Below are 122,912 nucleotides of genomic sequence, written 5' to 3'. Positions count from 1 at the left end.
GGAGCCCGCCAGGCGCCCCTGAGGCAAATATTTAATGACTGTGTGCCTCGGTTTTCTCAATACTAATACCTACCTCCTAGGGTTGTTGCGAAGATTAACACAGGTCAAGTCTTGCTCATAGTAGATGTTCAGTGCGGTCTGGCTGACGCTGGTGTCATTCAAGTCTTAGGACTCGGGCCCTCTGAATTAAAATATAAGAGATAAGATCCTGAGTTGTACACACTGGTCCCCATGTCCATTCATTTGTATTGATTTTCCTTTACAATATCACCTGTTTGTCATTTCCTTTTATTCCCCCGTCATCAACTTAGATGAGAGATCATTTGGCAATGATATTCAGTAGGGCTGGAGTAAAGTGCAGGTAGATATAGTGTACATTGACTCTATTTATTCCCAAGTAATAGCACTGGGTTCTCCCTCATGAATCCTAGTAGCTGACTGCTGCCTGCTTTTAGCAATTAGGTTTCTGTCCATCTCAACCTCAATAGTCCTTACGAATATCGTTATTGAGCCCCTGCTATGTGCCAGGCCCTGCCAAGACCCTGACATGCACTGAGAAGATGGTGCCCCTGCCTTCAAAGCTTACACAGAGATGGGAAAGACAGGAAGAGGTGAAGTCACTAGAATGGGATAAGAGCTGAGATAAAGGGAACGGTGGGGCTGAGGCGGGAGAGGGGAAGCACAGGGGAGCTAGCATGTGCAAAGCCCAGAAGATGAGAGACAGCAACAGCTTTCCAGAAATTGATAGCTCAGTGTGGTGGCAGCATGGCATTCAAAAAAGGAAACCAGAAGACATGAAGTTGGATTAGTGGTTCTCAAACTTGAATGTGCATAAAAGCAGCCTCCTGGGCTTCATCCCTAGAGATTCTGATTTAGTAGGTTGGAGTGAGGGTACCAGCAAGTGCTGTTGGTCTGAGGGTCGTCCTCTGCGAAGCACTGATCCAGAGAAGAAGGGTAGGGTCAACTTGCAGAGAGGGAGGTATGCACATCCCCCTTAGCAGGGGAGGGCGGAGCGCCTCTGAGGAGTTTAAGCCTTTGAGAGATGTGGTCACAGTTACCTTTTAGGAAAATCACTCTGCATGCAACATGAAAAACTTGAGAGAAAGCAAGACTGGAGTCAGGGATAGCTGCTGGGGGCCGCTGCAGAAAACTCAGTGGAGAAGTCACAGGATCTGAAATAAGGCACTGTCAGTTATCCCTTGACCTGGGTGGCAGCAGCTAATACGTTTGCCCTTAAATGTTTTTGATGAATGTCCCCGGGTTAGCTGCCTCCACTTTGGGAGAGTTCCGAGTTAGGAGAAATAAAGGTGAGCCCTTTGAGCCAGTCCTTCAGGGAGTCACCAGACAGGTGAAAACCGGCAGCCATGGTTCTTTGAGAGGAAGGTCCACTCTGCTCCCTCTGGCACTAGGGACCTGAACCAGGAGTGCACGCCGTCGTGCCACTGAGGCGGACAGCACAAGATGGGGCCAAAGTTAAAATACCATGAAATTCTCTTACCAAGATCCAGATGTTTCCTTCCCTTCCCTTTCTCTCTCTTTTTCTTTCTTTCTTTTTCTTTCTTTCTTTCTTTCTTTCTTTCTTTCTTTCTTTCTTTCTTTCTTTCTTTCTTTCTTTCCTTCCTCCAGACTTGTTTATTTGGAGAATGAGAGAGCATGGGTGCATGCATGAGTTGGGGGAGGGGCAGAGAAAGAGGGAGAATTAACCTCTGAGCAGACTCCCCGGTGAACACGGAGCCAGCCCCTCACCCCCTGCCCGGAGGCTCCATACCACCACCCTGAGATCCTGACCTGAGCAGAAATCTAGAGTCCAAAGCTCAACCAACTGGGCCATCCAGGTGCCCCCAGATGTGTTTTGGTTTTTTTTTTTTTTTTTTTTTTGGATTGAGTCACTGGCCCAGTTGCTGTAAACTTCCGATTCGTCTTCAGTTCCAATGAAGTTGATTCTGACCATTTTTGCTAGTTTATTCACTGCTTTGGTGGAGGGATGGACTTTTGGGGTTTACTACTCTGCCATTTGTACTAGTGTCTTCGATGATGTTTTGTAGTTTCCAGTGTACAAGTCTAGCCCCTCTTTGGCTAGATTTCTTCCTAGCATTCACTGTTGTTGTTTACTGCTATTTTAAGTGGACTTGTTTTCTGCATTTCATTTCCAGATTTTTTCGTTGTTCATTGCCAGGGCATAGAAATACAATTGATTTTTGCATATTGATCTGATATCCTACAACCTCGCTAAACTCATTTGTTGGTTCCAACAGTTTCAGGATTTTTTTTTTTTTTTTTTTCGGAGGGAGGGCAGGAACAGGGGAGAGGAGCAGAGGGAGAAGGACGGGGAAAAGCAGACTCCCTGCTGATCTTGGAGCCCAGCCCTGGGTTCAATCCCAGGACCCTGAGATCATGACCTGAGTCGAAATCAAGTCATATGCTTCACCAACTGAGTCTCTCAGGTGCCCCAGTTTCGGGACTTTTCAATATACAAGATCATGTTGCCTGCAAATGAAAATAATTTGACTTCATTCTTTCTACTTTGGGTATCTTTCCTTCTCTCTCCTGCTGATTGCCCTGACCAGAAGCTGCAGTACAATGTTGACTGAAGTAAGAGTGGGCAAGAGTGGGCAGCTCTGTGTTGTTCCTGGTCTTAGGAGAATAACTTTTAGTCTTTCACCATTAAGTATGCTGTCAGCTGTGGGGTTTTCATAGATACCCTTTATTGAATTGAGGAAATTTCTTTCTAGTCCAAATTTGTTGAGTGTATGTGCTTTTATTTTGTGCATTTAAAACGTTGTTTGAAGAAGGGATTCAAAGGTCTTATTGAGCCTTGCCTCACTGAAGGTCACTTTCCCTTCTTGGGACAGCCTGCATCCAGGGGCTGCTCAACATGGCGGGGGTGGAGGGGTGGAGCTGGAGGGGTATGAAAGCTTGTCTCCTTGCCCCAACTCAGCACAATTCTAAAGGGCCACCTCGTATGACAGTTATAAATGTTTTTAAAGTATACCTTATTCCTCCCACTAAAAGTGAACTTGTTTTGAGTTTTTCCCCCTCATTTTGTCAAAGTGTAAACACTGTTTTCTTCAAAGATATCATAAGCTTAATTATGTAAAACTTGTTTTTGAATTTATTTATTTATGTATTTATTTATTTATGTTTTTTTATTATGTTCAGTTAGTACACCATTAGGTTTTGATGTAGTGTTCCATGATTCCTTAGCTGCGTAGAACATCCAGTGCTCATCACAACACGTGCCCTCTGAATATATTTTTAAGAAAAGTTTCTTAAAGGTGGAAAATATGTTTTTACTTGGAACTGAGTAAATAAGATGTTTGTATTTTTCAGAAAGCTTGTGGACTTGTACTCAAGGATCTATGCGAAGACGCCTGGCTGCTGAAGCTCTACAGCTCCCCCTAGTGAAGGCTTAGTATAAATTCCTGACCTCCAGGGAGTCTATTGAGCAGAGCAGAGTCTCCCATTACCTCTCATGGAAAGAGTCCAAATGAGTTTCTGCAGACTGCAACATCCAGATAAGATTGTTAGGTGGTTTCAACCTTCTTGCGCAGATTGGAGGAAGAAAATTCTGCTCACAGTCTTCCATATTGGTTGGGAGTCTGCAGCAGCTGAGGTAGAGGGTAGAGAAGGACTGGCTCTTCAGGTAAGATTACATGTCTCTTTCACCCACGTGCCCCTCTATTCCCTTGCTCCCTACTTAACTCCTTAAAGAAAAAGAATGGAAATATTGCATTAAACAAGCGTGAGGTCTTCAGTAACTTCTCTCATATTGCCTACGCTTTGACGTCCTGAATCTAAGGGTCTTGGATTTAACCTTGAGTTAATGCTCCTAAAATATCCAGCTTTGGAACTGCTCAGAGTCAGCTGAGGCTCAACCTTTCCCTCTGTTCAACCCTGCTTCCTTTGCTTCTCTTTCACCAATGTTGATCCCAAGAACGTTCCCTAATAAAAAAGCTTCACCAAAATAAGGGTATAAATGAAGGATGGGGAAGGTATTGGACTCAGGAAACAAGAGAACCATCATAAAGGAAGAGCAAAGGGAATCTCTAGGAGGATGGTATAGGGAGATCTCATTGACATACAGAATGCAACCAGTCCAGACAGAAGCAGCTCTGAAAGCTACAGAAGATACTTCAAGATGAAATTGATGGAGTAACTGATATAGTCAGCCATTTTGAGAGGAGATTTGGACAAATGGTAGAGTTTGGAGTTGGATTAATGATACGTATTTAAAAGTTTAAAACGAGAAATGAGGCAAACACTTTTAGGGAAAACAAAATTGTATAGGGAAGGAAATCGTAGGTTATCATATGGCTTAGTTGTGAACAGGGTTTAAAAAGTTATGAAGGTCTAAACGTGGACTATTATTCTAACCAAAATTTTAACTATATTGAAGGGAGAATGGGAAGCTTATGTGAGCAGGGGGAAGCAAAGGAGGAAACATAAATCTTCATTTTCCTCCGTAGGCAGTCCGTAGATAACTGCTAAGACTGAAAAATCAGATGTTGTAATTGGAGAATCGAGATAAATATTAAGAGAAACTGGCAAAAGAGATGAAAGTGATTCCTTTTGAGGAACAGACTGCTCTTCTTTGCAATTTTGAATTTTTTTTCACTATTTAAGCTATACAAATGTATATCTTTGATAAGAATAAAAAAGCAGGGGCGCCTGGATGGCTCAGTCAGGTAAGTGTCTGTCTTCAGCTCAGGTCATGATCCCAGGGTCCTGGAATCAGATCGAGTCCCGCGTCAGGCTCCCCCCCCCCCAACCTCGTACTTTCTCTCTTGCTCACTTTCTCTCAAATAAATAAATGAAATCTTAAAAAAAAAAAAGTTACAAAAATACAAATAGTACAGGGGTGCCTGGCTGGCTTAGTTGGTAGAGCATGTGATTCTTTTTTTTTTTTAATAAAGATTTTATTTATTTATTTGACAGAGAGAGACAGCCAGTGAGAGAGGGAACACAAGCAGGGGGAGTGGGAGAGGGAGAAGCAGGCTCCCAGCGGAGGAGCCTGATGTGGGGCTCAATCCCAGAACGCCGGGATCACGCCCTGAGCCGAAGGCAGACGCTTAACCGCTGTGCCACCCAGGCGCCCCAAGCATGTGATTCTTGATCTCAGGGTGGTGTGTTCAAGCCCCACGTTGGGCATGGAGCCTACTTAAGAAAAAAAAAAAAATATATATATACATATATATGTATATATATATATATATATATATATTATAAAAAAACTCTTTACCCAGATTCACCTGTTGTTAATATGTACCTTATTTGCTCTCCCTTTCTCTCTCCAAACACACACACACATGTACTTATATATGAATGTGTCTACAGATTTCGTTAAATTTGTCTATATACATAATTACATATATGTGTGTGTGTGTGTGTATTCCTTTTTCTGAGAGTTTCAGGGGTAAATTATAAATATCATGGCCCTTTAACACCTAAATACTTCAGTGTGTATTTCCTAAAAATAGGGATATTCTCTTACATAACAACAGTTCATAAATTTATAATACCTTATTATACCATACATATTCTTTAAGTTCTATTTATTTAAGTAATCTCTACACCCAACGTGGGGCTCAAACTGACGACCCTGAGATCAAGAGTTGCACACTCTTGGGGCGCCTGGGTGGCTCAGTCGTTAAGCGTCTGCCTTCGGCTCAGGGCGTGATCCCAGCGTTCCGGGATCGAGCCCCGCATCGGGCTCCTCTGCTATGAGCCTGCTTCTTCCTCTCCCACTCCCCCTGCTTGTGTTCCCTCTCTCGCTGGCTGTCTCTCTCTCTCTGTCAAATAAATAAATAAGAAATCTTTAAAAAGAAAAAAAAAAGAGTTGCACAGTCTTTGCCTGAGCCAGCCAGGCGCCCCTACCATACATATTCTAAATTTGTCATTTGACCTCATCATATCCTTTAGAGGATTTTTTTTCCCTGCAGGACAGGATCCATTCTCGGATCAGGTGTTACATTTAGTTGTCATGTTTTGTTTCGTTTTGTTTTAATACCATTGACTATATTCCCTGTCCTGTACCTCTTATCCTTGTGACCCATTCATTCCATGACAAGCCTGTACCTCCCACTTCCCTTCACCCATTTTGCCCATTTTCCAGTTCCCGTCCCCTCTGGCACCCCCCAATCTGTTCTCTGTTCTTATGGACCTGTTTCCGTGGTTGTCATGTCTTCAGTCTCTTTTAATTTGGAACAATTCCGCAGACATCTTTTATGACATTAACATTCTTGAAGAATGTCTTCCCCCACCCTGATGCTTTATTCTGTTTTGTTTCTTAATCCACACAAGAAACAACAGATGTTGGCGAGGATGTGGAGAAAGGGAACCCTCTTGCACTGTTGGTGGGAATGCAAACTGATGCAGCCACTCTGGAAAACAATACGGTGGTTCTTCCAAAAAACATTCTGTTTTTTAAAATAGCATGTTCCTTATTTTGTATTTGTCCAGTGTTTCCTTTGTTTCAATTGAGGTTACGCATTCTCGGCAGGAATACTGTATAGGTGATATTGTATTTGAAAGATGTCTCTTTCAGGACATTACACCTGGAGGCACACGTGATCTGGCTGTCCTTCAGTGGATGTAATTTTGACTATCCAATTGAAGAGCTATCGAATTTCTCCAGTGTGCTCCTGCATCCTTGTAATATAACTCCATCATTTTTTTGGTTTTTATTTTTTAGCTCTTTCTTACTTTCTGGCATAGCAAAATGTTTACTTTCCCTATCCTAAGCCTAGAATCAGTCATTTCTCTGAGCCCTGGTTCTTTTAGTGGGGAAAGGTATGAGACCAAGATTGGAGCACTAAGTGTGCTCATTGCTAATGGGATGTCTTTGCCTTTGGCCGTTTCAGAGGAGAGAGTTGAACATGTATACATATATATACACAAACACACACACATACCTACAAATATTCATGTAATAAATACATAAATGCGTGTATACATACCATGTATATATGCATATACACATACATATATATTTTAGAAATCATGAGTTCAAAACAAAAATTTCAATTCCAGTTAATCACCACAGGGTTGCTTCTTGCTTTCTTCTTCTCCATAGTCACACGTCTTCTACAGTGAGAACTCCGATCCCTAGTGCTATCGATGTGTTTATTCATATGTTCGATCCCGTAACATGCTTAAAATAGTCTCCCAATTGCTTGACCATGCCACGAAAGCACACCTACTAAAGAGTTCCGGATTTGTTCGTACTTTTACCCCCATCCCTGCACACACATCCCTCCTGGTCCAAGACACAGCTTTGCCAACTGAGTTTATATTCAAGTTTCGAATTTTTGCCCATCTATTGGGTGAGAAATCACATCTCAACATAGTTAAAATTTTTTTTTATTTGAGTATAGCTGACACATACAAGATTACATTAATTTCAGGGGTACAACATAGTGATCTGACATCTCAGTGTAGGCAGTCTTTTTTTTTTTTTTAGTAAACTCTATGCTCAACGTGGGGCTTGAACTCGGGACCCTGAGATCAAGTCCATGCTCTACCAACTGAGCCAGTCAGGCGCCTCTCAATGTAGTTTTAATTTGCATTTCTTATTGAGTGAAGGTGAACAACTTTACATGGTTGAGAGCCATTTTTAAATCTTTTTGGGACTGTCTATTCACTCCCTCTCTCAAAATTAGACTTTTTTTTATACATTAGGAGTATTAGTCTTTTACTTGTGACATATGGGCAAATATTTCTTCTCTGTCATTTGCATGTTTTTGGTCATGCAAAGGGTTTTTAGTGTATTCAAATCCACCATTTTTTGTTTGTTTTGTTTTTTTTTCTTCTTTTTCTGATATAGGATGGCTTTTCACTTTCCCAGATGCCTTTGAAAGGCTAGGTCTTTACTTCAGCCTTGTGTTTGTTTGCTGGGGAGACTTTTCACCACCGGAAAGGCTCTAATTGACATTTTCTGACTTTGTGGAGGATGTGGGTGGCTGTACTCTATTCCAAATAATTTCACGGACAGAGTTCTTAGTTTCAGAGCCCTTATCTGTCAGTTCCACCCCCTTCATGCGGTTTAAGGATTTTGCTGGTGGGTGGGAAGAAATGTTGATGTGCTTTGTTTCTGCCAGTCTTCCATTTCCGTCTTCTCTTTCATTACCTCTTCATTACCCGCTCTCCCCCAGCAACATGGCTGCTATGAGGCTGCCACTCCTGGCCCTGCCCATTTTCAAACCTTTCCCTCAAGTGAAGACTGTGACCTACTGAGTGCCAAAATGTGTTTAGTATTTTGTGTTTATTGTTCCATTTTCCCCCCGTAGGTTCTGTTTGTGCTTCCTCTAAGTCCACTCCTCCCTTCTGCTGTCCCACGGAGTGATTCAACCCCTTTCCTCACTCTCTACCCCCACAGGCTTATGGTGGCAGCAGGATCCCTACTGGTTTCCCCCCCCCCGCCCCACTACTTACAGGTGATTTGAAGTCACAAGCTTCTAGTAGTGAAGGCATGAACCCTGTGTAGTTTTTATTTGTTCTATTCTATTTGAGAGTTGTTTTGGCAAAGTGAGGGGCAGATTTGTAATCAGGCTACTGTCACTGCTTTCCAGCCCCAGAAGTCTCAACATGCTTAATAGATGGGTACATTTCAGGCCCTAGTCATAACAAGAACCACTGAAAACTAGCAATAGAAAGGTATCTTCATTGAGTATCAGTGCCTATAAATGGTAGTTGAAGTGGGAGTTGAGTGTTGGGGTTGGCAAGGAGATTAGCAAAGGGGACATAACTGCATAACAGTGGATTGAGGTTTTATAGAGTTGAAAGTTTGAGCAAGTTTAAGCATTTTCTTTAAGATTGGGAGCAAGACAGCGAGTGCCTGCTATTATGGCTGCTACTGCTCAGCATACTGGTGGTCCCGGCCATAGCAGTGAAAATGAAGAAAGAAATAAGGTACGTTGTAAAAGCAGTAGAAAGGAATCAACATCAATATTTGAAGATAGTATAATCTTAAACAGAAACCCTACCAACTCTTTGGTAAGAAAGTTCACTAAGTTGAATACAACGTCAGTTGCCACAAAGCAGAAATTTCTGAACAGCAGTGCGTCAGGGTCTCTTGGCTCTTGAACCAACAGCCACCCCCCCCTTCTTTGCTAACAAAATCTGTTTCTTTGTGTACAACCCAGGAGAGAAATCATGATTTATCTAAACTAGTCATAGCAAACCCATTCCGTTTTACGGGACTCTAAATTTACCAGCATCCCCTGCGGCTGGGGATGATTCTGTGATCCAGTCCTGGCCAATAATGTGTGAACAAACGTCTGCCAAGTTGTTCCTGGGAGTTTCCACTTTTTGCCAATGTTCTGGTTTCTTTAAGCCTTAGTTTCCTCTTGTATCAAGCAGATAATACATGCCTTACCTTTTAAGACTGTAAAGATGAAGGGAGATTATTCTATCAAAGCGATCCATAAATGCGAAATAAAAAGCAAGTAAACGCTAGTGTTATTCAAGATATTCAAGTGATCATGGGCACAGATGTAGCATTGGTATAAATGCTACCAACTGGCAATAAGTTTAAGGAGTGCCGTTATATACAAGGAAATCCCTTTACCCAATCAAGTCTTGTTATTCAAAAACTAAGAACTGATGACTTTTCTTGTGTAGCACCTTGCCCAGTGATTTAATTCATAAAGCATTGAGAAGAACCTAGCACCGCAGAGAACATGTTATTTGGGTGATTTGCAGATGGTTATGCCAATACAGCTATAAGTATAGATCAGGGGTTGCAGAACATAAAATGTCAGATCATATGTACAGTATAATCTATACTATGTGTATATATATTTAAAAATATATACAGATACAGAGAGTAAATATTGATGCTTTGTAGGCCAGATAGTTTCTGTGCAACTGTTCAACTGTCCCGAAGTGAGAAGGCCACTACATGTAAACAAATGGGCTTGGCTGTTCCAATAAAATGAAACAGGCAATGAGCCATTTGGCCTGCAGGCCATAGACAATCCCTGTTAGAGTTTACTGTTCTACGGTGAACTTGTCTCACGGGATCATGTCTTGGGATCAACCTAATCAATTTTCCATGACATCATCTCACCCTATTATTACCACTGTCCTATTACCACAGTGCAACCAAAGCACTTCCATGGTGATTTTACACATTGATCCTCAGTCCTCTGTGAGCCAAGAAGGGCAGAGCTCATCTTCTTTGTATTGGTCAGAAAAAGGCTTAAGAATTGTTCAAGGTCACCGAGTTACTGAGGGGCAAAATCTCTATTTCCTAGGTATCAGTTTAGTGCTTTTTGAAAACACAAGATTAGAAACCTTAATTCTACCTCCTTGTTCTTCTTAGCTTCTACTGTTAGTCCTTTTCTTACTCAAACTCCGCTGAGGCAATATGCATTTTCAAGGACTTGAATTTCTCCTCAAATGTAGCTTTTAGCATCAAATTGAAAAGTCTATTTTGAGGGTACTGAAAAAGAATGCTTGTGATAGGGAGAAGAAATGGGTAGTAAAAAATTTAATTTTGTTTTCTATCTTAAAGCAAATTCTAGTCATTCAAGAAGGGATAACATACTTTCAATTTCAGTGTGAGAAGGAAAACAGGATACAGATCAAAGCACCATCAAAGGACTATGCATAGGATAGATCTGAATCTACAGTTCATACTAAAGTTTCCTCCGTAAAACCCAAACTTTTATGATACTCTATAGCAGATAATTTAAAAATGCTAGAGAGGACACCTAACAGTCAACATGAGACATGATTTGAAACTGCCAGAGGAAGTCTAAAACTGAATAAAAGGGTTTGAACATACACTAATGCCCAAGCTCTATCTCATGGTTGAAGCCGTTTCCTCTTTTGTAAAATGGAGTAACACCTACTTTATGGGGTTGAAGACTGAAAATACTATGGGAAGATCAAGTAACACAGTACATACGGCAAGATTTCATTAAATGTGGGTATTAAGCACAGTTTGCACTTATAAAGAAAAAGAAAACTTACACTGAACCATTAATTAGCAGCTAAACAAGCCAAAGCTTGCTTCCAGTCTACACTTCTACTAGTTACCCCTGTGCAACTGACAGTAAAAGGCAGGTCCTGGGGAAGGTTATGAAGCCTATTGTTCCCACTGATCTGCGCAACTCATCCCACTTCATGTGTTTTCTCTATTGCCACCCCGTCTTCAAGTCTGACAAAACCATTCAGCTCTCTATACTTTATCCAAGATAACCAGACCAGGGTAAAATTTAGTTTCTCCATTGTACTTCTCTCAGAATTCTCTTTCTTGGGACAACTGGGGGGGCTCAGTTGGTTAAGCGTCTGCCTCCGGCTCAGGTCATGATCCCGGGGTCCTGGGATTGAGTCCTGTGTCGGGCTCCTTGCTCAGTGGGGAGCCTGATTCTCTCTTCGCCTCCTCGTGTGCTCTCTCTCTCTGACAAATAAGTAAATAAAATTAAAAAAAAATTTTTTTCTTTTTTGATTTTTAAAAGATTCTAATTGGGACAAAAAAGCTTTGTGTCTCTTTTAAATACATTTCAGAAATCATATGATTAAAGAATAAGCAGGTGACTTGCAAAGTAGCAGCTGCTGGCAAGGGACTTCTGTAGTTTGAAAAAAAAATACATTCTAAAAATTACATTTTTGTCAACAATATTTGTTTTGAAATTCCAAATAATAACTAAAAAAGAATGTGAGCTTTAAAAAAAGTATATGTATGTATTAGAAGAGGGTCTAAGTTTAAAAAAAAAAAAATTAGAGAAACACTGCCCGAGACTTTCGTGGAATGTAAAACTGTTAATTTTTCGCTATTTTGCTGCGCCTTACTATAAAAATACAGATGGCACAGCTGTTATGTAGCTTCAACAACTTGATTATAAATTGCTTTCAAAAGTAATTTATTTGGATTTTCCGTATCCTTTAATGAATTGCAAATATATTAACAGAAAAGGCTTTCTCCCCGCCCCCCCAGGACTGTACAATTTCTGAAATAAGTCAGGAAAAGCAAAAAAAGACACAAAATTACATTGTTTCAATGCAAATAGAACACACACATCACACCCACACTTGCATTTTCCTGGGTTTTCACAAAGAAAACGGGTTACCTTATTTCTCAGTGAAGACCCATACTATATTCTGGCTAATCAGAGACTTCCAAACTTTTTTCTTCAAAAAAGAGCATTTTTAATAGACTAAATACTGGTTATCACTGAGTTTTTGTTTAAGGTACAACAGCAGCATGGTTCAAATGTAACTTGCAGTTCTTGGGAAAAAAACCAAAAATTTTAAAATAATGAAATACAGAAAAAGTAGGGACCACCTTTCATTATTTTGAGTACCATTGTTCACTTGAAAAAATATTTCCAACCTTCTAAAATCCCAGTTAAGAACCATTTCCAAGGGGGAAAAATATCCAATGCCACAACATAACTTATGAACAAAAGTGTGTGTGTGTGTACACATATATGCATGTGTGTAAAAAGCTTAAAGAGACTAAAAAGGATGTTAAAGTTCTTAGTATTTTAAATTTCCTTCAAAGTAACTACTGAAATTTCAAACAAACATTTTGCTTGATCAAAATGTATGTCCTTTTCTGGTTGTTTGATCCTCATTCCAGGCAAAAAAAAAAAAAAAAAAAAAGAGGCAGGCCAGAAACAGTTACTAGGTGGGAATAAGGCTTCAAATACCTAAACATTTTGAAAGTAGGTGTGAGGAAAGTGAAATCAGGCTAAGCTTGGGCTGAGAGTCCCATAGCCACCCACTGCCATGGTGTGCCTTCCACAACTATCCTTTTATCCTTGGTCTCAAATTAGTACCAGAAAGGCTCTCACCTCTAGCACAGGACATAAATTCCTACTACAAGAAGATAATTATACATTAGCAAATTATGTTCTGAGTTTAGCTTTCTCCAGGCTTTGTAACAGAGCTCAGGGTGAAGCTTTCTATGAAATTCTGTATTTGATACTGTTATATAGCTGGCTTACGATTTGCCAATTAAAAAAATAAAGGAATATAAAATTAAATATTAAAGAACTAATGAATAAAATGGAATATTTGTTAGAATCCAAGTGCTAGCCTTTGGGAATTTTTAATGATATTCGCTTACTCCCAAACTTCCCTTTTTCTTATAAATTATTTCTTTAAGCAGCACATATTACATAGATTTAGGTAGGAAATTTTGTTAAATACCTCTCTGGCACCCAATACCTAATCTAAGACTCTGACTTGAATTAATTTATGATGGTATCTAATCCACATTCAAATGAGCAGATTAATAGTAAATGATAGGAAGTTACTGAGTCTACGGGTTAAAATTTTGTTCACATCTTCTGTAATCCACCTTATTTTCACAACTTGACAAGTACAGGTAACCAATAGATACATTTGTCCTTCATCAAATAATCCAAAATAATAACCGTAGGCCTGTCATTCATAAGAAACTATAATTTGTTATATTCTGACATTGGCACTTAAAAAAACGTTAACAACTAAAGTTTCTCTAAAAATTTCAATACATTACAATAAAGGAGATACACAATTTAAGACGTAAATCTGTTACTGTGAAATTCCAATAATTCCTGTTTTATTATGCATAATTAGATCTTTAAAATTGTGGCCATTCCCCAAAGACACCAACTTATATTATGAGAAACTCAGGAGAGAACTCAACTCCTTCATAAGAATGGGTTTTGTGGTTTTTTTTGCAGCTAAAAATTTCTAATATCCTAAACCCAATCACTCTTGGTAAACGTTTTGGTGACTCACACTACTGAAAATAATTTGAAGCAAAGAGCTGAAAAGAATGGAAATGACCTCAACCAACGGTTCACTACACATTTCTGCACCCTGCTTAAACACTCAGAAAAGTCAAAGGGATACTTTCTTGAACAAATATAGATTCAAGGTTATGGTACAATTTTGATTGTATTAAGGCTTTCGCTATCATGATCTCTTAAAGTCTCTCCACTTTAGTGTTCTCGATTCTTATGGTGAACTGAAGTGGCTATTAAGGGCCTTGTTTTGGCTTTTCAGTGGGTAAACACTCTACCATCTCTGAATGTTAAAGGTGATCCCACAGAGCTCAAAGAGAAGAGGCAATATGGTAAAGGGACAACTTTAAAGTTTGCAATACCAAGACAATGATCAACACTTTGAAGCAAGATGAATAAATTAAAATTCTTGGGTTAGACATTAAAGCATTCTTGCCAAGAATAAGTGTACACTGTATGGAGGGATATTTGATTCCTACATGAGTCCCAATGGGCCCATTACATTTGCTTATGGGAGACACTGCAAGTTTAAGGTAATTTACATTCCTTGGCAATCAAGTTACTCTGTTATAGGCAATGTCTTTTTATTGTTCCATCTGGCACTTGCTAACACCATTCTTGAAGAACCTAGAAATGAAGGTCAGTCACTCTGTTAATCAGGAACAGAACCAAATAAAAACAAATTTTTGGAAAAACGACCAAGAAATTCTGGTTCATCACTATTTTCCATATCTAATGGTTCCTTCAAGATAAAACATAACTCTTCCTTCCATGATAGCTTTCCAACAAAGGGAGATTAAAGAAAAAAAGAAAAAAGAAAAGAAAAGAAAAGAAAGTTCCCCATCCTACCCCCTAAACTGTCATTCATACTGGTGAAAGAGCCAGTCTTGTTAGCAGCTAAATATTGCACTGCCTTTCATTCTGTGTACAGTCAGGGTCCAATGAAAGTGGCACACTCATGGTATAAGTGATGGATGATGACACTGCCGGCTCAAGAGTGAAGACTCAGTATATGGAGGGACAAGAAACATGTCAGCACTAGTCACACATCCAGTTGTAAAAGTCTGATTTCCAGAAGTTAAAATTCATCACTTTCAGCTGCATGAAGTTGTGTGTCGTCTGCATCTGTCATGCTGCTCTCCTGGGATTCATCTGTTCCCACTTTAAAAATAAAAAGAAAAGTCTCCAGTTAGGTGTCTAACAAATATTTCTTGTTGGTTCATGAAAACAAGTAAGGAAAACTATTCTACGCAGAGAGATGAGATCTTCAGTTAAGGCCCTTAAAAATCCTGATATCCTTCAGTAAAATGCCATTAGGTGCCTTATTTTACAGCATGTCTGAGGAGATTCGTTTATTGCATTTAACCTTTAACAGTTTTAACTATTAAAGCTGCCTCTCCCTAATGAATTCTTTATTCCTACCCTAGGAATTAGAGCTAGTTTTCCGAGACATTAAAAGAAGACTGACACTCCCTCCAACTGCTGACTCTACTTTAGGGACAGTCCTTGCTAGTCCACAGAAAAACAACATACAACCTTCAGTTTAAAAAGGGTTATTGGGATTATAGGAATTATGATTTTAATTAGAGCCTTTTGCCACGTTTTCTGGAACAAAGACATCTTAGTTTGTCTCATCAGAAGTTTCTTAATTCTCTTATTATTAAAAAATACTATTGGGGGCACCTGGGTGGCACAGTCGGTTGAACGACCCACTCTTGGTTTTGGTTCAGGTCGTGATTTCAGGGCTATGAGATTGAGCCCTGCATCCAGCTCCATGCTAGGTGAGGAGTATGCTTAAGATTCTCTCCCTCTGCCCCTACCCCCCACCCCCGTCTAAAAAAAAAAAAATCTTAAAAAAGGACTTAGTTCTCACTAGTTATGTTCTCACTAGGTATTTTAAGATATACACTCAAGTTAGGAGTGCCTCAGTCAGTTGAGCATCTGACTCTTGGCTTCAGCTCAGGTCATGATCTCATGGTTCCTGGGATAGAGCCCCATGTGGGGCTCCATGCCCAGCGGGGGAGTCTGCTTGAAGATTCTCTCCCTCTGCCCTCCTGCCACTTGTATGCTCTCTAAAATAAAAAAAAAATTTAAAAATCTAAAAAAAAAAAAAAGATATATACTCAATTTAGGGATAGAGTATTTACTATTGCTTTAAACTACTTCTTTGTTCCCATCTTTTCTTGACCCTTCAGTTTATATATATTAGCCATATTTTTAGATTTTGAATTTGCCAGAGCTTCAGAGAATTTGAATAGTCACTACTGCAGATCTGTCAATACTTTTTTTTGTCAATACTTTAAAATGTGCACAAATTTATTATTCATTCACATAGTACTTATAATGTCTTCAACATATAGTCACATCTATCAGCCCTCCCATCCCACCCTGCATTCCTATGAAGCAGGTAAGGCAGGCATTAGTTACATATTCAAACTTAAACTGAGGTCCTGGAAATCTGCAATGGATTTGTCAAAGTCACACAGCAAATTAGATCCAAAACAGAGACTAGTTACCTGACTCCACACGCACTTTGTTAATATACTGCCCTCTTTAAGTTCTCTAAAATTCCATTTGGTATAAATACACCATGGTTAAAAAAATAAAATTAAAAAGCAGCCCACAAATCCTTATGTAAAAGGTAGCTTTGTGAATATTCAATACTCAAGAAAATTTCCATGTTTATCCTGTGTCATAAAGAAATATCTGTTCCCCTTGGCTTAACTCTGAGGTGATGTTTTATTAGCGCTCTGGTTTGATACACATACAAACCTGATTCTTATGGATGATACTCACTGATCTGTTCTTCTTGGGTTATTGGCTCCTCATCATCTGGAAGGTAGCGCTTATCAATTGCCTCTTTAATCTGGTTATTGGCTCCTTTAGGATCTAAATCCATAGCCCAAGAGAAATTCATCAGGGCGAGGTGCGTTTGACCTAACTTCTTGTAAACCTAAAAATAAACAGCAGCACTACATTTTTCATTAAGTTGTGAGCTTCAATGATAAAATCCTATACATTAATAATTTAAATAGGCTTCTGATTTACATGTTATAAACCCACTCTGATGAGTAGGCCATTTTCATCCTATAGAAAAACTCAGACTAACTTCTGAGTTCCTTCTAATATATTCAGATATTTTCAGAATTCCTTGCTTTATCTCTCCGAGAGTGAGCTTCCAATAAATCATAATCTGACTGGATCAATGACAATTGAAAGAAATGGACTATCAGCTGCTTGATTAGCATTTATTCATACTGGTTTTAAAGGCTGTTATATCAACACCTGTCCACTGTTCCCAGCTAACTTAATCAGTTGGCATCCAGGGGCCAAGTCTGTAAAGTCTTGACTAGTCTGGTTTTGGAAATCCTGGAAGCCAGTTCTTCTAATTAAGACAACACAGAGCCATTAATTTTCTTCTTTGGGGGGGATGCCTACATATTTTACTGATAAATGGAAGCTAAGAGCTTTCCAAGATGTAGTCTCAGTTATGAACTCATGACTGCCATTGGCTGCAAGTGCTAATATACTTCCAAAACCATAGTATGTTTAGGATTATGGGGTATGTGTTCTTGCTCCTTCATCACAATACATCTTCTTAAATGTTTTAACTAAATCCATTCTTTATCCCCAGAGCATTTAGTTCAGAGCTCTAGTTGAATTTGCTCAATAGATGTTGCACAATATATATTATATTTCTTCTTCAGAAGTTAATAGTTGTTATGAAAGTCACAGTTTAGGACCATGGCCCCAATCTTTACCTTTCCTATTAAGAAGTAAACGAGGGATTCTTTGGGAACAATTTGTTTCAATTCTTCAAGTTCTTGTAAAGCAGACTGAAAAAAGCAAAGAAAAACAGAGTAGCAAAATTTTACAAAGTTCTAACTAAGCAACTGTTTTTATCTGATTTCCAAATCATCTTAACTGAAGCTTATACTAGATCTTAATCAATGCACTTCCTTATTGCATTAATTCTTGTTGTGAAAATAAAATGCATGAAAATACTTATCTGACGACAGAAACTAAGAAATGGCAGGAATTCACCAGTGTACACTGAGAACACACATACATGCAGGTGACGATGCTTGCTGTGGTCACCATTTTATTTAAAATAACAATACTCCAGGACATTGTGTGTGAAAGTGTTTTGAAAACGAAGTTGCAGAACAAAACAATTCTGAAGTTCGGTTAATAAACCTTCTCCCTGATGCAAGCACTAAGCTTGTACCAACCTGCCATTTTAACTAACGATGAACAGTCTAAAATTTAACCCTCCGAATTAAGTCAAAACTATCTAGAAATCTTTTGACCATTGTTAAAGGGTTGGGAAATTGAGAGAAAAGACAGAGAAATAGATTTGTATTTAAAAGAAAGGCATGATGATCAAAAATAAAACTGGTTCCTCAAATGAGATATTGTCCATTTTTCACCTAGCAAATGGATGAAAATAAAAATAACTTGATGTTGCATAAAGTTACCATGAGAAAGAGAGGAATGGACATTCTCATCACTAAAGGTGGAATTGTAAACTGATGCGACCTGTTTGTGAGAACAATTGACCAATAACTATTTAATAAGTTAAAAGCTGTACCATTGATTCAGCAATCCCGCTGCTAGGCGTTTGTCCCAGGGATATATTTTAGAAAGCTCACTAAATCATCTTTGTAAGAACATTCAACCTAACCTGTTACTGCAAATCACTAGAAGCAATCACGGCGTGTCTAATCATAGCTTAGTTAAACAAACTGTCCATCCTCTGTGGACACTACATCTGTAGGTGCTCAGCCGTATGTTAAAAGAAAAAAAAAAGAAGCAAAGTGAGATGCAAAAGGGTATGTGCAATAATACTATTTCTTTTGTAACAAAACATATATACCATACATATACAAATAGTTATGTTATAAAACAGTTATTTTATATTTATGTGAGCATATATATAAATTTTTCTTTTTTTCTGGCAGAAATCAATACATCTTTGCTCCCCTTTGGGAAGGGGATGATTGAGGTAAAAGGGGAAGAGGAGGAACCTTCTATTTTCTCCTTGGTAGCTTTCTCTATTTTTTGAATTTTCTAACATAAATATTATATTTTATTTCTCTTTAATGTCCACAGAGGTTATCTACTTTTCTTCTCTATACTCTTTGTAGTAAAACAAAATCCAATGTAAGTTAGGTTTAAAAAAAAAAAAAAAGGTAAGCATCAAAGTATCTATCCATACGAGTGTTAAAGTGAAAAAAAGCAAATTATAGAACAGTTTGTTCAGTTTTATTAGTTTCCTATTCTGTCATAACAAATTACCACAATTTTGATGGCTTAAAACAAGAAATTTTTTATCTTATCGTCTGTGTATTAGAAGTCCAATATGAGTCTCACTGGGCTAAAATCAAGGTGCCTTCCTTTCTGGAGGGTATCTGTTTCCCTGTCTTTCTTGGCATCTAGAGGCTGCCCACATTTTTTGGCTTGCAGCCTCCTTTCTCCATCTTCAAAGGCTACAAAGGCTGGTTGAGTCCTTCTCATGCTAGTTCTGACTACAGCTGGGAAAGACCCTCCACTTTTCAGATTCATGTGATTAGACTAGGACCGCCTGAATAACGCAGGATACTCTCCCTAACTCAAGATCCATATCCTTAAATCATATCTGTAAAGTTTCTTCTGCTGTGTGAAGTAACACATTCACAGGTGCTCAGGATTAGGGCACGGGTACCCTTGAGAGGTCATTACCCTGCCTACCACAACAGGGTAAGTCTACTTTGTTAGGTACAATTAAAATATATAAATAATGAGAAAAAGATCTAAAGAAGTATGTCCTGAGTTATTAACAATGCTCCTCCCTAGAGGGTCCCCTTATGAGGCACATTCCACTTCGTATTTTTTTATACTTTCATTTTATTTGAATTTTTGGGTAACAAGTCTATTACTTTCATAAAAAGCCCCCATAAAGATATAAGGAATAAAGCAGTGATCACAGATAGTGGGCTAATAAAAGTATCAGAGGATTGTAGCATTTGGGTAACATAAGGGATTGATTCATTGATCGGTATAAGACTTGAGCGTTATTTCTCTAAGAAGGGTATAAAGAATAAGGAATCAATCTTAATTCACAGTTCTGAAAAAAGTTTAATACATTCCCACCTGACCCTCCCTTAACTTGAGGCCAAATGTAATTTCTCGGCTTTTGTAAAATTTTTATTAGCATTATCTAAAATAAAAGATTTACATAAAATAGTTTTGTAGGAAGTAGTGTGAAAGTAGCTGGGTGGTAGGTTCCATGGACCATTATCACAGTACAGTGAAGTTTGAAATTGTCTATAAAAGGAATAAAAAAGAGGAGTAAAGGCGCACACACACACACACGCATGCACTTTCTTAGACAGTGTATTTGTTTAGAGTGCTGTGCTTTTTACACAAGGACATAAGGGGCTGTGGTGCATCCTTAATACTTCATTATCTTCCTAACTGCTGGCAACCCAAGAGAGAGAAACTCGAAGCCCTGCTGGGCTGACTGGGTTTGACAATCATGCTTACTTGTCTAGGAATGGAAGACTTATTACATATGATAATTCTATGAGGTAGACTTCTCTATTCCTTCCATACTATTAAGTATTGTAAAATATACATGGAATAAAAGAATCAAGACAAAAGATCTGTGGTCACCGATATTATCTACTTACAATCACTGTTAACACCTGTCAAACATTACTGACAGGGACTGATAAAGCCTGTAACACAACGAAGAAGCCGGAGACTGATTTTAATACTACAAAAAAGCAATTTTCACACTTGTTGGGTGTCCAGACTTCTTTACACTCTTAAAGCTTACTGAGGAACCCAAAGAGTTTTTGTTAATGTGGACTATAGCTATCGATACTTACTATATCAGAAATTAAAACATGGAAAGTTTTAAAAATATCTATCCATTAATTTAAAAGTAACAACACCAAAGCATTACATGTTAACACAGATAATATTTTTTTAATGAAAAATAACTTTTTCAGAACAATAAGTCAGTAAGAATAGTGGTACTGCTTAAAATTTTTGCAAATCTCTGGTTAAAAGAAAACAGCTGGACTCTCTTATCTGCTTCTGCATTCAATCTGTTTGTCACGTAGCTTTTGGAAAATTCTACTGTACGTCGGTGAGAGAATAAGAGTGAAAAAGGCAAATAACATCTAAATATTATTATGAAAATAGTTTTGACCTTGTAGACTCTTTGAAAGGATTTCTGGGGACCCCCAGAAGTTCCCAAGCCACACTTTGAGAATCACTGCTTTAAAGAAATCTTAACTGGGACAATGCACCCCAATCCTTAACTGCTCACCACACACAGTTCAGAAGGTTTTCTTTCTATAACTGCGTGCTCTAATTGTTATAAAAATTTCATGCATCTATCATACCTCCCCACCTCGATAATCTAATTACTAAGACTCATTGAGAAACAGTGTCTAACATAGTATCTCATTTCTGCCTTAAAGACTTAAGACTTACCTGATATCAATGCAGCACATTATATAGGATGATATGTAGCAAGACTTTTGCCACAGAGAGGTTGCCACCATTTGCTTTTCATTTTTCAAGCCAAGATATTTCAGAAGTAATCAGTAACTTCTCCTCATACCCCTTTTTATTTTAATAGAGCTATCCTGGATATACCCATGCATCAAAGTAGGCCTTATGATTTAGCCAAACCCTAAGCTGGTAGGCAAAAATGGCTGTGACCACTACGGCTTCAACAATAGATCAGATTAGAATTTGGGCTTCTTGAACCAAATACAGGGCTGATTTATATGGCATACTTGGTAGGTGTGTTGGCATTAAAATGGCTTTGAGAATAATAAATTGAATAAAATCCTTCAATTGAAGAACCTGACCACAAATGTAAAGAGGTACAATGATGCAAAAACACGAAAACAAATGACGAATTACATATAGTACCTCAAAGAGCAAGTTAAAAGTTGAAAAGTGTTTCTTCGATTTAAAAGTAGCTTTAGGACTAGACATCCACTTCTTGATAAAGAAAAACAGAGTCAGATTAGGGGAATCACTGAATAAATGACAAAGAATAAATTAGATGGTTGATCCCATATGTATCTTTATTAGTTTGGAAATATTAAGAGTTTATCATTGGTTTTGTATTTTTCAATTTCAGCAAATGTCAATGTGTACGGGAACTGATTTCTAGGGAAGTCTACTGAAATGGATTATTTGGCCCAACATTTTCAGTGCACTTAAATTTTGGAGGTTTTCTTTTTTTGGTAAGTTTTTACTCTTTTTAGGAAAAGCCTAAATTTATTAAAAAAGTAACCTGAACTTTAGATAAAAACTTTGTACTCATGGTTTATGATTGAGTAAATGATGACAAAAATCCCATGTCACTTTATGCCTCTTTTTTCTTTCTCAATTTTCCTTATCTTCTTTTCTGTTTTTTTTCATGCTACAGCTCCACAATTTGGAAAATAGTGTGAGAAGGAGAGAGAAACACATCAGACTAGACCAAGTATCCTTATGATAAGCTTCCATAACTCACTATACGTTTCCTTTATGTACTCAACATTTATTATTTTTGTCATTACTTGATTAACGTCTGTTGCCGCTCTAAACGGGTACTATACGGTGAGTTCTTCAAAGGCAGGAAATGTGATTGCTTTGGTTTCCTTGCCACTATATTCCTAGTCCTGGACATGTAATAGGTACTCAGTAAATATCTGTTGAATAATGTACACACATTCGTTTGCCACCTGTTCAGATATTTTGGTCCTAAGAAGATGGTTTAGATCTTACCCTTAAGATAACTCCCTGATGGAAAAACTGCCTTTCTATATATGGAGTCCTTACGAGGGATAACACATATTCCTAAATATCCATACAATTCATCCTATCAGAATTTCATAAATAAATAAAATCACAAAAGAAAATGAATAGCTTCTGGAAATGGGAAAAATAAACTATCAGAGATGAAAAAGTATAAATAGCTTTTGGTCTATTAAAAGAAGGGGCAAAACTTAAGCAATAAAATGCTGAAAACCACTAAAATATATATCTTACCTTATATTTTTCATTTGCAAATAAAACTGAGGCTCTGTGAAATTTGCATAGAGGGTTCTTGGGATCAATGACAATGGCTTTGTTTAGGGTATCCAAAGCCTTCTCGGATTTTTTCAGTGCATGCTGAACCTGTAAGAAATAAAGATCATATTAATGTTTCCTTTTGATACGTATGAAGAAAGGGGAGAACCAAACACTGTGACTCAAATCAACGTAAAGATAATAAGACTACTGAGGCATTTGGCTGGCTCAGTTGGTAGTGCATGCAACTCTTGATCTCAGGGTCATGAGTTCGAGCCCCACTTGGGCATACAGATTACTTAAAATAAAAAGATATTAAAACTACTACAGTTGTATGGTCTGAGAGGGTTTTCCACAGAGTTAAGTGGACTTAATAGTTGATTACCAGACTATTAATAGATTATCTCTAAAATCTCTTCTAATTCTAGTTAAACTGCTTCACTTTCAAGATGAGAATACTGAAGCCCAGAATGTTAAATAACTTGCTCTGGGATCAGAACCTAGGTCCTCTGGCACTCAATCCACCATTATGTATCCATAATGATAATTCACAATGATTATTTTATCTTTAGAGCAGATATTTAGTACCTTTAAGTCTAAAAGACAAGAAAAACCTTGATTTTTCCCTCACAAGAAAATCTGTACTGGGGCGCCTGGGTGGCTCAGTCGTTAAGCGTCTGCCTTCGGCTCAGGGCGTAATCCCAGGGTCCTGGGATTGAGCCCCGCATCAGGCTCCCTGTTCTGCTGGGGGAACTTCTTCCTCTCCCACTCCCCCTGCTTGTGTTCCCTCTCTCACTGGCTATCTCTCTGTCAAATAAATAAATAAAATCTTAAAAAAAAAAAAAAAAGAAAATCTGTACTATTTAGCTAGATAATACTCACATTTCAATGTTTATTATGGTCCTCTAAATCTTAGGCTTTTCAAAACTATGTTCAAAGAAACACTAGAGGATTTGGCTCTAAACCCTTACCAGCCCTGCTTCACTCAGAACAATTACATTTCAATTACATTGAAAACCACTGATCTGTAATATGGGGAAGTAAATATTTTAAATAAAGAAAACCCCCACACAACCCCAAACATCACTATTTATTCATTCGCATACACTCATGCTATGCCGTGCTCCTCCTTGGACGAACTGTATGTTAAAAAGAAACGTAAGTGCGTGGATGTGGCTGTGGAACTTGAACAAATACTACGCACTGTAACGAGAATGGTACTGCCCAAATCCGGTTGCTAAATTCATCTGCACGATGATCTTTGCTCAAGGTTATTACTACACGTGGCCAAATATTCTGCCCACTGGACTGAAATCCTCAACACTAGCTCTCTAACAGAGAAAACCATATTCTATTACCTGAAAACTTCTTCAAATGAAGCACACAAAATTTTAAAACCATCTATTCCACAATCACTTTAGAAGAAAGCCTAATTTAAAAGATGTCCAACTTCACTAAAAGGTATCAAGAGGTACTTAAGTTTGATTTACTTAAGTGATGAAGAAAAATTCTTTGTTGATATATTTTGCATAGTATCTATGAAAAAAGTTACCATGGCAACTAAAAAAAATTATAAAGAACTATAGTTCTTCTCCCAAAATGAAGAGTGAAATTCCCAAAACTCACATAATTTCCTCACATTGTATGGTCATTCCCACAAAAGCCAAGCTTGCTGAGAGAAAGTGAAGGGCGGGGGAGGGAGAGAGGGAGGACATGGGCAAGAGGCAAGAACAAGAACTCCTCGTGCTTACAGAGAAACTAATAAATGAGATTTCAAAAAGCAAACATACTTCTTCTCCAGTTGAAGTACAACTTATTATCAAACACTTAAAAAAAAAAACACATAAAAATGGTGATCCAAAAACTGACTCAATGGAATAACTAGAAAAATGATCTTAACACCATGCATGGATTTGAATAATTTTTAATATCCTATCCTAGGAAATCTTAAGATTAAAAAAAATTAAGTTTCTGTTCTGATTTTTAAAAGATAGCTTTTTATGACAATATTCATAATATTGACAGGTACATGTTAAGGCTAGTTATCTCCTTTTGTAATTTTTTTTTTACCTTTTCCTTTCTTAAAAAAAAAAGTAAAGGCCAGACTCCTTTAGGGCTTTGCACTGTGTATACAGAAAATGAAGAGTGCACTCTCTCTCGCTCTCAAATAAAATCTTAAAAAAAAAAAAAAAATGGGGGGCAGGCGCCTGGGTAGTTCAGTCAGTTACGCATCTGCCTTTGGCTCAGGATCAAGTCCAATGTTGTTGGGTTCCCTGCTCAGTGGGGAGTCTGCTTCACTCTCTCCATCCGCCCCTCCCCACCACTCAAGCGCGTGCTCTCTCTCTCAAATGAATAAATAAAATCTTAAAAAAGAAAAAAGAAAAGAAAAGGAGAGTACAGTGAACATAATGTTCAGTCCTACAGTCAGGACAAAGTTGCTCCTTCCCATTCCATCAGATACTGCACCTTTCCATCATGTTACCCGATGAGCCAATACTTCGTATTTTTTACCACGTGCTATTCTACCTATAGCACCAAAACAGCCGGTAATGGAGTTTTTGACATAACTGAGTTACAACTCCTGATCTGCTAATTTATGCAAAATCTGTGTTGAGTTCATCAAATTGGTAATCTTCTTTGCCCTCATCATCTTTCTAGTTATTCCACTGAGTCAGTTTTTGTGATTAGTGGTTCTCAGGTCAAACAGTTCATGTAGACAGACAGTACAAGTATTTGGGGGAAAAACTATCTGTTTTATTACCAAAATGTTGGAAAAAATTTATTTCAATACCTTTTAGATTTCATAAAGTGAAGTGTATATAACACCTACTAAAAGACTGTAAAATACTGAAATTTTCCTTCAAGCATAGTGTAAAAAATATATTGAGCCTGTAAACTGCTGTGACTAGACTTCCCTGTCATCTTATGTTCTTGCATGTGTATATATATACACATATACATGTGTATATCCACGTGTGTGATTATGTGATCTATGCGATACAGATTATGGAACCGGGCAGCTTTGGAGTATACATTCTGTACTTCTTTTTTCAGGAACAGTTGCCATGTTTACACAGCAGCATTACGTCTCAGGCTTTTATTGGGTGCTGTTGCTCGCTATGTATGAAGAGAAATGTGTCAAACAAGCTTAAAGTTTACTGCGTTCTGAAGAAGGTGTGAACAACAGTGTTCATGAGATTTTAGAATGCTTTCCACATTCAGTCCTTGTAACTCAGCTGTTCAGCACCTAAAAGCAATTCAAATAATATGAACATTATCTTCTAGTAGAAGTAATGTTTTCAAGTTTTCATGGCACATTATGATCGTAAATTTCTCTCCATCTCAACAGTAAGTCTATGGGAGTCCCATGAAGATTCATGAAATGTCTGTAGTGACTGGTAGTCATGTTGAATAAGTGCAGTATGAACAAAGTATTTTATTGCACAGAGTAAACAAACAGTATGCTACCTAACAAAGCTGCTGTTTTATTACATTACCTCTTGTTTTTATAAAATGTACCAAGATTTTTAAATGTAAAAAAACCAGTTTCTTTAAAAAGTAAAATGGTGATCCACATCGCCTTTTAAGAATTTTAATTAGTTCTCCGGGGCGCCTGGGTGGCACAGCGGTTAAGCGTCTGCCTTCGGCTCAGGGCGTGATCCCGGCATTGTGGGATCGAGCCCCACATCAGGCTCCTCCGCTATGAGCCTGCTTCTTCCTCTCCCACTCCCCCTGCTTGTGTTCCCTCTCTCGCTGGCTGTCTCTATCTCTGTCAAATAAATAAAATAAAATCTTAAAAAAAAAAAAAAAAAGAATTTTAATTAGTTCTGGGAGAGAGTCCAGGATGGCAGAGGAGTAGGAGGCCTTAGTTTTGTCTGGTCCCAGGAATTCAGCTAGATGACTATCAAATCATTCTGAACACCTGCAATTCAACTGGACATCTAAGAAAAGAATTTTTGCAAAACTACAAATAGAAAAGCGACCACTTTCTGCAAGAATGACAAGATGGAAAACTCACTTCAAAGAAGAGAACAAGAGTACTGACTGCCAGGGACCTAACCAGTATGGATATAAGTAAGATGTTGGAAGTAGAGTTCAGAATAACAATTTTAAAGATACTAGCTGAACTTTAAAAAAACACAGAGAATCCCTTTCTGGAGAAATAAAAGAACTAAAATCTAATCAAGTCGAAATAAAAAAGGCTCATTAATGAGATGCAATAAAAAATGGAGGCTCTAACTGCTAGGATAAATGAGGCAGAAGAGAGAGAATTAACGGAAAATAAAGAAGCTCAGAAAAAGAGAGAAACAACTACTGGATCACGAGGGAAGAAATTGAGAGATGAGTGATACCATAAAGTGAAACAATATTAGAATAATTGGGATCCCAAATGAAGAGGAAAGAGAAAGAGGGGGGCAGAAGGTATACTGGAGCAAATTATAGCTGAGAACTTCCCTAATCTGGGGAAGGAAGCAGGCATTCAAGTCCAGGAGGCACAGAGAACCCTCCTCGAATCAATAAAAATAGGTCAACACCTTGACATATAATAGTGAAACTTGCAAATCTCAGAGACAAAGAGAAAATCCTGAAAGCAGCTTGGGACAAGAGGTCCTTAACCTACAAGGGTATAAACATAAAGCTGGCAGCAAACCTATCCACAGAGAGCTGGCAGGCCAGAAAGGACTGGCATGATATATTCAGGGTGCTAAATGAGAAAAATATAAAGCCAAGAATACTTTATCCAGCAAAGCAGTCATTCAAAATAGGAGACATTAAAAGCTTCCAGAACAAACAGAAACTAAAAGATTGTGTGATCACTAAACCAGCCCTGCAAGAAATATTAAAGGGGATCCTTTAAGTGATGAGAACCCAAAAGTAACATAGACCAGAAAGGAACAGAGACAGTATACAGAAACAATGACTTTATAGGCAATACAATGGCACTAAATTCATATCTTTGTTACTCTGAATGTAAATGGGCTAAATGCCCCAATCAAAAGATACAGGGTATCAGATTGGATAAAAAAAGCAAGGGGTGCCTGGGTGGCATAGCGGGGTGCCTGGGTGGCATAGCGGGGTGCCTGGGTGGCATAGCGGTTAAGCATCTGCCTTCGGCTCAGGGCATGATCCCGGCGATCTGGGATCGAGCCCCACATCAGGCTCCTCTGCTATGAGCCTGCTTCTTCCTCTCCCACTCCCCCTGCTTGGGTTCCCTCTCTCGCTGGCTGTCTCTATCTCTGTCGAATAAATAAATAAAATCTTTAAAAAAAAAAAAAAAAAGCAAGACCCATCAATATGCTATCTTCAAGAGACTCATTTTGGACCCAAAGACACCTCCAGACTGAAAGTGAGGGGGCAAAAAACCATTTATTATGCTAATGGACATCAAAAGAAAGCTGGGGTAGCAATCCTTATATCAGACAAATTACATTTTAAACCAAAGACTATAATAAGAGATGAGGAAGGATACTATGTCATAATTAAAGGGTTATCCAACAAGAAGATCTAACAATTGTAAATATTTATGCCCCTAACATGGGAGCAGCCAATTATATAAACCAATTAATAACAAAATTAAAGAAACACATTGATAATAATACAACAATAATAGGAGACTTTAACACCCCACTCACTGCAATGGACAGATCATCTAAGCAGAAGATCAACAAGGAAACAAGGGTTTTGTATGACACACTGGATCAGATGGACTTCACAGACAGATTCAGAGCATTCCATCCTAAAGCAACAGAACACATATTCTTCTCGAGTGCATATGGAACATTCTCCAGAACAGACCACATACTGGGTCACAAATCAGTCCTCAACTGGTACCAAAAGATTTGGATCATTTCCTGAATATTTTCAGACTACAATGCTTTAAAAGTTGAATTCAACCACAAGAGGAAATTCAGAAGGAGCTCAAATATATGGAGGTTAAAGAGCATCCTACTAAGGAATGAATGGGTCAACCAGGAAATTAAAGAAGAATTTTAAAAATTCATGGGAACAACTGAATATGAAAACACAACTGTTCAAAACTTTGGGATGCAGTAAAGGCAGTCCTAAGAGGGAAGTATATAGCAATACAAGCCTTTCTCAAGAAACAAGAAAGGTCTCAAATATACAGCCTAACCTTACACCTAAAGGAGCTGGAAAGAACAGCAGATAAAGTCTAAACCCACCAGGAGAAGAGAATTAATAAAGATGAGAGCAGAAATCAATGAAATAGAAAACAGAAGAAAAGTGGAACAGATCAACAGATCAACTAGGAAATGGTTCTTTGAAAGAATTAATAAGATTGATAAACTCTGGCCAGGCTTTTCAAAAAGAAAAGAGAAAGGACCAAATAAATAAAATCATGAATGAAAGAGGAGAGATCACAACCAACACCAAAAAAACACAAACAGTTATAAGAAAATATTATGAGCAACTATATGCCAACAAATTAGGCAATCTGGAAGAAATGGATGCATTCCTAGAGGTGTATAAACTGCCAAGACTGAAACAGGCAGAAATAGAAAACCTGAACAGACCCATAACCAGCAAGGAAATTGAAGCAGTAATAAAAAAATCTCCCAGCACACAAAAGCCCAGGGCCAGACGGCTTCCCAGGGGGAATTCTACCAAACATTTAAAGAATACCTATTCTTCTGAAGCTGTTTCAAAAAAAGAAATGGAAGAAAAACTTCCAAACTTTTTCTATGAGACCAGCATTACCTTGATCCCAAAGCCAGACAAAGACCCCACCAAAAAGGAGAATTACAGACCAATATCCCTAATGAACATGGATGCAGAAATTCTTACCAAGATATTAGCCAAAGTGTTCCCATGGTACAGTAAAAGGATTATTCACCATGACCAAGTGGGATTTATTCCTGGGCTGCAAGCGTGGTTCAACATCCACAAATCAATCAATGTGATACACTACCTTAATAAAAGAAAGGACAAGAACCATATCACCCTCCCAATAGATGCAGAAAAAGCATCTGACAAAATACAACATCCTTTCTTGATTAAAACTGTTCACAGTGTAGAGATAGAGGGAACATACCTCAAAATATCATAAAAGCCACATATGAAAAGCCAACAGCGAATATCATTCTCAATGGGGAAAAACTGAGAGCTTTTCCCCTAAGGTCGGAACATGTCAGGGATGTCCACTCTCACGCCTGTTGTTCAACATAGTACTAGAAGCCCTAGCCTCAGTAATCAGACAACAAAAAGAAATAAAAGGCATCTGAATCAGCAAAGAAGTCAAACTCTAACTTTTCGCAGATGACACGATACTCTATGTGGAAAACCCAAAAGCCTCCACCCCAAAATTGCTAGAACTCATAGAGGAATTCAGCACAGTGGCAGGATATAAAATCAATGCACAGAAATCAGTTGCATTCCCATAGACTAATGAGACAGAAGAAAAAAGAAATTAAGGAGTTGATTCCGTTTACAATTGCACCCAAAACCATAAGATACCTAGGTATCTAACCAAGGAGGCAAAGGATCTATACTCAGAAAACTATAGAAAACTTGTGAAAGAAACTGAGGAAGACACAAAGAAATGGAAAAACTTTCCACGCTCATGGATTGGGAGAAAAATATTGTTAAAATGTTTAGAACAATCTATACATTCAATGTAATCCCTGTCAAAATACCAAGAACTTTTTTCACAGAGCCTGAACAAAGAATCCTACAATTTGTATGGAAACCAGAAAAGATCCCGAATTGCCAAAGGAATGTTGAAAAAGAAAACCAAAGCTGATGGCATCACAATTCTGGACATCAAGCTCTACTACAAAGCCCTACCACACATCATGACGGTATGGTACTGGCACAAAAACAGACACATAGATCAATGGAACAGAACAGAGAACCCAGAAATGAACCCTCAACTCTGTGGTCAACTAATCTTTGACAAAGCAGGAAAGAATATCCAATGGAAAAAAGACAGTCTCTTCAACAAATGGTGTTGGGAAAACTGGACAGCCACATGCAGAAGAATGAAACTGGACCATTTTCTTATACCATACACAAAAATAGACTCAAAATGAAAGACCTAAATGTGAGACAAGAATCCATCAAAATCCTGGAGGAGAATACAGGCAGCAACCTCTTTGACCTCGGCCACAGCAACTTCTTGTTATACATGTTTCAAAAGGCAGGTGAAACAAAAGGCAAAAATGAACTACTGGGACTTTATCAAGATAAAAAGCTTTTGCAAAGCAAAGGAAACAGTCAACAAAACTGAAAGACAACCGACAGAATGGGAGAAGATATTTGCAAATGACTTCTCAGATAAAGGGCTAGTATCCAAAAATCTATAAAGAACTTATCAAACTCAATATCCAAGAACAAATAATCCAATCAAGAAATGGGCAGAAGACATGAATAGACACTGCTCCAAAGAAGATATCCAAATGGCCAACAGACACATGAAAAAATGCTCAATATCACTTAGCACCAGGGAAATACAAATCAAAACCACAATGACCACTCTGGTCAGAACGGCTAAAATTATCAAGTCAGGAAATGACAGATGTTGGCAAGGATGCAGAGAAGGAGAAACCCCTTACTTACACTGTTGGTGGGAATGCAAGCTGGTGCAGCCACTCTGGAAGGCAGTATGGAGGTTCCTCAAAAAGTTGAAAATAGAGCTACCCTATGACCCAGCAATTGCATTATTAGGTATCTACCTGAGGGATTCAAATGTAGTGATTTGAAGGGGCACCTGCACCCCAGTGTTTAGAGCAGCAATGTCCACAATAGCCAAACTATGGAAAGAGCCCAGATATCTATCAACAGGTGAACGGATAAAGATGTAGTATACATATACAATGGAATACTACTCAGCCATCACAAAAGGTGAAATCTTGCCATTTGCAGGAACTAGAGTATTATGCTAAGTGAAATAAGTTAATCAGAGAAAGACAATTATCATATGATCTCACTCATATGTGGAATTTAATAAATAAAACAGAGGATCATAGGGGAAGGGAGGGAAAAATAAAATAAGATGAAACCAGAGAGGGAGACAAACCATAAGAGACTCTTAATCATAGGAAACAAACTTAGTGTTGCTGGAGGGGAGAGGTATCAGGGGATGGGGTAACTGGGTGATGGACATTAAGGAGGGCATGTGATATAATGAGCACTGGGTATTATATGAGACTGACGAATCACTGAACTCTACCTCTAAAACTTAATAGTTTTAATACATTATATGTTAATTAATTGACTTTAAAGAAAAATAAAGTAAAATAAAAAAAGAATTTTAATTAGTTCTGACATACCTCTATCACTCAGCAGCTAAAACACAGGGAACCATTTGTCTTGAAATAATAATTACTGAATTTAGGAGCTAAATATTAACATGGAAAAAAGTGCTTTCAAAATATGAAGTATCTCATGTGAGTCTTACAACAGCCCTATGAGGTAGATAAGATGGTATTACTTGTCATTTATAAAATGGAAGTTCAGAGAAATGGATTTGCCCAAGGAATGAGGGTACTCCAGTGATTTCTCTATGCTATGGAAAAAGGTGATATTTTGGCTATTAAATAATCCATGATGTTGTTCCATAATATAAACAAACAAACAAACAAAAAGCCCTAATCTTCACCAGAGCAATTAAGTCAATAACAAATACATTTCTAAAGGGAGATTCACTGGAAAATATTTAGAAAGCTACTTACTACTCCAATGTGGCAAAGTAAAACTGAACTTTGAGGGTTGATATCAAGTGCTTTCTGGAAATGCATTTCTGCAAGGCTGAATTTTTCTTGCTTGTAATAAATCATTCCTAAACCATACCTGAAAGTATAAAATAAAGTATAATTTTAGGGATATGAACTTATGGCTGGTAATTTAGGTCAACTAATAAAAGGGTATGTTATGGCATCTGGCATTTTAATAAACTAAAGAGAAATACTGGTGGTCTCAGAGAAGGCAAAAACTATCAATTATGATAAAAAAAATCATCAAAACATTTTATTTAAAAAAATTTTTTTTCATCAAAGCATTTTAGACAAATCACTTTTATAAGTAAAAACAATAAATCAAATCGATCACTCAAATAGAACTTTGACAATGGGAAAAAAGAAACTACATCCTCAAATCCATCATTACAATCTAGATTTAACAGCTCATTTTTACTGGGTGGCTAATTATGTGTGTGCCAATAACTTTGTTAAAATCTTTATGTGAATTATCTCATTTAATCCTAGGAGGAAACAAGGAGATAGGTACTGTTATCACTCACATTTCAAATAAGGAAAATGAGTTTAGAGAAGTTAAATGACTTAACCAAAGTTATATAGCTAATAAGGATTCTAGTCAGATCCTTCCTTTAGGATTCTAAACTCTAACCTCTTAACAATGTTATTTCCATATTATTGGTGCAAATGCATATATATCATTATAATTACATATGCATAGTGTCATGTTCTGCTTTCCCTCTCCTCACTATATCAAAAACATACTCCTATAGACTTAAAAATTATAAATTTTAAAGGCTATATAACAGCATTTTAATGATATGCAGGTATTCTGAATTTTCAAAACATCAAATGAACACAATGTGACTGATCTACATTAAGGAGACCTCTCTTGGCTGTAACTAGATAATGATAATGGGGAATAATCACCAAATGAATGAATAAGAAGAAAGCACAGTATATCTTCTTATATTTGGGGTGAAGAGAAAGGTGTAAAAAGCTCCGTGTTAATAATGGTGGTGGCAGAACAACAAAAGAAAGACTATTTACTCTGGAGTTGGAATAATAAATTTACTTAGTGTTAAGTCAGATACTTAAAGTTACCTAAATACCTCAACATTTAAATTCTTCCTGTAAAAGCTCACCAATCTGAATACTTTTTTTTCTAATTGAAACAAGTATTTTTATAACAATTTTTGATACGGTAAGGTTTTTTTAAGAATGCAACTATTATACTCTAGGACATATCCAAACGTTTAAAAAACAACACAAGTCCTATTGATAATTGAGTTCTTAAAATACTACAGAGTAGTTTATGTGAAGAGAAGACAGTATCAGCAAGCTTGACTGTTCAGTATGTCAGAAGCTAGCACTTGTCAGGCCATCTTTTAATAATGTAACTACTTATAAATGAGATATAATCCATTAAAAAACACATATACACAGATCAAAAAAAATGTTTTAATAATATAGTGATTCAGATTTAGTGACAGAATGAAAATTCAACTGCTATAACGATTACCTCAAATGTAAAAAAAAAAAGCACGTCTGACATAACAACTGTAGCAGAGTTATCAGAATTATACTTCTTGTTATGTAAAACTATTAAGTCGGTCAAGAAAAATACAATAAAATATCAGCAGTAGATACGGTGTTGAGGCAGAAATAAGAACAAACTTTTTAATGCCTTCTTCATTTGTTAACTGTATGAGCCAGGTAACTTCCTCAATAGAGACGTTACTTAATAAACTGGAACACTGAGTTTAAATAAAGCTAATGAACTAGACTGGTATTTAGTAAACCAGAACACTGTAAGGAGCAACACCTAGTGCACAGTGCTCAATGTTTATTTTCTACTACCCAATAGGTGATTATACTAGTCCTCTCCACTTTCCCAACCATGTACTATCTGAATCACCGTTTCAGTGTTCTAAGAAAAAGAAATCAAACAGCAAAATCAATTATTTTCAAAAGTTTGGTAGGAGAAAAGGTTGAAACTGTTGAGTAGAAGGATCTAGTATTCCATCATTAGTTAACTTAAGAGTTTGTTAAAGGTACACATTTCACGTAAAAACATTTTGGTTACAATTTATCAACCAGTATATACTATTCTTCAGTATCAGTGACCGAATTTGTGACAATAAAGAGATGTCTGACAAAAATTACTATCAGTCCCCTCAGTAAGACGTTGTCTTTGCGCTTCATTAGCACTTACCATGCGTTATAATGTCTCGGATTGACTCTGATAGCATTCCGAAAACAAGCTAATGCTTTGTCTAATTCTTCAGTTAATACAAACTCATGCCCTAATAGAGTATAGGCATAAGCATAATTTGGATCAACCTGGATAGCTCTCTGGAAGAATTTAATTGCAATATCATGTTCCCGTTGCAAACTGAAACAGTTCCCTGCAGCACACCAGGCCTTAAAAAAAGATGGAAACAAAAACCAAATGTATAGTTAAAATTTTGCTTCAATTTTTCTAACAAAACCAAATTTATGACTAAAATCAAGACTCAGATCTCACTTGGAACAAAAAACAAAAACTGAAGCTTTTTTAAAAATTTATTTGAGAGAGAGAGAAAGAGAGAGCATGAGCGTATGACAGCATGGGAGAGGGGCGGAGGCAGAGGGGATCTGGAGCAGACTAGGCCCTGAGCCTGGAGTCTGTTGAGGGGCTCAATCTCACAATCCTGAGATCAGGACCTGAGCTGAAACCAAGAGTCAGACGCTCAGCCAACTGCACCACCCAGGTGCCCCCTCAAGTTTTAGTAAATACGGTTGATCCTCATTGTTCACGATTTTATATTGGTGAATTTGTCTACCTGTAAAAATTTATAATATTTGTAAAACCAATCTCTACACTTGGGAGTGCTTTTAGTGGTCACCCAACATATGAGTTGTCCAAAAGGCACAATCTCAGTTGAGGTGAAAAAAGGCGATTCTACGCCTCCTTGTTTCATCTCTCATATAGAGATGATCAGAGGACAGAGAGTGTAGGGGGTAGGGCAGAGCAGGGCAAGAAGCTCTGGCTCTGGGACCAGCTGGACATAGACTGAATCCTAAATCTGGCACCTGCTGTAGGGTGGCCTCAGGCAAATCACCTTAACACATCTGAACCTCATTTTCTCTTTTATATAAAATAAAGATAATAAAATCTACCAGGATGGGTTGTTTCTAGGATTTAAGATTATAATCTGTGAGATATGTGCGTGTGTGTGTATTTCCCCCAGAAGCAATGATCCAGTCTTTGCTAATTCAGTGTTTACAGAAACTACTGAACATAACTACCAAGAATAATGAGAATTGACTGTTTTTAATTCTAAGATTAAAAATGTTATAAAAGTACCACTAACTATTCTTGAGATGCAACAAAATACAATTCTTACAGGACTAGAGCATGTAAATGAATTGTGCCTATGTCTTAAAATGACAATAAAAACTATTTTAATTTAAATTAGCACTCTTTCCAGTCTACATAATTTCTGCTTAATGAACACTAATCCTACTGACAACAGCAATTTTTTTTTCAAAGATTTATTTATTTCAGTGAGAGAGAGAGCGCGAGTGCACACAGCGGGGAGAGGCAGAGGGAGAGGGAGACAGAAACCCAAGCAGACTCTGTACTGAGCGCGGAGCCTGATGCAGGGCTCAATCTCACGACCCTGAGATCAGACCTGAGCTGAAACCAAGAGTTGGATGCTGAACCGACTGCACCACCTAGACACCTCAACAACAGCAATTTTAATAGAGCCAAATCTTGATTAATCTTGAATAAAATATATGCTTATGAATCTGCACCACATACTCTAGGACTTTCTCTTCTCTGAGTCCCTCTCTGCCTGTAGAAAACACCGTTTGAATTATTTGCTTCATCCCCACTTGGCAAGGGTGATCAGAAGACAACGACATAAGCAAAGTGTTTCAGTTATCATACCTCTGGTGAATTTTTATCCATGTCTGTTAAGTCTTTTGAAAGAACTGAAAGAGCAACATCTTTTTGAAGATGCCACAGTGTTGTAGAGTAGATCTCCATGCCTTCAACTCTGTAATTCTCAATCCTTCTAACCTCTGAGAATATTCTTTCAGCCTGAAATAAAAAAACTAGTTAATGGGAAAACAAGTTGATACAATTTACATATATACAGGGAGAGCACTGAGCACTGTTCTCATAGGACCTAAATGCTGCCTTGTTTTACAATGTTTATGTGAATTAGTAATAATGTAGGGTCGCAGTGAACAATGTTCCCCAGTAGGCCAAATACTGATGTAATCATATTCACACTTAACCTAGGTATACACAAGTTATGGTAAGAACATTAACTGTGAAAAGAAAACCTACGTTTTCACCAAAATGACAGAGGAGAAATCTATACAAAGTTACAATTTATAAAGGACAAGTCAATTATTTTATTCTCAAAAAACACATTTCCCAGTTTTAATAATGGCTTTACAGAATAACTCTCTCCAGAAAAGTGAAAGAATAATCATTCCTGTAACACCAAACTACTTGTGCACTGACTTTTATTAAGAGGTTGAGTTAAAAACTTCAGGGGAAAAACAGGTTCAGCTGGCCACCAATGATATGGCGTGCTGAGCACTGACTGAGAGCATACCCACCAACGTCATACCTCTGGGGAACTGTAGCGCCAGCCTAGGGATTCCCTTTTCCTTTGCAGCACTAACCTGACTTTAGGGTCCCTCCTCAGCTATTTTTTTCCTCCCCAAACTCACAGCTCTCAGAACAGTTTCTCTCACCCTGAAGTCTGAGGCTTTGGGTTATATAAAACCAATTATTAGTCCCCTAGTTTATTGATTCAAAAGATCAAAATTCTGAAAGTCAAGTTTAGTTTAGAATAAAAATATTTGACTGTTCTTAATGAAATGAAGACGGCAGAAAATAAAGAAAAAGCATTTATAAAACTAGGAACTTCAAGAAATGGCCCTATACTATCTAGGATTGGCTTAATGATTTGTGACTTCCCTGAAATCCCTTAAAAGTCATATAGATAAGTTTTTCCAACAGGCATTGGTTGTAAGAAGACAGACCTAACCACAAGTCAAATATAGGATTGGAAATCTTTTGGTTTCAAATTTTTCAGGATCTATTCTTTCCTCTGAAAAGTGATTGTGGCACAGACAAAAAGAAAAATGAAAAAAACTCATGAAATTAAGTTGAAACAAAGGCTTCTGTTTAGTTAAGGATCTGGGACATTGCTCTGTAATTAGAGGGAAACAATAAAAATTATGTATTTTAAAGCACCTGTGAAATAATAAATTAGAAATAATTCTGAAAGGGGTTTTCCAAGCACAGCTTTTGCCTATGTATCATTATCCAAACACGGAACTTCTAGCAATGAATAAGGCTATCTGTCTACAGCAACACTTTTTTTCTTTACTATACATTGAGTTGGTATCTTCTGTATTTATTCTCTACCTAGAAGAACACTTCACCCCCAGATCTTTGCAAGGTTCATGAAGGAGTCACTTCCTTTCTCTGAGCACACTTTTTAGTAAATAGCACCATATATCATTGTCCTGCAATCCCCTTATCATGCTTCATTTTTTTCTTCCTATGACCTATTGCTACCTGTCCTCATACATGTATTGGCTTACAATCTGTTTCTCTTAGTAGAATGCATCCTCCAAAGGCAAGCAATTATCTGCTGGCTGTACTACAGAGTCTAGAAGGGAATCTAAGACATAACATGTGCTGAATAATGAACGGAAAGTAAACAGGGCAAAAAAGTAACTTTATTACAAACTTCAAATAATTTATTTTTTTTAAGTTTAGGGGTGGGGAGAGAAAATTCTCAGAAGGCAAACTGGGTAGGAAATTTAAATTGGAAATTAGAATTTTCTTTGGCTTTATGTTAATAATCTCCTTTTCTGGTGTAAACTGATAACTTAAGCAACGAATGTAATTAAAACTAAAGGGATAAAAGTCTTGCGAAGGACATCATGTCCTCCGTTATATACAGTTTTCTTCATAGCATTTTTCAAGTTTATAAAACACACTAAATGCCAAAAATTCATCCCAGTAGGAACTCTGCATATAGCAGAAAAAAATTTTATTATTAACACCTAATACATGGTAATATATATTTTCAGATCCAACTAAGCATGGTGCAAATGTTTCACATAAGAATATATGGACGTGGGCACCTGGATGGCTCAGTCAGTTAAGCGACCAAGTCTTGATTTTGGCTCAGGTCATGATCTCAGGGTCTTGAGACTGAGCCCTGTGTTGGGCTCCGCGCTCTGCACAGAGTCTGCTTTGGATTCTCTCTCTCCCTCTCCTTCTGCCCCTCCCCCTGCTTGAGTTCTCTTTCTCTAAAATAAATAAAATCTTAAAAAAAAAAAGGAATATATGGATGACTCAGATTTTACAAATCTATCTCAAGCAATCCCCCAAATTTAAATTACTCACCCCTTAACACAAGAAAAAACTGTCTATTTATGTATTAAAGTGCTCAGAAAATATAAAGACATCACATAATAAATACTAACCTTTTTTTGGTTTTGTTTTGTTTTTTAATTTTAAGCAGTTGCACACCCAGTGTGGAGCCCAATGTGGGACTTGAACTCATGAACCTGAGATCAAGACCTGAGCGGAGATCAAGAGTTGGATGTTTAACCAACTAAGTCACCCAGGTGCCCCTAAATATTGACCTTTTAGATCTAGCTGCCTCAAGCACAGGCATTTTAATTAAATTTAAATTATCTCTAAAAAGGCATGTATAACAGTTTTCTATACTTACTTGCATATACTCTGAAAGTTCAAAATAGGCCCTTCCAATTTGGCACAGTACCCAACCAGTATTGTAGTGGTGAGAAGGTAGGTGGCTCAAGATATTTATAGCTTCTTTGCAGTTGTATGAACACAAAGCTAAATAACCTTTCCCCATTTCACGAAGAAGGCTCATCAAACCTTCTAGGAGAAAACGATATAGTAAACAAAGGAGAAAAACACAATAAAACAGTTTGGTTTTCTAAAAAGGCTAATTACAAAATAATTTATTAAAAATTCCAACATCTATCTAGAAAAAATGGAAGGTACTTTAATGAACATTAAAAAACTTACTTAAAATGAGTGAATAAAATAAAATACAAAGAAGATATTAAGCATTTAAAACAGACCTGCTGCTGCTTTCTGTAGATTAAATGCCTGGATCTGAGGTGTGATTGTGGAGATTTTCCCTTCTGAAATGATGGAAGAGTCCAATTTTGTAATTTCCAGGCTATCATTTATGTTAGGTTGCGTTATTCCTCCTTTATTAGTTTTACTTTTAGTTTTTCTGTTTGGGATTTTAGGTGGAAACTTCATTTTTAACTTTTTGCTATTCTCCTGTAAAAAGGAGGAAAATTCCACACTTGTTAAACTCATATATTTTAGACTTCCCAATCCTTTCTCAATTATTAGACATAAAATAAGTATATAGTTTTGACTGGTCTCAATTTTTCTCAGAAAAAAATTTTAAAAACAAAGATTTTCAAAGTCATTTAATTTTAAATGCAACAATTCTGAAAATAAATTGTATTAACGAATTAGAGTGTAAGGTAAATCAGTATTGTTTGTTGCTCTTTTCTGAAAGTGTGTAACTTTCATTTATTATTTAAAAATAAGAAAATAAATGAATGCAATATTACCTAATTGTCTCAGAGCATTATAACTGATAAGTTATAAAATTGTTCATTTGTTCATGTCAAAGTTAAAAATTATCCATAATATTTGTCAATGGACCAAGAAAATTTACCAAGGGCATAATGAAGCCCTCCAATTGTACAAAGAAATGTGCAAAGAAAACACAGGAAATTTCCATTTATCCTTCCCCTAATTTTCCTAGTGATAATATCTGACATAACCACAGGACATCATCAAATCCAGGAGACTGGAATCAGTTCAATACTACCAACTAAATTACACATCTGATTTGGATTTCATCAGTTTTTACCCTTTTTTTGGTGTGATAGTTCTATGAAATTTAATCACATGTATGATTCGTGTATTCAACCACCACAATAAGGATATAGGACTGACACCACACAAAAAAACTCCTTTGTGCTACGCTCTAGTAGTCATATCTCCCAAGTCCTAACTCCTAATAGCCACTGATCTGTTTCCCATCACAATAATTTTGTCTTTTGAACAATGTTTTATAATATTTATTAAAGAACCAAGAAAATTTATAACTGTTATAGACAGCTTTATAAATTAAAAAAAATTAGAAAAATTTTTTAGTCTCTGAATTTATTTAGTAGAGATGGAGGGGGAAGCATTAAGTAAATGTAACATATGGAAATCTTTAAATTACCTTGGTTGTAGAGCTGTCACTAGTAAAAAGTCGTGAACTTCTTCGAGGCAGTGCGTTTGGGGGAGATGTGATAGTGGGGCTCAATACCTGAGGTGTTGTACTAAAACAATGATAATGATAAAAGTAGACATTAAAAAAAACCCAGCTTATGGCCATTACCTATTATTTCAATTCAGATACATTAAAAAAACATATTCATCATGACTGTATTCTAAAGTTGGTAAGTTTGGTTGGTATGGTTTGTCATCTCTCTATGAAAACTCAGGAATTAAAAGCTATCTGTGTTACCATAAAATAACAAAGATTATCGTACAGAGCTTCACTCTATCTGAAATTGCTAATTTGAACGTAAAACAATCCACATAAAAATTCTGGATCAATAAATGATAAACACATCTATAACAAATTCTCTCTAGCCTTCATTAGCAATCATAGCGAGTTAGGGAAAAAAAGATAGTTGGACATGGACAGTCTAAATGTGGAATATTTGCCAAAAAAATAAATACCATTAGAACAATTATTATTTCCCTATAAATTCAAACAACCACATCAAGGTTTATTCTGTTTAGAACCAAAGGAATCTAATAATTGCCTGGGTACATTTTTTTTTTTTAAGATTTTATTTATTTATTTGACAGAGAGAGAGACAGCCAGTGAGAGAGGGAACACAAGCAGGGGGAGTGGGAGAGGAAGAAGCAGGCTTCCAGCAGAGAAGCCTGATGTGGGGCTCGATCCCAGAACGCCAGGATCACACCCTGAGCCGAAGGCAGATGCTTAACAACTGAGCCACCCAGGAGCCCCTGGGTACATTTATTTTTTTTTTTAACTTTAAAAGGCAAACCCTAAGATACAAGGATTCCATTCTTAGAAAGTAAGCAAACTTAAAACCTCAAGTTACCTGAGAGTGGGTAAGTCTATGGACTAAACGGTTTACAGTTTATGTGAAATCCCACTAGTTACCTGAATTTGAGTCAAAGAGGCTTCTGTGAATAAAAGAGACACTGACCAGTGAGTACAGAAAGGCCAAGCCGCCCTTATGTTTTCAAAAGACTGACTCTCAATGTAGGGATTATAGCAAGTGAGGTTACTTAGGCTGATGAATTAATTTTATTTTATGATACATTTTTTATGATACTTTTTTTTTTACAGATTGTATTTATTTATTTGACAGAGAGAGACAGCCAGTGAGAGAGGGAACACAAGCAGGGGGAGTGGGAGAGGAAGAAGCAGGCTCCAGCAGAGCAGGGAGCCCGATGCGGGGCTCAATCCCAGGACCCTGGGATCATGCCCTGAGCCAAAGGTAGATGCTTAACGACTGAGCCACCCAGGCGCCCCTTTATGATATAGTTTTTATTTTATTTTTTTAAAGATTTATTTTAGAGAGAGAGAGCAGGCGGCAGGGTAGAGGGAGAGGGACGGAGTCTTAAGCAGACTCTTCCTGAGTGCAGAGCCCAACACGGAGCTTGATCTCATGACCCTGAGATCATGACCTGAATTGCAACCAAGAGTCAGATGCTTAACTGACTGCACCACCCAGGCAATCTGATACATTTTTTTTTTAATTTGGACTTTATTATTATTAAAAATATTTTTTTAAAGACTTTATTTGTCAGAGAGAGAGAAAGAGAGAGAGGGAGAGCACAAACAGGGGGAGAAGCAGGCTGAGGGAAAAGCAGGCTCCCAGCTGTGCAAGGAGCCTGATGTGGTAGCCAAAGGCAGATGCTTAACTGACTGAGACACCCAGGTGTCCCTAGGATTTTTTTACTTATTTATTTTTAAAAGAGATTTTATTTTATTTATTTGTCAGAGAGAGAGAAGTGCACACAAGCGGGGGGGCAGCAGGCAGAGGGAGAAGCAGGCTCCCCACCAAGCAAGGAGCCCAATGTAGGACTCGATCCCAGGACGTTGGGATCATGACCTGAGCCGAAGGCAGACGCTTAATCGACTGAGTCACCCGGGTGTCCCCCTAGGATTTTTTTTTTAGAGGAGATTAGAGTTCACAGCAAAACTGAGGGGAAGGTACAGAGAGATGTGCCATATAACCCCTGCCCCCACACATGCACAGCCTCCCCCACTAGAGTGGGACATTTGTTACAGATGATGAACCTACACTGATATATTATAAAGTCGACGGTTTATGATATAGAGTTCGCCCTTGGTTTTGTTCATTCTATAGGTATGCGTGAATATATAATGACATGCATCCATCGTGGTATCATACAGAATATTTTCACTGCCCTAATCCTCTGTGCTCTGCCTACTCATCCCTCCCCTCCAACCCCTAGCAACTACTGATCTTTTTTACTGTTTCCAGAAGCTGATTCATTTTTAGAAGTACAATATCCTTTATTTGAACAACTATGTCACTTATACTTAAATGTGAATTATATGTTGTCAATAATATTACCTAATTATAGAAAAGAGTTTGCCTGAGAAGTGGGAGGGAATAATTTCATCCATGGAGCAGTTTATAGGGAGGACAAGCCGAGAAAAATGCTGAGACTTCTTAAAAGCCACAGAAAGTTGCATGAGTATAACTTGAATCTTGTGGGAGAAAAGGAAAAATAATAGTAAGACGATTCTGGGGTTAGGAGGATGAAAAAGACAAACTCTTCCTATATCATAATTTTCATTACAGTTCTGTTAGCTCCAAAGGGCAATTTGACAAAAGAAAAAAATGTCCAAAGTCTGACAGCCATCAGGAAAACGAAGCAGGATACTGAGAAAGTTTGAAACATTGGTCATAGCACAGGAAATATACTCATCTCTTCATAACTTGCATCTGTTTAACTAGAAGTTTGAGAATGAAAGGAATGTGCTCTAGAATCAGACTGCTGAGGTTTGAAATCAATTGTATCACTTATTACCTATGTGATTATGTGCCAGTTATATTAAACACTTTTTAAAAAAGTTTTTGTAGGGGTGCCTGGGTGGTTCAGTTGGTTGAGTTTCCGCCTTCAGCTCAGGTCGTGATCTCGGGGTCCTGGGATCAAGCAGGCTCCCTGCCTCTCCTCCCCACCCCCTACTCATGCTCATTCTCACTCTCTCTCAATCTAAAATAAATAAATAAAATCTTAAAAAAATTAAAAGTTTTTGTAAATAGTAACATTTTATGGTTTCATAATAAAATATGAATGCTAGTTATAAGAAGATGCCTTGGAAAGAATATAAAAAAGATTTTTAGAGGTTAATATATGTAGAGAAAATGATGACATACAAACTTTTTGGGGAAATTTAGCTAAGAGAACTATGCTATTCTAACCATCTCTAAAAAAACAACTTTCTAAAAAAAGAACAGACTTCCACTGCCAATTGTAAATGGAGTAAAATGGACCAGATTTACTATCCCATCTTAAACAACTATTAACACTGAACAAAATATATGAAACGATGCTTTTCAGACATTGGACAGCAAGTACATATGCCTGAGGAGAATTCTGAGGATACAGTGCAGGAAAAGGGAACACAAATAAAACTCAGTGGTCTTCACGTGTTGAGGAGAAAATGCTGAGACTCCAGGAAATGAAGGCGGCTAGAATATGAAGGTCAGAGTACTGGAAAGGGGAGAGCTACGAAGAGGGAGAGCTTCAAAGATCTGCTGGAAGTTTTCCTAGAATCTGCAGTTGAACCTAAGTAGTGCAACTGTTTGAGTTGTGTTATAATAAAAAACTCATCTGGTCTTTGTCCTGAATTCTTTGAGAAGCAGCTTCTAAATGCTCAGAATTTCTCAAGTGATATGTGTGTCTTTGTTGTTCGTGGTGGGCCCGAGACAACACATGAGTTTATGCTAATGAAATGACTTGTGGTGGGGCCCTAGATAGTTTCAGGATACTGGGATGGCCATGCTGGAAAGACCAACCACTGGTTAGAGGGTTGAAGCTTTGAGCTGGGTATTAACAGCCTGACCTTCTCCAGGAAGCGGAGGGTGGCTGGAGATTGAGTTAAATCACATGACCAATGACACAATCTATCATACTATGCAATGTAACTCCAATAAAAACTTTGACTACCAAAACTCAGCTGAGCTTCCTGACTAGCGAATACACCAATGTACTGGTGAGGTGACACATCTCACCCAGGGGAAAGGACACAGAAGTTCTGTGTTCAGTACCCTCCAGACTTCATCCTATGGGCCTCATTTGTCTGGTCCTGACTGGTATCCTTTATAATAAAACTGTAAGTACAGAACTTTCCTAGACTCTATGAATTGTTCTAGCATATTAAACCTCAGGAGGTAGCAAGAACCCTCAAATCTGTAGCTAGTTGGTCAGAAGTAAAGGCGGCCCAGGGAATCCCTGAAATTGTAGCTGCCAAGCCAAAAAGATTTGATAAGTCTGGCTGGGACTATGATCTTAGGCTGCAGAGTCTATGCTATGTCTGGGTAATTAGTATCAGAACTTAACTATAGTATTACAGTGAGGGAAACTACCCGAATCTAGAGAAAGAACTACTAGAAAGGAGCTGGCAGAACAATTTTTGGAGCTCACCCTGGGCTGGGAGTAGCTCATATTTTTAACAGCCAGAATGAAGAAACTTCATACTCAAAGGCTACTGCCTCAATGGTGGGGCAACATTATTCTAGACTGTAAGCCACTCTTGTCCTATCCAACAAAACTTAAAAATTGAGACCTGAAAGGAATTAACTGTTAACAAGTAACTGCCTGCCAGAATAAAACAGAAATGCTTAAAACAAGATAAAATAGTCCAGCACTCAACAACGTAAAATTTCCAATACCTGGCATAAAAACAACAACAACAACAACAACAACAACAAAAACTAGGCATACAAAGAAGCAGGAAAATATAACCTATAGCGAACAGAAAAAAAAAAATCAATAAAAAATAGACCCAGAAATAACACAGTAAGGCAGTAGACAAAATCATTAAAAAAGCGATTATAGATATATTCCATATGCTCAAAAAGGTAGAAGAAAGAACGGGCATATTAAAAACAGACCCAGAAATAACACAGTAAGAAAGTAGACAAAATCATTAAAAGAGCGATTATAGATATATTCCATATGCTCAAAAAGGTAGAAGAAAGAATGGGCATGTTACAGGAGAGAACCAAATCAAACTTCTGGAGATAAAAAATAGAACAACTGAGATTAAAACTATATCTACATCCTGGTTGGGGTTAATAGCAGATTAGACATGGCAGAAGAGAAGATTAGTTAACTTGAAGACATAACAATAAACACTACCCAAAGTGAAACAGAGGAAAAAGACTGGAAACAAAAATGAACACAGTACTGAGCTGTGGGGGTCAACTTCACGGTCTAATATACACACACTCAGTGTCCCAGGAGGGGAGAGGGGGACATGACCAAAACAAAACAAAACCCAACAAAAACAAACAAAAACCTTGAAGAAATAGTGGCCAAAAATTAGCTAAGTTTATTAAAAACTTTGAAATCACAGATCCAAGAAGCTCAATCAGTTCGGAGGCCAAGAAAGAGGAAAACTACAGGACAGCACATCATGATCAAATGACTTAAAATCAGAGATAAAAAGAAAATTGTAAAACTATCAGAAAAGAGATACATTACATCTAGAGGAACAGAAAATGAGAATGACAGACTTTTGAGAAACAAAACAAGCTAGAAGACAGTAGAACAACATCTTTAAAGAAAAAACTTTGAACAAGAATTCTGTATCTAGTGAAAATATCTTTCAAAAACAAAAACAAAGGTGAAATAAAAAATCTCTTTCAGACATACAAAAGCTGAAAAAATTCATTACCAGCAGACTTGGACTATAAGAAATGTTAAGTCTTTCAAGATGAAGTAAAAGGATACCAAATTGAAATGTGAACCTATAGAAAGAAATAAAGAGCACCGGAAATAGTAAATATGTGGGTAAATACAAAATAGATTTCTTTTTCTTATTTTAAAAAATCTCTCTAGAAGATAACTATTTAAGGGAAAAACTATTAACAATGCACTATGGGGTTTACACACATGTAGAAGTAAAATCTATGACAACAATAGCATAAAGATGGGGAGAGGAGCATGAAAGCACACTGTTATAAGGTTTTATTCTATGTGTGATGTGGTACAATATTACTTGAAGGTAGACTTTGATAAGTTAAAATATATATTAAAACAGCCTCTAAAAATACAAAATAAAGAGTAACTGTTAATAAGGCAATGTTATGGTTGAACTGTGTGTCCCCCAAAAGTATGCTGAAGCCCTAACTCCAGTACCTATGAATGTGTCTTATTTGAATGCAGGCTCTTTGTCGATGTAATCAAGTTAAGATGAGGTCATTAGGGTGAGCTCTAATTCAGTATGACTGATTTCCTTCTAAGAGGGAAATTTGGGTATAGAGACACACAGGGAAGATGGCCACGTGAAGACAGAGGCACATATTAGTTATGCTCCCACCAACTAAGGATGCCTGGGGCTACCAGAAGCTGGAAGAGACAAGGAAGGATCTTCCCTTGGAGGCTTCAGAGGAGTATGACCCTGTCAACACCTTGACCTTGGGTTATATAGCTTCTACAACTGTGAGTGAATACACTTCTATTGTTTTAAGCCACCCGGTTTGCAGTAACTTTGTTATGGCAGCTGTAGGAAACTAAGATAGGCAATAAAGGAGATAAAATGGAATCAATAATACCAAAAACCCCCACATAATCATTAATAGTTGATGTTTATTAAAGTTAGTATACTTGTTTAGCTTTAAGTGAAATGTATAATTCCGTAAATTATCCTTGTATGTTCTTTAGAATTAGGATTTACTCAGCCTATATAATGTTCGGCAGGAGGCCTCAGACTCCTGCTCGTAACTAAGCCCCAGGCAATCTCTGTCACCTGTCTTCGGGCCGGCACTCATGAGACTTAACATTCTAGCATTGCAGAAATATTGAGGCCTTTTATATAGTCAAGATATATGTACATGTGTGTCTGTTTTAAGACTTATGGTACATGTTCACTATTTTACAAGGAGATAGAGTTGTATCATTCTTTTAAAATATTAGCTATGAATTATTTTTGAGTACTTCAACAGAAAAAAGAAACACTATTTAACACCATTTCTGTGTGGCAATGGATTCATTATTTAAAGATTAACCATAAGATTAATGATCTGTATATAGAAGTGCATAATAGGGGAAGGGGAGAACGAAACCTATCTGTACTTGACCAATGAAGGTCATATAATAAGAAAATTATTTTGGAGGAGTGTTCAGAATATCTAGTCTAAACAAATTCATGAGGGAATTAGAAAAAAATAAAAGACATTTTGGTTACCTTGTCTTGATTTGTATTAAAATACTCAACTAAAAATTACGCTAGTCTTTCCAGTAAGTTTGTTTGTTTGTTTTAAGATTTTATTTTTAAGTAATCTCTACACCCAATGTGGGACTTGAACTTACAACCCTGAGATCAAGAGTCACATGCTCTACTGACTGAGCCAGCCAGGCGCCCCTAGAAATTTCTAATTTGACATATTCAAAATTTATAATAGTCATTCTAGAATTCTTGGGAGAGTCAAAACCTACCTAAAGTGGATAAAGTCATGTTTTATAGCAAGAAAAGCCAACAATATCAAATAATGACACCATAATAAATACCTTGTTTGTGGACCAGAACTTTGTGTTTGTGCAACAAGAATTGGGGTTACCTCTCGACTATTTCCACTCTGTGAGAAGACAGACTTTGTTCCAGTTTGGCCGATTCTGGCAACAGACTGTAAAACACAAAAAGTCTAAGGTTTGTGATTATAAATTGCGCTGAAAATGGTAAGAGACACCATGATACTCCCATCTACATTTCTGCAATGCAAGACTTCATAATATATACTGTCATCTGAAAACACAAATTATTGTCATTATTAATGTCAATTACTATATTAGGATTAACATCAAACTATTTCCTCTTTGTAACCTCAGTATTTTTTTTTAAAGATTTTATTTATTTGACAGAGAGAGAGTGAGTGAGAGAGCACAAGCTGGGGAAGGGGCAGAGGGAGGAGCAGACTCCCTACTCAGCAGGGAGCATGATGTGGGGCTCCATCCCAGGACCCTGGGATCATGACCTGAGCCGAAGGCTAATGCTTAACTGACTGAGCCACCCAGCTGCCCGCTTAACCTCAGTATTTTTATCTTTATACTATCCTTTCACTTTTCACTTTAGTTTTTAAGGAAAGGCTCAAACTTCCTGAAAATTGCTAAAAAGCCAATTATTACACATTTTCCAGGTGGGGCTAAGTGTTACAAGATTTCTTAAGACAGCTACTACTCTTAAGATTTATGGTCTAAGTCAGATTTATGATCTAATATAAAAAATAATAATACAGTAAGATTTTATATCCCTTCTCTGACACTTAGTTAAGATATTCTATAACAGTTCAGAGGAATAAATTTTTTAACATTACCTGATTATTTTCCATATTCTAAGCATTTTGCTCTTAGAATTAACATTTCTTTCTAGTGTGTTCAATTTTTCATTAATTGGTCTCTGCTCCCGTGGAGGAGAAAAAAAGACTTCCTGTCCCTCTGTCTTCTCTAATTTATCACCTGACTTCTATTCATTTTCATCACTTGGCTTCTTTATAAAATGGTCTATGACTGTTGCATCAATGGATATTTTTAACTTTTTTACTACCAGATAATTTTCTTCAAAATTTATTATTACTTTGATAGCCACTGTACATAATTCTTAAACTTAATAACTAATAATAACTTTCTCACCAGATATGAAAGCCTTATTTTGGCCTTTTCTGTATTCAGTATCATTGATCATGTCCTCCTTTTTGAAACTGTGTATAACTTCCAAAATAGTACAGGATTTTGATTATTTGTCCTAGCACTTCATTTGCAGGCCCTTTTTCCTTCCACTGTCTTTTTTTTTTTTTTTAAGATTTTATTTATTTATTTGACAGACAGAGACAGCCAGCGAGAGAGGGAACACAAGCAGGGGGAGTGGGAGAGGAAGAAGCAGGCTCATAGTGGAGGAGCCCAATGTGGGGCTCGATCCCAGAACGCTGGGATCACACCCTGAGCCGAAGGCAGACGCTTAACAACTGCGCCACCCAGGCACCCCCCTTCCACTGTTTTAAATTAAGTATGCTTTGTGTTCCTTCACTACTCTCTTTTCCTCGGAGAGCCTAGCTATTTTGACAGCTTTAACTATTATTTCTATCACCAGGCCATAGTCTTTCCTCTATGACTAACTATCAACTAAATATTTCATCTAATTTACCACCACCTCAAAATAAAACTTTATAATCCTTCCTCTTCTTCCAAGTTGGAACCTCTATATTCACCCAAGGGATAAAACTTTGAGTCAATTCCTTACTTAACAAAGATCTATGTACTTCACACAGCATTCAGTTTGATATTTTTGGTTGCTACTACATGCAGAACTACAAGCAGAGCTTTCCTATGAATGTCTTCCAGCAGGGTAAGAAGAGGATGAGCGAGCAAGTGGCTTTATTGTTTGGGCACCAGAATCACCTACCCAGCACTGACTAACTTGTCCTTGATTGCTATGGCTTGCCTGGTTTTGGCCTACTTCACCTGGCATGCTGATTACTATCCTACTATCTCTTCTTATAATTGTAATAAACTAATTTCCACAATTATACTTCAGGTAGCTGCCAACTCTTAAACATGAGATTTAAAGTAATCCACACATTAAGTACTTGCAGCCCTTTTTTACTACTCTCAGAGTTTCTATTATTACTCATTAAGAAGCTATTACAGAAAAAAACAGAATCTAAGGACTTTTTGGAGTAAAAAGAGCAAGAACAAACGTCTCTAGGAGGGTAAAGGGTTTATATCAGTCATATACTAGTATGACTTACTTAGCTTCCATTTCTTAAACATCTGTTAGGGATGGCAATACGCACTTTAAACATATAACCTAATTTAATTCTCACAGAAGGTAACCCTTTACCACAGACCTGTTTCAAGCAAATGGCACTTTGACCTCTAATCCCATAGACCCATATAAAGGAACATTATTTAAAAAGTCTCAAGACTTGTTGCAATATTTCTATAAGGATACTGTCAAATATTTTTTATTTTATTACACATTTACTATACAGCTACTATTCATCTATGAAAATTTGCCATAAAAAACTTTATTATCAGAAATACCTGGCTTTATGCAAATCAATTTTTTTTCATGTTAGTTAGTACACTTAAAAGACAAACAGTCATGGGGACAAGTAAAACAATGGCAGGTATAATTTCTGTTATTTATATTCAAACTGATAGAAACCATCTTAATTTTGTTTAAAAAAGGGGAAATCAAAAATAAAAATCTAAATGTTTATTTAGCTACATGTGGAATAAACTATACTTGTGAGTTATAATTTTACATGGCCAAAGAGTAACCAGCTTTTTGTCTCCTACTATAACTAGCAGCTTAGGACAATGATGACCTTCTTTTACATTTAGATCAACAACTCTAAGGCAACAGTCATTACATAAAATTAGATTCTCTTTGAAACTGCCTTTAACAGATTGGAATTTTAAATGAATTTCTTCCGTCAACATCAAAACTGTATTTTACATGGAAAATACCTTTTTTGAAGGGGCTCCAGTAGATGGCACGTCAATTACAGAAGATGTATTAGTGTAGTTTTGTAAATAGGATCCATCTCCAGGACTTGGGGTTTCTAATGGCAAAATCCCAAAACTGAGAAGAGGTTGAAATCAAGGTGTCAAAAAGTCATCAAGGCATATATAAAGCAGCAGTATACTTAAATTAGAAGGTCTAAAAGGAAGAGAATGGCAAATCAGTCTTGGGGGCAGTGAGGATCTGAGGGGCAGATTTAAAATAAGCTGTGAATGTAGACTATTCCACCCACCATAACTAAATTAAAAAGAAAAAAAAATCAAACAAGGAATTAAATTGAGCAACAACTACTGATCTCAGGAGATTTTTGTAAATAAATAAGAATGGCTTTGTAAAAGCAAAAATTATTTCAAATTCTTGGAATTTACGGGATTTAGACACTGTTACAGAGAGACCGTCTCTAGAGACCACTGAATCCATCTGTGGATTCAGGGAGTTGTAATCTCATGGTCATGCTATTTCAGTAACTCTCTGGCCCTGGGACCCAATTCATAGCATTTGTTCTAGCACGTAATTTTTTATTTTGACACTTTTGGATAGGTATTCTCTGGGCTGGGTTCCTGTATTTGTACACACATATACTTCTAATAATTTTGACAAAATATTTCCTGTTGAGAGGCGTCAATCCTTCCTCCATGGTTGGAAAACAGCACTTTAACAATCACTGCTGTCACTCTGATTATATCATAAGCATTCCAACATTTCAAAAGGTTCACTGACATTCACTGACACACAGCGGAAAAGACAGTATCTTTTAACACATACACTAGCTGAAGAAGGCATATCTGAGAGTTTTACATTTTTCTCTAACACTTAATATTAAATTATCACACATATTGTATTTCTTTTACCTCATTTTCTGAAAACAGAATAGGTCCATTATTGACTTACTAAATGCTTCTATTTCCATAATGATTTAGAAGTTGCTGTTCATATTAATTTATATTACTAATAATATGAGTTATTACAGATCATTTAATATTATAGCACATTTTAAAGTGTGTTTTGTTTGTCTTACCTTGGGGTTAATGGGCTAAGAGCAGCTGGTCCTCCTAATAAGCTTCGACCAGTTTTTGGTTTATTTTGAACCTGTTTAGATAATATGGAAGTTCCTGTTCCAAGAGGGACAGTATCTGGTGAAATTACAGCTGAATCAATATAAGACACTGAGGAATCTGTATTCAAGGAGTACTTTGAATTGGAAGATTCTAAATTCAGTCTGTTTAATTCCTGAAACAGAAAATTTCTACCATGTCATTTATGATACATTATTTAGTTCATTCTTTCCTGTTTTTCATAATATTTGAACACTAGCAATATGATACACTTACAATTGTGTCCTGGGGTGTTTCTGTAAGAACGGTCTCAGGCTGTCTGTGTGATAAACTATGATTAGATACTAGTGTTGTGCACGAGCTGGGCAGACAGTTGCTAAAGTTCTGTAAAGATGTTAATTTAAATGTTTGGTCAGGATCTGGCTTTTCACCTGTGAAGGGAGAAAAAAAAAGTATGCCTCTGAGGAAATGAAGATTAATATAATTTTTCAAGTATGCATAAATTAGTGGAAATAAGGCCTTATCCAGAGTTTTAAAGTTCTATCTGTTTCAGTCAATCAAATCTACCTCCCAAAAGTCCATCTATCAATTTATTATAAAAATTTACCCCTCAGATAAAGCTGTAAATTTAGAAATTAAATGGAACTACAATAACGCTGATTTTAAACATAATAAATCATCAGAAAATGCAGATTTCTGTGTTTCTTTTAAAGCAGAAAGCAACTAGATCTCATTTTACTCAAAGTAAAGAGTGATGGTTGAGAGCTGAAACCCCAAGAGACAGTAAAGTTTTAAGCACTTCCATGTATACATAATGTTTAAAATGATCATTCTTGAGTCCTAGAGCACATAACTAAGGCGCTCTTTCCTCATACTGTCCAGGTCTTTCTTACATTAACAGTTTCTGCTCCAGGTATTCTATTAATTTCTTTCCTTACCTAGAAAGCTCTTGTTATACTCACAATACAACTCATTCTAGAGGACACAAGGCCACATCATTCCTTAAACATGATTCTATTACCTCATTTCTTGTTTTCAATTTTAACAGCCTTTAGCTTTGAAAGATATTTTTCTTGTGAATAATTTGTATCACTTCCCAAAAATTAAGGAGGGAGAAAAAAAGAGAAAGTAGGGGAACCCTCCCCTAGCTACCTTTACAAACCTACCTATTTCACATAATGATTCAAAGGGGGACCAGAGGAAAGGATTTAAACTAAGGCTCTTTTGGTAACATTCTGATCCTTTGGCAAGCCGATCTGTCTTGCTGTAAAGACAAACAAATAGATTAGATAAGCTACACAACCCAAAACATTATAAAGAAATTTTTGATACAAAAAATTAGGTAACTCTTACATATGTATTTGAAATACATATATAAGTTGAGAGTGCTTTTCTTGATGCTTCCCTAAATTACCAATTTCCCCTTCTTACCACTCTCCAATCTCTATTACTTAGGGCAGTTCAAATCAAAAGTCTGGTGAAAGCAAGCAGAACATGAATTGAAAGGAATGCCAGTCTAATGAACTACCAATGCCTTCTTGAATATTATAATTGCTTTTAATTTCCTCAGATACTAAAATTACTGAGGGAGAGATGGACAATATCCAAATATTTCAGTCTTATTCTTAATTTTTTTTTAAAGATTTTATTTATTTATTCGACAGAGATAGAGACAGCCAGCGAGAGAGGGAACACAAGCAGGGGGAGTGGGAGAAGCAGGCTCATAGCGGAGGAGCCTGATGTGGGGCTCGATCCCAGAACGCCGGGATCACGCCCTGAGCCGAAGGCAGACGCTTAACCGCTATGCCACCCAGGCACCCCTTATTCTTAATTTTTAATGTAATATCCCAATGGTAATTTTGAAAGTGACTTAAATGCTTTAAATATACCATATTTAAATGATTAGATTTTCTAATGAAGTAGAGGTGGTGGCTTTTTTTTTTTTTTTTAAGATTTTATTTTTAAGTAATCTCTACACCCAATGTGGGGCTCGAACTCACAACTCACAGTTGCACACTCTACTGACTGAGCCAGCCAGGAGCCCCGAGGTGGCAGCTCTTAATGAAAAGTTTCCCAAAGAATTGGGGTGAAAAATTATTTAGATGGTACTGGGAAGAAACTAATTAATCTAAGAACCAGAATTATTATTGGCTGTGTCCTAAACATAGAAGTCTCATGAGCTATTGTAGACAAAAAGACCACTAAAGAGATGAAAAAGATATCCTAACAAGCCATAGCTACAAAACTACAGCAGGTATGTATCTAGATGACTGCGTGTAATTTTGGTCGTAAGACAGGCACATGATGGCTGAAATGAAAAGCCACTTTTTTGGAGCAGAGTTTTCCCACGCTGGATATTTAACCTTTAATATTTATGATGAATAAAAGGAACCCATCCTTATTTTTTTAAAGAAGGGGAAAATAACCCTTCTTCGTGGTTAGGTCCTGATTCAACTGTACCTTCAAAACTTCTAATAATCTTGTTTAAAATTAATTAGTACCACAGATATAGTATTTTTGTGATTTTAGGACTTTATTTTATTAAACTTCATTTTGAAATAATTTTAGACTCATATACAAGTTACAAAAGTAACACAGATTACCCATGTACCCTACACCCACCTCCCTCAATGACCCCACTTGACATAACCACAGCACAGTTATCAAAACTGGGAAACTGTCAATACATAAACTAAACCACAGACTTTATTTGGACTTCAGCAGTTCTTACATGCACTCATTTCTTTATGAATAGTTTTATGAAATTTTATCACATGTATAGATTTATGTAATCACCACCACAATCAGGATACAGAACTGTTCCAAAAGCCCAGAGAAACTCTGCACAGTCACACTCTTGCCTCAACTCTACTCTCCGATCTGACAACTACTGCTCTGTCTTTATCATTATAATTCTATCATATCTATATGTTACGAGAAATTCCATTGTTCTGCATCCTCACCAGCACTTGGTATTGACAATTCTTATTTTAACCATTCTAACAGGTATGTAGTGGTTCCTAATGGTGTTTTTTATTTGCCTTTCTTTAATAACTAATGATTTGGCACATCTTTTCATGTGCTTACTTACCGTCCGTATATCCTCTTTGGTGAGATGTCCATTCAAATATTTCACCCATATTCTAATTTCCTAATTTCTAATTTTCTTATTATTGAGAATTCAAGAAACAAAACTGTTTCTATCAAGTCTTTCCTACTTACCATCTTACCTCTCCAGGTATAACTGATTATTCCTTCCTTCAGACAAAATACTGCTCAAATTTTATCACAGCATTTTTATTGTGATGATAAAAACTTACCAACTTTTGTTTACTACTTCTCTCCTGTTATAAACCTTTGAGGGCAGGGACTGTGAGTTATTTATCTTTACATTCCCAGTGTCAAGTAATGTGTCTAGCCATAAATGGAGGATAGACCTTAATCACGGTTTCATGAACTAAAATTTATTACTCCAACTCCTTTTACTAAGATAAATGAAGATATTAATATTTTATCTTTACTTACTCCTGTTCTCAAAAGAGTGGTGTCAAGGTTTTTAAAAACTACTATTCAAACTAGCCTCAATTTATCTTAAAACAGATGCCTTCCTAACTCTTAGACAAGCAATCCTCAACCATTTCTCCTACAATATATATAATAGGTGACATTTATACATGCAATGCACTCCCAAGGGCAGCTGAACAATTCCTGTTACCTAATTATATCTCCACCCTCTACTCCCCAACTCAGAATATTTCAGAATAAAAATTAGTGCAAACAATATTATTACAGTGATGACTCTGAATTCATTCTCACTTCCTTTCAAAAGACTAAATTTTAATAAATGTAAAGACATTTTAAATACATTTAAAATTACTTGCAAATCACTATTATTTCAACTACCATTGTGGGAAGTTTCTTATGACATGCCTCAAAATTAGTATGGCAAACCAGATGGGGATTGCTATTCTTTATTACTGAAACTTGTCTTCAAGCCTTGTTCTAAGGAGCAAAAGTGATATTTAATATTAGAGAAGAAACTTCACTCATTTCTTTTTCCTCAGTGGATCACATTAAAATATTCTCCTCACCCAAGGTAAAAAAAACCCATATGTGCACTCAATTATTAGGTAGTGTTGCTGTAGCTACTATCGTTAAAGTGGATAGCCAAAAATCGGATCAACACCTCTACTACTTCATAGGTTTAACAAGGTCATAGAAGACTGTGAGTATACTCTTCAGCCAAGTGCTGTTTGATAAACACAGATAATGTAAGCTTTTTTAAATCACAAAGACTTCTAGCACTGGAAAAAATCTTCTGGTAACTTGAATGATTCTTACTTACTTACCAATATACATGTCCCAACAATGAAAGAGTAAAACAAGCTGAATCACCAAACTCAGTAACAATATCATCATGGCTTTTCTGCTTATTAAAGACTCCACCAGATAAGATCTGTTCCCCTTCTGCAAGCCTTTAAAACACAAATTTACAGATTAACAAAAGTCAGTATAAAAAGTATTGTGTGTCAACACATTCTTCATTACCAATGTACTTCCTTATATGGAGACAGATAAAGTAAGAAGTCCATGGCACCTTTAGAACGGCAATAACCATGTATTTAGAATCATTTCAAAGACTGGGAATTTATGATCTTAAAATTCCAGTCTTGCCTTTAAAAACAGAACAGTTAAATTTAGTCTATGTACAAATGTAGTCTGAGCAACATACACATTACTCATGTCAAAAGAAATGGAAGGCCTTTATACTGGGGGAAAATGTGAACGGTTCTTCATTAACAGATGTGGTGGTCCTTTTTAGTTCTGTAATTCCTTGAAATAGGAATCAGCAAGCAAATTAAACAAGACTAACGGATTTTAACTAAAAACTGCATATTTAATGGTTTCAGTCATTTTTAGGTTTACAAATGAAACCTGAATAGCACTTCATCTCTTTTTATTTGTCAATTATATTTTCTTGATACAGAAAATCATAAGTGTTCCCCAAAGGAAAAAAAAAATGACCTGACTTCACTATATTTTTAGCACATCAGAGTTTGTAATGGTTTCTGTTTTAAAGTTTTTTCCAAACATCATGTGGAAAACTCTCAAGTAAGTTTACACAGCATATCCTAAACATAAAAGGTGGTATCTATAGTTCCTTTACTGTCAATGGGACTTTTAAAAAACCATGAATACTTATAAATGGGATAAGAATGTCTAAGGTAAGAACTGGCTTAAGAAACTAGCAAGTTAAATAAATTTTTAAGAATTTAACATTAGAATCTTTGAAGTAAGAATAATGTAATAGCAAATGTTTCAGAAATTTTATTGATATTTTAGCTAGTTTTAATTTAAAAGTCATTAGTTAGACAGTGGACAAATACAATATTATTGGTCTGTGGAGACTTCATGAGGTTGATCTGTGTCCTCTCACTATAAACCTACAAACTAAATTCACATATAGGCTTTTACAATTATCTATTTAGTCACTTTAAGCATTATTCCATCTCTTTCAGCACAAAAAAGTGTTAAACAGAAGATAACTACCTCTATCTATAGCTGCCTCCAGATTCAGAATAGGGACAGCTGACTTAATTGTAATGTTCAAAAGAAGTGTTCTCCTGAATCTGCCCCCTTGCTTCAAAGGGGTAGGAGCAGTGGTTCCCAAATAGAATAATCTTGAAAGGCAAATAATTACGCAACTACCGTTAATCTCAGGTGAACAGGTAAGGAGGTTTTCAGGCTTATTCCAATTGAAAGCAAAGGAAAGGAAATAACGTTTCAGATAATTTTGGAAAATGACAGGAATTAGTGATAACCTAAGTTTCTCCAGAGTTAAATTCTATTATTTATTATCATAACAATGAAATCTCTCCATAACAAAAATGATAATGCCATAGGCAACAGTATAAACATTTTAAGTTACTGAAATAGACAAATCTCTACTACCAAAAAAGAGAGGAGAAAGGGAGTCAGAGTTTAATCTATCAAAAGGATTTTATCCAAAATTCTACAGTGTAAGTAAACAAAATTAGATAGAAAAGATTTAAAAACTTACTTGCTGAGATCAACACAACATTTTGCAAGCAGGTATTTACACTGCGGTGTAGTACAACTGTGTCCTTTCAAGAGTCTATATGCTTTATATGCCTTTCCTGAGCGGTAATAACAGGTTGCCAATAAAAACAAGGCTTCCTCTGAGTGTACTAAGAGCACATATGAAAAAAAATGGCTATTATTCAGTATGTTGAATGGTAATCACTGTTTATCTGGCAATAAACAAGTTTAGCAAGAAAAGATTAGTCATGTTATTTAATATAAAACAACCATTTATTAATCCAAATTTGAATTGAGAAATACTTTACTGATAGAAATCTTAGTCCCCCAAGTCCTGATTACCTTCTTACAAAGAACCAAGGAAATAATACAATGGAGACAGTCATGGTATTTTCTATAAATCCTTAAGAAAAGTGCACGCTTGTGTGCACACCCACACACCCACACCTACCTTTAAATAAACTACCAGGAAAGTGTCTTGTATTTTTGTAATATTTTTCTAATAGACTCTCTGAGAGAATAGAAGTTAAATTTCATGAGAGGGAAATTCAGGGTTATAAAGCTAATTATCAATCGGAGATTATTTTCTACATTAAAAAAAGGACCAGATTTTAAAAAACACACACTCATTTCTAACACCAAATATACACTAAATTATATTCAAGATAATTTAAGACAAAAGAAAAATTCTAAATTGTGAATATCCACAATGTTCAAACATTCAATTGACAGACTTAACACTTCTATAGCAATAATAATTATACTGCCCTGCAATGGCAAGAGTGGAATTATTCAATCCGTTCCCTAGTCTTATTATTAGGAAATGTCCCTTCTTACTTAATGAAATATGGCATTTTTCCCCTTATTTATTGTTTCTCGAACTGACCATCACCTAACTTCTATCCTTGCAATCTCCTAACCAATCCAGGTGAGAATCTATAGAGGAAACAACAAAGGAGATAGAAAGAAAGAGGGAAAAATCACAAATCCATGCTTCTAAAAATGGGTTATATAATAATCTCAGTGGGCTGAGGAATATTCTAAACCAGTGATTCTAAAGTGTGGTCCCTCTACCAGCATGAACATGACTTGGGAGCCTGTTAGAAACAGAAAATCTCAGCTTTATCTTCAGACACATGAAGTCAGTAATTCTGGGAGTGGGGACCAGCAATCTGTATTGTAACAAACTCTTCAGGTGATTCTGATGCATGCTAAAGTTTGAGGATCGCTGTTCTATTTATTTATTTGACAGAGAGAGAGAGACAGCCAGTGACAGAGGCAACACAAGCAGGGGAAGTAGGAGAGGAAGAAGCAGGCTCCCAGCGGAGCAGGGAGCCCGATGCGGGGCTCTATCCAGGACCCTGGGATCACGCTCTGAGCCAAAGGAAGACGCTTAATGACTGAGCCACCCAGGCGCCCCTGAGGATCGCTGTTCTCAAGTACAAGATAAATTTGCCACATCTTCTTAAAAAGTTAACTTCACTCAAAGTTGGGGATAAAAAAGTAGTTAACTTCACTTAAAGTTTGGGATAAAAAAGTAGGTAATTTAAAAGTTAACTCTTACAAAGGTTTTTTGGGGGGGGCATATATAGATGCAAGCAAAAACTAACAGAACCCTTCTCCTCTGGTCCATTTTATGATTTTTCATGAAACCCTAATACAAAAAAATATTCAATGAATGATACGTAGTAAATAAGAAGTTCTGGCAACATGTTAATAGGATGGACCTAGTGTTAGTGCAACAGAAGCAAAAAAAATGTATAGGGAGCTCTACTGCAGTGAGAACAAACTGTCAATTTCACTGACCTGTAAGTGCTAATTTACATAAATTAGAAAATGTGACTTCTTCTTGATTTTGCAAAGGCTTAGTTTTGCCTTATAAGTTTTTAAAAACTATTGATTACACCAATAAACAATGGCTCCCCAAAACTAGTTTAACTTTTAGCCATAACAATGCTTCATCAAAGGTTTTGTTTACAAATACTTCATTATGTTTAGGTCCATTTTTACTTGCAGTAAAATTCTCTAATAACATAAAGATACCAAATAGTGTGTGTGTGTGTGTGTGTGTGTGATATTTTAGTGTCATACTACAGTTACCTTTTTGAAGTGTAATAACTTAAAATCTACCAGTTCAGATGGGAATATGGATTAGAAGTTTAAGCACACCTTAAGGCTGATGAAAGTATAAGATAGTAAAGTAAATTCAAAACAACTTGAAGGGTCATGAAAGACATGGAGAGACCTGGATGGTTCTTGAGGCTCCCCAGAAATAACCTGATAGTCCTAAACACTGAACCAGTAGTAAGGAGTTATAATAAAGCTAAAAAGCATAGACTATTAACAAATAGATTTCATCTGGAACAGTAACACCAACTGATTGATTGACAGTGGCTGCCTCAAGTGCTGAATTCAGAAAAATTCTAAGGCTGACCATGGCTTAACTAGTGAGTGTGCAGATATCAAAGTAACAGGGCATAGAAATGGTTATAGATGTCTGCATGACACTTATTTACTATCCTTTACTTACAGCCTTAATTAAAATATGTGATTGGGAATTATAAGGTCCATAATATACTCTGTAATCAGAAATAAGGTGAACATTGATTCCACATAGTCACTCTTAATATAACACTGAGAAATCAATCATGTAGTAGTTAAATTATGGTACATCCATATGATGGAACACTCTAGAATTGCCAAAGAAAAAGACATAAAAAGATTTCCAGAATGCATTAAGTGAAAAAAAGCAAAAACAAAAAAGAAGTTGTGGACCAATACTGAAGGTCCTCTTCTTACAAACAGATTAGGCTTCAAAAGCCGAAAGGTCATTTCATTTAAGCCCAGAATAATTAAGAGTAGTTTAGTATTGCATCCTCCAGATACATTTCCAACAAATAGGAAGGTGAGTTAGTCCCTCAAAGCTTTCAAATTGGATAAGACATCTCTTCTTGATGTTGACTTACAATGTAAATGAGCAGCCTTTTCCAAAGTGGACAAATTTTGGCAAAACTAGAAGTCTGAGGAGATGAGGGTTCTCTAGCCTTGATAAAATCTACAGTTATCATAGAGAACTGTTTAGAAGTTAGAGTCCCTGCTTGCTGCCTTGTCATGAACTTGACATTGTGAGTATTCAAAGGGCACAGAACCTATGAAATCATCTATGATTTGTGATACACTTTTCATCTTGGTTATCTTTTAAGATCTTAAATCAAGGATGGGCAGTAGAGCACATGCGTTAGAACTATGGACTCGAGAGCCAAACTGCTTGGGGTCAGATTTCAGCACCACCACTTATCAGCTTCATGACTTACGGCAAGTTAACTTCTCTGTCCCTCAATTTTTTTCATCTGTAAAATAAGGACATAAGAGATATTGATCTCTAAGGGTTGCTACTAGGATTAAATGAGTTAATAAAAAGAGAGTACTGAGGATAGTACATGACACATAGTAAGAGCTATATGTGCTATTATTAAATTATCGTTGGCTTTCTCCTGAATTTATAATACCTGAACAGTCATTTGATAGTAATGTGGGTTATACATACATGACACTGAGCCACAAGCTCAAATAATTTCATTTCATCACTAACTTTTCTTTTGTTAAAGGATTTCAATTGCCTGCGTGCTGTGCTTTTCAGATGTTGCATGATTCGTCCCATCCTTTAGAGTTATTTCTTTTGTTGAATACCTCATTTACATATACAACTTCAGTATTTTAATATTATTCCCACTTTTTATTTTCTCTACGCTTGTTTATATCCTAAATTTCAAAATACTAACTGATTTTATATTTGTTGTATATAATAGGGTTAACGATGGTTTAAGATACTTTGAAATCATGCTTAGACTAAATATACCACAGGTAAGAGGGGTAGAGTAAATTTCAGAAAGACTCTTCAGTGTTGAGGGGGGAAAGCGGCCATACTTAAGGAGAAAGCAGATGGTCAGATTGTGCAGGGCTTTGCAAGCTGTCTAAAGATTTAGGGATAAATCCTTATAGCAACTAGACATCTCTGAAGCATTTTAAGAAGGAAAGTAAAGAGAATGGGTTGATTTGGGAAGTGGAAAGGGAAGAGGCAGGGAAGGGTAGATATGGGAAAACCAGTTAGGAAGCTTTTTTAGTAAGAGATGTCTTAGATTAGTGTGGGAACATTATAAATCAATGCTTTGCATGCATTGAGTTTGGTGTGTGTGATATTTGTGTGAAACAGCTAAGTTAATGCAATGAAACAGTTGAGGCTCAAATAAGAAAAATTTGTTGGGAAGAGTCTTAATCACTAACACATGATAAAAATGAAAACTATGAGAATTAAATAGCATCATCTTTTTCCCTGGCAAGCATTTAAGTATGATAGTAAAAGGTCAGGCCAATGGGCCAGACATCCTTTTGGAGCTCCCCTCACAAAATATAATAAACTAACTGAATTTTTAGACTAGATATATGTATTAAATATTCCAATAATAACCTAAAAATGAAATGCCACATCATTAGTAGCATTCTGGATATTTCCCCTCATTGATGCCCTTGACATAAATTGGTAAATAATTTTTTTTTAAAAATGTTGCCATTTGTAGTCACATATTTCTGTGAGTTTGGGCTCTCAATATCATAGCTAAGACAGAGAAGAGAAACAGACGCTGAACCTTTTACTCTGGTTCACTTCTCTTCAACTGAGCCCAATTTACTGAAATCAATATACCCAGTGCAATTTCTACATCTGGCCCATTAATCATTAAGACAGGTAGAAACTGGTGAACAATTTTATGGTAACATAAAATGTATTCATACTTAAAAATAAACATTTTGTAGCGTAGGATGCAAAATCTACATCAAGATAGAACACTAGATTTCAAGCAACTGTGAGCTTTTCATGAGGACCCTCAAAATAACTTAGGGAACACATGTGTTGACACAATGTTTTGGCTACTTCTTTTTCCTTGCTTTTCACCAGTTACAATCACCAGTTCCATATAATCTCATAGATTGCAACTTCTCATCTTTCCCCAGAGGTCCTAGACATTACCTTATAAAATAAAATGCACACAAAACTTACATCTGGTTAGTTTTCTTTTTTTTTTTTTAAAGATTTTATTTATTTATTTGACAGAGATAGAGACAGCCAGTGAGAGAGGGAACACAAGCAAGGGGAGTGGGAGAGGAAGAAGCAGGCTCCTAGCGGAGGAGCCTGATGTGGGGCTCGATCCCGGAACGCCAGGATCACGCCCTGAGCCAAAGGCAGATGCTTAACGACTGAGCCACCCAGGTGTCCCACATCTGGTTAGTTTTCTGAACACAAATAACTCATCTCTCTCCAAGGACCTACCATATTAATTGTAATAATATATTCTTTGCCCATATAGCCTACGACTGTTTCTATTTGTTCCTAACCACCCATTTCTATTCCTTCCCAACAGCTAAATATACATAATTACAATTAAAAACCTCAGAAAATCTTAGAAGTACTCACATGCTATCTCTTAGGACAAGGGGAAAAGCTGAATCTATATTCTGTCCAACAGTTAATCAATTAGTAATGGAGAAAAGCCCTGGTCAAGGAGATCAGGTATTGGCAGCGGGAAGGAAAAATAGGTGCTTACAATGGCAGAAGGGAATATGGAGGGGGATGATAAGATTAGGACAGTTTTTCCAAACAGCAAGTCTCAATTCACTGTGGATTGTGAAATCAATTTAGTGGATATCAACCTGGATTAAAATAACAACAACAAACACTCAAATAGAAAAACATCAGAGTGCATCGTATATAAGACGAATAAAAAAAAAGAAAATCTGAAAAGCCACTATATTAGAATACGCTAAGGGACAGGAACTTATAAAGGACTTCCTACGTGCCAGAAACCACACTGGATTATTATAGTTAGTACTGAAAACTATCTTGTTAAATAGGTATTTCTCTTCCTAATTTAAAGATGAGGAAAATTAGGCTCAGAATAACTTCTTACCTAAGATCAAATGGTTAATGAACGCGTGAGTTGACATTCTCTCTTACACCACTTTGCTTATACCACAGTCTTAGGTGGGCTAACTATGCAACTGTTAGGAGAAAGACAAATGGATGACAAGGAACTAGTGAAATTCAAGAATTTGACTTTCAGAGGGTCCTATCCATCTACTTCTTTAGCCTCATGCTCTATTGGGTGTCTTTCCCTAAAACATAGCGGCTGCCACTAGTGGCATGGGAGGCTACTGAGCAAAGGGGCAAACAGGTTACATCTAGAACACCAACTCTGATCAACTAATATTGTCAGCCAGCAACACTGGGTCAAAAAGAATTCCAAGACTGGTTCAATGGGAATAAGTAGTATGATAGATTAGTGATGTCTGTCATAAATCAGGGTGGCAGGTATTTGCTACCCTTTGTAAAATGGAATCAAAGATTTACCACTTACTGCCTATGAACATTGGCCTCAGTTTCTTCATTTCTAAAATGGCAATAGCAAATGTCCACTTTATAGGATTACTGAAGATTAAATAAGGAATTAAGTATGTAGAAAACCTAGTACTTCGTAAGAAATCAATAAATGGTAGAAGTTATGCTTGTCATTATCACTGAACTAGGATAGTATCTGCTCCTGTTGCACTTAAATTCTAAAATCTTCCCTCATAGAAATTAAGGTCAAACAGAGTGATTAGCTTCTACAGTTACCTCCTGAACAATGAGCGGGTTAGGGGCACCTATCCTCCAGAGTAAAAAATCCACAGGTAATTTCTGACTCCCCCAAAACTTAACTACTAAAAGCCTACTGTTGACCAGAAGCCTTACTAATAACATAAACCGTTGATTAACACATATTTTGTATATGTGTTATATACTATATTCCTACAATGAAGTAAGCTAGAGATAAGAAAATGCTATTAAGAAAACCATAAGGGTGGGGCGCCTGGGTGGCTCAGTTGGTTAAGCATCTGATTCTTGATTTAGGCTCAGGTCATGATCTCAGGGGTGTGGGATCGAGTCCCACGTCGGCCTCCATGCTGGGTATAGAGCCTGCTTGATATTCTCTCTCTCCCTCTCCTTCTGTTCCTCCCTGCCCCCCTGCCCTCTCTCTCTAAACAAAACAAAACAAAACAAAACAAAACAAAACAAAACAAAACAAAACACCATAAGGAAGAGAAAATACATTTATAATACTGTATTGAAAAAAATTTGTATACCAGTAGACCCACACAGTTCAAATCCGTGTTAAGGGTCAACTGTATACTGAGAGAAACTAATACTTACTGAGCAACTAAGTGTCAAGTGCTGTATCAAACACAGACAGAAGTGGACTGAACAGCTTTATGCAAATTCATCTGGAATCCTGCCCCAATTCTATGAGAAAACCTAATTGTCTTAATTTGAAACCACTAATTCACAATCTTTTGGAGCCTAACTATAATTAGAAACTGCCAATCCTTTAATAAACAAATTCAAAAAAGAAAGTATAAGACAACAAAACATGAGGGTTGTGTAGGTATCACTGAAAATATATGTAAGTAGATTATGCATGATAAACCTTGCTTTTATATAATTGAGCAGAGTAGGGTGATCTATTGCATTATCTTCTTTCTAAGCTTCTCCCTCTTCTAAATCTTTTCATTGGGATCTCAGATTCCTGTTGGCAGAGATCTTCCCCACTTTCCTCTCTGAACTCCTGTTCTCCCTTGAAGGACCTGACAGCACTCTCACAGGGATGCAATTTCCCTCATATCCCAGGTACATCAGAGTCAAGGTAAGGTTTCCTCTTTGTTTCTTTCTTTTTTTTTTTTTTTAAGATTTTATTTATTTATTTATTTGAGAGACAGAGCAAACATGAGTGGGGGGAGAGGCAGAGGGAGAGGGAGAAGCAGATTCCCTGCTGAGCAGGGAGGCCAACGCGGGGCTTGATCCCAGGATCCCAGTATCATGACCCAAGCCGAAGGCAGATGCTTAACCAACAGAGCCACCCAGACGCCTCTCCTCTTTGCTTCTTAAAACTATTTCCAAGTATTACTCTTTGCAGGACAGTCTGCTTCATTAATGGAAGAATTTTACAACTGGTTGGCTCATGGTCTTCTAATCCCACGTTATTCCCATGCATCTCCCAATTCAACCTCATCTGGACTTCTGGCACTTCTCTGTATCTTATTTACCAATTCCCTTCTGTGTTAACTTTCCTATATAGTTTCTATTTCCTGGTTCCAGATCTTGTCTATATTCTTAATGATCTTAGCCCTTGTCCCTTCTTGTGACACATGCCTGGCAAACCCCTAATAGCTACCTTCTTATGCTTGCAGTTAGGTTACTAAGCACTTGCTACTAGAGTAAAATCATACAACTGAGCAGAAAGGTTCCACTAGCAATTCATACAAGAACACACAAAGCACACAAAAATAAAGGTCATCTGTAACCATAAAAAAAAAATAAATTTTTTGGCAAGTAATCCAATGGGAACATCACAAAAAGTAGAAAAACTGAGTGAAGCAAACACACACCTGAGTAAAAAGAAGGCAACACCGTTTCTGGTTGGGAAGGCTATCTATAGTAAGATGTCAATACTTCTAAATTAATTTAGAGAATGATAATGGTTACAGGTCGGCACTGATCAAAATCTTGGTGAAATTTCAAAGCAATAATAAAATACACATAGATGAGTAAAGGATAAAAAAGGGTAAAGATGTCTTATCAAAGAATGAGTTGGAAAGGGACAAAAATGATGGGAGACAGACCTTATGAAATATTAAAGTACAATATAAAGTGTTAACTAAAAATGGTATGATATTGGGTTAAAAATAGATAATTAATGGAAGAGAGGAGAAATTCTGGAGACAAAACAAAATATATTTTTTAAAATTTAATATACGACCAAGTAAAATACCATGTGGGAGAGAAAAAGCATTGCTTAATATATAATACTGAATAAATTAATAATACCATGATAAATTCTTTAAATTTTTTTAAACCACCAATAATCACATATTTACTGTAGATGGTAGAAAGATGATAATTTTCCATCTACTGAAGCAATAGGAGAAAGTATAAATGACAAAGCTGAGGAGTTCAACTACATAAAAATTTTAAATACTGAAACAATAAAAACCAACAGAATTAACATTAAAAAGCAACAATCTGGGGCAAAAATACAATAAAGATATAGCTCATAGAAACAGGAATACATTTAAAACAAACACTTGAGAAAATACCCAGAGTCCCTTGTAGTAGTAAAAATGCAAGACAAAATACCTCACAATTCTCAAGTAAACAAAAATACATTAAATTGGTCAAATCTGATACTGATAGGATTATGAAGGAAGTCTTATGCTGTTGGTAACACCCCAAATTATTATACCTCTCTCTGCTGGGTTACCAACTGCGGAAGAAGTAATTTGTTGTAGAACTGATCACACTGTTTGAGTGGTAAATTCCATCCTAGAATATATAACCCAAGGAAATGACTTAAAAGAACAAAAAGCCATACTTAATTATCTATATTAGCATCTTAGAAAGAGAATTACAATAATTAACGACAGACACAAAACATACATTACCAGCAGATGTTTACTGAACATTTATTACCATGCCAGAAGGCTGTGCCAAGTGCTTTAAATACATTATCTCATTTCATTCTTCAATGTTACGAAGCAATTATTACTATCTTTATTTGATAGATGAGAAATCTGAAATACTCAGACACTGAGTAACTTGCTCAAGGTATACAACTGCATATTTAAGTGACGGGGTTAAGGGCTTGTACCAAGGCTTTAGACTAAATTCTTGCTCTTAGCCACAGAATATAGACTCTTCTAACAAAAAAAACCTGGAAAAAATATCTAAAGATTGGAAAATGATTAAATAAGCCATAGTGTAAAACCTGGAACAACTCTACAGTTATTAAAAGTAGCATGTAAGATACAGGAGAAGTTTTTATGAACTAGCGTCAGTCATAAAGGAAAAACAAAAGTGATCCCCGTAATCTTGTTATAGATGTCATAAGAAACGACAGATTCCATACATTTTACTCATTTATGGTTCTATAGAAATGAAGAGATTACAAACCTTCAGCATACAGTCGTTCTGCGAGGAAAACTGCATCTCGGTAAGCATAGTGGTTTAGTGCTTGCCATATAGCAGCCTGAAAGTAGAGGAAAAAGAACATAAATAGACAAACATACAGAGTTTCAAAGTAACTCCTAGCAGAGCCTTGCATATTGTAAACAAATCAACAACCCTGGCTTAAGTAATAAAACCTCAGTGCCCATCATGCAAACTCCATAGTTTGCTAGACAAGGCTCTTCACAATATGGCTCCTAACATATCTGAATGTACTCACTCCTCTCCATGGACATTTCGGCCTCTGTCGTTTTGTACTTCCTTCCCCCCCTCCAGAGGAATGTGGGCTCCCTCACTTACCTCCTTTTACAAACTGCTCATCCCTAAAGACCCAGCTTAATTAACATCTACTTCATGAAGGTTGATTCCTAGCTGAAGTTGATTCCTTGGCTGATTCCTAGCCATTTTTTTGGTAAAGATAGCTCTTCCAGTGGAGCACTCATGTTTTGTTATAGTTACTTGTTTATATGTCCGCCCACCCCACTAAACCATACTGCTCTGAACTTACAACAGTGGTTTAAACAATTTTTCATGATATACATGAAATGTATGTCATCCTCCACAAAAACTTCCCCACCTATTATCTTTAATGCTACCCTGTTCTCACCCACTCAAGGAAGCATGTTAGGATACAGATGAGTAGAGCTACTATAGGAATAACCTTTAATCTATTTGAATATATTTTTCTATTATTTTATTTTATTTTTTAAAAGATTATATTTATTTTGAGGGAGAGAGAGAGAGAATCTCAAGCAGACTCCACACTGAGCATGGAACCTGATGTGGGGCTCTATCTCACGACCCTGAGATCATGACCTGAGTTGAAATCAAGAGTCAGATTGCTTAACTGACTGAGCCACCGAGGCACCCCATATTTTTTCTTTTTTAGATTTAGGAAACATATCTATAAAGTTTATATCAAACCACCACCCTGAATTTTGTTAATCTTAAGATTTTCTTTACTATTTGTACACATATGTATCATTTTTAAGCAATGCAACATTTAGTTTTCCCTGTTTTTTAATTTTAAATAAATACAAAATAAAAACAATCATATTGTATATATTCTGCTATGATTTGCTTTTGTAATCCAACATTATATTTAAAAAATTCATTCCTAATCTGTACAGCTGGAGTTTATTCATTTTGATTGCTGAATAAATAATATTTCCATTGTATAAATATACCAAAATGTATTTTATCTATTTATGGCATATGAACATTTGGGTTAATTCTAGTTGTTTTTTTCCCCCCAGTTATAATAGTGCTGCAAAGAACATTCTTGTATTTGTCTCTTGGGATATCTGTTTAAGAATCTCTCCAAATTAGGATATATATTTAAGAATGAAATTATGGGGCTGCTGGGTTCATGTTCATATACATGTTCATCTTTACTAGGTTATGCAAATTATTTTCAAATTGTTGGTTAATTTACACTCCTACCAAAAATGTATGAGTTCCCATTATTCCACATCCTTGTCTACACTACGTACTATCAAAAAAATTTTGAGTTTGTTTATTTATTTATTTATTTTTAGTAATCTCTACACCCAATGTGGGCTCAAACTCATGACCCTGGGATCAGGAGTCTCATGCTCTACTGACTAAGCCAACCAGGTGCCCCTAAATTTTTAATTTTTACTAGCCTGATAGATATAAAATGCTTATCTTTTGCATTTAATTAGCATTTCTCTGAATATTAAAATGAGGCTGTGTTCATTGGTAATTTATCTCATGTTTATTGGTCTTCTGGCAAATGCCTGTTTATGTGTCATACATTTTTCTGTTAGGTGACTTACCTTTTCTTACTATTTTACCCAGCATTTTTAGGAGCACTAAACCAAAGAGGTTTCTTTTAAGTTCCAGTGTGTCATATAACACTAATTTTTAGTCTGTCATATAATGTGTATACACATACACGTATGTGTATATATATATATACACATATATACATGTATATATAAATTATGTGTTCATATGTATTTATGTTTTGCTTAGCATTTTTAGGAGCACTAAACCACAGGAGTTGCTTTTAACCTCTCTGGGTTTCTTTTAACTTTTAGTCTATCACAAGCTATAAAAGTCATCAGTTAATTTAAAAAATTCATAAACTTATAAACTGAGATATCTTACAACTGATCATGACAGGTTTTTTTTATTTCTAGCATGTATACTAGCTTATAATGTATTGAATAATTTAGCAGAGTTACAATAAAACCAGCAAGATGGGATTACCTAATGAAGACCACTAGCTAACACTGTAACAGTAAAACTAGATTACATTGTAACAAGTGATTAATATCACTAATATGCCTTAGATATAGTAAAAGCTCAACTATTTGAATGAATAAGCAAATGTTTAATAACATTTCTATGAGTATTATTAATTACAATTTTTTATATTAAAATCCTAGTAGTAGTTGATGACTTACTTATTAGTGCAAGGGTATATTTTTCTATTTCCTCAAGAAAAAAATGGTAAATGAGTTTCACTTGGGGTCTCTAGATCCTCTTAAGCTTACTGTCTATACAGTCTAAATTTTTTAAAGTCTCAGAGATGTGCTAATTTGGCCACTTCCATCCAGACACAGGGAAAGGAAGAAGGAGGGAATTTAAATTTAATTTTGAATAAACTATACTAACCCAAACGGCATTTTTCCCCCTCTAATGTTCTTAATCCAGTCATTCTTACTACTTCAAGAACTATCTAAAATTGCTATTCAAAGTGTGGTCCTTGGAGCAGCAGCAACACTAGTATCTTCTGGGAGTTTTCTGGGAGTGTGGAATCTCAGACCCCAACACAGACCTAGTAAATCAGAATCAGCATTTTGGGGCGCCTGGGTGGCTCAGTCGCTAAGCGTCTGCCTTCAGCTCAGGGTGTGATCCCAGGGTCCTGGGATCGAGCCCCGCGTCGGGCTCCCTGCTCCACTGGGAGCCTGCTTCTTCCTCTCCCACTCCCCCTGCTTGTGTTTCCTCTCTCGAAGGGCTGTCTCTCTCTCTGTCAAATAAATAAGTAAAATCTTAAAAAAAAAAAAAAAAAAAAAGAATCGGCATTTTAACAAGACCCCCAGGTGATTTATATGCATATTAAAGTTTGAAAAGGACTGATCTAAAAAAAGACTTACTCTAATTAAAAACATCCCTGCTCCATAGACTCACCAAAGCCAAAGAGGTTGTCTCATCCAATGTTAATTCAAGATGTTAAGAACAAAATAATTTCGGGGCACCTGGGTGGCACAGCGGTTAAGCATCTGCCTTCGGCTCAGGGCGTGATCCCGGCATTATGGGATCGAGCCCCACGTCAGGCTCCTCCGCTATGAGCCTGTTTCTTCCTCTCCCACTCCCCCTGCTTGTGTTCCCTCTCTCGCTGGCTGTCTCTATCAAATAAATAAATAAAATCTTAAAAAAAAAAGAATAAAATAATTTCTAGTCCTTCAGGCCATATCCCTTAGTTTTAAAAGAAAGGCCTGAATTATTCAAATTACAAAGCCTCTTGTTTGCAGGTCTTCATGTTCCTTCTTGGCCACAACCCATTTCTTACACCTAATAAAATATCCTACATATTAATAGAAATGAATCATAATACCATCTCCTTTCATAATCTATCCAAATTAGTTGGGCTACAAAGATATCTCCCTTTGGTCTAAAATGTACCATTTCGCTCTCCCCCAATATTGTCAGAAGTAGCTGGCATAACCTATAGGATGATTCCAACAGTACACACAAAAATATGACTTACCTGCTTTAAATAAGAGAAATCCTAGAATTTTCAGATACTTATAAACTCCATATTAAAGATAATTTGCTGTCCCAAAGCCTAATTCATCCCAACACCACTATTCATAATTTCCAGAAGACAAAGGGGTTCATACAATTTTAATTTTGCCATACTTCAGTTCTATGTTTATTTCTGGAATATTTCCATATGATTTAATCCCACAATGTCCCTCAATTTCATAGAAAGGAATATTTAGAATACCGAAATATCATACTACACTAAAAAAAACCTCATTCATAATTGGAAGGTCCTCTATTACTTGGGAAGTAAAATAGATGGGAAGAGAAAAAGAGAAGGCCATAAATACCAATAGGACCTGCTAAGAAGGACTGTTAAATCACTGTATGATTCTTCCCCAATTAGAGCCACCTAAATAAGAAAGGTACCAAAGACAAGCTGTGCTGAAACAGCCAGAACCCCCAATAAAATGTTCCATATTGCTGCTAATAATTCTTCCACAAGCCATTAACCAAGGATCTGAGGTTCCTACTCTTTACTACTCCTTGACTTTTTTTTTAAGATTTATTTATTTATTTATTCGAGAGAGAAAGCACCAGCAGAAGAGACAGAGGGAGAGGGAGAGAGAATCTCAAGCAGACTCTGTGCTGCATGCAGAGCCTGACATGGGGCTCGATCTCACGACCCAAGATCATGACCCAGGCCGAAACCAAGAGTCAGACACTTACCCAACTGAGCCACTCAGGCATCCCTCCTTGACTTTATTTCTGATAGTATTTGCCTGTGGTGGATATCAAAATATCCTCGGCTATTTAGAGTACAAAGGTGTACTATTACCTCGTGAGGACATTTCATTTACTGATTCCAGCATGACTGACCATGAATGAAAACCAATGGGCAGGGAATAGTGGTGTCTTTTTTAACTTTTCTGAACTGGAGAGTTCTAGTACTCATTCATTCAATAAATATTTACTGAGTTCCTACTATGTGCCAGGCACTTTCTAGACCCTATAGTAAATTAACAAATAGTTTCTGTCCTCATGGAGTACCTTTCAGTGCTGCTCCTGTCTAGATCAGTGGCTATCAATCCTTGCTTGAGAATGCTCTACTTCAAATCCACTGCATCACAATCCCTGGAAGCTGGGATTGAGTTTAGATATCTTTATTTTTAAACCTTTTCACTGGTAGGCATTCAGTGCTCAGAATCATTCCTTTTTTTTAAGATTTTATTTAATTATTTGAGAGAGAGAGAGATAGCAAGAGAGCACATGAGCAGGGGTGGGGGGAGAGGGAGAAGCAGGCTCCCCACTGAGCAGAGAGCCCGATGTGGGGCTTGATCCCAGGACCCTGGAATCATGACCAGAGCTGAAGGCCGATTCTTAACCGACTGAGCCACGCAGGTGCCTCGCAGAATCATTCTTTTACTCTTTTAGATAAACAGTTCTCTTTTTTTTTACAACACACTCTTTTGTGAAAATTTGTAAAAGCTATGGACCTTCTTTCCAGAAAAAAGCACATGTACGTATATATCTACAGAAAAAGCTGTGTACAGTGTTAGGGGTTCACAGATACCCTGGTTCATTAAGTACCACTGGTCTAGCTGATGGCAGACAGTATTAGAGCCTGAAACATGGTAGGTTTCAATAAAAATCTGTAGGATTGAGTTTAGATTTTGAAAGAAAGGAGAAGAGACAAGACTGACCTAGAAAGGTACTTTCTCTTTTGCATATAGGAGACTACTACAAACTACAGTACTAGGGCCTGGAGGAGCACTGCTGCTGCCAGGATTAGGAGAGGTGCTCCTTGTTTGAAACTCAAAAACATCTTTTACCACATAAGGTCATGGATGCTGGGTTAAGTATACATGAAATAACGAATGTACTGGTAAATCAATTTGGGTACATATGGATTTAAACAGTTCGAATGGGCTAGTGTCTAACAATCATTTACAGAACTGCACCTAGAACGGTATCTAGAATCGGTCCCCACGTTTTCAGTCTCATTCCGTAACAATATTCTTCCCTTTAAACTCTTAGCCTCCTAAATGGTCTTCCTGCCTATAAGCTGTAAGGTAATCCACCCTGTCCCAGAATTACATTCCTCATACATAAATATCATCACTGCTAAACAGAAGATGATAGTGAAAGGCCTGGGCTCTAATCCATGTTCCACGACTTACTAGTTCTGTGTCTTGGGCAAGTGACAATGTCTCAAGTCCTAGTCTCTTCGTTTAAAACGTAAGAGTCCAGTAAAGTACATAATGATTCCTAGCACATACCTAATAATTACTTAATAAATTTTAGCTGGACCATCATCATTATCATCATCATGTCTTCCTCCCTGATCAAAACCTTCTAATGATTCCTCTTGGATAGCTCCACAAAATTTACAAAATACCTCCAGTATAAAGCACAAACTCCTTAGCAAACTATTCAAATGCCCTCTGGCTTTAATCTCCCTTTTTCAGCTCTGTTCTCACATCTCACCAAAGCTACCCATGGTCTAGAAAAAGAAAAAGTCTCCATCAGTCCCTAAACATTCACTGTATTTTCAAACTGTAGAGTCTTTGCCTGTTTGGGTTATCTTTTGTCTTTGACTTCTATGTCCTGAAATTTTAGTCATCCTTTCTTCAAAATTCAGCTTACATGTTCCTCTGCCTTTCCGTGAAGACTTCACTGATCTATCCCTTGCAATATTAATTACTCAATCCTCTGAGGTCCTAGACAATTTTGTTTATACTTTAAAAAACATCAGGCTGTGAGCGCCAGTGTGGCTCAGTTGGTAAAGCATCTGACTCTTGATTTTGGCTCAGGTCACGATCTCAGGGTCGTGAGACTGAGCCCCGCACTGGACATGGAGCCTGCTTAATATTCTCCCTCCCTCTCCTTTTACCTTCCCTCCTTCCCCTCTCTGGCTCATGTGCACGTGTGCTCTCTCTTTCTAAATAAATAAATAAATAAATAAATAAAAAATTATCAGGCTGTTTATTAGATTTGGTTATATTATTTAACTAGGTTGCAACTTCTTGAGGAAAAAAAGCCAGATTCTATTTTTCTCTATAATTCCCTGGTTATACTACCTGACTTGTTATTTCCTTAGTTAACCTAGGTAACTGCCTTTAAACATAGTGCATGCTCAATAAATGTTTGTAGAATATTGGTTTTGGAACTCTGAATCTATTTTCCACTTACTGAACTACAAATTTTTAGAAACCCAATCGGGAGGTAAAACACAAGGTAAGGCATTCTTAATATAATTAGCTTTTGCTAATATGAATAAAAGGGAACATTGATGTTGATGATATAAAACAATACAAAATAACATCTAGCTGTCTCTTCCTTGACACAATAAGATAAACATTAAAAAAGCAAGGGAGCAAGAATCTGGTGAGGAAATACCAGTTAGTCTGACAAAGGGGTTGGAATAAATCAGGTTTGGGGCAACAAAAATTTTAATGATGTGATCTATTGATACCTGAAAGATACTCAGAGTTTTCTGGTTAACAGCAACCTAGATCATGTCATATACTGCCCTGCACACCATCAGATCACTTGCCTTACCACCTACTCAGTACGCCCACCACCTCTGAAGCACATCATTTATCCGTCCAGTAAACATTTAGTGAGCATCTACTCTGTTTGCTGTATGATCCTGATGTCAGTAAAAAAGAACATAAAAAACAACTGGGGCGCCTGGGTGGCTCAGTAGGTTAAGCGCCCAACTTTTCTTTTTTTTTTTAAGATTTTATTTATTTATTTGTCAGAGAGAGAGAGAGAGTACAATCAGAGGAAGTGGCAGGCAGAGGGAGAAGCAGGCTTCCTGCCGAGCAGAGAGTCCAGTGCGGGACTAGATCCCAGCGTTCTGGGATCATGACCAGAGCTGAAGACAGATGCTTAACCAACTGAGCCACCCACGTGTCCCTAAGCCTCCAACTCTTGATTTCAGCTGAGGTCATGATCTCAGGGTTGTGAGATCGAGCCCCATGTCAGGCCAGGCACTCAGCGGGGAGTCTACTTGAGATTCTCTCTCCCTCTGTTCCTCCCTCTATGCCATGCTCTCTCTCTCATAAATAAATCTTTTTTTTTAAAGATTTTATTTATTCCTTCGACAGAGAGAGAGACAGCGAGAGAGGGAACACAAGCAGGGGGAGTGGGAGAGGAAGAAGCAGGCTCCCAGCAGAAGAGCCTGATGTGGGGCTTGATCCCAGAACTCCAGGATCACGCCCTGAGCTGAAGGCAGACGCTTAACGGCTGTGCCACCCAGGCGTCCCTCTCATAAATAAATCTTAAAAAAAAAAAAAAACCCACAAACAACAAAAAATAACCAACTTGAGAGTTCTTCAGGTGGGCTGTAGAAAGCCAATATACTGGATTTTCAAATCTTTGCCCACAATAAATTATGAATTTTGAATTACAAATTCAAATTATGAATAAGCCAGGCATTATTCCATAGGCACCTATTTGGTCACTGTCATTGTGGCCACTGTGCTTTTCTTTTAAGTTTATTTATTTAAGCAATCTCTATACCCAATGTGGGGTTCGAACTCACACCCTGAGATCAAGAGTCACATGCTCTACCGACTGAGCCAGCCACATACCCCTGTGCTTTTTTTTTTTTTTTTAAGATTTTATTTATTTATTCGACAGAGACAGAAACAGCCAGCGAGAGAGGGAACACAAACAGGGGGAGTGGGAGAGGAAGAAGCAGGCTCACAGCGGAAGAGCCTGATGTGGGGCTCGATCCCACAACGCTGGGATCACGCCCTGAGCCGAAGGCAGACGCTTAACTGCTGTGCCACCCAGGCACCCCTGCTTTTGTTTTTTTATCAAACAATTGGGAAGATGAACCTTAGAACAAAAATATGTGGTGCTGGCAAGAAGTGAATAACATTAGGTCAAATATACAGCAGAACCTCTGCTCTCTGGCCTACATCTCCTCTATCCTATGACACAGAAAAGACATAGATAAAAGGTAATGTGATAAACTATGAGTGTTTTCCTCAGAGAACTTCAACATTTGCACTGAGAATAATGCAAAAAAAAAGTCATTCAGAAAACAACAGGCTAAAGGGTGTTCAAATCTAATTTGACTCAATAATTTCTTGAATGTTTAATATACTCTCCCAACTACCAACTCACAGCAGATGAACCCTAACCCTAACTCTCTCACATTAAACAAGATGACCAAGAGCTTCGTTATAATCATCTGTAAAATAGGATAAAAACACAAACTTTGAGATAAACCTAGTACAGTACTTGGCTGAATTCTAAACCCTTGTAAGAACGTATCTGTCCCTCTGGTGTTCCACCAGACCATACGTGACCTAGGGTTCTGGAACCATGCATATAGGTATCTTTCAAAATGATACTCATTTAAATTAGGCAACTGCAATAATAATGAAAGGAAGAAATTCAATAAACATTTACTTTCGAAGGCAGACCATTTATTCCCCTGGATTACTTTAATAGTGTCTTATTTGTCTTCTCTGAATTCCTTTCCATCCTATGATCCATTCTCTCCCTGTGAGCTTTTCACAAATCAGATCTGATCATATTATCCCTTTGCCTGAGATCTTTCACTGGCATCTTATTGTCCTTAATAATAAAAATCCAAAGCACCAAACCAGGGAGGGTGGTATAGTCCATGTTTACCTCTCCAATTCACTTTGTATCATGTTCTCTTATGTTCCCTGTGTCAGGACAACGACCTTCTTTCAACTCTGCAAACCTGCCAGGTTACCTTCCTGCCACAGATCCTTTAAACATACACATAGTTCACTTTACCTGGCACATTATTCTTTTCCTCCAAACCATGAAAATTTGATTCATTCTTTGGACTTCTTTCTCAGGGAAAGCTTTTTTGGGGGACCTCTGATGAGGTCAGGTATCTTTATTACACACTCTAACAGCATCAAGTACCTTTCCTTGGTAATACTACAGGAGGAGACTAGTTGAGTAATGTCTTCCTCACTATAATATAAACTCCAGAAAGGTAGGGACTACATTTGGTTTTGCTCATTATTAGATTCCCAGCATCTGTTATATACTTCTTAAGCAAATGCTTAACTAATATACGTTGAATGAATAAAAAACTGATCTTTGATTTCTGCGAGTCCTCCCACTCTTAGCATCTTAGGTTAGTCTTAAGCCTTCAGTTTCTCCGTATTATTATGCGACTGATGCTTGCACACATGGGTTTGAAATACACAGGTTCACTTACATGTGGATCTTTTTCGATATAGTACATTACTGTAAATTCTCTTCTTTATGATTGTCTTAATAACATTTTCTTTACTCTAGCTTACTTATAAGAATACAGTATATAATACATATATAAAGTACGTGTTAATCGACTGTTTATGTTATTGGCAAGGCTTCCGGGCAACGGTAGGCTATTAGTAGTTAAATTTTTGAGGAGTCAAAAGTTATACTCAGATTTTCAGCTGCATGGGGGTCAGTGCCCCTAACTCCCGCATTGTTCAAGGGTCAACTGTATGTCCAATAGTTTAAGATCTCTGGAAATCTCTATTGAAATAAATTCTGTGGCACATAACATTATTCTTTTGTATAATAATTACCACCTAATTACTCCTTTATAAAATATGGGGATTTCCTACAAATCTACTTGTTCAATTTTGTTGTAAATGAAAGAACATGTTGAGTAGAAAGAATACACCCAGGATTTAATTTTGGAGGTATGTGTTCTAATTTGTGGGCCAGCACGTCCAAGAGTGAGACTTTAGGGGAATTATTTAACTTTTCTCAGCCTCAATTTTCTCATCTGGAAAATAGAGCTCTGTTTCTTGGACACGGATCAAATGACATGATACATATATGGTGTTCCTAGCACACAGTAGGCACTTAAAACCTTATCCTTTCCTATCTCCCAATATAAACAAATTCAATAAATCTGCAGTTTCCATTATTATAACATCTCCCAGCATATCTGCCACAATTGCTTATTTTGTTAACATATAAGCCACAAAAGACCCAAATGATTTACCAGCTAACTCAGTACTACCGATCACCAGGAAGATTTGACACATACATATATATGAAGGCTATAAAGTCCTAGAACTTTGGATTTTTTTCTGTCTTTTTAAAATTAAAGAAATGAGGAAGTATCATAATCAAAGGTTCTATCCATTTCTGATATAAAATCAAACCTTGCTCAGAAGAACATCATTCCTTTATTACCAATTCTTAAGAGGGTCAGAGAGGAATAGTAAAGGGAGCCAACTCAAACTCTCATATACCCCAGACATATAACTTACCACTTGGAAAACCCCACATACAGCTTCCATCACTACTCTGCTCGGGCACCTCTAAGTTCCTCAATGATGGCGTCTCTTTGGGAGGAACAGGGAGGGAAATGGACTATTTTCTAAGGCACTACAGATCGGTAGCTTATGAAGAGCAGGGCTAAGATTAGCCCCTTGGCCAGTTATCTACTTCTGCTCAACTGCTGGTGTGCACCTGCCCCCAAAAGCATATCATTCAGTGCATCACCTCAGGAGTTCTACAAATTAAAGCCAGATGGATAAAATGCTACTAAAGTTACAAAACAAACAGAGCAACACTGCCCCCGTCCTCAAAAAAAAAAAAAAAAAAAAAGAAAAGAAAAGAAAAAAGAAAAAAGAAAAAAAAAGAAAAAGTTTAAAAGAGAATTCTTACTGATTAAAAGAATGGGTTAGTCCTAGGATGCAATAATTTAAAAGATGAATCTACATAAAATGAAATGGCAAAGTTCCTTCCTTGCTTGCTCTTCTTAAACATGTAGTATTATTTAAAATGTAAACAAACCTCTATAAATTGTACAACTAATGCAGACTTAAATGTGACCATATAAATTATTTTGTCTTATTCTTGTTTTTGTCAAAAAAAAAAAAAAAATAGCTGCCTTTTTTTGGACCATAAAAGAAATGGATAATAGAAGCTTTAGACAAGATAAGAAGGTATAAGGAAAAAAAAATCACTGTGGAATTTTCCTGTTATACGTTACAATCTAATTTCTAGAACTCTAATTTAGTTTAGGTCTACATCAGTGGTTCTCCGTCTGGGTGATTTTGCCCCAAAGGGATATTTACTAATGTGGGTGAGGGCCTTTTTGGTAGTCACAAATGGAGGGGGCACCTCGCCGGTAGAGGCCAGCGATGCTGCACAACACTCTGCAATACATAGGGCAGAATCCCCCACAACAAGTAATTAGCTTGCCCCAACCGTCAATAGTGCCAAGGATGAGAAACCCAGTGTACATTACCACGTAACTGGATTATTTTAGTAGCCTGTATGTCTCCCTAACTCTTATCTTGTCCCTCCTTCCCAATAGCACCAGATTAATCTCCCCAAAGCAGTGCTTTCATTACAAATTCTTCTGTTCAAAACTTATAATGGCTATTTATTACCAATACCTTAAACGTCTCAACCTGGATGTTAAGTCCTGTGTAATATGATTCTACCTGGCTAGCAAAACCTTATCTATTCCTGCTATCAATTCCCATTCTAACCAAGGCTATGATATTTTACCGTTTGTTTTGTTTTGTTTTTCACTCCTAAACATCATTCTCAAATTTGGGCTTTTGCTTATGCTATTCCATTCCAAAAACATTCTTTCTCTTCTTTACCAATTCAAACTCTTCCCATCTTCTAAAGCTTTAAGTGCTACTCTATCAAGAAACCCTTTCCATTTTTCCAGTCTGCAAGGATCTACTTCCTGAATTTCTTTATTAGTATCCGTGCCATCAAATACATACTGACTTGTAACATTATCCAATTGTTCCTGTTAAACATTCTTATCTTCCCAACAAGACTAGGCCCCTCAAAAGATCAGAGGTTATGTCTCCACATTTCTATTGGTTGGCTTCACAAATATCTCTAACTTATTTTGTTCAAAACAGATTGTCCTTCAGATTTGACTCCCTCTTAAAGGATTCGTCATTTATTAAATGGTGCCACCCAAATGAAATCCAGGTAGCTGTTCTCGATCCTCACCCTTTCCCATTCAATCAAGTTGCATGTCTCCTTGGTTCTACCTCCAAAACATCTCTTGAATATCAACCTCTTTCCTACTCCACTACCACCACTTCAGTAAGTTACTTTCACCCTAAAACTGTTTTTACTCTTGCCTCCCTCCTCATTTCACATATAGTAACCAAGAGGTCTAACTCTACATCTGATCAAGTCAATGCTCTTTTGAAAATCCTTCAAGGACTCCCCATACACTTAGAATGAAAACTGAACTCCTTATATAATGGCCTCCCATTAATATGCAACTCCAGCCACACTGGCCTCCTTTCAATTATTTCAATGCCACGTTCTGCAATGTCTTAGGGACTTTGCACATGCTGTTTTCTCTTCCTGTAATGCTCTTCAAATTACGGTTTCCTTCTCAACCTTCAGATCTCAGCTTCAATGTTATTTGCTCAAAAAGGACTTTCCTGACACCATTCTTAGAGAAGATTTTTAAATGTCTTTTATATTCTTCTGTGCTTGGTACATAACGGTACATAATCTTTCCAATTTGATTTTTTCATTGAGACTGCTTCTTAACTTTTTGCTCTTTTGCAGTACCTCTTTTGGTGGTTCAATTGCAAACCTGACACTTGGGCTTAGGTCAAGTCCCTCCTATTAGGTCTCTCTCCTAACACCCTATTTATAGTGCCCTTATCACAGTTTGTAATTATTAATTTGTGATTATTTAATGCTTTCTCTATAGACCATAAGCACAAAAAGGGCTACATCAGGACACTAGTTGATAAAGGAATTAAATTATTGTATATTTGCAATGACCTCCTCCTTCACCCCCAAAGCTTATTCTCTCAGTTCAGTGCTATGTAGCACTGTCTTGAAGATATTATATTGTACCTAAATATAAGGCAATCTCCTATTTTCCAAAAGAAAATTTCATAAACAAATGTGTTCAGCTAACTTAAGTATATAAGTTTTTTGATTAAAGATCTAATAGTCAAATGCCTATTGATTTATCAATTTAGTTACACATACATATTTTAAAAATCACCAAATATATTTAGAAATGTCTTTTTCTATTTTCATTGAAGAGAACAGTTTTACTAAAACTGTTCACATCTATCTTTGATATCAACAAAGCCATTTTTTTTGTCATCTAACACAATTTTCCTGAATACAACACCTTCAATTCTAAGTTACTTAAAATATGGTACCCTTTGAATCCATGTTAGAATGCTGTAACTGTAGGGGTGCCTAGGTGGCATAGTCAGTTAGGTGTCTGATGTTTGGTTTCAGGTCAGGTCGTGATCTCAGGGTTGTGATCTTAAGGTAAAGGGATCAAGCCCCGTGTTGGCCCCATGTTGGGCTCTAAGCTCAGCATGGAGTCTGCTTGGGGTTCTCTCTCCCTGTGACCTCTGCCCTCTCAAATAAATAAATCTTTAAAAAAAAAAAAAAGATGCTGTCCTGTACATCTTATTCCAAGCTAAAAGTATTCCTTCACTATCTAAATGATCTGTAAAACAGTACTACGTGTTCAGTACCCACTTACTATACTGCTTATTAAGGCGATTTTTACAAGCCTTGTTTACAACTTCATCTAACACTTCTATGAAGTTTTATCCCCAGAAATAATCGATAAATCCATTAAAATGTCTTTGCCTTTTTAAAATCAATTTCATCAGGTGAATTTTATAAATATCCAAATTAACACTAATTGAAGTCATTTAGGCTAGTGTGCCTTCCCCAAACAGTTTTAGCAAAAATAACTGACAGAATTTCTGCCTCATAATGGGAGAGATGTTTGAAAAAACTCATATATAAAGTAAAGTTTTTCTGAGAGACAACTTGGAGGAGGAGCTAATATTTAGGCTTAGGTGGTTTATCAGATTGGCTATTCCATGTTAAAACTTTAAAGAAAAAAAATGCAGAAAACACTTGCTCATCTTTCCTCTCAACCTTTTCCTATGCCTAGTAATACCATGATGACTTAAGCAATTTTCCAACTAACTCTCATTCCTTAACAAGTACAATTACTTATCATAGTTTAAAAAAAAAATAAACAGTATCTGTCCTATTTTTATTTTCTCCTTACTAATTTTTCCCATTTTCAGCCCTAGCCTAATCAGTTGATCTTTATCATCGCAGCTAAAGTTGCTTTTCTCTCCCACTGCTCCAGATCCCTTCTTGAATGGATGTTTCACTATAAATTACAACCAAAATTCTCACGTAGCCATATCATAAAACTTCTTACCACGTCCCCAAATCTAATGGACAAAGGTAGTATGGGGGTGTGGGGACAAATTTGACTCTTAAGCCTTAAAAATCCAGAAGTGCATTACTGCTCAGAGTAAGGAAAAAAAGAGTAAATCTGATGGGTACTATCTAGGAGTAGGCTACACATTTCTTTTCTTCTCCATGTTTTTATACAAGTTGAAATTGTTATTAAATAGTGGCTATGGGCTAACAATGAAACTAGTTTATCATTTCAGAAGACTTCTGGGGCCAGAGAAAGCAAATGTATCATTAGTTAAGACAAAATTACAAGAGTATGAAACAGAAATTAAACAACTTGAGTGATCTGCTCATCCATTTAAGAAGGTACAGAAAACTTCTAATGTCACATGAGGCCTCAAAAAAATAAGCTTAAGAGGGGCTCTTTACCTGTAAGAGGAATTTGGATGGCAAGAAATAGCTTTGGAAGCATTGATACAACTTACAAACAGGTAAATTTCCTAAAAGAGAATCCCACATTACATTAGTTCAAATACTAATAGCTGTTATATGTAAAGAGCTGTATGTAAAGAAGCCAACCGGGAGAAATTTCTATTTCATCCTGCGAAGAAAAATCAAGGAAATATAGAAGTGGCCATGTATTAAAATATTTATCATTTGACATCACAGGCCTATGAAGGGTCATGTGAAGTAATTTCTAAAATTGATTTGCTTTGTAACTCCAAAATAAAGCAAGCCCATAACTCAATGACAGCAGTTGGTAGAGGTCAACTCTTCTATTCAAGGCAAAGATCCTACAGTGAGTCGAAAATCTCCCAGACCTGGTCCATCAGTAAGGGACAAAAGATTCAGTTTCTTGAGATGGCAGGGGGAAAATGACTTGGCACTGCATCACACTTCAAATCCAATAGGGTTTCTCCCATGCCAACAGAGCACTGTGCGTCAAAGCATACCCTGGTGTCGTAAGGACAGTGGGATGGATGTAAAAACCCTTATTTGCCTTTCATTTCCTGAACGCCTTATCAACATGCACAATAAAACACCCCTGATTCCCATCACAGGTCACGGGGAAAGCCCCCAGATTTGCCGTTGCCACCCCCTTCCCTCGTAGAGGTGCTTGCCCCTCAGCACTGGGCCTTGGAGTTTTCTCTTCCCAGATCATTGTCCAGGGGGGGAAATTCACTGCGCGAGGAAAGCAACGTGGGCTAGGAAGTCTGTTACCAAAACAGAAATCAGGATTAAAAATACCGATCCTATCGTCCCTCCAGCCTCTCCCAGAGCACAAAAACAAAACCAAACACCCCCCGCCAACTTGCCCCACCATTACGAAGGTGGTCCAAGCTCCTCTGATCAAATGTGCCTCCCAATCATCCTCTGGGCGAGAGAGCACCTGGGGCGAGTTTTCGGCACCCCCCCCACCCCGCCCCTCGTCTCTCACCCCGGCCGGGGCCAGGCCCCTGGACTGACAGGAGGGGCTGGCCGGACGCTGGCCCGCCGGGGGAAGGAGGCATTATCGCCCAACCGCGCTCACACCGCAGGTGGAAGCAACGCAGGCCCTTAGGTAACACGGCTCGGGCTGCGGGCGAGGCCTCGGAGCCGACCAGAAGACAGGCAGGACCCGGCAGCAGGGGAGGCGGGAGAAGCAGCCGGGCCTAGGCCGCACCAGGCCGCGGAGTGGCCATACGCGGCTTCCCGGCCGAGGCTGCGAGCCAAGCCTCAGAGAGCGGGGTTATCATTACCTGGACGGGTTCCTGCAGCACCGTCATCCTTGAGGCTCAGGCCCACTTTCTGCAGTGCCTCAGGCCCCCCCCGTAGCGGCTCCGGCCCGGCCAGCCCCGGCTCATTTAAACTCACCAGCGACCGTTACCGGGGGATGGGGGAGGCCGAGCGATTGCCGAGTACCTCCGAGCGGGACACGGAAATACACGAAATGGAGAGATCCGCGCGGGAGTCAGACGGAAAAGCCCGAAGGGGGACGGAAGCGCCCGAAGCCGATCGGCGGAGGGGGAGACCGTTGCCGGAAATTGGCGAGGATTCCCGGAGACTACCGAGTCCGATCCAGAGCGTAGTTTTCTCCTTTCGGCCACGCCTTCACTCACGCACGCCACGCCCAATCGGCCTCCCTAGGCTGGGCCACGCCCAATCGGCGACCCGCCGGCTGGGCGTGGCTTGCCGAAGCGGGCGGGGAGCGTTACGTGGCCGGACTACTGTCTCCACTCGCCGCTCAACCTCTGCGGATCAATTGATGCGCGGTAGATTAAACAGAGGGTAAAATAAGAGAGTTTGGGGCTGACTTTAATTAAGAAGTATTTGTCTGTTGAGTTTAGTTCATTCATCATTCCAGAAGTACCTATCATGGCTCAAAGGGAAATAGGAAATTTCGAAGGATTGCCACCCTTGGAAGATTTAGGCTGTCCACACTGAAGAAGTTACGGTCTCTTCAAAGGAAAAACAATGTAACAGAGTGCTGCGTTATGTGGTGCCCATCATAAGTGACGTCAAAAGTAAGAGGAGAGGGAAGTAAATTGGGATTAAGATGAGGAAGGTTTAATGGAAGGAAAAAGGGAGACAAACTGGATTCCGAAGGATGGGTAGAATTAGAAGAGAAGGCTGGTAAGTGAGGGGAAGCAGAAATGAGATCAGTCTGGTAAGAGTTAAGGCATTCACTGGAAATAACTACTTAGGTGACCAGATCATGGAAAATCTCGGAAGGCAGGCAGAAATTTTTATTCCTAGATAGGAAAGGCCTTGTGGTGTGTTGGGAAATCCGGAGGCTTGATTTTGAATTTTACCTCCGGCACTAACTAGTTTTAGGTCCTTAGGCAAGTCATCTTTCTGAACTTCTATTTCCTTAGTCTGAAAAAGATGACTAAAAGAATTAAATGAATTGATGTGTGTTGATGTGTCTAATAGGCTCTCTCAAATTTCCTTCCTCTCCCCCCAAAATGTGTGACCAGGGAACTATTAAAATTTTGTTTTTTGGTAGGTGATGGAAACAGATTTTGAAAGTTAGTTGTCTAATCTAAGGCCTAGGTCTGTAAGTTAAACCCCATCCGTTCTCATTGATTAAAGTGTGACACAGGGCGGGCCTGGATTCAAGAGGAGGAGAAATAGACTCCAGCTCTAGATGGGAGGAGTAGCAAAGTGACCCTGCAAAAGGCTTGTGCCCCCAGGGGATTGACTGCTGGACCATCTTTGGAAACAATCTACCAGATATGAGATGAGAATCTAGTAGTGGTAATGGAAAGAAAGAGATGGATAACAGATATCACCCTTAAAATGTGATGCTTTGAACTGAATGCAACACTCCACATTTATTCTAATTAATGTGGAGAATGATGAGACTATTGCTTTTATTATTTAGATGACTTCTATTAAAGTAGACTAAAGCTGTGTTTGCATTTTAAACTGTCATGTAACATTGTTGATGCTAAGTTTGTGGTCATTTTATACGCACGGCTCTTTTTCACGCAACATGCTGCCAACCCAAGTCTTGTGCTTGTGCAATAGGTTCTTGTAAACTCGAATGTAGGAACTTACAACACAGCATATAATGATATTTGTGTGTGTGAAATGTGTATCTAGAGTCAGCATTTAAAGAGACCGTGATGCTTGGCATTCTGGCTCTGAAGCTTAGAATTTGCTTAACGCATACCCGCTTCTTCCCCCTCCCACCCCCCAAAAAAGGCATGTCTTTTCTAACTGTTCTTCACTGGGCTAATACATCTGTTGTGGTTTTCTGCTCATCCACAGCAAGGCCACATTGTTTGAAGTTGTGCTTTGGTGGGATCTTTTAAAGCATTTTTATTTCCTTCTGTGTTCCTGATTGACCTACTTAGACTTGCCATCCAGCAACCCCTCGGGGGTCCTGCTGTCATCCATTATCCACATATGTTTAGCTGGTGAGCAAATCTGGGTTGCAATAAGCATTATTCCAAACATGGTAAATTATCTCTTCTCCTTAGCCTGCTTCTTGGTCTGTTTCATGTTCAATCAGATTCGGAGGTGGCTATTAGGGAGCTATTCAAGAAGCTAGACTTGTATCATTGCCAAGATGCAGGTCCCATTAAAACATAGTCCCCAGCAAGCTTACTCTTCTGAATTTCTTCAGTCCCCCTTGTCTGTATCCTTCTTTTGTCCCTGTTGAGGCTGCTGTCTTACCCTTCTTCTATTATCTGACCTTGAAGCTTTTACCCCTGTGTTTCCTCCTCCCTCTTGGTCAAATCATCCTTTGGCATCTCTTATCACACAGTCTCCTGCTCTTCCTCCTACTGCTCTGTTTTCATCAGTTTCCTTTGCCCCCCCCCCCCATGTGAGAATGCTTCAAGGGTCTGTTCTAGGCCATCTCCTCACCCTATGCTTTCTTCCTTTGCAAACCCACCTATTCTCTTGGCCTCTACTTTCATCTAAAATTGTTCCAGGGGTGCGTGGGTGGCTCAGTCGATTAAGCATCTGACTCTTGATTTCAGGTTATGATTTCAGGGTTCTGAGATTGAGCCCCAAGTCAGGCTCGGAACTGGACTTGAAGCTTGCTTAAGATTGTCTCTCTCCTTCTCCCTCTGCCCTTGCCTCACTTTCCTCTCCCAAGGGGGGGGAAGTAAAATTGTTCCAAAATCTCTATCTCTAGCCAGACCCCTTCTCAGAACTTCAGACCCGAATGCCTAGCTGTCAACTGGACATCTCACAGGTGTTTGTTCAGAACGACATCCTTGGTCCTCATACTTGAAATATTTCCTACCCCAATTTAAGGTACTGCCACCCTCTCTGTTGCCCAAACCTGAAACAGCTCTCTCTCTTTGACCCTAGCATCCAGTGACAAAAGCCCTACTAATTTTACCCTGGAAGTACCTTTGTGTCTCTTCCTGTCTCTAGCCTTACCTATCCTCAAAACCAAGTCTGATCATGTCAGGACTCTGTCCTAAACCTTCCCACCCAACTCGTGAATTCCCATTGCTCTCAGGATATCGCTCAAACCTGTTCACTTCTCTCTCTCTCTCTCTTTTTTTTTCTTAAGAGAGAGAGCACGAGCGAGTGTGCAAGTGGGGAGGGGAGAGGGAGAAGGAGGCAAAGAGTCTTAAGTAGGCTACATGCCCAACACAGAGCCCCACCGATAAGGGGCTTGATCCCCGGACCCTGAGAGCATGACCGGAGCCAAAATCAAGAGTCAGACACTTAACCAACTGAGCCACCCAGGCACCCCTAACTTTTCTTTAAGGCCCTCCAAGGTCTAGTCCCTGCCTTCTTATTCAGCCTTGTCTCACCTCCCTGTTATACTCCACATTCCCACGAAGGGGACCAGAATATGTCACTTTGGCATGAGGATTATTTTGACCTGAAAGCAATTAGGAAGCAGCAAACACAGAAAGAGCTCTTTGCTTTCCGCTATCTGCCTAAAAGCAGGACATAAATTTCCCTTTGTGAAGGTGCTTCCCTCCCCGCTCCTGTACCAGGAGGAGGAAAATAACCATTATCACTAGAGACGAGGATTTGGCACTGATTTGGGTCTGCACAAACAAACCCTACTGAAATAACCCTTACCTTCCATTAGTTCCCCCATGTATTTACCTTCCCACAACTTACCACCCTACAGGCCCCAAACTTCCCCCTCTATTTTGTCACTTCTCCACAAATGTATTGCTATTTGCTAAGATGGTATATAAGCCCCAATCACCTTTTGTTTTTAAACTCTTGTTTTTAAAATTCTGTTAATCTGTCTTTTGTCAGTTTAATTTGCAGGGCCCATGTTTCAAACCTAAGAGGGTAGAGGGAAGGTCGCATGGGGCAGAGAGCAAGAAAGTGGCCATCTACAAGCCAGGAAGAAAGCTCTCGCCAGAAACCAAAGTTGCTAGCACCTTGATCGTGGACTTCTAGCCTTCAGAACTGTGAGAAAATACATTTCTTTGTTTAATCCACCCAGTCTGTAGTATTTTGTTCTAGCGTCCTGAGCAGACCACTATGATCAAGATGGTTTGTGTCTTATCTCCCTAAGGAAAGGCTGTCTTATATTTCTCTATATTGTTCTTTGAAAAGCATTACATATTTAGTATATGCTTAAAAATATTGACTAAAGTCAATAAAACAATATTGACTGATTAAAGCCTTTACACATATTACTTCTTCCTGAAATATTTTGCCCTTACTCTTTAGCTAAATTCAACTCATCTTTCAGGCTTCAGCCTTGATATTATGTCCTCAGAATATTCCCTGTCCACCTAAACAAAATTATTAGCTCTACCCTATGATTCTCACTTACAGCATCTTTGTTCTTTTCCTTCATAGTGTGTATGGTAATTTTAGTTGTATTTGTTTAATATAAATTCCATGAAGGCAGGGACTTTGGCTCACCCTGATGCCCCCATTATCTAGTAGAGTGCCCTGCACAAATATAAAGTTATTAAAATATTATAAATTTATAAATTATAAAGTTATTAAAATATGATAATATTTTAAAATATTAAAATATTATAAAAGTCATTAAAACATTATAAATCAAAATATTATAAAATATTATAATATAAATAATATTATATTATAATATTAAAATATTATAAATCCATATAAATTATATATATAAATTATAAATTATATATATAAATTATAAATTATAAAATATTATAAATTTAATATATAATATTAAAATATTATAAATATTATATATAATATATATAATATTATAAATATTATATATAATATATAAAATATTATATATATTATAAATATATATTATATTATAAGTTATAATATAATATATATATTTATATTATATAAATATAAAACATAAATTTATATTTATAAATATATAATAATAAATATCAAAATATAAATAAATATAAAGTTATTAAAATATTATAAATATAAATATTATAAATTTACAATTTAATTATAAATTAAAATATTATAAATTTATTATAAAATAAACATTATTAAAATATTATAAATTAATTATAAGTTATTAAAATATTATAAATGTTAAAATATTATAAATATTATAATATTAAAATATTATAAATGATGATTAAAAGACATGACCACTCAGTGTTATCTCTTATTGGCATAACCTGATGCTCTTTTGACTCTCCCTCTCTGGACCCAGAGAACATGCTTGTTTTGTGCATGAGTCCCTAAGGGATTTCAAGTGTTGAGGCTAATCAGAAATGCATCCTGGTTGAGGTACGCTCTGAGATGGGCTACATGGCCTATGGCAGGGAGGGGCAGGCAGACCTCAAAAGCACAGAGAGGATGAACCGTAAGCAAATTAGCTTGCCTGGAGTGAAGGCCGTATAAGCTTGGTTGAAATGGTAGTGTAGGGGACGGCTGATAAGCTTTGGGTTCCAAACTGATGACTTTAGGTTGATAAAATAGACCTGGGGAGCTGCTGGTGGTGATTGAGCTGGGGAGTGACTTCATGAGAATGGAATTTGAGAAAGATTATGCTAACAGCTGAGGATTATGTGACTTGGAGGAGAGAGAGAGTAGGGGCCAGGAGTGCAGCAAAGAGGTGCTAGGGAGTCGAGGCAACTCTTAAATTTCCATTATTCTTGGATCCTGGCTGCTTGGGATATAGGATCATTGAGCCGAATGGGCAAGAAAGAATTCTTGAGACATTTTATGGTGCCAAAAGGTGTTTTTATTATAGCACAGGGGCGGGACCCGTGGGCAGAAAGAGCTGCATTGTGATTGTGAGGAGTGATGGATCATACAGTATTTTCAATCCTATGCAGGTGAGGCTGATGCTAGAGCTCCAGGAAATGGAGTCTATAGGCTCCTGGAGGCCTGTTATTAGGATTATGTTTTTCTTATAAATCATGAAGACAGTTCCAAACTATAGTGAAGTTTCTTGTTCTACACAACTGCGGTCTTTATCAGTTGACCACTTATTTTGCCCCTGCCTTTGTTCTTAGTTCCTAGTGTCTGAGGAATGTTATATGTATATCCCACCTTATGAGGCCTTGGTGGGGCGGGGGGGGCGGGTTGCAGGGTCGGCTCGTGTTTTGCCCTCAGCTTGCTCTCTCATCAGCTGAATCTGAGAAAAGATGCAAAATGAAAATAGTTCCAAGTTACTCATTTACAGTGAGAAATATTCTTTTCCAATTCCTTGTCTTTAGGACATTCCGATTCCAACCAGAAGGCTGCTTACTGAGTGCAGACAGACCAAAAGAGTGAATCAAATGATCTTGCTGGCTGTTACCTCCTTTTCCTCAGAAGGGACATATATGCCTGACTGCTAGATAAAAAAATATTTGTTATCTGGAGAGGACGTTCACCGAATAGTAGAGTCTCTGTTTCTCTCCTTTTTAGGTTCTAGGCAAACTTTCGTTTTTTCTCTGAATAAATTGCACAGCAGTGAATTAAACACAGACTTGATCGTGTTGCAGTCTTGAGTCTACACTAGCTGTCTCAGACCCTGTTGTTGCTATTCGTTTGTGTGTCACACATGTGTGATTTGGGAGGTAGGTGATGAGTTAGGTTCAAAATGTACTGAGTTTGAAGTGCCTCAGGTGAGAAGTGTTCAAATGTTAATTGAAAATGTGAAGCTCAAACAATTTAGGAAAGAAGTTGGGGCTGGAGATAGAGATTTTCTAGGGGCTTTTGGGTGGCTCAGTCGGTTAAGCGGCTGCCTTCGGCTCAGGTCATGATCCCAAGGTCGTGGGATTGAGCCCTGTGTCCTGGGGGTCAGATTTTCCCTCTGTCTCTCCCCCTTGCCTGTGCTCTCTCTCTCTCAAATAAATACATAAAAATCTTTTAAAAAAATAGAGAGCTTTTCCAGGTAGAACTAAATTTATTCTGTTTTGGTTATGTAATACCATATAAAACCTTTGTGAGAGTATTTATCATTACATTAAAACTATTTATATACCTGCATCCTCCACACCAGACAGGAAGCTCCTTGGGGGCAGGGATGGCCTCTTACTCATTTTGGTAAAAATATGTGCATACTTATGTGTAATAAGTGTTAGTTGAATGGATGAATGGATGAATGAATGAAGGAGAGTAATCTGGATAAAGGAGATCCAGGAAAGCAGGGCGAGGGACAGAACTTTGGTGTGATAAGTACAGCAGAGAAGGCCCAAAGACAAGAGCACTAAATCTAGCCTCAGAGAAGTCACTGGTGGAGAGCTCGGGAGGAAGTCAGAATTTGAGAAAAGAAGAAGTTGGTGGAAAGGGAAACCAAGAAGAGAATCATTTTTAGCACTAAAAGCATGTCCCCAAATGCTGAGAAAAAGTGCTTGCTAAGGTGCTGAGTCTCTTTTTCCTTACTGAGAGCCGCCCATGCTGTGGGTGACAGGGCCAGCTGTCATTGATGCTTTCTTGTTTCCTTGCCCTCTTGGGGGCCAGCACACTCCATGAGGGAGTCCCATCAGCTCTACCAGCTCCCACTGTTGCCTTAGTGTCCTGGGTTCTAGTCTCAGATCTGTCATGACTCAAAGTGTGACCTTGGGCAAGTCACTCCCTTCTGTCTGTGCCTCTAAAGTCCTTTGCAGCTGACAGGATGTCTGGGGGAATGAAGTTTGGATGACCGGTGAGGATTCTTCATTGCTTTTCAACTATAAATCATTTTGCCAGACACCAGCTGTCCTGCCCTCTGCTTTAGATTCTCAGGCGGGCTCCAACCCACCTGTTGTTGGGGTCCTCCGAATGTCTTCCTCCCATGGTTCAGCTCACAGATCCATCATTAGGCTGCACTGCCTTGATCACAGCACAGAAATGAGCTTCAACCATTTAAATGGACTGTTGGGTGATTGGGCCAAACGTGTAGCATTCTCCACTTATGCTACACAGCTGAGGAAATGAAGTTGGATGGAATGATTTAAAGTACTCTGAGAACCAGTGCTATCATGGCCCTTAAAATTTTGATTTTAGACCCTACCATTTCTTCTCTGCCTTTACCTTTGGTGCTCTGGGTTTTCAGGGTCACTAAGACTTCAGGTTTTCATTGCTTTTTTCCTTCTTCTTTGGTCAAAAGGAATTTTAGCTACAGAGGATTGGGTTAATCATTCTCCTTGAGTTATATAGCCTTCTTCCATCACTGGTCCATACAAAGCTGCTTGTTTAATTAGTCATTTATTCCTTTTTACCTCGTTGCCCCATCCCATCCAAACAATACTCACCATAAGCAACCCTCAAATATTTTTAATGTGTATTTTTTTTGTTTGTATGTGTTCTTGAATAATGGGTAATGCTTCTAGTATGCGTGTACCTAATAAAATTGAATAATATATCTTATTCTCCCAGTATAGCCAATGTTATTTCAACATGTAAACATATAAAAATTATTGATGAGATTATATTCCTTTCTCTTTTTTTGTACTAAGTCTTCAAAACCCAGTGTGTGTTTTTTCTTACAGAATATCTCAATCTGGATGCTAAATTTTCATCACAAATACTTGATCTTTATTTAGATTTCATAATTTCACAGTTGAAAAAGTAGATTCACATACCTAAGTTTTCCAAGCATACTTCAAAATTTTCCAGTAACTGAATCAAGTACCCCCAAAAATCATTTTCCTTTAATATTTGCATCCAAATGGACAAAATTGCTTCCTCTATTTTAAAAGAATTTATCAGTATCAAAAGTATGTCCAAGTCAAGTAAATTCACTAACTCTTGTGTCAACTTAGCATTACTAACATGAAATTCAAGGAGACACTGCATAAATTGAAAAGCAACTCCAAATTTATTACTATCAACAAAACATTTAAACTTTTCTTGTCATTGTTGCAGCCAGTTTACATAATGCTGTTGATTAAAATCTGCATATTTATGTTAGAGAAATGCATATTAATTTGCATTGTGGCAGGCTTCAATTTTAGCATAAATTCTTGAACCTACCTAGCTAAGTTGCAAATAAGCCTTTTCTCTCCTTGGAGCTTCAGTTTTAGCTCATTCATATGCAGTATGATATCAGTGAGATTATATGCAGGTATTTTAAATTTACAGAAATGTAATTGTGGTTTCTATCTTATTCAGCTTCTTACTCATCGCTGTATTCTTCTGGCTATACATCTAATCTTTTGCTTCTTTTTTTTTTTTTTAAGATTTTTTTTATTTATTTGACAGAGATAGAGACAGCCAGTGAGAGAGGGAACACAAGCAGGGGGAGTGGGAGAGGAAGAAGCAGGCTCCCAGCGGAGGAGCCTGATGTGGGGCTCCATCCCAGAACGCCAGGATCACGCCCTGAGCCGAAGGCAGACGCTTAACCGCTGTGCCACCCAGGCGCCCCTAATCTTTTGCTTCTAACTGGGCCGTACTCTCACGGCACTGTCTCAGTAATGGAGACCCACAGTTGCTTCCCTCTCCCGCCACCATGAGTCATGCCACAGCGAAGAACTGCCTTCTTCATGTCTCTTCTGAACTCGAGTGAGATTTCTTTTAGATGTATACTCAGCTTGATTGCTCTTATAAACCACAAAGCCCTTCTTTTTCTATCCCCCCTATTTCTTAGCTCTTCTATTTCTTTGCCTTTCTTTTTTTTCTTCTGGAAGATATTCTTTCTTTTGCCTTTCTATACTCTACTGTGTTTCCCAGCTGTGTCCATCATGCTACTTTTCAAATCTATTGTGTGTTCTATTTTAATTATTAATTTTTTATACCTAACATACTGCTTGTTTTTTGGAAGTTTTTTTCCTTATTTCAACTAGGATACTTTCCCTATCTGATATTTCTGTTCGGTCCCTCTTTATGTCTTCTCGTTCTGTATCATACGGTGGTATTCCCTTTGATCTCTTTTAGCACGTGTACTAAGCTCCTTTTAAAACCTTGGCCTGTCTTCATATTTCTACTGAAGTCACCACCTGTAATCAAGCGGGCTGTATCCTTTTGGATTAGTTGTGCTCCTTATCTGTCTTGTTATTTTGCCTAAGGGCACATAGGTTGCTCGTCCAACAGAGCATGCCAGTGCCACTGAGCTGAGGGGGTAAGGGTTGGAGGTGAATGAGCCCTAGTACTGAGAACAGTCCCTTCCCCCCACCACCCTGCCAGAGCACAGCAGCCTTAATACGGGGAGATTTTTTTTTTAGATTGCAGTTCACCGGCCCTGAGAGTTTAGGGGAGGAGGGAGAGCACAACTGTCCAAAGTTCAGTTGCCCCCTACCTATTTTTTTACTAGCTCTTCCCAAGCGCAGTGCGTCTTCCGTGCCATGATGTTACCCTAACCAGCACCCGGATCACAGGTTTGAGTCACATGGGTGATGCGTATCACTGTGTGCTCGAAGGCAGTAGTGGAGGAAAAGAGAGATCAGAACCCCAGGGCTCCTTTTGTGGTCATTCCACAGTCATGCTTGGCCACATCTCTCCCCAAACCAAAGCCACCCTTCTAACACACACACATACACACCCCAGTTCAAAGCAGGGCTCCCCTTTCTCCAAGGGGTTTCTCACAGTTCCCTTCGTTTCTTGGTATTTTCTCCGTATAATTCTTCCACTGTTGATCTTGGGAGAGGGAGCAGCAGCTCCCTATTTCAATCAGGACCCCAGCCTAGCTATTTTGATTACTCTCTGTCCTAGACACTGTTCTAGGCATGTCACCCATATTAAGTCTAATACCTTTTTGTGCATAAAACATCTCAAGAATTCTTTCTTGACCCTTAGGCTCAACCATCCCGTAACCCAACCAGCTAGGATCCAAGAATAATGGAAATTTAGAGTTGCCTCGACTCCCTAGCAGCCTCTTTGCTGCACTCCTGGCCCTTACTCTTGCTCTCCTCCAATTCACATAATCCTCACGACCAGTTTATGAGGTTATATTAGCAGCCCCATTTTACAGATAAGAAAACTGAGACATAACGAAGTTAACTTGAGGGGCGTCTGGATGGCTCAGTTGTTTAAGTGTCTAACTCTTGATTTCGTCTCAGGTCATGGTCTCAGGGTTGTGAGATCAAGGCTCTGAGCTCAGCGAGGCATCATCTGCTTGAGATTCTTTCCCTCTGCACCCCCCCCACATGTGTGCTTTCTCTCTCTCTCTCTCTAAAATAAATAAATCTTAAAAAAAAAAAACAAAAAGTTAACTAGTTTGCCTAATCCACTGAGTCAGGACTCTAACCCGGGCAGTCTGGCTCCTGAGTGGGCCCTCTTACCCCCCGCCTTGCGGCAGAGCCCAGTTTACCCAGTGCCCTCTATGGGGACAGATTCGTGTTGGCCAGGGCATTGCCCCATGATGTCTAGTTTATGAGACACTGGCCAGAAGAGAGGAGGGAGGGTGACAAGGACAAGGCATTAAGAGCCAGGCCTGCTGTCAGCAGCATTTGATCCCAGGCAGGAGACTCTGATGGATCTCTTTCAGGACAGGACATAGGGCGTGCATGGTGAGAGGGGAAGGGAGGAGAGTGAGTGAGTGTGAGTAAGCCCAGCCCAAATGAGGGCTGATGTCAGTTCTCTATGTGTCTGTCCCCGAATTTGCCATGGGCTGTAAATGGGTTGGTGTGAAATTCTGTCCTGCGTTTTCCATCTACCGAGTTTGAAGTCCTGCCAGTGGGAACATCTGAGCGGGCTGGAACCACTCTGGCTCAGGAACATTAGTGGCCTCAGAGGCGCTGGTTAGGCTTCCAGTACCCGCCACTATACTTGCCTCTTCACACTCTGCCTCTGCTTTCCTTCTCTCTTTCTTTCCTTTGCTCTTCTTGGTCAGCATGTGTTGGAGGGGGAAGCCTATGTCATAGACCTGGCGCAGGACACTCTAGAGGGACAAGAAGGTAAAAATCAGTTACTGTGAAGCAGAGTGAGGGCCACGAAAGTGAAACCTCTGGCTCCTTACTGGGCTCTTCTGAGCTGTAAGCATCAGGAGTTGTAATAGCAAGGCCAGGGTTGGGTATCTTGACTCTTGATGCATGACTCTTTCTGGAAAACCACACTTCCCTCTAGTTGCTTCTGAAGTGCCAGACAGTCTTTTAGCTGGTGTTGCTTAAAGAGAATCAGAAACTGATTTGAGGAGTGTCTCCTCCCCCGCTGGGGCGCTTGTGGCCTAAGGTTTCAGGCAGGCTGGCTCCTCCTGTGAGTGTGGCTGACAGGCAGACTGCCTGGCCCCAGGGACCTGCTACATGCTTTCTGAGCCACAAATATGTCACACCATGGGTACCCAGCTGCCGTCCTCTTCCCCTCTCTCCCATTCCTAAACCCACACCTCACAATCCCAGTACCTGCTGCCACCTTATCTGTCCCTCCCCCATGCGGCCCCCTCTCCTGGAGTTCCTTCCAGGAAGTCTGAGAAACCCCAACACACATCTCGCTTCATCTAGGAAAGCGAATGAAATTAGCAGCTGTACGTGTTTCTAATGTGCCAGGGGTGGTTTGTGGTGCTCTGCTTACATTGTTTCATACAGATCTCACAACAACTTGAGAAGGAAATGTTTACTGTTGAAGGTCCTTAGAGTACTGGGCCGGAGAATAGGAAATGGCAAATCTAGGATTCGGCCCTATGCTCGGCTGTCTCTAAGGCCCATACCCTTCCGTGTCTGCAGATGCTCGGCCAGCTCTCTAACCTCAGAGCTCTGTTCTCAAGCAGGCTGGATATTTTGCTCCTCCTGAGAATTAAAACAAATAAAGAAAGAAAAAGGAAAAAAAAGAAAGATAAATGAAAGGAAAGGAAACTCCTGACTCTGTCTTTGAGGATCAAACTTCTTACCAGAATGGTTAGAATAACTTGTTTCTTAACTGGAAGGGGATATATGAGAGCATCTCATTCAGTAGTTATTTTTAGACTCTTAAACCATGGAATCATTTCTTCGACAATGATCGTGGGACCCCAGTGTAGAAAACACACAGTGAAATGGCAGGGGGGAGCTCCCAACCTGGCCTCTCTGCCTCCCTTAGGGCTGGAAGCAAGTTAAGGGAGCCTTGGGTGTCTGTTGAATACTGTTTGAGAGCTCCCGATGATCTCTCATTTTAGAGATAAGCAAGCAGAGGCCCAGAGAGGGGAAGTGGCTGGCAAGGTCACGACTAGTGTCTGGATCTTCCAGCTTCCGGCTTGCAGGTTTCCACCAAATCCCGGCTTGTGTATCTTTGCAAGCCCTGCAGCACACCTAGGCTGGGAAGTGAGTGTGGTGGGAGGAGAGGAGGCGAGAGGCTGGGCTTCCTTTTTCCTCCTTCTTCACCACCAGCAACCTGAGCTCCCAACCCCTGGGGAATGAGAAAGTCAGGGAAGGGGCAGATATGGAAAATGGAAGGGTGTAAGCAGAGGCTCCGGGAAGCAGGTGACACGAAGTCAGAAGGAAGAGAGAAGGTGAGGTAGAAGAGGGGTGGGGGGAGGTGAAAGGGCCAACAGCTGCTGTCCCAGGCAGGACCAGTGCTGGCCTGGGTTTGGGCCTTGCTCTCTCTAGTATTCCCTTAGGCCAGTCCTGGCTCCTTTTCCTGCCTCAGTTTCCTTTGAAGGCCTCTCTGCTTACCAGTGGTGAGAGCACACCGAGGCTGTAGGAGCGGCCGGGCAGGGGCAGAGCTCCACACAGGGCACGGGGAGCCAGAATTAGCTGGCTCAGCTCTGCCTATGGATGGCTGAATGTCTCCAGGCCGCTTAAAAGTCTCTCTGGGCATTAGGTTCTCACCTGCAAAAGCAGGTGGGATGAGACCAACTCTAAGGGCCCTTTTGGCTTGGAAAGATCTGGGAAATGGAGCCTGGGGAAGGAGCGGCTGTGGGCCCCGGGCCCCTGGAATCGCATGCAGGCTTAGGAGCTAGCAAGGAGCAGGTGTAGGTAGTCAAGCCATCTTGTTTCATAGGGAGGAAGCCGGCCTAGAGAGGCAGAGTGACTTTTCAGCTTCTCTCAGCTTGGATTTTTATCCCCTGAACTGGAGAGTCTTAAAGTTCAGCTCAAAGCAATTCTGTGCAGTGGATAAGCTTTTTTTGTTGTTCTCTGAACATTTTATAGACTTTTAGTGGTTTTTACAAAAGCAGTATATGCTCGTTATAAAAATCTCCATTAATACAGGAAGTGAAAAAAAGTACAAAATTATGAATTGCTGTCATTACCCCTTCCTCACCGCCCCCAGGTCCCAGGGGTGTTTCTTCTAACACTTCAGTGTGTATTCATCCTAACCTTTCAGATGAACACAGACATATTATGTACACACCCCCCATCAATGGGATTATGATCTCAATGATTTTTTTTTTAAAGATTTTATTTATTTATTCGACAGAGATAGAGACAGCCAGCGAGAGAGGGAACACAAGCAGGGGGAGTGGGAGAGGAAGAAGCAGGCTCCTAGCGGAGGAGCCTGATGCGGGGCTCGATCCCAGAACGCCGGGATCACGCCCCGAGCCGAAGGCAGACGCCCAACTGCTGTGCCACCCAGGCGCCCCATGATCTCAATGATTTAAGCATAAACTTTAGAATCAGACACACCTGGGTTCTGATCCAGCTCATAGCTAATTAGCTGAGTGACTTTGTCACCTGACCACTTTTAGTTTCAGCCCCCCAGGTGTAAAACGGGGTAATAATGATATCTACTTTATAGGGCTGTGGTGAAGCTGTAATGACATTTAATATGATAGCAGTTAACAGTGCCTGGTACACAGTAAGCACTACACGTACACACACACACAGATACACACACGTGCACATGCTCACGCACAGAGTCTGGGGGCGCAGAGTGAGTTAGAGGTAAAGTGACAACGAGACCCAAGTTTTCTGACCTCCGGTCACACTGACATTTAGCCACACCTCCCTGACTCTCACCCCAGCCCCCAGGCACAAGTTCAGCGCTCAGTACTTGTTGAATGAATGATTGAGGTTGCTGGTGGTGGGGGTAAACCCAGGGAAGTGAGGTCTGTGGAGTTCCTGGGATGCCTGCTCTGGAGGATGGAGGGCTTCACCCTGTGAATTGGGAGGGTGTGGGGACAGTGTGGGTGGCTAGACCAGCTGTTGCTTCAGGGCTCCAGGCCCCAGAGCTGAGGCCCCAGAGTGGCTCTCAGCTTAAAGGAGCCTGGCCTAAAAGGAATGTGCAGTGGGCTGCCTCTGCTCAGGAGGGGCTAAAAAAAGCCTTCCCCTCCCCTGGGCTTTGTGTGAGGGTTATCAACTGCTCAAGTCAGCTCATCTCTCTGGCTGGACTCTGGCATTTTTGAGAGGGTCTGTTTTCCTGGCCCCTGTGGGTTTCCACCCATTGGCAGGAAGGGGTCAGCCTGTCCCAGAGGTGGAGGCCAGGAGGAGTGTGAGGTGTGGAGGGAGGGGAGGCTCGTCGCCCCAAACCTGGTGACAATACACAGTTGTCAGCTGTGCCCTGCTGGTGTTTCTTCCTTTTATAGTCAGAGCAGTTGCTCTTGCTCTCACCCAGCCCCTCTGTGGGGGCTCCTGCCCAGGATAAAAGGGGAGGGAGGCAGCCCAGTCTCCTGTCTCATCTCCCAGGCGCCACATCTCTTGATTCCTTCCTAGCTTCCATCTCCACAGAAGATCCCAACAAGACAACATGCCTCCCAAGAAGCCTGAGCCTAAGAAGGAAGCAGCCAAGCCTGCCCCAGCCCCTGCCCCGGCCCCAGCCCCAGCTCCTGAGCCCCCCAAGGAACCTGCCTTTGACCCCAAGAGTGTAAAGGTGAGTGAGCCTTAGCCACTGGGATCCTGTCTGTCCTGGACTTTAGAGATCTATTTCCTGGAGGCTGGAATGGGCTGAGGGCTGTGGTGTCCATGCCCCACATCATGGTGCCCAGGGTGGTAGAGCTGGTGTTGGGGCTGGTGAAGGGTTTTGGGGTTGTAGGCCTTTCCCCTCAGGAACGGGTTTCTGGTCTGAGGAAGCCCTGCTCTGTCACCCCAAATTTAGCCAGAGTCGGGAATGGCAGGGAGGTACAACCAACCAACCATTCAGCCTTAAATTTTAAGGTGCCGTGGGAGTCATCATAGTGAAGAGAGAGAGACTGACCCTTTGCTCAGAGGTGGTACAATAGCTTTCTGGAGAAAAGACACATAATGATAACCGCCGGTGCCACTTGGAGTAAGCGGTGTAAGCAGTGAGGGAGCCAGGGGTCTGGGAAAGGTGTTGTTCGCAAGACCCTTGCAGCGGGTAGGGTAGGTGGTGAGGGCAGAGAGGCTCTAGGTAAGGCAAGAGGAGTCTGCTTCCCTCTCTCCTCCCTTACCAAAGTGGTTCCCTCTTTCTGAGGCCTCAGCCTGGGCTCCTGTCTGGGGTATGCAGTGCACAGGCCCATCCCAGGCTGAGACCCTCCCTCTAACCTGGTGAGGAAGTGGGGCCTGGTTTCCTCTCTGCCCGCCCCGCTCCCCTCGCACTGGAAGGTTCCTCTCCCTGCAGCTGGTCCACCAGCCCTGCCTGCTGACTCAGTCACTTCAGGACTCCCAGCTATCCGGCCCAGCTGCTGAAGGAATGGAACTGGGAGGGGCCTGGCCGGGGAAGGAGGGGTCAGAGGCCTCTGGAGAGTGAAGCAGTTCTAAGCCTTGGCACCAGAATGTAAGAGGTCAAGTGCTACTGGTATGGAGAGCTATTAATAACAGGTTGGGAGTGGTGGGCCCCTGGGGGTAGCCACGAGTGCAGGGCTGGGGGTGGTGAGGAATCAGATCAAAATAAGAGCTCAGCACTGGGTTCTGTGACAAGAAGGTAGGGAAACTGAACCTCCGGGCTCCAATTTGGATGACCCTCCCCATCCTCTCAGGATTCTACCCCACACCCACAGCCCCAGGAGACCCTGCCGTGGTGCCAAGGACCCTGGGGTTGATCTACGGTAATCCCTGCAAGGGTCAGGGGTCAAGCATAACTGGTTTGGCCAAGAGATGGAGGCAGTTGCACGTCCCTGGGCTTGATTATGGTACATGTGGAGGCAATCGTGTAAGACCTTGAAAGTACCTGGGTCATACGTTACTCCCACTACGGGCAGAGCCTCGCAAGAAAAGCTGACTCTCCCCCGCCCCCAGCAGGATGCTCTTATTTCATTGGTTCCGATAATGCCCTCCTCCTGTGGGGTAGCCTGGTCCCTGGCGTCTGGGCCACAGCTGCCTAGTGGTATCAGATCAGAGCCTTCTCTTTGACCCATCACTTCTCTCCATCCACCCACCTCCCCCATCCTCTCTCCTCTGGTTACAGTCCTCTTTCCCACATCTGGATCTTCCAACCCTGAGGGTTGTTGAAATTGCTTTAAAGTGAAAAAAAAAAATGTAGGTATCCTTCATGATCAGAAGGATATGATTTCCCTATTATTGTACTTATCTGGTTCCTTTGCTTCCAAAACTCTGCTCAAAAAGACAGAACAAAAGTAAACTTAAGTCCAATATGTGTGGTTATGACCGTAGATTCTGATTTCATGTTTTAATACTCATTTCTCTTAGACATTTCCTCCTGGGGCTGAACGCGTTACAAAGCAAGGCAACTGCACCTTTTCCTCAGAGAGTTCGTGCAAAGCATCTTTATTTCAGGGACAGCTTTACCTTCCCGACCAACCCCACCTGCGGCAAAGCCCGGTCCGAGTCACAGCTAGTTTCCTTCCCAACCCAGTGTAACCCCTCCTCCGTTCTCCTACCTCATTCCAGCCACCCCCAGAGGTCCTCATTAATGGGGGTTCGCCTGGGAGGCACAGTACAAGCCGCAGTTAGGACTAGAAATGGTGCTCCGTGCAGAAGATGTGCAGGGGGTGGTTACCAGGGGAGGGGAAGAGGGGATCCGGTGGGGAGGGTGGTGGCAGATGAAGGGTGATGAAGTAACCCAGAAAATCCCAGGTTACAATGATGACTCATGCTCGTTCATTGTCATTTATTTTCAGAGCCTCCCCGCTGCCGCCATTGAATTATTATGCATTGTAGGGGTGAATCCAAAATTTATTCCTTGGCTCAACAAATATTTTTTGAGTGTCTGCCCTGTGCCAGGCATCTCTGTGAACAGTAACAAAAATCCCAGCCCCAGGGCGAACCCTGGTTTCAAGGGGCCCCGGGCACAGCTAGAGGCAGGACTGTGGAATAGTTAGGAAACATCGAGGGCCCACCCAGGCTAGGCTTGCTGTCCCGATGCCTAAGAGGGACATGTGCTGAGGGGAGGGGTGGGAATGGAATGGGGCGAGGGAAGGGAAGACAGGATTGAAGGAGTTGGATGGAAAAGGAAGAAAGAGGGGCTGAGGGTGAGGAGTGGTGGGCACCGAAAGAGAGAGGAAGTCTAACTGTGGGTGGATTGTGGAGTCAGGTTGAAAGTGAGGGCGGTTTATGGCCAGCTAGGATGAGCAATTTACAGTGGGCCCGAAGAAATCACTATAGGGAGTCAGCATAGGTTCTAGAGTCCTCTAGAGTATTTCTCTTTCTCTCTGTCCCTCTCATTCTGAGCCATCACTTCACACGTGATGTTGAGGGAGCCCTGGTGGCTGCACTATGTGATAGCTCATTGCAGTTCATTCGTCCGGAGACTGGGGTCTCCTCCCCTCACTGGTGGCCTGCAGGAGGTGCCCCCCAACTGCGGTGGAAGCCACTTCGGCTTCCCTCTGGGAGCCTTTGGCAGTCTCAGCCCTCATTCCTGTGTTTCCCTCCCCACAGATAGACTTCACTGCCGACCAGATCGAAGGTGAGTACTAACAACCCCACCTTCCCCAGCACAGCCTGTGTTGCGCTTCCTGGAGGAGGACGGCGAAGAGTAGTTGCTATCGCCAGGGTCGTAGTGATCACCTTTCTCATCGCTTACCCGTGCGTGCTCATTTTCACCTGGGATATGTGATGCCTTAAGCACCTTATGTGGATTAACTCACTTAATTCTCACCACACCTGCACGAGGTAGGGACTGTTCTCACCCCCATTTGACTGTGAAAACTAGAGGGACAGACAGGTTCGGTAGTTTGCCCCGTCTCACGCGGCCAGTTGGTAGTAGACCCAGGGCTCAAACTCAGGCAATCCGATTGCAGACCTGAATTCTCAACCGTTCTGCCGGACTGCCTGGAACATAACAGACGCACAGCAAACGTGTCCTTTTTCCCTCCACCCACAAAAGCTACTATTCAAGATATTTAGAACCCTCATGTCCATTCCTGTTATTGGAAAGCCTACTTAGCTTACTGGCATCCTCTCCCCTCATCCTGTATTCTGCCTAGATGCTCACCTGCTAATGGTGGTAGGGCCAATGGTGACTTGGGGGTGCCCAGTCCACATGTGGTCCCCATCACCTTCTCATCTTTGATGAAGACAGTTTGTTTTCTCAGTGTTCTATGAAGTGCTAGTAAGCTCAGCTTCAAGGCAAGTCTCCAGATCTCCTACCCTCCAACTTGATTTGTTGCCTGTCTCCTGTTGAGTGTGGTGTTTTGAGAATAGAATGTTTCATCATGTTCTCTCTGCTTTATAGCTAGGGCTCATTGTCATTGTAACTTATCCCTCTGTTTCCCCACCGAATACCTCTAAGACATAAAATCACAGGAGTTAGGACCTTGAAAGGTCATCTGATCCAACCCCTTGATTTTAAGCACATACCGTATTTTATTTTATTTTTTTAAAGGTGTGCAATTTTATTATTTTATTATTTATTTATTTTATAATAATTGATTTCATTTAGCCTTATCTTTTTTTTTTTTTTAAGATTTTAGTTATTCATTTGACAGAGAGAAAGAGAGAGCACCAACAGGGGAAGAGCAAGAGGCAGAAGGAGAAGCAGGCTCCCTGCTCAGCAGGGAGCCTGATGGGGGGCTCGATCCCAGGACCCTAGGATCATGACCTGAGCTGAAGGCAGACGCTTAACAAACTGAGCCACCCAGGTGCCCCTATTTTTTATTTTTTATTTTATTTTATTTTATTTTATTTTATTTTATTTATTTATTTATTTATTTATTTATTTATTATTATTATTTTTTTTAAAGATTCCATTCATTTACTTGACAGAGATAGAGACAGCCAACGAGAGAGGGAACACAAGCAGGGGGAGTGGGAGAGGAAGAAGCAGGCTCATAGCGGAGGAGCCTGATGTGGGGCTCGATCCCAGAATGCCGGGATCACGCCCTGAGCCGAAGGCAGACGCTCAACCGCTGTGCCACCCAGGCGCCCCTATTTTTTATTTTTTAAAAATTTATTCATTTATTTTAGAGAGAGAGCATGAGCAGGGGGGAGGAGCAGAGGGAGAGGGAGAAGCAGACTCCCCACCGAGCAGGGAGCCCAATGCAGGGCGTGATCCCTGAGGTCATGATATGGGCCAAAGGCAGATGCTTAACCGACTGAGCTACCCAGGCGCCCAGCATAAACTATATTTTTAAAAAGTATGAGGCGCCTGGGTGGCTCAATCATTAAGCGTCTGCCTTCGGCTCAGGTCATGATCCCAGGGTCCTGGGATCGAGCCCTGCATTGGGCTCCCTGCTTGGTGGGAAGCCTGCTTCTCCCTCTCCCACTCCCCCTGCTTGTGTTCCCTCTCTCACTGTCTCTCTCTCTCTGTCAAATAAAGAAATAAATAAAATATTTTTAAAAAAAGTGAACTAATATCTGCACAAGGTAGAACAAAAACAAAAACTCATATACTACTTTAAAAAATAATAAAAAATAAAAATATTTTCCTCTTGCTTTCTTGTTATGTTGATCCCTCTTCCAAAGATAACCATTGTTAATAGGCCTATGTGTCCTTCAGGAAAAATATGTAGTGGTATACCAGTATGTATATATAAAATTTACACAAATTGAGCCATGTGATAATACCATCCTGCATCTTTTATTTAATACATATTTGGATTTCCTAATATTTAATATATATTATTAATATACCTTGGTATCTTTTTATTTATTTATTTATTTATTTATTTATTTATTTATTTATTTTTAACGATATTTATTTATTTGAGAATGAGAGAGAGAGAGAGCATGAGATGGGGAGGGTCAGAGGAAGAAGCAGACTCCCCGCTGAGCAGGGAGCCCAATGCGGGACTTGATCCCAGGACCTCAGGATCGTGACCTGAGCCAAAGGCAGACACTTAACCGATTGAGCCACCCAGGCGCCCCGATATACCTTGGTATCTCTTTATAGTTAACAAACAGTTCTACTTCATTTTTTAAAAGAATTACGTAGAGTCGCACACACAGATATACATTTTAATTAAATCAGGCTCGTAGTGATGGACCTTTATGTTGTTTCCAGTTGGGAGCTATCATGCTTTCCCCAGGGGACCTTCCTAGGAGTGGGTCAAAGGATACATACATTTTAAACTGTAATAGTTATTGTGAAACTGCCTTACCAAAAAGTGATGCCAATTTACCCACAAATAGGGCATGAGGACTAGCAGATGCATTTTGAACTAGTGGATTGAACCTCACTCTGCTTTTGCAATACCCTGTGGACATTTGCTTTCAACCAGTAGTTTGGTGTGCTGTAAAATTCTTAAAGTTAATTTAAATGCATTTTAGTTAAATATATACTATGTGTAGATATAAGCATGGTAGTACCCATGAGGACTAGAGAGTCCACTAATGATCAAAATTTTTCATTTTCCAAATGGGAATCATGATCAAAGCCAACTGGGACAGCTGGTTGCCTCTTTTCTCCATGAAGATTTTCAGGGCTGTGGTCTAACTCATTTCAGTCTGTCATCCCTCCGGTCTTGAAGATGTTGTTCCTTATTTTGGATCGGAATTATTTCTGTTTGATTTTTACTCCTGCTACCTCTTCATTTGCTCTTTGATGAAGCCGAGATGTTTTTCTCGTGTTATGCTAGAAAGAATGTTATTTGAATCAGGAGATTTTAGTATTGGCCCTCATTCTGCCACTATTGACCATGAGACTTTGGGGAAGTCTTGTTTGAACCTTAATTTTCTTATCTGCAAAGTAAGAATATTTGGTTCTTTTCAACTCAGAAATTCTGTGACTGTTCCGCATCCTTTAGATATCCTCTATTTGAAGATAGTTATCAAATCCTATCTTAGCTTTATATTCTCCAGGTGATATGGCCCCATTTTATTTTAATGCTTTTTTTTTTTTCTCATAGAAACTAGCTTCTAACTCTTAACTTACTGGTCCCTCTCCAGATTTCCATATTCTATCTCTCTCTCTGTCTTTTAAAGATTTATTTATTGATTTGAGAAAGAGAGAACAGCCAAGGGGGGAAGAAGGACAGAGGGAGAGGGAGAAGGAGAGAAGCAGACTCCCCGCTGAGCATGGAGTTGGGGAGCAGGGCTCAATCTCGTGACCCTGAGATTATGACGTTGAGTGGAAATCAGGAGTTGGACGCTCAACCAACTGAGCCACCTAGGCACCCAGATTTCCGTATTCTTATAGGAAGGGATTACCACCTTTGCTCATTGCTCTAGCAAAGACCTGACTACTGCAGACTCTTGAGAAGGGGTTTCTTCTGGGCCCATGAACATCACCTCTCACGCACCCCGAGATCACACTGGCTTTGTCTTCTACTTGTAGCAGCCCTAAACTTGAGTGTTTGGGGTTCTGTGGTACCAGGCTTTGTAGCGAGCTGGCACGCCAGCAGGTACAGCGAGTCCTTCCCTTCTCCTCCTTCGTCCTCACTCTTTTCTTGTTGTCCTGAATAGTTGGCCGGAAGTCATGTGTGAATTGGCCTATAAATGAGGATAATTATACCTATAGCATAAGGTTTTTGAAAGTTTAAGACAACATTATTAGCTCAGAGCTTGGTCCACTGTCAGTGATCAAATCATAGGTCATAGTCCTTCTACTTTCCCCCTCAGGTTCCCCCGTCCTGTTAAGGATCATTATATTCTTCTTTTATGAGGAGCCTCCTTGTGTTAAATCTGACCTCACTCTTCTGAATTAGTTCATTCAGAGATGAATGAAGAGATCAAAAAGTCTGAGTTCAGTGGCCCCTGGGTGGCTCAGTTGGTTAAGTGGCTGCCTTTGGCTCTGGTCATGGTCCCCGGGGTGCTGGGATCGAGCCCCACAGGGGGCTCCTTGCCCAGCGGGAAGCCTGCTCCTCCCTCTCCCTCTGCCCCCCCCCCCACTCAGGCGCTCTCTTTCTCTGTGTTTAAAAAAAAAACTTAAAAAAAAAGTCTGAGTTCAGATTCAACTCATATATTTATTGAGCACTGAATTTGTAGCAGAAGGCATGCTTATTGCCTTAACAATTAAAAGAAAAAAAAAATTAAGTCTTTCTAACAAAACTGTGAAGTAGGGGTTATTTCCTTTTGACAGAGGAGGAAATGGAGGTCAGTGAGGTTAAGTGACTCGGCCAGAATCACATAGTTAAATGCTAAAATTGAGATTAAACGCAGTAAGATAAGACTAGCAGCATTGTTTGAGCATTTACCATATGCAGGAGATTCTGTTAAGATTTTTAACATGCATTATTGTATCTAATTTGAGTGTAATTAAAAAACCCTATGAAGTAGGTGCCATTTATAGAGGAGAAGAGGTTTATGGAGGTTAAATATTTACTTGCCCAACGTCACACAGCTAGTAAGCAATGGAAATGGAATTTGAACTTAATTATTCAGTAATTGAAAGACATGTGGTTTTGTATCTTTTAAGTTCTTACAAAGCCTAATAAAGACTTGCAAATAAACATCTTGCAGAACTGCTTTGATATGTGGAATGATTTGTAAATAATCCGTAGGCAGACTCTAAGGAATAGTGTTTCCAGAGTACTTGGTGAGGATTAAAAGCAGCTTTGTTTCCTAAGTAGTTCATACATTCTTTGGTTTGTATTGTTAATCTGTTGAGTAAACCATTTCTTTGCCATTCCCAGTCCAAATTATCCCCATTAATGAACTGATTGAATCCAAATTAATGAGGAATTAAGGTTCTTTGCAAAGGGCCCAGGAGTGCCTTAATTTGGCCTTGCTCCTTGGACACCTGTCCTGGTACCTTCAGGGAGTCTAGTCCCTAAAGCTCTGAGCGGGCTCCGGATCGAGGGGAACAATAGCACCCACCCTTTGTTGGTTCCCTCACCATGTGCTAGACAGCATGCTTGGCGCATTTGATAATCCCTCCAGCAACCCACTCTGGTAGACATTATATCCCTACTTAGAGCTGAAAAAACGGAGGGCCCGCCGAGGGTGAGTAGTTTGCTCAAGGTCACATGCAGTTCCGTGGTAGAGCTGGGGTGGTTGTGGGGTGGTCGGAGTGTCCCCACCACGTCAGCTCGTCTGGCTTGGAACAGGCAGTACTGTTGGCCGACTTTCGAACGGGTCTTACCACGATGCAAAGTGCCTCCATGCACCAGCACCTCCTTTGACATTCACAGTTAACTGGGAAGGGAGGGGGCAGGTGGAGCCTTTTTGCCTGTGTTTGCACGAGGAAACGGAGTCCTAGCTGGGCTTATTCTGCACTACGGGGCAGAGCCAAGATGAGAAGCTAGGAATCCTGACTTCTGAGCCAGTGCTATTTTCACTTCCCTGCCATTTTGACAGTCAGGCCCCTCCCTTGGAGCAGGGCAGGGTGGGAGGATGGGAGGGGTGGGGTAGGGGAGATACTTAGATGACACGACAGAACTGGTAGAAGGGATCGCTGGCCCAGCGCTGGAGCAGGTCATGGAGGCTCCAGGATGCCCCTTTGCTTGTCAGAAGATAGCATGGGGTGGCTTCCAGGGAGGGGTTGGAATGGTGGCCGAGAGCAAATACTGAAGTGTTTCATCAGCCGCATTGACCAACTGTCAGCCTGGGTGAAGGCTGGTGGTTCCCCAGCCACTGTCTTCACTTGGCGTCAGCTGCAGTCGGGTCTTCTCTCTGCAGAGTTCAAAGAGGCTTTCTCATTGTTTGACCGGACGCCGACTGGAGAGATGAAGATCACTTACGGGCAGTGTGGGGACGTGCTGCGGGCACTGGGCCAGAACCCCACCAACGCGGAGGTGCTGCGCGTCCTGGGCAAACCCAAGCCTGAAGGTCAGCGTGGGCCTGTGGCTCGACCTCCTGGTGTCTGCCCCGAGGCCCCTGGGGCTCTTCCTCTTCTCCCACTTAGCCCTTCAAGACCAGACCCCTCCCCAGGTTACCCTTCTTCCCTTGCTAGAATTTATCTGGAAGTCTCTGACGGTTGATTCTTGAAGAATGTGGCCAGGGCTTGTTCTTGTTTTCCCTGTGAGGTCAAAGCTCCTGGAGAGCAGGAGCGACCTTCTGTTGCTTCAGCAGCTTGCTCTGACACCCCAGGGTGCAGGGAAGTGAGGTGGGGAATCTCACCACTAGCCACCTGCCCGCACCCCCATGCCCAGTTTCTAGTTGCGGTGTCACCGCACTGAAATGTCCCACGGCCACTATGACTTGTATTAGGAAGACTTCGTTTCTGATGTTTGTGAGAGCACTGAAGGTTGCTAATTATTCGTTTAAGTTAAAGCAGATTCAAGATGAGCTCTGTAATGATACCTCTTCCACTCATTTGCATTCATTCAGTAGGTTTTGGTGAATGAGTTTCCAGAGCGGTGCAAGGGAATGTGTCCCATTTGTGCATGTCATCTGTCATGTGTGGTAGTAGACTTAACAGCTGCTCTAACACACGTCCTTCGGAGAGGTGTCGGCACTAGGTGGGGACGGGCAGACCTGGGCAGGAGCCCCCCAGCCAGGGTAGGCCTTCTCTCGAGGCTTCCTGGGCCCCATATTGCTCCCCTCCCCTTTCCTTGGTTCTGGCACCTTCCCCTCCTCCTCTTGCTGCTGCAGACACCAGTGTGGGGTGAAGGATGTGGGCAGGAAAGGGCCAGAGGACCAGCAGGGCTTCTCAGAGATAAAGACGTCTGGGCTTTTCCATTTTTGGAGGCTCCTGCATTGTTTTAGAAGACAGAACTGCCCACTTTTGTGGTGTTTAAAAATGAAAGCTTTTAACACATTATGATGTGGGAGAAGTGGGCTCGTCACAAACGAATTGCAAATTTATAAAAATTATTGATTCAGAGTCGCTCTAGGCAATGTGGTCTAGTAACGGGACCCAAAGGAGGGACGGTGGCAAAATTCCTTTTTGCAATCCTATCAGTTTACCTCTGTGACGTGTCTGTCACATGTTAAAAGTCTAATGTGAGGCCTGGTTCTGAGACCCTTTGGGCCCCTGAAACCTGCCGCGGCCGCTCAAATCCTGCCGCGGCCACCCTCGGCTCCCCCGCCTAACTGGCCCCCTGGAACTTAGAGGCGCGGGTGGGGTCATGGTGGCCTTTTCCCTTCCGCCCTGGTCCTGGCCTGGCAGAGCTGGGGCGAGGCCCCCTGCGGACCCCTGCTCCCCTTGAGCTTCTGCTCACATCGCATTCTCTCTCCTTCCTGCCTGAAGAGATGAATGCCAAGATGCTGGACTTCGAGACGTTCCTGCCCATCCTGCAGCACATCTCCCGCAACAAGGAGCAGGGCACCTACGAGGACTTCGTGGAGGGGCTGCGTGTTTTCGACAAGGAGAGCAACGGCACAGTCATGGGTGCTGAGCTTCGCCATGTCCTTGCCACCCTGGGTATGCAGGCTGCTGGTGCCCAGGTGGGAGGACGAGAGGGGTGGGAAGTGCCCGGGTGGTGTAGGTCGGGGAGAGACGGGGTCCCTGCATCTTGAGGATCACGTCCTGGTTCAGGCCCTGTCTCTCCAGGCCCTGCAGGAACAACCTTCCCCCAACTGGATCTGCTCAGCTGGGCTTGGGAGGAGAGGAGAGCCAGCGGCAGGGCAGGGCTGAGGCCTGAGATGTGCGACCCAAGGCTGCCATCCTTGTCATTGCCTCAATCATGGGGACCCTGTTCTGCTCCCCCAGTGCCGGCTGTAGGGAAGAGGGAGAGGCCTTGGGGAGTAGAAAAGACCTAAGACCCTTGGCTCCGCCTCCAAAGCTTAGATGTCCACCTCCCAGATCTGGGGGGCCTTGGGCCTTGAGAGTCGAGGGGGTGCTTGGATTTGGAGGAGCCTGTGCCTCCTTTGCCATGCGTAATTCAGAGACTACTGCCCCCACCTCAGGTGAGAAGATGACCGAGGCCGAGGTGGAGCAGCTGTTGGCCGGGCAAGAGGATGCCAACGGCTGCATTAATTATGAAGGTATCAGGTCATGCCTCACTTCCTCGGGCGCCCGGGGACAGCGGGCACAGTTTGGGCTGGGTGGGTCTGCAGAACAGAACAGATCGTGGAGCTAGAGGCTAGATGGGTGTTGGTAAGCTCCCAGTGGATGTCCTTTTCCATCCTCGAAGTGAACAGCAGAGTATAATGGAAGGAGCATGGGTTTTGGAGATGGCTCTGTGATAGACTGGCTGTGTGATCTGGATCAAATGACTTACCTTCTCTGAGCCTCAGTTTTCTCATCTGAGCAATGGGGTGATTCCGGCACCTTTCTCAAGGTTGCGGGGATTAGCAGAGACAACGTAGCTCATTTCATCTATGTCCGGGGGTCAGCTGAGAAGACACAGCAGAGGTTAGGTCTCTTCTTCCAGCTTCTCCCCATCAACCCCAAATCAGAGAAAGAATCACAGTCTGGAGAAAGGGTGGTAGGAAGGTGGGAAGTCAGGGGCTGAGAGGGGCCAAGTGCAGTGACTGATTTCTGTTTCCCTTCCCAGCTTTTGTCAAACACATCATGTCTGGGTGAAGCAAACCTCTCCAGGGTGAGTGCAGCCTCTCCCTCCTGGTCCCTCCTGGGGCCTGCCAGGGGCTCCCAAATACCACCACATGCCCTAGAGTTTTCTGTCCCAATCTGACCCTATGGGGGAAACCAGAGGGGGTCATGATGGGAGAGTAGCCTGGCCTGCCCACCATTCCCTGCACCCCCTGTGCTCCTGCCTCCTGCCTTTGGTCCCTTCCAGCCTGGCCTTATGCTCTCTCTGCTCTTTGCATCCTGTCTTGACCCTCATCAGTCACACCTGACAGCCTCTCTATTAGGGTCGCTCAAGGCAAGACTATTTCCTCCGGCCTGGGGCCTCCTGTACTGGCTCCTGCATGTGTGAAAGCCAGGTCCTGGGTGGAAGAGTGCCCTGGCCTGCGCCCTTGACTCTGTTTCTATTCATGTTCCTATTGGCTCCCTTCCCTGGGCTCCCTGGGGCTGAGGGCCATCCTGATTGGGGTGTGGGGTTTGTGATAAGGGGCTGGGGTCCATCTAGCACTTTCTTTCAGGTGCCTGGCCCTGGGCCTTTGCCTTTCTGGGGCGAGTTAAGCCAGAGGCCCAGAGTGACTGAGCTGGAGCTGGGGTCCTGAACTTACCATTGTACCACAGCCCCGAGGACTCCCTGGGCCGTTAGCCCTCCCTGTAAATAAACAGTCCTGGCAAGCCTGGGCCAAATTCTCTGATTCCAGCCAGTCTTTGAATTGTTTTTTTAAAACCAATTAATTGAGCTGTGTGTGTGTGTGTGTGTGTGTGTGTGTGTGTGAGATATGAGGCTTCACACATATTCCTTAGAGAAATGAGTAGCATCTGGGAGCCGGGAGATAAGGGCTGAAGCCCAGGGATCTGGAAATATTAAGGTTAGACCCATGAGCAGAGAGCTCTGGGGGGTGGGGAGCTGCAGTGCATGGAGCTGTAATCTGGAGTTTCGTTTCCTTCCAAGGCTCACTCCCCACCTTGTTTCACTGCCAGGTGGTGAACAGGAAGGGGGTATAGGAGCACTGGGGCTGTCAGGGACCCCTCAAATGGTTCTTCTTCTTCTTTTTTGTAAAAATTATGGCAAAATACATATAATACAAAATTTCTGTCTTAACCATTTTTAGGCTACAGGTCTGTAGGGTTAAGTATATTCACACTGTTGTGTAACCCATCTCCAGAGCCTTTCATCTTACAAAACTGAAACTCTATATCCATTAAATACTAATGCTATTTATTTGACAGAGAGGGAGAGCACAAGCGGGGGCGAGGGGAGGCAGTGCAGGGGGAGAAGCAGACTCCCCGCTGAGCAAGGAACCCAATGCGGGACTTGAGCCCAGGACCCTGGGATCATGACCTGAGCCAAAGGCACATGCTTAACCGACTGAGCCACCCGGGCATCCTGATGGTCCTTGTTTCTTGATGTGGGCCCCTTTAGGTGCCTTTTCCCCTGAGTACAAAGCCCCTGGTGCCTGATTCAGCCCTGCAGGCCCTGGATATCTCACTGACTTGCTGCTCAAACCCTGGGTCCATGCCCAGGACTCCAGCTCAGGGCTCTAGAAGGTGTCAGGGTCAGAGGCAGCACAAACCTCAGCCTGGGAGGCAGGGGAGCAGGGAGAGGCAAGCGGAAAAAGGAGAGAGATGAGAAAACCAGGATTGGGAAGAAAGAGATAGAAATGGGGTGAAGGGTTTTCTTTTTTTAAGATTCTATTTATTCGAGAAAGAGAGAGAGAGCACAAATGGGGGGAGGGGCAGAGGGAAAAGCAGGCTCCATCCCAGGACCCCAGGATCGTGACCTGAGCTGAAGGCAGACGCTTAACCAACTGAGCCCCCCAGGTGTCCCCAGAAATGTGGTGAAGTTAAAGATACACACCCATGAGCAGAAACACATATTGGAGCTCAGGGGCCCAGTTACCCCCGTTTGGGGGTCCCTATATCCCTGAGAACTCCGCAGGGTGGGTCAGATTCTCCTTCTCATAGCCTTTCTGCTGCCCTGTTGGGGCACCCAGGCACAGAATTTTGTGGAACATCTATAAATCCAGCCATCGTTGAGATTCCACGAGCCCAAATGGGAAGCTTGTCGTGGGAAGCTGAGAACCACGAACCCAAAGTCACCCTTCTCAGAATTTATGGTCTGGCTGGGAAGATGAGACCGAGGCCCATGTGTAGCCTTTCTTCTTTGAAGGGGGCTCCAGCTTTGGGAATAAACTGGTTGAATCATAAAACCAGAGATCTTTATGTACTTATAGAGAGGGATCACTGACTCTAGTGGTTTTTAAACTGTTTTAGCTCCTAAGCCTTTTGCTCAAACTAAATTCTGTGGGGGAACCAATGCATGGAGCTGAAGGCAGCAGAGCTCTGGTTGAGGCGGTGGGATGGATTCCAGCTTCTTGGAGTCTAACTTGTGTTGCTTGGAGCACAACCAGAAGACCCTTGATCCAGCCAGACCTAATTGTAAAAATAAAGAAATGGATCATTAGCGGTGAGGTCACAGCTAAAGGAACCCCAGAATCCCATATTTTTCCCATTTTCAACACACCAACCTGCCTTTGAAATGTTTCCCAAGTTAGGCTCACAGGCGTCTGACTGCTCTTTTTCGATTTTACTTGTTTCTCCTTTTTGAAAATCAACCTCCCCAACCAGAAATCTAATATTCTTCCTCGGTGTTGGGGCCTTGTCAGGTTTTCCTCCCTCCCTCCCTTTCTTCACGAAGTGTGTATTGTCCACCATATGCATTTCTGACGAATGGGGGTTAAGGCTCCCGGTGATTAAAGAACAGGTGTGTTGCCTGCCCAGGTAGCTTATGGTCCAGTTAAGCAACAACATAAGCATCCAAGGACTAAGCAGAGAATGTCAAGGAGCATAACTTTGTAACTCACAAAGCACGAGTTCCCAGGGACCTGCACAGAGAGGAACTAGAAGGAAATGAGGTGTGACAGGGAAGGTTTTCCTTGGGAGATGGGCTTTAAGTGAGACCCAGGGTTGGTGCTCAAGCCCGGGGAGAGGAAGTTCATGAACTGGACACTTACTGAGTGCCTGCTGTGTGTATGGCCCTGGCTTGGGCCTTGCGGATTTACTGCACCAGGCAGTCATGGTCCCTGTCCTCATGAAGCTTACAATCTAGTGGGAAGATAGACATTAAATAGTTGTAATCATGTGACAGATAACAGCCAACCTTTTCTGAGACCAGTATCAGTTATGGTTCTATTTGGCTGTGAGTTACAAAGACCAAAAGACAGTGGCTTAAAGAAACAAGAGTGCATTTTCCCCTCCCACTGAGCTTCAGAGGTTGGCAGTCCAGGGCTGGTATGACAGCCATTCTGCACACAGTGCTCAGGACCCCGGCTCCTTTTATCTTGTGGCATTGCAGCATGTGACCTCTGCTCATGGTCTAAGATGGCTTCTCTGGCTCAGGCACCGCTTTACTGAAGGAATAGTTCTGAAAGCATTTCCTACGTGGTGAGCCTCCTCAGGAACCAGCACGACCTCTGTGGTGTTGGGCTTCTTCCTCTGAAGACAGAAGAAGCTCCTATCCTCTTAGTCACTCCTTCCCTCCTCTGCCTCTCTCCTGCCTGGCCCGTCAGTCAGGCTCTGTACTTGCCCCTCCTGGAAAGAAGCATGGGTAACAGGTGACCTATTTCCAAGTTGTTCTTTGACTGAACTGACTTCCAGTATTTCAAACCAGGGCTCCGGCCATGTCTTAGTCTGTTCGGGTTGCTATGACAAAATCCCATAGACGAGGTGGCTTAAACAATAGACATTTATTTCTCACCGTTCTGGAGGCCAGAAGCCTGAGCTCTGGGTGCCAGCATGATCGGGTTCTGGTGGGAACTCTCTTCCTGTCTTCCTGCTATATCCTCACAGAGGAAAAAAAGTGGGGAGAGAGATGGAGAGAGAGGCTAATCCCTTTATGAGGGCTCCACAATCATGACTTTGTCAGAACATAATTATCAAAGGCCCCACCTCCAAATGCCTTCACATTGGGGGTGGGAGGCTGGGGCTTCAACATATGAATTTGGGGGTGAGGGACACAATTCAGTCCTTTAGCAGATTCTGTAATCTATAGGAATAGGACTGAGCCCACTGAGTTCCCTTCCATCACCTTGAGGGGTGGCTGGCTGTGGACCTAAGAGGGTAGTACCCCAGAAGGTCGAATGAGGGTTGGGGGGAAGAGAGGAAGGGGTGTCCCAGATCCTGAAAAGATGGAGAGCTCCAGCTTGGAGCTAGCAGTGGCACTGTCCTGATGGGGTGATGGCAGGTGCTGGGACATGGGACAGCTGTTTTGTGGATGAAAGAAAATGGCTGAATGTGCCCACAGGCCAGGCTTCCTGTCCCCCGGAGACCGGAACAGTACACACAGATCCCGGTGCAGGTCTACCTGAAGACCTGCACAGGTGCTGCAGAGGAAGCTTCCTGCTCCAGGTCAGAGAGGATGAGTAGCCTCATTGACAGGGGATGAACCAGGGCAGGGAACAGGGAGGAGATACGTAGGGGAAGCTCCTGCTTACACTCTCCCTGCTCTGCCCCTTCCCTACCTCCCATCTAAAAGTCAGCGTGGGTGTCCTGGCTCCTGAATGCCCGAGCAAGCTGGGAGGCTGTCCTGCCCTCCTGGAGAGAAAATGTGTAAGGCGACTAGTCACTAGAGCTAAGGTGATTATGAACTGGATCTGCTGGTGTCAGACGCAAATTTCAGAGAGATAACCAGCGTTATCAACTTAGTGAACACCTACTATGTGCCAGGCTCTGGGCTAAGCACTTCACATCCCATTTTTTTCATAGCAGCCTGGGAGAAAGAGTTAACATCCCCATTTAAGATTTTGAAAACACACATAGAAAGAATAACAGCAACAAACTTGACTCTTCTCTTAATATCCCCCCTCCAGTTGAAGGCTGTAGCGTGGTATAATATTCCTAGTCCTAGAACGCCGTTTTCATCAAATTGCTTCCTCAATTAGGACTTAAAAAGCCTCCCTAAAAGCTACTGGTCATTCCCAAACCTTTTTTTTTTTTTTGATTTTTCCTTTATTTTTTTTTAAATAATTTTTGTTTTGTTATATTAGTCACCATACAGTACATCCCCAGTTTTTGATGCAATGTTCCATGAAGTCCGTTTCTAAGGCCTTCCTTCATTTGGCCTTACTCTGCTAGGGCTCATTGTAGCTGCTGACCTCTTTCCCCTCTTGTTAACTTCCTTAACCGGCTTCCTCCTCCTCTCCCTCCCTGCCCCCACGACCTCTTGATCCGTTTCATTCCTCCCTCCTGATTGGTGCTCTTCTTTCTGCCCAAATGATTCCCACCCTTCAAGATCCAAGTCAGACTGCCCCCCCACCCACCGCAGCTTTCTCCACTGCCAGAGGTCTCTGTGCTAATTATCGATGGCCAAAATTTAGTCTCCTTAACACAGTTGCCAAATTGGAACCGAAGATATCAGAGCTAGCGGAGGCCCTGGAGACTTCTGGTGGAGTGTAATCACCTGAGAGCAGCCTTGGGCATAGTGCCATCCCGTGTTTGGTTGGCATCCCCTAAAACCTCTTTGGTTGCTAGGGCTTTAAGGTAGAATGTGTGTTGGTGATCGCCGCTGGTGCAATATCCACCTCACACCGCTAGATGGCAGGATTGCAGCGGCGTGCCTCCGCAAGACGGCCAGGTGTCCGTGATCACACTGCGGGGCCCCAGCTGAAGAGGGATTCCCAGCCTGGGCTGGAAGGAACCTGCAGAAGTCACTTAGTCCATCTTTGTGCCTTTAGGAAAACGGAGGTTTTATTCGCTTTCAAAGACTCACAACTATTAGTTAGCTTGCCTTAGTAACCCCACAAAGTTTTGCAATGCGGGGTCAAAGAGAGGACACTCTTCTGGACCATTCAGCTCCTAAGTCACATCCGTGCTCAGCTTCCTCAGCTCCACAGTTGGATACCATCCCTTCCTCTGGCAATAGGAACAGAGATTCTTAGCCATAAAGACCCCTGTGGGCACATTCATGCTCTTTTTCCAAGAAGGAGATTTGTACTTTACGTCACATTGTCAAACGGGTCAGAAAGCCAAAAAAGGTTAAGGACCGCTGTTTCAGAGGCTTTATGGGATTCTGTTTATCTTTCTCCTGAATGTTTTGACATTGCATCTGGTGTGGCCACAGTTCCTTCCAGGCTACCATGACCTCTGAGATAGCTCGCCCCTTCTCATAGGACTCTCTTCGCTTCTGCCTCTCTCCCAGACATCCCTGAGTCGTCTTAGGTCTAGAGAGGCAATCCCACCTTTTACTTCCTCTGCAGCCTCACTTCTAGCTGAACAAATGTTCCTACTAAGCTGGATCTGCACGGGCGCGCCCCGCCCGCCCCAACTGGAGCTCATTGAATTTCTGCGATCACTTCTCCCTTCCTTTATCACAGAATTCGTTGTCAAATGGAGGTGAATCCCAGCTCATGAATTTTTGGTCGTCCCCAAGAGAGCGTTTGCACTTTCTACAATAACTTAGTTATTTTGCATTTACATAAATCTTATATGGTGCATCTGGCGATCAAGGGCTGCAGTCAGTGTAGGGACAGGGGGTTGGGGGTGTCCGCGTCTCAGTTTTCTCTGTGGCACAGGAGACTTTGGTCCCAGGATTGGAGAACTGGAAACAGCACCTGTGGCTGTGCTGGTCTCAGGGCTCCCTCAGCCTCCCAGCCCTCGGACTTCAAAGGAGATTAGAACAACGACCACCCGACCACACCACCCGGGCCCCAGCCCTTCTCCCATTCCTTCCCCACCCACGCTCAGCTCTCCACTCAGCTCCTCTGTGCCTGACATGTTGTGGAGAAGCCAGGGTCAAGCATCCAGCGTTAAAAGTGTGATGACCAGTTGGAATGTGAAGAGTTTCACAAACATTTACTGAATGCATTTTATTGCTGGTACTGCAACTTTCTATTTGACTTAAAATTTTGTCTTTGTAACAGTTTGCTACATTCCCCTTTCCTAGAATGGCAGCTGGCAACGCCAGGCCTTTGGGGTTTATGAAATGAAATAGAAAAGGGGCACCTGGGTGGCTCAGTAGGGCAAGCAGCTGCCTTCAGCTCAGGTCATGATCCCAGGGACCTGGGATGGAGCCCCACGTGGGGCTCCCTGGTCAGCAGAGAGCCTGCTTTTTCCTCTCCTTCTACTGCTCCCCCTGCTTGTGCACACGTGCTCTCTCTCTCTCTTTGTGTGTCAAATAAATAAATAAAATCTTAAAGAAATAGAATAGAGCCTGGTCCTTGCCCTCGAGGATGTCAAGACTCACAGGTAACCTAAGACATGTGTTGTGCACAAATCCAAAAATATCAAGCAGAAGGCAAAGACTTGTAAGACAGATACTAGCAAAGAAGTGGGGGAATTTGAGAGGCAGACGCAGGCTGATTTCCAGTTAGGAGATCAGAGAGTGCTCTTGGGAGGAGGAAGAACTGGCATGGAAAATGCAGAGGCTGGGGGTGATTTGATCCACACTCATGGAAACGGTAGAGCAGTGGTTAGAATATTGTCTCAGGGTCTCAGGAGCTGTGTGACCTCTAGCAAGTTTCTCAACCTCTCTGGGCCTCAATTTCCCAATCTACAAAATGGAGATAATAGTAATACTGACCTCATTTGATTTTTAGGAGATGAATTCATGAATGAATACATGTAAAGCACTTAAAGCAGTATCTGTCACATGCTAAGGACTCAGTAACTATTAGCTCTGAAGGAGAAGGATATTCTAGGCAGAGGGAACAGTTCTAGCGAAAGAAGGAAAATAAAAGAACTCTTCTTTTTAAAAATTTTAATTCCAGCATAGTTAATATACAGTGTAATATTAGTTTCAGGTGTCTAATGTAGTGATGTAACACTTCACTTCCATACATCACACAGTGCTCACCACAAGTGCACTCAAGAACTCTTATTCTTTTGGGAAACCCCCAAATAATAGAAATACCTGACAAATGGAGAGAGAAACCCTGCTCATGAGAATAGCAACTGCTTTTGCTGCACACCTATCCTGTGCTAATGCTCTTCTGTGCTTGGCGTGCAATGCTCATTTTCTCTTTCCAGCATTCTCCCTGGGGCAGGTGTGATTATCCCCACTCTACAGATGAGGGGACTGAGGCCGACAGAGATGAAGTCTCACAGGGGCACTTAGTGAGCCACCAGAAGCTTCGGGAATTGGACCCTCATCCACTTGCTGCTCGAGCCTGGGTTGAGTTTCCAGCTATAGCACCCCCGCCTACCTTGGAGCCCTCCTCCCCTTCCCTGAGTCCCTCACCCCATGGCATATATATAAACCTGCCAGCTGTTTTTAAATTTTTAAAAAATTTTATTTATTTATTTATTTATTTATTTATTTATTTATTTATTTATTTATTTTTGCTAGCCTAGCTGGTTAAAACCAACCAACCAGCATGCAACAAAATCCCAAATACCGATGTGATTTGGAGTTCAGAAGTGACCAGAGACCCATCCCAGGGAGCAGACCTCGGAGGAAATGAGGCATGCCACTCGAGGCTCCAGCTGGGAAAGTGGAATGAGGGGACGCCTCCCTGGTGACTGTGTCCCTCTGGTCCATCCTTCGTGGCATCTGGGGCATCTGGTTGAGTCTGGAGGGTTGCTGGGGGCAAGATGGAACATGAGGAGAGCATTCCAGAGGAGAAGGGGAGGCAGGGAGTCACTCGTCAGATATGATTTGCTGCTTCGGTATAGGTTACTAAATTTCCTTTTTTCTGCAGATTTGGGACTTGTCAGGAGTAGTCTTGATACATAATCACTCCAGCATTTTTTATGTGCTTTTTAAAATCTTGATTAAAAAAGATACAATTAAAAATTGCCACAGATGCACAGGGCTAGGACTTATGCCTTCTAACCTGTGTGGTTCACGTACCTTTGGCAATTTCATCACGTGCTCCTCTCCCATTTTCTGCCATGCTTCAATTAGTTTCTGAGGGACTCTGAGAGTTCTGTCCCCTTGCCTCAAAGAGCACCCATGATTCCCTGCCAGAGTGTCCCAAATGTCCATTATCAATCACCTTTCTGGGGGGTTATGCATTGAAGGGTCCTGGGGATGGCTTGTTAATGGAACGTTTGGGCACTGAAGTCAGAATGGCAGCTCTTGGAGCTGAGGACTATGATTTATCAGTAGTGCATGGCCTTGGGCGAGTGACGGTTCCTTTCTGTACCTCTGTGTCCTCATCTGAAAAGTGGAGATTAAAAAAAATCCCCATCCCATTAAGGTGTTTTGTGAGGGTTATACAAGGTCATATGCATGTAGCATTTAGCACAGTGGCTGTCACATAAAAAACCCTCTTTAAATGTAAGCTGCGAGGTCGTCAGCGCTCTGTTATCTCAGTTTATTCAGTGGATTGCCCAGTAAGAACTCAGAGGCAATAAGAAACACATTTTGTTTTGTGATCTGGGCAAAGGAAAGCTCCAGAAACACAGGGCATTCATTCAGGTAAGGTTTTACCACATACAAAATCCCCTGAGCATTTAGAGGATGGGGGGAGGGTGCAGAGTCCCCAGGGAAGGACCAAAGAAACAGGATCAGGAGGACAGGTGAAGGGAGGTTGGGAGAAACTAGCTAGGGATGGGGAAATACAGCCTTTGGGATGGTCAAAGGTGTGAGCCCCTGAGGGGAGGAAAATGGAGCAAGAGGGGTGGTGAGGAGGGTGGGGGGAAGGAGGGCCAGAGAGGTCATGGAGTGCTCATGCCAGGGGTCCTCGTGTGAGTGAAGGAGGCATGGGCTCTCCCCTTCTACACCTTTTTTAGGCCTCCTGGCTTCCAGGCCAGGGCTGGGGACTGCAGGTTTACTCAGCTGGAAACAGCCAGAGCCACGGGGAAGTGAGCCACACTGCTGATCACACTCCCAGCTCACAGTCATCCCACTCTTTGTCATTCTTTCAGGGAAAAGCTGAATCCCAGGGGCCCTCTGTTTGGCCCAGACCTTGGTCTAGTGCCCAGGTTTTTCCGGTGTGGCTGCCATATCTCAGAAGTCAGCCGGGCATGGCTGAGAACTTCTTATAATAGTCAAGACAGGAAGTGGTCAGGACCTG

At 40.1% G+C, this 122,912-nt stretch overlaps 2 protein-coding genes across 10 annotated transcripts; one reads left to right on the top strand and one right to left on the bottom strand.

Moving 5' to 3' along the window:
• Positions 1-11,843: 11,843 nt before the first annotated feature.
• On the bottom strand, positions 11,844-85,473 carry CDC27 (cell division cycle 27). 6 transcript variants are annotated; one of them, XM_045813889.2, is made up of 19 exons: positions 85,296-85,473; positions 68,569-68,644; positions 58,534-58,681; positions 56,822-56,947; positions 53,639-53,736; positions 52,749-52,903; positions 52,436-52,647; positions 51,363-51,477; positions 48,405-48,520; positions 40,828-40,927; positions 39,653-39,860; positions 39,274-39,446; positions 36,450-36,602; positions 34,728-34,936; positions 32,492-32,609; positions 22,782-22,910; positions 17,501-17,575; positions 16,536-16,628; positions 11,844-14,900 (listed from the first exon to the last, which is right to left on the bottom strand). In XM_045813889.2, exons 1-18 carry the CDS (start codon positions 85,320-85,322, stop codon positions 16,554-16,556), a joined length of 2,313 nt encoding a protein of 770 aa, XP_045669845.1. In that variant the 5' UTR covers positions 85,323-85,473; the 3' UTR covers positions 11,844-14,900; positions 16,536-16,553. The 6 variants fall into 6 exon arrangements, with proteins under 6 accessions (XP_045669845.1, XP_045669846.1, XP_045669842.1 ...); XM_045813890.2 differs by having other exon boundaries at positions 39,274-39,443; XM_045813886.2 differs by having other exon boundaries at positions 16,536-16,692; positions 85,296-85,472.
• A 218-nt stretch (positions 85,474-85,691) lies between these two features.
• On the top strand, positions 85,692-122,146 carry MYL4 (myosin light chain 4). 4 transcript variants are annotated; one of them, XM_045813893.2, is made up of 9 exons: positions 85,692-86,060; positions 89,281-89,438; positions 100,911-101,067; positions 103,992-104,019; positions 110,109-110,258; positions 111,622-111,795; positions 112,281-112,358; positions 112,871-112,915; positions 113,421-113,595. In XM_045813893.2, the coding sequence occupies exons 3-8, from the start codon at positions 100,945-100,947 to the stop codon at positions 112,897-112,899; spliced, it is 582 nt and encodes a 193-aa protein (XP_045669849.1). In that variant the 5' UTR covers positions 85,692-86,060; positions 89,281-89,438; positions 100,911-100,944; the 3' UTR covers positions 112,900-112,915; positions 113,421-113,595. The 4 variants fall into 4 exon arrangements, with proteins under 4 accessions (XP_045669849.1, XP_045669850.1, XP_045669848.2 ...); XM_045813894.2 differs by lacking the exon at positions 89,281-89,438 and having other exon boundaries at positions 85,694-86,060; XM_045813892.2 differs by lacking the exons at positions 85,692-86,060; positions 89,281-89,438; positions 100,911-101,067; positions 103,992-104,019; positions 113,421-113,595 and adding an exon at positions 121,241-122,146 and having other exon boundaries at positions 109,867-110,258.
• The last annotated feature ends 766 nt before the right edge of the window (positions 122,147-122,912 follow it).

This window comes from Ursus americanus, chromosome 23 (assembly GCF_024610735.1).
Source record: "Ursus americanus isolate L20-20 chromosome 23, mUrsAme1.1.p, whole genome shotgun sequence".
Lineage (NCBI taxonomy): Eukaryota > Metazoa > Chordata > Mammalia > Carnivora > Ursidae > Ursus > Ursus americanus.
This window is presented reverse-complemented; position numbering and strand designations above follow the sequence as displayed.

Coding starts and splice junctions, on each gene's coding strand:
- MYL4 (XM_045813892.2), top strand. CDS start 109,922: ATGCCCCTTTGCTTGTCAGAAGATAGCATGGGGTGGCTTCCAGGGAGG. Junction 110,259..111,621: donor GGGCAAACCCAAGCCTGAAG/GTCAGCGTGGGC, acceptor TCCTGCCTGAAG/AGATGAATGCCAAGATGCTG. Junction 111,796..112,280: donor CCATGTCCTTGCCACCCTGG/GTATGCAGGCTG, acceptor CCCCCACCTCAG/GTGAGAAGATGACCGAGGCC.
- CDC27 (XM_045813886.2), bottom strand. CDS start 85,322: ATGACGGTGCTGCAGGAACCCGTCCAG. Junction 56,948..58,533: donor TGTTGTGTTGATCTCAGCAA/GTAAGTTTTTAA, acceptor TGTGTTTTAAAG/GCTTGCAGAAGGGGAACAGA. Junction 39,861..40,827: donor GTGACAGCTCTACAACCAAG/GTAATTTAAAGA, acceptor TCCTTTTTACAG/GAGAATAGCAAAAAGTTAAA.